Consider the following 144,179-nt stretch of genomic DNA (forward strand, 5'->3'; position numbering starts at 1 on the left):
TAGGCCAATATAGAAAGGATTAAGGAAAAATGTAAAAGCCTCAAAGAGAGGTGTGTGTGACATCAGGAGGGCCATATTCTCCCAATATTAGGCCAGAAAAGTGTCCCACTGGCCTCCAGTATATGGTGGTATACCTAGCTGCTGTCCACTATACAGAGCGTATATTGTGTGGTGGACGGATTCTTAACATAGGAACCCACGGTCGATATACGCTACCGTATGTCTATATGGTGGTACTAGTCAGGAAGGCCTCCCCGACAAAGTAAGTTTGTGTCCTGACTCCTTCCCAACACCTTTAATGGCAGATACTTGGGGAAAGATGGTTTCCTTTATAAATTTCATCAAATTCTCAGGGAATATAAGCCGCCCCCAGATCCCTCCTCTCTCTTCATGGAGAACACATTCAGACTTAGCCGATCCATGCTGGCTGCCGCGTCCAATAGGCTTACTCGGCTGATAATCATGTCCGACAGATCACACCGACGTCGCCTGCACAGTTATATCAATTTATGGCAACATTTCACCCACACTGCTGTTTCTGAATTAAGATGTGGATTTGCCACTAGAAAATCCACAAACCGTACATTCACCCTAATCAATAAACATCACCTAGATGCTTCAGCGTCACACAAGAATCTTGTGCCATTTGGCCACTATGAGCAGTGAACACAGCAGACACAGTTTGAGTCCAGCGTATTCATAGGACGTTTGCCCCCCACAGGGCTGTGATTGACACATTGCTGTATGACTAAATACATAGTAGCCTGCTGGTCCCCTCCAAAGAGGCGCTCACCACATGAATATAGCAGGCTCATAGACTGTGTATTCCTTCATACTCCTCAGAGCTAAATGACAGACCTGCAGCAGTAATACAGAATCCTTCAGCCAACAGATACTGTGAATCAGCATTGTAGTCTCAGCTCTGGTATGCGGCTTGCCAACAGATACTGTGAATGAGCATTGTAGTCTCAGCTCTGGTGTGCGGCTTCCTTTCTGTTATACCTTACTGAGGAAGCAGTCCGTCACACTGGAAGACATGCGCGTTGGAGTCTGCATATAGGTTTAATTTAACCCCGCTATTGACTCAACCTCTGCAATATTAAGATGGATTTCCATTACTGAATAACTACATAGGAGGCTGAAGAATTGCCAGCACCATACCCATGTAGGAATCCTAGATCTCAGCTCAGACGTCATCAATGTGATCTTCTCAGCACGTTTAGCCGACCACCCACAAAAGGCTATGTTCTTGCATGCCTGAATGAGAACCTAATAATCAAGAACAAAATCCGCTCATAGTAGAAATTAGGGTTTGAAGCGGTGGTTGTGTTTTCAACAATTGCCTTTACATAACCTGAAATGTGCAGATCTAGCTGGTGTGTCCTTACTGCTGTACAATGCCATTTTTAAGAAAGAACTGGAAAGTATGACATTAGTTCCAAAAGTGTCGGCAAATAAAACCAAATGCATTGTAATGAACCTTTATTAGGTGGTTCACATTTCAGTATAAATCACACTAAAAAGATTTAAAAAAGCTATTTACACTACAGTGCTGACACCTTTAAAATGAAAAATTGATATAAATAAGCTCTATGGAAAAGCCGGGAATTGTCAAAAAGAATTCTGGCTCATCTTACAAAAAATATATATGTTAATGTCAGCTCTATCCTAGAACCTAAAACTGAAAACGTCAGAGACTTTATGTTAACCTGCAGTGTTTACAGTGCATCTGGCCCTAAGTGCTTGGATAGTTCACAGTTATGGACAGGCACTGAGGAATGTTACATCGCTACATAACTAGATTCAGTAACAGACTACAGAGCAAGCCGGAGCTTGTCCCTCCATTTACCAATCTTTACATTATTATTATTATTACGTCATGTAGAGTAAAAAGGAAAAGAAAACTATATACAGATTTTAGCACAGAGGTTCCTCTTCTGTCCGCACATTTGGGTTTGTTGATACAGGTTGCCGTGTGTCATCTCTACGTTCTGCAGAGTCCGTGGTCATCAGTCCCAAGAGGGACTCCCTCCCGTTCTTGCTCTGGGTGTCCTTAATCTGCTCAGTCTTCACTGTATAGGTCACACATTCTGTGGCTGTGGTGGAGACCGGTGGAAGGATTATATTGCCAAAAGCCTCGTTAATTTGGTGGGGTGACACCGGCTCCCGCTTTACTTGCTGGGTTTTCTGCTCAAGGTCCTTCAGCTGCCAGATGTTAGAACACTGTACATGAGAGGTAATTGTGCTTGCCGCACAGAATATATTGTCTTCTCTCCCAACATCTGGTTTGATCTCACTTTCACCAGGAGTTTCTTCTAAGTTAGTGCTCTTCGGAGCCATTTCTGCATGGTACATCTTGAGGCGGATATGCCATGCGAGGCTGCACACAGCTGACACGGTCTTGAACTGGTGCACAACGTTTCTTGGGATGAAGTAGATGTCGTCATCATATAACTGAATCCTGGCATAGCGTATGCCTTCTCTCCGCAGTTGATTTAGCTTCGCATCATCAACCCATTGGACACACTGAAATTGAAAAATAAGCCTTATCGGTTAGTGGGAAATTGTAAAGGTATAGCGAAAGCTCGGAAAATGCAGTGTAAGTGTTGTGAAGTAGAGCGACTAGAAAACAGACCAAGGTCACACAAGCTCATGGAGAAGGGCCGCTAATACTACAGCACGTGGCTAATAAACTGCTCATCTGGAAAGGACTTCAGCACAAGAACCGTACATGCGAGCTGCTGCCCACAAGTCTAACACCACCGTGTGCTATGGTGAATGTTGGCTGCGATGGTATAAGACGCCATCACCGGAGCAGCAGACATGTGTTCTCTGCATCTCAGACACCTGGAGCATAATGTCTAGGTATAATGCCTACTGTAAAATGTGGAGGAGAAAGAACACTGTGGGGCTGGGATTCAAGATTTTGGCAGGCATCTTATTTCTGAATTAAAAAAACAAAGAAAAAAAAACAATTTCACACTTCTTACTGTAAGGCATTAAATATAAAAATATCCCATATGGAATGCTATATGTAACAGGTCACTATTGCCGTGATGCCAAACTTCTATAGATTTTTTTTTAGTGGAGAAAAACAATATCTGAAATTTGTTTAAAAAGCAACAAAACATTTTGTTTCTGTTGCCATTTCTGAGACCAAATATTTGCGGATGGGAGCAGATAAGTGCAAGCAGTGTTACACTTTCCATTTAAATGCCCCTGTCAGCGATATTGCATTAAGATAGCAGTGATATTGTGTTAGGCTACTTTCACACTAGCGTCGTGCACTGCACGTAGCTATGCGACGTGGCGGCGTACCGACGCTAGCTGTGAAAGCGCCGCACAACGGGGGCAGCGGATGCAGTTTTCCATCGCATCCGCTGCCCCATTGTGAGGTGCGGTGAGGGGGGGCGGAGTTCCGGGCGCCCATGTGTGGTCGGAAATGCTGCAGACGACGCACCAAAAAACGTTACAAGCAACGTTTTTTGGTGGCGACGGTCCGACACAACTGTCGCACGACGGTTGCGACGTGTGGCAATGCGTCGCACTGCACGTCGCTAATAAAAGTCTATGGAGGAAAAAACGCATCCTGCAAACACTTTTGCAGGATGCGGTTTTTCAGCAAAACGACGCATAGCGACGTGCAGTGCACGACGCTAGTGTGAAAGTAGCCTTAAAGGGTAAAAGGAAAGACATCATCTATAGCATTCTGTAATGCTGTAGATAAGCCCCGATGTATCCTGAAAGATGAGAAAAAGAGGTTAGATTATACTCACTCAGGGGCAGTCCCGGTCCGGTCCGATGGGCGTTGCTGTCCAGTCCGGGGCCTCCTATCTTCATAGGATGACATCCTCTTCTTGTCTTCACGCTGCGGCTCCGGTGGAGACGTACTTTGTCTGCCCTCAACAGGGCAAAGTACTGCAGTACGCAGGTGCTGAGCCTCTCTGACCTTTCCCGGCGCCTGCGCACTGCAGTACTTTGCTCTGCCCTCAACAGGGCCGCAGCGTGAAGACAAGAAGAGGACGTCATCGTAAGAAGATGGGAGGCCCCGGACCGGACTGCGACGCCCACCGGATCGGACCGCCCCTGGGTGAGTATAATCTAACCTTTATTTCTCATCTTTCAGGTTACATCGGGGGCTTATCTACAGCATTCCAGAATGCTATAGATAAGCCTCTGATGCCGGTGGGCTTAGCTCGGATGCGATTTTGAGGGTGACAGGTTCCCTTTAACAGTCTGAAAAGCATTCTTACTTGTCAGGGTGAAAACTAAATCCAAATTACTAAGGAGCATTATAGGGGTGAAATACAGACTTCCAAAGTCATTTTCAAAAGCCTTTATTGGTCTCTGCTCACTTCTGCATCTTGTGACAAGCGTCTGCCAGTGTGTGTGACATGTCCTCTGGAGTAAGACGTGACCTGCCGGCTTCTAGCAAACACCTGCCAATGGCACCTCCTCAGCGCTAGTAATTTTCAGACGTGGAATTGAGCATCCCTTTACAAACACCACATTGCAGGGAAAAAAAAAGTAACATCAGCCTAGAAATCTCCCCAGAAGGTTACCTGGGACAGCGGGGGTTCATGCAGGTCTAGCTGCAATCTTTGTACCACCTCTAAGAAATCTTCAGCATGAAAACATATTACATCTTTGGTTATCCGAGGTTGTTCATTCCTTAATGGTGGGTAAAGAAAAAAATAATATTAAAGTAACAGCACAATTTCTACACACGTAATTTATCTGAAACCATATAGCGGGTCTATGGTGTGTGGGCTTTGTGTGTCTCAGACTGCACCCATCACTACTGTACACCAGTGTCAAGTGATGGCCGAGACGCTGGCTCACAGATGTGGCGCAGATACAGGATTACACACACTCAGCAGATGAGGCCACATGCATGGAAGCACAATGTTGTAGATACCTGCGCAGATTGATTTTTTTTTAAGATCTGAAAAGCATTGTCAGTAAATTTGGGAAGGTCAGTTTGAGCATTATCAATATAAGAATCACCATACTCTTCGGAATATAAGATGCACTTTACCATAAAACAAACCCAATAGTACATATGGAGATAAGCACCTTTGTATTAGGTGTCAGAAATGTGATTCTTTTTCCTCCTGGATGGAGCTTTGACTCTCAATTTATGGAGTAAAATCAGTTTTCAGTCCCATCCCACACACCAGAGGTCTGCTTATTGGGCATCTTAGAAGAGCCCTGATGTATCCACCATAGTTGAATCCTTCTAGGGGAAATGCTTCCTGGCCAGGAAACAATAACCCACATGTGTATGGGGATAGAACCTCGTTTTCTCAATGGAAGAGTAATTAATATGACAATTCCCTACGAAAGTTTGGTATTCAAAAAATTATTAAAGTGCGGGGTGGATAGTGATTTTACAGTTCTCTGGAGATAGGAGGAGGAGCGAGAGACAGACAGACATTCTACTGCAAGTTCTCCTAAACCCACAGTAACAGTTCTCCATAGAGCTTTTTAGCACCAACTTCATCTCACTAATGGTAAAGTCTGTATTCACCGAAAACAATTCTTTGTGAATTTTGACAATGATCAGTCCAGGAGAAGAAAGAAGTGGATTTCCCTGAAAAGGTATAGGTTCTTGTTTTCACGTGTACTTAAGTTATATTCACATGTAGATTTGTTTTTGTATTCTTATGCAAAGCAGTTGAACTTTCCAATACCAGCAAAAGCTATGAGATTTCAGAAATCTCATGCAAACTGTTAGTTTTCCTGACAGAATTAGAGAACTGCAAAATTTTTGAAATATACAAAATGTAAAATCTTTCAAAGTTTTTGAACTTTTTCACCCATAGACAACAAATGAGAAAATGCTGCAAAAATGCAAATCTTTTTACTCACCAAAAACGCAGCGAAACCTAACTATTTAAAATGTTCATCAGAGAAAGCACACGTTTTCTGCACACACAAAAAAAATGCTGCAAGACCAGAGTATTGATAGCAGCATTTTTAGGGTATGTTCACACTGGGCATTTTTGTTGCTTTTTTATGTTAATTTTCAGCTACTTTTTACAGTACCAGCAAACCTATGAGATTTCAGAAATCTCATGCACACATATTGGGTTTTTTTGTCATCAGTATTTTGTGCTTTGCTGCGTTATTTTGCCATAGAGAATGTCACTTCTTTCAGCGTCTTTCTTCAGTGTTATTCACCTATTGACTTGAATGGATGGTGAAAAATACGCAGGCTGACTTTTCTTGCAGCGTATTTGCTGTAGAAAAGTCAAGGAGACCCGGATGTGACCTCAGTCAGCTCCGCTACATCTAGATGGCAGGCTGCATAGTTGCATGATGCGTCCATACAGCCTGTCATCCAGCAGAGCGGACTCGAACCCTATTCACTTGAATGGGGTGCCCAACAATACAGTGTTTGACACACTGTCATATGCATGACAGTGCGGCAAACACTGCTTCTCATCGGTGGTGAATCCATCCCCACTGGTCAGAGAGCCGCGTTTCCCACGTCGTGAACATTTATCTCCGGTCACTAGTGTCAGTTGGAGGGACTACCGCTCCCATCATCCGTCACCTGCTGCCACTAACAACAGGTGAGAGCAGGAGCGGATGATGGGAGTACTCATCAGTCGTTCCTGCGCTGTAAATAAATAATTTACAAAAAAAACAAAACAAACACATGCGTGGTTTCCCCCCTATCAGATAACAAGCCAGGCAAGACTCTCAGCTGGGGGATGCAACCCTCAGCTTTCAGTGTTCGCAAGTATGGTTATCAAGAATTGAGGGGCCCCCACGCTGGTATTTTAATTATTTAAATAAATAATTTTAAAAAATGGTGTGGGGTTCCCCCATTTTTGACAACCAGCCTTGCTTAAGCAGACAACTGGGGGCTGGTATTCTCCAGCTGGAAAGGGGCCATGGATATTAGCCCCCACCAGCCTAAAAAGAGCAGCCCGCAACCGCCCAAGAAAAGGTGCATCTATTGGATGCGCCAATTCTGGCACTTTGCCCGGCTCTTCCCACTTGCCCTGTAGCTACGGCAAGTGGGGTTCATATTTGTGGGGTTGATGTCACCTTTGTATTGTCAGGTGACATCAAGCCCACGGCTTTGTAATGGAGAGGCATCTATAAGACACCTATCTATTACTAATCCTATAGTTATATAATAAAGATACAGCCAGAATAAAGTCTTTTACTAGAAATAAAACAAAACACGCCATACCATTTTTATTTAAAAATAACAAACAGTTATACTCGCCTAACACCTAATTCCACTGAAACCCTTGTTCTCCTGTAACAAACCAAAAATAAATAAAACCATATCCCTCACCTGTCCGTCATTCTGTCCAACGCCGTAATCCATGTCTGGGGGATAAATAGTTTTCAACCTGGACAGTGCCACGATACGATCGTCCAGGCTGAGAACCACTGGTGGATGAGCTGCTGCGAGTGCAGCCTCAGTGACTAGCAGTCACGTCACGGAGGCTGCATTCCCAGCTGGGCTGAACTGCGGTGACCTCAGTGAAATCCCCGCTAGCACCGTGATAAAGTCGAACGGTGCAGAGGCGAGTTCACCGCAGTGAAATTCTCCAGGTGAACCCGCCTCTGCACTGTGCAACTTTCTCACGGTGCTAGCGGCGATCTCACTGAGGTCACCACAGTTCAGCCCAGCTGGGAATGTAGCCTCAGTGATGTCACCGCTAGTCACTGAGGCTGCGCTCGCAGCAGCTCATTCACCAGCCCCAAAAAAGCATGAAAAAACGAATTTAAAAAATGCACCCAAACTGCAACAAAAACGTAAAAAACGCACCAGAACGGCAACAAAAATGCACCAAAACATGCGTTTTTGCCGCTGCTTCTTTCCTGACAAGAAATAAGGTTTTGCTACAGAAAAAAACGCAGCAAGAACGCCCAGTGTGAACTTACCCTTACTGTCAAGAGATCAGGTTTTAGCTGCAGAAAAAAGGCAGTCAAAAAATGCGGTGTGTGAATATAGCCTTACCCGTTAAACCCAATCATAGCTAGGTAGGTTATCACTCCTAACTTGCATTAGTATGACATTTGACAAGAGGACTCGAGGATCCAAGTAACATGAGAGACAAAAACAGGTTACGTGTGAACACTAAATAAGTAAGGAGGATCAGACAGCTTTTAGAGTTGACTATTAGGGCTGTTCACATGCTGCGATTTTTCCTCGCATTTTACAAGGGTAAAAATTCTGCATTTTAAAGAACCAACAAACATATTCTAATATGGGATACCATAGAAGAAAAGAAGTGAAAGAGGATCATACAAGTAAAATAGTAAATTTATTAATAAATATTATAATTGTGTATTGTCAAACTTGTTTTAATAAGATAATTGGGAACAACAGCACAGGCACTCCAACTTTGAGGCACGGCCCCTTCTGATTTATACCCGTATTACAGGTAAAATTAATCCCATCATGTGATTCCCCCGTTTCCTTTTTTCCTCTGGCATCTTTTGACATATGCATTTTTTTTCTTTTTCCAGTATATTAACAACCTGGTGTTGTATTTTCTGGACATATGCCATTTTTCTTGCCTTCTCTCTAAAGGAATAATTAACCCCTTCCCGACCTTTGACGCATATGCTGCGTCATGAAAGTCGGTGCCAATCCGACCTGTGACGCACCGTATGCGTCATGGAGGGATCGCGTCCCTGCAGATCGGGTGAAAGGGTTAACTCCAATTTCACCCGATCTGCAGGGACAGGGGGAGTTGTACTTTAGCCCAGGGGGGGTGGCTTTGCCCCCACGTGGCTACGATCGCTCTGATTGGCTGTTGAAAGTGCAACAGCCAATAAGAGCAATTTGCAATATTTCACCTATGAAAATGGTGAAATATTGCAATCCAGCCATGGCCGATGCTGCAATATCATCGGGCATGGCTGGAAATCCTGATCTGCCCCCCCCCCCCCCCCACACTGCCACCGATCTGCTGCCCGGTCCTCCGTTCAGTCCGGTACTCCCCTGCGTCCGCCTGTCCGCTCCCCCGTCCTAGTGTCCGCTCCCCCCTGTGCTCCGATCCACCCCCCTGTGCTCCGATTCACCCCCCCACCACCCCTTCATACTTACCGATCCTCCTGGAGTCGGTCCGTCTTCTCCCTGGGCGCCGCCATCTTCCAAAATGGCGGGCGCATGCACAGTGCGCCCGCCGAATCTGCCGGCCGGCAGATTCGTTCAATGTACATTTTGATCACTGTGATATAACCCAAATAACAAAAATAGTAAATGAACCCCCCCCTTTATCACCCCCATAGGTAGGGACAATAATAAAATAAAGAAAATATATATATTTTTTTCCACTAGGGTTAGGGTTAGGGGTAGGGTTAGGGGTAGACTTAGGGGTAGACCTAGGGGTAGAGGTAGGGTTAGGGCTAGGGTAAGGCTATGTGCACACGTATTCTGGTACTCTGCGGATTTTTCCGCAGCGGATTTAATAAATCCGCAGTGCAAAACCGCTGCGGATTTACCGCGGATTTACCACGGTTTTTCTGCGGTTTTTCTGCAGATTTCACTGCGGTTCTACAACTGCGTTTTCTATTGGAACAGTTGTAAAACCGCTGCGGAATCTGCAGAAAGAAGTGACATGCTGCGGAATGTCAACCGCTGCGTTTCCTCGCAGTTTTTTCCGCAGCATGTGCACAGCGTTTTTTGTTTCCCATAGGTTTACATTCAACTGTAAACTCATGGGAAACTGCTGCGGACCCGCAGCTGCGGAAACGCTGCTGTGGACCCGCAGCTGCGGAAACGCTGCTGCGGAAATGCTGCTGCGGACCCGCAGCTGCGGAAACGCTGCTGCGGACCCGCAGCGTTTTCCGCAGCGTGTGCACATACCCTTAGAATTAGGCTATGTACACATGGTGCGGATTTGGCTGCGGATCCGCAGCGGATTGGCCACTGCAGATTCGTAGCAGTGTTCCATCAGGTTTACAGTACCATGTAAACCTATGGAAAACCAAATCTGCTGTGCCCATGGTGCGGAAAATACCACGCAGAAATGCTGCGTTGTATTTTCCGCAGCATGTCAATTCTTTGTGTGGATTCCGCAGCGTTTTACACCTGTTCCTCAATAGCAATCCGCAGGTGTAATCCGCACAAAAAACACTGGAAATCTGAGGTAAATCTGCATGTAAAACGCAGTGCCTTTTACCTGCGGATTTTTCAAAAATGGTGCGAAAAAAATCTCACACAAATCCGCAACGTGGGCACATAGCCTTAGGGTTAGAGTTGGAATTAGAGTTAGGGTTGGAATTAGGGCCGGGGTTGGAAATAGGGTTAAGATTAAGCTTGTGGTTAGGGTTATGGTTAGGGATAGGGGTGTGTTGGGGTTAGGGTTGTGGTTAGGATTAGCGTTAGGGTTGGGATTAGGGTTAGGGGTGTGTTGGGGTTAGGGTTGTGGTTAGGGGTGTGTTGGGGTTAGGGTTGTGATTAGGGTTATGGCTAGAGTTGGCATTAGGGTTAGGGGTGTGTTGGGGTTAGAATTGAGGGGTTTCCACTGTTTAGGCACATCAGGGGTCTCCAAACGCAACATGGCGCCACCATTGATTCCAGCCAATCTTGCGTTCAAAAAGTCAAATGGTGCTCCCTCCCTTCCGGGCCCTGACGTGCGCCCAAACAGTGGTTTACCCCCACATATGGGGTACCAGCATACTCAGGACAAACTGGGCAACAACTATTGGGGTCCAATTTCTCCTGTTACCCTTGTGAAAATAAAAAATTGCGGGCTAAAAAATCATTTTTGAGAAAAGAAAAATGATTTTTTATTTTCACAGCTCTGCGTTGTAAACTTCTGTGAAGCACTTGGGGGTTCAAAGTGCTCACCACATATCTAGATAAGTTCCATGGGGGGTCACTTGTGGGGTGTTTCTACTGTTTAGGCACATCAGGGGCTCTGCAAACGTAACATGATACCCGCAGGCCATTCCATCAAAGTCTGCAAAACAAAGCGTCACTACTTCCCTTCCGAGCCTCGGCATGTGCCCAAACAGTGGTTTTCCCCCACATTTGGGGTATCCGCGTACTCAGGAGAAACTGGACAACAACTTTTAGGGTCAAATTTCTCCTGTTACGCTTGGGAAAATAAAAAAATTGAGGGCTAAAAAATCATTTTTGAGAAAAGAAAAATTATTTTTTATTTTCATGGCTCTGCGTTATAAATTTCTGTGAAGCACTTGGGGGTTCAAAGTGCTCACCACACATCTAGATTAGTTCCTTGGGAGGTCTAGTTTCCATAATGGGGTCACTTGTCGGGGAGCTCCAATGTTTAGGCACACAGGGGCTCTCCAAATGCGACATGGTGTCCGCTAATGATTGGAGCTAATTTTCCATTCAAACAGCCAAATGGCGTGCCTTCCCTTCCGAGCCCTGCCGTGCGCCCAAACAGTGGTTTACCCCCACATATGGGGTATCATCGTACTCATGACAAACTGGACAACAACATTTGGGGTCCAATTTCTCCTGTTACCCTTGGGAAAATAAAAAATTCCGGGCTAAAAATCATTTTTGAGGAAAGAAAAATTATTTTTTATTTTCACGGCTCTGCGGTATAAACTTCGGTAAAGCACCTGGTGGTTTAAAGTGCTCACTATGCATCTAGATAAGTTCCTTGGGGGGTCTAGTTTCTAAAATGGGGTCACTTGTAGGGGAGCTCCAATATTTAGGCACACAGGGGCTCTCCAAATGCGACATGGTGTCCGCTAACGATTGGAGCTAATTTTCCATTCAAAAAGTCAAATGGCGCGCCTTCCCTTCCGAGCCTTGCCGTGCACCCATACAATGGTTTACCCCCACATATGAGGTATCGGCGTACTCAGGAGAAATTGCCCAACAAAGTTTAGGATCCATTTTCTCCTGTTGCCCATGTGAAAATGAAAAAAATGAGGCTAAAAAAAATGTTGTGTGAAAAAAATTTTATGGATCAATTTGTGAAGCACCTGAGGGTTTAAAGTGCTCACTATGCTTCTAGATAAGTTCCTTGGGGGGTCTAGTTTCCAAAATGGGCTCACTAGTGGGTGAGCTCCAATGTTTAGGCACACAGGGGCTTTCCAAATGTGACATGGTGTCCGCTAACGATGGAGATAATTTTTCATTCAAAAATTCAAATGGCGCTCCTTCCCTTCCGAGCCTTACCATGTGCCGAAACAGTGGTTTACCCCCACATGTGAGGTATAGGTGTACTCAGGAGAAATTGCCCAACAAATTTTAGGATCCATTTTATCCTGTTGCCCATGTGAAAATGAAAAAATTGAGGCTAAAATAATTTTTTTGTGAAAAAAAGTACTTTTTCATTTTTACAGATCAATTTGTGAAGCACCTGGGGGTTTAAAGTGCTCACTATGCCTCTAGATAAGTTCCTTGTGGGGTCTAGTTTCCAAAATGGGGTCACTTGTGGGGGAGCTCCAACGTTTAGGCACACGGGGGCTCTCCAAACGCAACATGGTGTCCGCTAAAGATTGGAGCCAATTTTTCCTTCAAAAAGTCAAATGGCGCTCCTTCCCTTCCGAGCCCTGCCGTGAGCCCAAACAGTGGTTTACCCCCACATATGAGGTATCAGCGTACTCAGGACAAATTGGACAACAACCTTCATGGTCCAGTTTCTCCTTTTACCCTTGGGAAAATAAAAAAATTGTTTCTAAAAGATCATTTTTGCGACTAAAAATTTAAATGTTCATTTTTTCCTTCCATGTTGCTTCTGCTGCTGTGAAGCACCTGAAGGGTTAATAAACTTCTTGAATGTGGTTTTGAGCACCTTGAGGGGTGCAGTTTTTAGAATGGTGTCACTTTGGGGTATTTTCAGCCATATAGAACCCTCAAACTGACTTCAAATGTGAGGTGGTCCCTAAAAAAAATGGTTTTGTAAATTTTGTTGTAAAAATGAGAAATCACTGGTCAAATTTTAACCCTTATAACTTCCTAGCAAAAAAAAAATTTTGTTTCCAAAATTGTGCTGATGTAAAGTAGACATGTGGGAAATGTTATTTATTAACTATTTTGTGTCACATAACTCTGGTTTAACAGGATAAAAATTAAAAATGTGAAAATTGCGAAATTTTCAAAATTTTCGCCAAATTTCCGTTTTTTTCACAAATAAACTCAGAAATTATCGACCTAAATTTACCACTAACATGAAGCCCAATATGTCACGAAAAAACAGTCTCAGAACCGCTAGGATCCGTTCAAGCGTTCCTGAGTTATTACCTCATAAAGGGACACTGGTCAGAATTGCAAAAAACGGCCAGGTCATTAAGGTCAAAATAGGCTGGGTCATGAAGGGGTTAATACTCTAGGGATATATTCACATATACAAGGTGTAATTCCTGGATAGGCTTATCTACAACTCATCCGTGCCTCTACTGTTTATTTATAAATATGACCGCCAGCTTTGCCTTGCATATTTGGTTATTGGTTAATTAATATTTTTCTAGGTTTTGTGCCGTTTAAAGTTTATTTACTAACATATAGCCGCCATCTTTGCATTGCATATTGGTCTATCAACTGATATTCCTCAGTTGGTTTTGTACCTTGCTAAATTCCCACTTTAGTACTGGTGGTTCTTTTTCCCCCTTCTTATTATAATTGTGTATTGTCAAACTTGTTTTAATATTTATTAATAAATTTACTATTTTACTTGTATGATCCTCTTTCACTTCTTTTCTTCTATGGTATCTCATATTAGAATATGTTTGTTGTATTGTTGAAGTGACTTCAGCCGCCAATGATTTACGACTATGGTAATAATTTTAAAGACCCAGCAAAGTGAAGGCTATTTCTAAAATCTCATACACATGTGCTGCATATTTTTGGAACCATCTCAGGATTTCATACACTGAGCTAACGGCATGTATATAAAGGCACTTTAATACTGATCCTTTCAGTGTTTTAGAGAAATCCATAGTTAAGGGTCTATGCACATGTTGCAGATTTGGTTGCGGATCCGCAACAGTTTTCCATGCTGTGTACAATACCATGTAAACCTTTGGAAAACCAGATCTGTGGTGCACATGCTGTGGAAAAAACCGCTCGGAAACGCTGCGGTTAATTTTCCGCAGCATGTCAATTCTTTGTGTGGATTCTGCAGCGTTTTACACCTATTCCGTAATTGGAATCCGCACAAAAACTGAGGTACAGTAAATCAGCAGGTAAAACGCAGGGCGTTTTATCCGTGGATTTTTCAGAATCTGGGTGGAAAAATCCGCAACGTGTGCACATACCCTTAAAGTGTTTGCTGCCTGCCTCCTGTCTGACAGGCTACTGATACATGAGTGGCAGCAGGTGGTGAATGGGCAGAGAGGCCGGAGAGCTGCAAGTGCACGGCCCACCCACTGCACTTGCAGCTCATTAGCATACAAATTCAATTATGGATTTCTCGGAGATGACAAACCTGATTTGTACAAGAAAGGTGAGATTTGACTCAGCCTTAAGGCACCTTTATATGCACATGATATTAGTATGGGAACATATAACCCGAGCCCATTTCGTCACACATGGAAAGGGTAACACAAATATATAAACATACTGATCAACGATGTAGTTATTAAACTATGCTGACTCAAAAAAGTGTTATTTTCTTTTTGATTAAAAAGTTATAACTTTATTGATACAAATATTCAACATATAATAAAATAGTGCCTCTGAACCACAGAAATCACAATAAAGGCAGGTAAGCGCTAGCAACACGCAAAAATAGGGAAAATTCAAAATTTGTAAGTTTCAAATAGCTATATAATATTATTTATTCATTGGAGGAGACACATAGGATAGAGAGCATTATTAAACAAAAGACCTCTTAAAGACACATCCTAACTTTATGCCTAGTTGGGCTATTGGTCAATTATAAGCAAAAAAACTTTGATTATAGATCTTTACTTCATGCACAAAGCATGCTGACAAAATACCTCAATCATGAATGCATACATCCTATCAAGATTTTATGCAAAAGCAATAATCTATAATTAATTGCTATCACAAAGACAAAATGTCAAAGATCTGGTACCTAAAGATAGTCCAAAAGTAGCACGCATTGTGCAAATTTAAACATTGATAATGTCACACTTAAAATAATCCTATACAGTCTCACAAAAATAGGCAATCAATGATGATGGTATATACCAAACTTGTGTGTATGTCTGGAAAAAATAATTACCAATTAACCCAGACCAGCATCAAAATATGCAAGTTTAGTAATGCCCACCTATCATATACTACACATAGTACCTAGAAATAATCCAATAATAGCATACATTGTGCAACGATACTGATGTCGCACTTAGAGTAGTCCTATAAGTCCTTACATAGAAAACCATGCACTTCGAACTTATATATATGCCTGGTAAACATAGCCATCAAAAAACCCCAGACAAGCACCAAAATATGCAAGTTAAATAGTGACCACATAGAATGCACAGTATACTCTAGGACAAATCATCAATGCTTAATTATCCAGATTGGCACCAACTATGCGAATCTAATGTTACCTGGATTACCTCAGCAAGACTCATACAATACAGTCTTACTAACACTGAAGATTACCGGAATGTCTAAATAAAGCTACGGAAACTAAATAATACATATTACCTTAGAAGAGTGATGCACCCTGTGTATAGCCACCTATACCTTGCCACAACCCCGACGCGCGTTTCGCGACAGCTTCCTCCTGGGTTTTTTTTTTATGGCTATGTTTACCAGGCATATATATAAGTTCGAAGTGCATGGTTTTCTATGTAAGGACTTATAGGACTACTCTGTGCAACATCAGTATCGTTGCACAATGTATGCTATTATTGGATTATCTCTAGGTACTATGTGTAGTATATGATAGGTGGGCATTACTAAACTTGCATATTTTGATGCTGGTCTGGGTTAATTGGTAATTATTTTTTCCAGACATACACACAAGTTTGGTATATACCATCATCGATTGCCTATTTTTGTGAGACTGTATAGGATTATTTTAAGTGTGACATTATCAATGTTTAAATTTGCACAATGCGTGCTACTTTTGGACTATCTTTAGGTACCAGATCTTTGACATTTTGTCTTTAATGTCTTCAAAAGGAGATTTGTAGTTAAATTTCCGCGCTGCCGCTAAGATGAATTTCAGGAGAGTATAGTTGATTCACAGCGGTGAAGACCTGTGGATCTGCAGCAGCCGCTATCTACATGCTCTAATCTCATCCTAACCAGGTGAGCAAATTTGGTGTATATTCTCCTCTATGTAACGTGGATAAGACCCTATTGCGCTTTTGTTTTGCAACATTTTGTCTTTGTGATAGCAATTAATTATAGCTTATTGCTTTTGCATAAAATCTTGATAGGATGTATGCATTCATGATTGTGGTATTTTCTCAGCATGCTTTGTGCATGACGTAAAGATCTGTAATCAAAGTTTTTTTGCTTATAATTGACCAATAGCCCAACTAGGCATAAGGTTAGGATGTGTCTTTAAAAGAGGTCTTTTGTTTAATAATGCTCTCTATCCTATGTGTCTCCTCCAATGAATAAATAATATTATATAGCTATTTGAAACTTACAAATTTTGAATTTTCCCTATTTTTGCGTGTTGCTAGCGCTTACCTGCCTTTATTGTGATTTCTGTGGTTCAGAAGCACTATTTTATTATATGTTGTATATTAGTATCAATAAAGTTATAACTTTTTAATCAAAAAGAAAATAACACTTTTTTGAGTCAGCATAGTTCAATAACTACATCGTTGATCAGTATGTTTATATATTAGTATGGTATATAAAATAGTGAAGTTATATACCTACTTCCATATATTGGTCTACCATGTGTAATGTTACCAAACACATGTAGAAAACAACAAGGGCCAGTCTCCAGGATAATTCTAGCGTCTCTCGTGCCTTTGCTGCCTCCTGAGTATAGGAGACGGGGCTGTCACACATACTTGCGATTACTTTTGGGTTACAGTCCCCATAATATACACGCACTAATACATGTGCATACATAGCGGATGTAGAATATGTCCATGTCCTGGAGGATGGTGTTGGGTAAGGCTATTTTTAGTTACAGATTTAATTTTTTCACTTTTTTCTTTACCTCTTTGGTGTGGTTAAAAAATAAAAACTAAGGTGTTCCGTCCCAGCATTTTCTCTAGCAAGGGTAAAAGCAGTATATTTTTGTATGAGGGAGTTACCCGCAATTCTGGCCACAAGATGACCACTGGCACTGATCAGCATACACAGGAATGCTGGCAGGAAAAATCATTTCTACACAGCGTCCTTCCTTCCTATCTGTGACACACACAGGCCTGTGACATCATGGGTTTCCATGGCGATGGCCCAAAAGTCATTTACAGTTACCATCCCCCTTCAGGAACAGAACTGGCTGTTCTTTTCGGTTACTATTCAGTACAGTCGACCTTAAAGGGAACCTGTCACTAGGTCTGTCCCATGTGAGATAAGGTCTCCACCTTTCAGCCCTAATATATAGCATTCTATAATGCTGTATATGCCCACAATCTGGCCTACAAGATTAAAATATGTGGCAGTCGGATCCAATGGGCGTCGCGGTCTTGGTCCGGTGCCTCCTCTTCTTGAAAAAACCGTCATCCTTCCTTGCTTAGTGTGGATGAAGTCTCCTGCACAGGCACACTTCTCTACCCTGCAAAGAGCAGAGCAAAGTACTGCAGTGAGCATGCGCAGGAAAAGGCCAAAAACCCATGGTGCATGCGCACTGCAGTACTTTACTGTGCCCTAGTCAGGGCAGAGAAGTGCGCCTGTGCAGGAGTGTGAGGCCACGGAGGAAGATGTAGGACGCATCATCGGCACAAAGCAGGACGGCATCGCAAGAAAAGGAGGAAACACCCTTTGGACCCATCAGCCCCGTACGCTAGTATTATAATAGGTGTTTTTCTAGAATTAAGGGCATACACAGCATGGGTGAAAAACACTGGCCTTACCTCATATGGGACAAACCTGGTAACAGGTTGCCTTTAAAGGGAATGCATCACACTTTTCTTAAAACTAGGAACAGTTTTTTTCTTCTAATCGGTTTTTATTTTCTGACCATAGATGTTATTTTCTGTATATGATTATGGAAGGTAGTCATTCTACTTGAGGAACCAATAGTCTCAGCAAAAGCACTCAACTGTATTCAGAACTTCTATAGCCTTTAAAGGGAATCTGTCAGTAGGCTCAACCCTCCACCGTAGATAACCCGTTCACTACCTGGCAATTTTCCGCATTAACTTTTTCCTCCCATTCTTACAAGAGCCATAACTTTTTTTTAAAATTTTTCTGGCCATATAGCCGTACGAGGGCTTGTTTTAAACCGGACGGGTTGTACTTTTGAAGAATACCATTCATGTTACCACATAGTATACTGGAAAATGGGGAAAAAAATGCAACTGCGTTAAAACTGCAAAAAAAAGTGCAATTTTCATAAAAATTTTTTTTATTTATTTACCATGTTCACTATATGGTAAAACTGACCTACCAATATGATTCCTCAGGGCAGTATTTGTACGCAGATACCAATCATATATAGGCACTGTTTTTTTAATTTAGGTGGTGAAAAAGAAAATTGAAAATTTGTTAACAAATCCAGAAAATCACCTTGTCTGATTTGGCAAGATTTATTTTGCAAATTTGGTCATTAACAAAAGCTCATCTCAATATTTTGTTATATATCCTTTGTTGGCAATGCCAGAGGTCAAACGTTTTCTGTAAGTCTTCACAAGGTTGCCACACACTGTTGTTGGTATGTTGGCCCATTCCTCCATGCAAATCTCTTCTAGAGCAGTGATGTTTTGGGCCTGTCGCTGGGCAATACGGACTTTCCACTCCCTCCAAAGGTTTTCTATGGGGTTGAGATCTGGAGACTGGCTTGGTCACTCCAGCACCTTCATATGCTTCTTACGAAGCCACTCCTTCATTGCCCTGGCGGTGTGCTTGGGATCATTATCATGCTGAAAAAACCATCCCCGTTTCATCTTCAATGCCCTTGCTGGTGGAACGAGGTTTGCACTCAAAATCTCATGATACACGGCCCCATTCATTCTTTCATGTACACAGATCAGTCGTCCTGGTCCCTTTGCAGAGAAACAGCCCCAAAGCATGATGTTGCCACCCCCATGCTTCACAGTAGGTGTGGTGTTTTTTGGATGCAACTCAGCATTCTGTCTCCTCCAAACAGGACGGGTTTTGTTTCAACCAAACAGTTCTACTTTGGTTTCATCAGACCATATGACATTCTCACAATACTCTTCTGGATAATCCAAATGCTCTCTAGCAAATGTCAGACGGGCCCAGACATGAACTGGCTTAAGCAGGGGGACACATCTGGCACTGCAGGTTCCGAGTCCCTGGCGGCATAGTGTATTATTGATGGTAGCATTTGTTATTGGTTCCAGCTCTATGCATTCACTAGGTCCCCCCGTGTGGTTCTGGGATTTTTGCTCACCGTTCTCGTGATCATTTTCACCCCATGGAGTGAGATCTTGCGTGGAGCCCCAGATCAAGGGAGATTATCGGTGGTCTTGTATGTCTTCCATTTTCTTATTAAATTATTGCTCCCACAGTTGATTTCATCACACCAAGCTGCATGCCTATTGCACAGTCTTCCCAGCCTGGTGCAGGGCTACAATTTTGTTTCTGGTGTCATTCGACAGCTCTTTGGTCTTCGCCATAGTAGAGTTTTTGGAGTGTGACTGTTTGAGGTTTTCTGGGTTTGTTTTCTTCATTTTGTCTCTCATAGTTGAGGTCTACCTATGATGTCAACTACAGGCCTCTCTCATCTTCTTAAGTCGGAGAACTTGCACAATTGGTGGCTGACTACGTACGTGCGTACATACATATATATCTCTCTCTAGAGATATACATCTATATCTAGAGATATGCATCTATATCTAGAGATATGCATCTCTCTATATAATATAATATGTATGTATGTATGTATGTATGTATGTATGTATGTATGTATGTATGTATGTATGTATGTATGTATGTATGTATGTATGTATGTATGTACACTCACCGGCCACTTTATTAGGTACACCTGTCCAACTTCTTGTTAACACTTAATTTCTAATCAGCCAATCACATGGCGGCAACTCAGTGCATTTAGGCATGTAGACATGGTCAAGACAATCTCCTGCAGTTCAAACCGAGCATCAGTATGGGGAAGAAAGGTGATTTGAGTGCCTTTGAACGTGGCATGGTTGTTGGTGCCAGAAGGGCTGGTCTGAGTATTTCAGAAACTGCTGATCTACTGGGATTTTCACGCACAACCATCTCTAGGGTTTACAGAGAATGGTCCGAAAAAGAAAAAAAATCCAGTGAGCGGCAGTTCTGTGGGCGGAAATGCCTTGTTGATGCCAGAGGTCAGAGGAGAATGGGCAGACTGGTTCGAGCTGATAGAAAGGCAACAGTGACTCAAATCGCCACCCGTTACAACCAAGGTAGGCCTAAGAGCATCTCTGAACGCACAGTGCGTCGAACTTTGAGGCAGATGGGCTACAGCAGCAGAAGACCACACCGGGTACCACTCCTTTCAGCTAAGAACAGGAAACTGAGGCTACAATTTGTACAAGCTCATCGAAATTGGACAGTAGAAGATTGGAAAAACGTTGCTTGGTCTGATGAGTCTCGATTTCTGCTGCGACATTCGGATGGTAGGGTCAGAATTTGGCGTAAACAACATGAAAGCATGGATCCATCCTGCCTTGTATGGAGCATCTTTGGGATGTGCAGCCGACAAATCTGCGGCAACTGTGTGATGCCATCATGTCAATATGGACCAAAATCTCTGAGGAATGCTTCCAGCACCTTGTTGAATCTATGCCACGAAGAATTGAGGCAGTTCTGAAGGCAAAAGGGGGTCCAACCCGTTACTAGCATGGTGTACCTAATAAAGAGGCCGGTGAGTGTATGTATGTATGTATGTATGTATGTATGTATGTATGCATGGTTTTACTGATCCATTATCAGCAACTTTGACCGATTTCTCTGCCTTTCTCAAGCAGTGGACATGCGTTGTGCGTTGCGTCGCCGACGCTGCGCCACACAACGCAAATGTGAACGTAGCCTTAAAGACACCTCCGTCACTCACGCTGCATTCAGCTTTTTCACTGCCGCACTGAGCATGTCTGTGATGTCTCTTCGGAACCAACCAATCGGTACAGTGCACGTGAGCATGCACAGTGTTCATTTTCCATGGCCAACATTTTGTTTAGTGGCAAGTTTGCCAACAACATTCTGGCCTCACAATACATACATACTGAGGCTTAGGCTACTTTCACATTTCCGTTTTTTTTTAATCCATCACAATCCGTCGTGCCTGCAGGATGTTTTTTTCCCATAGACTTGTATTGCCGACGGATCGCGACGTATGGCCACACGTTGCGTCCGTCGTGCACTGGTTGCGTCGGGTTTTGGCGGACCGTCATCACAGAAAAAAGTTCAAGGGAACGTTCTTCTGTACGTCGCATCCAGTGTTTCAGACTGCGCATGCCCAGCAGGAAATATCGCTCTCACGATCTTTCCTCACCCTGCAGTCTGACGGAAATGTGAAAGCACACACTCCCGTCGGTACGTCGCACCGAAGCTTCGTGACGGCCCCGTACCGACGGAAATGTGAAAGAAGCCTTAGGCCACATAGGTCATATTAAGAGTGAAAGCTGAATGCAGCATGGGCGTATATATATAATTATATATATATATATATATATATATATATATATATATATATATATATATATATATATATATATATATATATATATATATATATATATATATATATATATATATATACACACACACACACACATACATACATACACACATTCACACCCACACATATATACATTATATATAGTTTTATTAACATAAAATCTTAATTTCTCGGGACATGTGGCTGTGTGATGGCTTATTTTTTGCCCCGAGCTGACATTTTTATTGGTACGATTTGGAGGTAGATACCAGGTTTTGGTCGCCTCTTAATGCAATGCTGGGGCTGCGAAGAAAATGTTGTCCTGGCATTTTGATTTTTTTCTTGCTATGCTGCGTACCAATCGGATTCATTTATTTTATATTTTGATAGATCAGACATCTCTTAACGCAGCAATACCAAATATGTGTATTCTTTAGTTTGTTTGTTTTTTGTTTGTTTTTCAATGGAGCAAAAGGGGGCGATTTTTTTCGTATTTGTAAAAACCCTTCTTGTTTCATTTTTACACGGTCTTCAATAGTCTCCTTAGGAGACTTGAAGAAGCGTTCATCGGATCACCTGTGCTATGTACAGCAGAAATTACAATCTATGAATGCCAGCCAGCTGCCACTGTTCAAAGGAGGCTTATAATGACAGGAACGGGGGTCATCAACTGACCCCCGGCTCTCATGACATCCCATCGGCGCCCTGCGATCAAGTGACAGGCGCCGATGGGCAAGATGAATGATACACTTCTGAAAAGAATGTTTAATCACGCTGTATGATTAGTATTGCGATCTATCTGGATAACAGCAGATGGCAGAGCATCGCTCCACTCGCGGCTGTTAGAGGAACTTATTAGCTGATCAAACCAGCCATCAAGTGCAGGGAAAATATGGGCTCAGCGTGCAAGCCTACGTCAAAGGAAGGGACACTACCTTTGACATATATGTATGTCAAAAGCAGTGAAGGGGTTAACAGAAGTAAGAATATACATAACCTCCTCTCCCATCAATGGATTAGGAACCCCCCATTCTGGAGATCGATATGGGACCTGCATCTATTAAATGTTTATGACCTATCCATGGCACAGAGCAGCCATAGCACTGGGGGTATCAATGCTTTCTACAATATACCCCTATGTGGACAGGACACCATGTACAACATGTCTTTATTAAACATACACCCTTTAATGGGGAAAGCAGCAGCTAGGACTTACCATTCTCCACAATGCACAGCCTTCAGCACACCTACAGCTGCCGTGGTCTGCCGCTCAAACCCCTGGCCTATGTGGTCAGCATGTGCTCTTGTCCTATCTTCAAATAACATCTCCCGAGGCTCGCTAGCTCGAGGTAGGTACTGCAGGTTTTTTATTTCATTGGTAGTCCTGGTAAGAAAGCACAAAAGAGATTGTTAAAATGACAGGTCGTTCCTGTCCACAGAACATAGTTCTACGTGAAGCACTTCTCATACCAGGCGTAACTGGGATACAGGAGGGGGGCATGGCTTCACAAAACTGGGCAGAACTTTTAGGCCAAGGTGGAACACATTCTGCAAAGTAGTAATATTTCAAGAATAGCAGTGTTAATCGTTTATATTTATTAAATAATACTCAAAGTGAATGAACAACTGAGACATCAAAATCAGATCAATATTTGGTGTGACCACTGAGTAGAAAGGGAATTCAGCTCAAAAAATAAAAATCTTCCATTTTATTCACACATTGCAAAACATCTTTACATGCATCTGTGGTCCATACATTGGAATACCAAATCAGCAACGCATATGTGGTACACTCTGCAGCCTTATGACCACTCAACCTTCAAAAAGGAATCAATTCTTCCAGTAATATTGGCATAAAGTTTGGGATTTTGTAGGATGATAGTCATGTGTATGAATAATCAATTATACCAAACGGGTTAATGATCATCATTTTCACATGAAGATTGGAGAGGTTATTAACTGAAACAGGTGTGTAAGAGGCTTAAAGAAGTTGTCCACTACTATAACCTTTTTTTTTTTTCCATAAATCTTGCTATTATGTGCCACTGAAAACATCTACTGTGTTTATTTTAGCAATATTACCTTTTATCATGCTGTAGCAGCACATCTTTAGTGCTGGATTCAGCTCTCATGGGGTTAATCGACAACTTCCTTTCTCCTGAGTTATTGTGCTCTAATACTACAAGTTCCATGATGCATTGCACTGTCCTCTAAGCCTGAACTTAGCACACCCACTCCAAAACACACCCCAACCCCTCCCTCCTCTCCCTCCTCTAGCTTCAAAAAGATTTGTGATGTCATTTCTGTCCGACCTCCTCTTTTACATTTGTCCAACCCACACTCCATTACAGATAGATGGATAGATAGATAGATAGATAGATAGATATGGGATAGATAGATAGATAGATGGATAGATAAACAGACAGACAGATACATATAGATATATGTCTATTTCCATAGATATGTCTATATCCATGTTTCTAAACCCCTTCACCCCTGCAGCTTTTTTGTTTTCGTTTATCGCTCCCCTTCTATCCAGAGCCATAATTTTTCCGTCAATATGTCCATGTGAGGGCTTATCTTTTGCGGGACAAGTTCTACTTTTGAACGACACCATTGGTTTTACCTTGTCGTGTAGAAGAAAATGTGAAAAAAATTCAAAGTGCAATGAAATGGCAAAAAAAGTGCAATCCCACACTTGTTTTTTGCTTGGCTTTTTTGCTCGGTTCCCTAAATGCTAAGGCTGTGTGCACACGTTGTGGATTTGATTGCAGATCCGCAGCGTTTTTTGCCGCACTGAATTGCATCAAATCCGCAGTGTAGTGCACAACCAATGTAAGTCTATGGGAGCCGCAGACTTGTTGTGCACATGCTGCGGAAAAGGCCGCACCGAAACGCAGCTTTTTTTTCTCGCAGCATGTCCCTTCTTTTGTGCGGAACTGCAGCGTTTCTGCACCTTTAGGCCATGTTCACACTTTGCGGTGTGCTCTGCAGGTTTATCCCACAGCGGAATTGATAAATCTGCAGTGCAAAACCGCTGCGGTTATCCCTGCAGATTTATCGCGGTTTGTTCCGCGGTTTCCGCTGCGGGATTACTCCTATACTATTGATGCTGCATATGCAGCAATATGCAGCATCAATAGTAATGTAAAAAATAATAAAAATTGGTTATACTCACCCTCTGACGTCGCGATCTCCTCGGCGCTGCACCCGGCGGTCCAGTTCCAAAGATGCTGTGCCGAGAAGGACCTTCGTGACGTCACAGTCATGTGACCCAGGCGTCATCACGGTCATGTGACCGCGACGTCACCGCAGGTCCTGCTCGCACACCAACCCTGATACCGGACGGCCGCGGGCAGCGCTGAGAGGTGAGTATAGAATCATTTTTTATTTTAATTCTTTTTTTTTTTTACACTATTCATGCTTCCCAGGGCCTGGAGGAGAGTCTCCTCTCCTCCACCCCGGGTAGCAACCGCACATGGCCTGCTTACTTCCCGCATCATGGGCACAGCCCCATGCGGGAAGTAAGCGGTTCAATGCATTCCTATGGGTGCAGAATCGCTGCGATTCTGCACAAAGAAGTGACATGCTGCGGGTTTTAAACCGCTGCGTTTCTGCGCGGTTTTTCCCGCAGCATGTGCACAGCGGATTGCGGTTTCCATAGGGTTTATATGTTAATGTAAACGCAATGGAAACTGCTGCGGACCCGCAGCATCAAAATCGCCGCAGATCCGCGGTAAAAACCGCTATGTGTGAACATGACCTTAGACTTTCATTGAGTCGGGCACATCCGCCGCAAAACCGCAGATGTAAAAAAGATCTGCAGTTTTGCTGCGGATGTGGGTCCGAGAAACGCAGCAGCTCGGGAGGATGGAAGTGTGTGGGCGGTGACGGTGTGCGTGTATGTGTGGGCGGGCGGGGTCTGCGGGCTGTTCGGATGTGTGCTGCGCTGTGCGGGACTGTTCAGGTGTGTGCGATGTCTGTGGGCTGTTCGGATGTGTGCGGGGCTGTGGGGGGGGGGTCTTTTGGGGTGTGTGTGCAGGCATCATCCGATGGAACTACAAGTACGCAGCATACAATCTGCAGCTCATTCGGATGTAATCCGGACAGTGGACACACACCCTACGCTATCCATACATCTATCAATAGATATATCTATCCAGACACATCTACAGATAGATATAGGAATAGATAGATGTATGCATCTATAGATCTATCTATATGTAGATCTGTCTATCCATTTCATCTATCATCTATCTGTCTATCTGTGTGTTTAAAGGAGTGTGGGTTGGACAAATGTAAATGAGGAGGTTGGACAATAATGACATCACAAATCTTTTTTTTTGTTCAATAATACATCTTTATTTACCTTTCAAAAACGCACCAAAACACCTAAAAACCGCGCAAAAACCGCAACAAAAGCGAATTAAAAAATGCATCAAAACCGTGCAAAAAACTGCATAAAAAATGCATCAAAACTGAAAAAAAATCGCATCAAAACCGCACCATAATTGCATCAACACTGCACCAAAAACTGCATCAAAACTGCGCAAAAACCGCACCAAAATCGCACCAAAAACTCCATCAAAACCACACCAAAACCACACTAAGAACTGCATCAAAACCGCACCAAGAACTGCATCAAAACCGCACCAAGAACTGCATCAAAACCGCACCAAAAACTGCATCAAACCCGCACCAAAAACTGCATCAATACCGCACCAAAACTGCAAACTGCACCAAAACTGCACCAGGTTTTGATGCAGTTTTTGGTGCAGTTTTGATGCAGTTTTTGGTGCAGTTTTGATGCTTTTTTGGTGCGGTTTTAATGCCGTTTTTGGAAATAAGTAAATAAACGGAAAATGTGCATGATTTGAATGGAAACATGCATGAAAAAAGGATTCCAAGGCCGTATTCATCATTTCACAGCTCAATTTCATAGGTTTTTTTGCCGGATCCGTCGCTGTGCGTTTTTTCGCCGGACAGAAAAAACGTTCCTCTGTATGTGTTTTCCATCCGGCGGAAACAGCTTTTTTGACGGATCCGGTAAAAATCGGATGAAACGTGTGGCCATCAGGCGCAATCTGGCGCAAATACAACTCTATGAGAAAAAAACGGATCCGGCGGAAAAAAATGGATCCGTTTTTTTCAAAACTTGCCGGATTGTGCCTCACGGCAAAAACCTGATGTGTGAACGCAGCCAAATATATGGATAGATACATCTATGTTTCTATAGATATATCTATCTATAAATATATCTATAGATAGATATATCCATAGATATATAATAGAAAGGCCGATGTTTCTAAGGCCTCTTTCACACTTGCGCCGTGCACTGCACATCGCAATGCGTCGTTGTGGAGAAAAACGCGTCCTGCAAAGTTGTCTGCAGGATGCGTTTTTTCTCCATAGACTTTTATTAGCGACACAGCGCGACAGCCCCTTACCGATGCTAGTGTGAAAGCAGCCTAAGGCTACTTTCACACTTGCGTTTTTAGCAATCCGTCTTTTTGGGAAAAAAACGGATCCTGCAAATGTGCTCGCAGGATGCGTTTTTTACCCATAGACTTGTATTAGTGAGGGATCGCGATGGATTGCCACACGTCGCGTCAGTCGTGCAACGGATGCGTCGTGTTTTGGCGGACTGTTGGCACGTCCCTCGCGTCTGCCATTTTCTACCGCGCATGCGCGGCCAAAACTCCGCCCCCTCCTCCCCGGACTTCAGAATGGGTAGCTGATGCGTTGAAAAACTGCATCCACTGCCCACGACGTGCACAAATTTCACAACGTGCGTCAGTACGTAGGCCCGACGCATAGCGATGGACCCGTACCGACGCAAGTGTGAAACAGGCCTTAATGAGCGTTTAATTTAATAAAGAAACAGAAAAAAACGGCGTGGGCTCCCGCGCAATTTTCTGCGCCAGAGGGGGAAAGCCGACGGCCAATATTTGTAGCCTGCTATGAATATCAGCCCGCAGCTGTCTGCGTAGCCTTTACTGGCTATTAAAATAGGGGGACCCCCAAAAAAAATAACGTGGGGTCCCCCTATATTTTATAGCCAGTAAGGCTACGCAGACAGCTGCGGGCTGATATTCATAGCCTAGAGAGGGGCCATGGATATTGGTCCCCCCCGGCTACAAATACCAGTCCGCAGCCGCCCCAGAAATGGCGCGTCTGTAAGATGTACATGTAAGATGCGCCAATTCCGGCACTGAGGCTGGTTTCACACTTGCGTTTTTGGACGCTGCGTTTTAGCGCTAAGAAACGCATGCGTTTTTTTTCCCTATACTTAACATTAAAAACGCATGCGTTTTGACGCGTTATCGGCAACGCATGCGTTTTTGAACGCGCGCGTTCATTTGCAGAAATGCAACCTGTAGTAATTTTTTGTGGCTTTTTTTGCCGCAAAAAAAACGCATGCGTTTATTTGCGGCAAAAAAATGCATTGCTGTTTATGTAAACGCATGCGTTAAAAACGCATGCGTTTTTATAGAAAAAAACAGAAAAACCACCCACCACCATCAGGGTGATAAAGGGATCCAAACCCTAACCCTAACCGTTTAATGAACATTTTCTGACAGTCATAGTGCCACGTATTTTAGTGCCACGTATATAAGTGCCACGTATATAAGTGCCACGTATATAAGTGCCACGTATATAAGTGCCACGTGCCACGTATATAAGTGCCACGTATATAAGTGCCACGTATGTAAGTGCCACGTATGTAAGTGCCACGTATGTAAGTGCCACGTATTTAAGTGCCACGTATTTAAGTGCCACGTATTTAAGTGCCACGTATTTAAGTGCCACGTATTTAAGTGCCACGTATTTAAGTGCCACGTATTTAAGTGCCACGTATTTAAGTGCCACATGACACGGATTTCAGTGCCACGGATTTCAGTGCCACGGATTTCAGTGCCACGGATTTCAGTGCCACGGATTTCAGTGCCACGGATTTCAGTGCCACGGATGTAAGTGCCACGGATGTAAGTGCCAGGGATGTAAGTGCCAGGGATGTAAGTGCCAGGGATGTAAGTGCCACGGATGTAAGTGCCACGGATGTAAGTGCCACGTGCCACATATTTCAGTGCCACGGATTTAAGTGCCACGTATGGAAGTGTCACGTGCCACGTATGTAAGTGCCACGTATGCAAGTGCCACGTGCCACGTATTTCAGTGCCACGTATTTCTGTCACGTTTGGGGCCTAACCCTAACCCTACCCCTAGCTATTTCTATTTATAGTGGGTTTTCTTGTGGATTTTGATGATTGGCAGCTGTCACACTTCTCAGCAAGCGTTTTAAAAACGCAAAAGCATGAAAAAACGCATGTAAACGCGGCAAAACGACGCGTTTTTTTCCTACATGCAAAAACGAATGCGTCTAAAAAACGCAGCGTTTTACCGTGTTTACATGCGTTTTTTCACACATGCGTTTTTTTTTTAAAACACATGCAGATAAAAACGCAAGTGTGAAACCAGCCTTAGCCCCTCTCTTCCCACTCCTGTGTAGCGGTGGGATATGGGGTAATAAGGGGTTAATGTCACCTTGCTATTGTAAGGTGACATTAAGCCGCGTTAATAACAGAGAGGCGTCAATAAGACGCCTATCCATTATTAATCCAATACTAAAAAAGGGTTAATAAAACACGCACACATTAGGAAAAAGTATTTTAATATTCTTCATTTAACCATACTTACCATAATTCAGTGCCTGCAAAAAACGTAACATAATAAACCGCATACTACCTGTCCGCCGTAGTCCAATTAATAACGAGTGTCCCACGACGATCCACCCTATAGAACAGTGACATCGGGTGACGTCACTGCTCTATAGGACCCTCAGTGACACACTGACAGGAGACAATGGCTCCTGCACTGCATCACTGAGGTTACTATAGTTCACTGGTCTCACTTTATGGCAAAAAGCTGCGTGGGAACTTTCTCATACAGCATGCCATAAAGTGAGACTAGGGACTATTTTCTCACAGGGGCGTAGGAATACATTGTGGGGAATACATTGTGGAAGGATACCTTCCTCCCCTCATTGTGTTCCTGGAGCCCCTGGAGAGTGGTTGCATCAGCAGAGGCTCCTGCTCTCCACGGGAGATCGTCGTGGGACACTCGTTTTAATTGGATTTCTGCGGATCAGGGAGTATAGTGTTTGTTTATTATTTTAATATTTTTTACAGATGACAATGGCTTCGGGGATCAAAGTGACAAGTGATGGTGAGTATGTACTCTGTTATATGTACTGTATGTCTGTATGTATGTACTGTATGTATGTACTGTATGCGCATGTCGGCGCATGCTGCATGTCGTCGCATGGCGCATGTCGTCGCATGGCGCATGTCGTCGCATGGCGCATGGTGCATGTCCTGTATGTCCTGTATACACTCACCGGCCACTTTATTAGGTACACCTGTCCAACTTCTTGTTAACACTTAATTTCTAATCAGCCAATCACATGGCGGCAACTCAGTGCATTTAGGCATGTAGACATGGTCAAGACAATCTCCTGCAGTTCAAACCGAGCATCAGTATGGGGAAGAAAGGTGATTTGAGTGCCTTTGAACGTGGCATGGTTGTTGGTGCCAGAAGGGCTGGTCTGAGTATTTCAGAAACTGCTGATCTACTGGGATTTTCACGCACAACCATCTCTAGGGTTTACAGAGAATGGTCCGAAAAAGAAAAAAAATCCAGTGAGCGGCAGTTCTGTGGGCGGAAATGCCTTGTTGATGCCAGAGGTCAGAGGAGAATGGGCAGACTGGTTCGAGCTGATAGAAAGGCAACAGTGACTCAACTCGCCACCCGTTACAACCAAGGTAGGCCTAAGAGCATCTCTGAACGCACAGTGCGTCGAACTTTGAGGCAGATGGGCTACAGCAGCAGAAGACCACACCGGGTACCACTCCTTTCAGCTAAGAACAGGAAACTGAGGCTACAATTTGTACAAGCTCATCGAAATTGGACAGTAGAAGATTGGAAAAACGTTGCTTGGTCTGATGAGTCTCGATTTCTGCTGCGACATTCGGATGGTAGGGTCAGAATTTGGCGTAAACAACATGAAAGCATGGATCCATCCTGCCTTGTATGGAGCATCTTTGGGATGTGCAGCCGACAAATCTGCGGCAACTGTGTAATGCCATCATGTCAATATGGACCAAAATCTCTGAGGAATGCTTCCAGCACCTTGTTGAATCTATGCCACGAAGAATTGAGGCAGTTCTGAAGGCAAAAGGGGGTCCAACCCGTTACTAGCATGGTGTACCTAATAAAGTGGCCGGTGAGTGTATGTGTGTTTTTTTTGTTTTTTTTTTACATTCAACACATTAGCCGGATGATGGGACTACTACTGTCCCATCATTGGCTAATGTGTCACTGACTGTTACTGTAGCAGGCAGAGCCCGATGGGACTTGTAGTCCCATCGGACAATGCCTGCACACAGAGAGACACACACACCAAAGACCACCCCACCCCCCGCAGCAGACCCAGCACATACCGGCACCGGCAGCAGAGCCCCGGCCCCCACCCCCACATACCGGCGCTGGCACGCAGGGCACCGGCGCCGGCCCCCACCCCCACATGCCGGCGCAGAGCCCCAGCGCCGTACCCACATTCCGGCGCTGGCACGCAGAGCACCGGCACCGGCACGAACATACAGACCCCAGCGCCCGCACCTTCATCATCCCTGCCTAGCCCCGCCCGCCCCCAGCACAGCCCCGCAGGCAGCCACCAGCCCCGCCCACAGCCCAGTCACTCTTGATGAGTGACTGCTCTGACTGTGCGGCTGGGACACACCTGCTGCTGACGTCATGTCAATTTCCAGAGTCTGGAAATTGACGTGACATCGGCGGAAATAAGCGGCGGCTGCAGCCTGGGGGTCACGTGACCCGGACTCAGCAGCCGCTACAGCGCCGCTCACAGGCGAAAACGGCAACAAAAGGTATTTGCACAATTCATCAGGGGCCCCGGGGGGATACATTGGGGGGTTAATTGAAAGTAGTGGACAACCCCTTTAAATTTGGATGAGGAACAGCCAAACTGCTACAAAGGGAAGGTTATGGAAGACATACATTTTATATCACGGGTCACAGACCTTGGAAAGTCTGAGGACAGCAACAAGGTCTCTCGCAGAAAAAGATTTCAGAGCAGAATGGGGCTTCAACATGTGCTGTTTAAGTCCTTTTATTTAGAAGCACTAAGGCCAGGTTCACACTGTGTTAACAGCAGCCCGTTCAACACATGCGTTAAACGGGCTGCGTTAACGCAAGTGCCGACATGCTAGCGCAGATAGAGCTAGCAGATGCTCTATCTGCTTTAGCGGTGACGGACCCGGAAACGCTGCAGCCCGCGTCCCAGGGTCCGTCACTCAATGACGGCACATCGCTAGCGCACGCCCATTGTGAGTATAATCTAACTTGTTTTCCTTATCTTTCAGGTTACATCGGGGGCTTATCTACAGCATTACAGAATGCTATAGATAAGCCCCTAATGGTGGTGGCCGCAGCTTATATGCGAAAAATGAGGTGACATATTCCCTTTAATTCCATTAAAAAATGGACAATATCCAGTAGTCATCAGCTCAGACCTTTCTGCAACCAGTGAGATCCAGCTATACCCACGTACTGTTTGGAAAAGTCAGGACAGAAGTGGTTTTAGTTCAAGAATTACAGAGATTATGATGGGGACTCGATGGTAGAAACATATTTTTGTGCCTGGTGGTAGAGAGATCAAGATACTATATGTAAATACTTCGACACAGAAGAATTTCAAGGGAATTAAACGTGATTTATGCAGCAAAAAGTACATGGTTCTGGCCAATGATACGGTTGGAGAGACCTTTCTCAGGGCCTACTACATTTTATATATACATACTTAAATTATTAGGAAAACAAATATGTACAGGAAAATAAAAAAGTAGTGACATGAATAATGTGTTACATAATCAAGAGTAAATAATGTGCTGCACAGGTATAAGAATAAGAACCAAAATGTAATAAACCAAACAAGGAAATGGCCACTAAAATGAAATTAATCAATATGATAACCCCCCAAAAAAAGGGGGAGTAAAAAGAAAAGGAGACAAGGTGAAGGAAATGGAAGCTGAAGAAATGTTTTTGTTTATACTTGATTACATTATTCATCTTGTTGTATTTTTATTGTTTTCTGTACATATTTGTCCTAATTTCACTTGACTCAACTATGCACACAAACATAAGAACTAGGGTGCAGAAATTTTTGTGCTGTAAATAAGTCAGTCTGTCAAATGGATAGAGACCGGTGCAATAAGAAGTGTCTGCAGGCAACAGTGAAGCATCCTTACAAGTTAATTAATGCAATCATTAATAACTATTTTCAGTGTAACGAAGAACAAGAGTCCTGGAAGTGATGAGATGGCCCGCACAGAGCGCTGAACTCAACATCAGTGAGTTCTGTGGTTAATTCTCCAAAATGTTTGGAACAACCTCATTACGGAGTTCCTTAAAAAAGTGTGTACAAGTTTGAAGGCCATTTTGAAGGGTGGACACACCACAAATATTGGAATGATTAAGAATTCTCTTTTGTTCATTCATTTTTCTGTAAACTGATTAAAAAAAACTTAACATTTCTAGTTTTAAAATCATTCTTGCTTTACAGTAGTTTCCTTACCTGCCTAAAACGTTTGCACAGTACTGTATTTTTGACAGCATGTGATTAAGTTTGAGATATTTCGATAAAAAAAAAAATAATAAAAAAAAAAGACTTTAAAGACATCGATGGAATTATATCGCTCTTATGTGGACATTTCTGAGAATGGAGCTTACAAAAATAAATTTGTTTATTGTCAGAACAACCCTGGATTTTCAGTCTCAGGAATTTCTGCAACAAATTAAAGCAGGGGTGGGGAACCTCAGGCCCCAGGGCCATTTAGGGCCCTCGATGACCTTTTATCAGGCCCCCGGGCAGATTCTCAGGGACCACATTCTTGGGCAGGGAGCTGTATTTTGATTGCCACCAGCTCACTAATTTCTCCTTGCTCTGTTAGCACACACGCAGTGTTCACTACGGATCACTGAAGGGCATGCAATGAAAGATTATGTCCTGACACCAGTGCCAGAGTCAGGATGTACTTTGTGGGCAGAGTTTGTACGGCCCCCGAAGGACGGTATAAATATCCACATGGCCCTTGGCAGGAAAAAAGATTCCCCACCCCTGCTCTAAAGGAAATGTCTAGTCACACTCTTCAGAACAACATTACACCAGAAATAGAGAAACCAATGCACAATAAGGGGGACAGTTGCCGAGGTAACCATTTGATGCCCAGCGAGTGTAGTGCATGGGGTCTGTGCTAATTAATAGAATCCATGCATAATACTCGCTAGGGGCTGGACTGTTGCCTTGGCAACTGTACGGCTCAGTATGCACGCGTGTCTCCTCACAACCAATGTCAGATCAGGGTATGGTGTATGTCTATTCAAGCCATTTACAGGAAACCCATCATCAGATCTGTGCTACACAAGCCACGGGCAGCATGAATCTGACTGCTACCAGGAGACTGAGACAAGCACCCTTATGTATAGGAGCGTGAGGAGAGAGCGCAATCAGACCTCTCATATATGGCCAGCTTTAGGAATAGGTAATTACAGAGTGATCGTGATCTGATCAAAAAGTAATACAAAACTCCCTGTGCAAGCTGCTCCATAACGGAGCTCATGTTTCACTATTATTATTTATTATGCTTTGCTTATATATCTCATTCTGCAGTGCCTTATATACAGTGGGGGAAATAAGTATTTTAAGGGTAGGTTAATTTTAACATTGAGAGATAGAATATCAAAAATAAAACCCAGAAAATCACACTGTATAAATTATATACATTTATTTGCATTTTACAGTGAGAAATAAATATTTGATCCCCTACCAACGTTGCATAAAGGCTATGTACACACGTTGCAGATTTGACTGTGGAATTTTATGTGCAGATTCTTCATTTCTTGGCAGAAAACGCAGGTCAGAATCTGCATAAAAAGAATTGACATGGTCCTTTTTTTAATCCGCTGCGTTTTCCGTGCAGATTTTTCTGCACCATTAGCACAGCATTTTTTTTTTTTGCCATTGATTTACATTGTACTGTAAATCACTTGCAGATCTGCAGCGTTTGTGTGGAAAAAAACGCTGCGGATCCGCAGGAAATCTGCAACGTGTGCACACAGCCTAAGAGTTCTGTCTTTTACAGACCGGTTAGACGATCCTAATCAACTCGTTACCTGCATTAAAGACAGCTGTCTTACATAGTCACCTTTATAAAAGACTCCTGTCCACAGTCTAAACTAATCAGTCAGACTCTAATGTCTACAACATGGGCAAGACCAAAGAGCTGTATAAGGATGTCAGGGACAAGATCACAGACCTGCACAACGCTGGAATGGGCTACAAAACCATAAGTAAGATGCTGGGTGAGAAGGAGACAACTGTTGGTGCAATAGTAAGAAAATGGAAGAAATACAAAATGACTGTTAAACGACATTGATCTGGGGCACAATGCAAAATCTCACCTCGTGGGGTATCCTTGATCATGAGGAAGGTGAAAGATCAGCCTAAAACTACACGGGGGGGAACTTGTTAATGATCTCAAGGAAGCTGGGACCACAGTCACCAAGAAAACCATTGCTAATACATTACACCGTAAAGGTTTAAAATCCTGCAGTGCCCGCAAGGTCGCCCTGCTCAAGAAGGCACATGTGTAGGCAAGTCTGAAGTTTGCCAATGAACACCTGGATGATTCTGTGAGTGATTGGGAGAAGATGCCACGGTCAGATGAGACATAAATTGAGGTCTTTGGCATTAACTCAACTCGCCATGTTTGGCGACTGTTCAGGTCTTTGTCAGTGGGCAAACTTACTAAATCAGCAAGGGATCAAATACTTATTTCCCCCACTGTACATCATCGCTGTCCCCAATGGGGCTCACAATCTACATTCCCCATCAGTATGTCTTTGGATTACAGCCTATAGTAAGGGTACCGTCACACAGTGGCACTTTTATCGCTACGACGGCACGATTCGTGACGTTCTAGCGATATAGTTACGACCTCGCAGTGTCTGACACGCAGCAGCGATCAGGGACCCTGCTCAGAATCGTACGTCGTAGCAGATCGTTTGAAACTTTCTTTCGTCGCTGGATCTCCCGCTGTCATCGCTGGATCGTTGTGTGTGACAGCGATCCAGCAATGCGTTCGCTTGTAACCAGGGTAAACATCGGGTTACTAAGCACAGGGACGCGCTTAGTAACCCGATGTTTACCGTGGTTACCAGCGTAAAAGTAAAAAAAAAAAAAAAAAAACGTACATACTCACCATCTGATGTTTGTCAGGTCCCTTGCCGTCTGCTTCCCGCTCTGACTGACTGCCGGCCGGAAAGTGAGAGCAGATCACAGCGGTGACGTCACCGCTGCACTCTGCTCTCACTGTACGGCGGCACTCAGTCAGAGCGGGAAGCAGACGGCAAGGGACCTGACGGACATCAGATGGTGAGTATGTACGGTTTTTTTTTTTTTTTACTTTTACGCTGGTAACCACGGTAAACATCGGGTTACTAAGCGCGGCCCTGCGCTTAGTAACCCGATGTTTACCCTGGTTACCAGCAAACCTCAGCATCGTTGGTCGCTGGAGAGCTATCTGTGTGACAGCTCTCCAGCGACCACACAACGACTTTCCAACGATCACGGCCAGGTCGTGTCGCAGGTCGTGATCGTTGGTAAATCGTATAGTGAGACGGTACCCTAAGAGTAGCTGTAACCAATCCATTCCGCTGTCCAGAGATAGTGCTGCTGTACCTAAAGGGACTGGACAGTTCTTGGATCGGTCCAATTTTCCACCACACACACACATATAAGTATCACATATACTGAAGTTTATATACCTTTTTCTTTTAAAAGGAGACTTTGGCATATCAGTGACAGGAATCATCTGCTCCCCTGGGCGCACCCACATTATAGGGCCATCATCACTATCTTTGCGGCTCTTTAGCTCAAGGCTTGAGTGAGTCCCCCAAGGCAAAGTGAGCTGTCAGTCAAATGAAAGGTGGACACAGTCAGTTTGTACACATTTGCTGATAAACATGAAATCAATCATTAGCAAACAGATATCTGTAGAATGGACACATTTATCCAATTTAGAGTGCATATTATGTAAAACAAAGGTAATATATAACCCCTAACCTACGGTCTCCCCCTCCAATGCTGTGGGGGCAGGGTCCTCCCGGCCTGTATAATAGTATATCACAGTTAGTTTACTGTATTTTACATATTTATTGTATGTATGGAGAAAGTAACCATAACATAATGATAATGGGTAGATAATGACATGACTGAGGATGTGAGTTATAGCAGAATATTGATGAAAGTTACAAAGAACCGGTCAGTAAGTTCATCCATGCATCTATCATTAGATCTGAACTATGTGATGGCTCCCTGGTGCCCACATCTAATTGGGACAATGTTATAATGGCTGACATAGAACGTATATTCACTGAGAGTTTTACCACCGGCTATACAATTATATGCCGAAAGTCTAGGCACCGAAAATCACTTAAAAGTGACTAGCCACTAAATACATTACCCATCTACATTATAGGTGATAAATCTATGACCGCTTGGGTCGCTGGAGGCACCGACATCGGAGTTGTGCCTGTGTAAGTCTGGCTGGGTATCCTGTGAGATGTGACAGTACGGACTATGGCAGAAATGGGGGTCCCTCTGTACGACCGGTATGATAAAATTAACATTTATCCCACACATTAAACCCAGTAAACAAAATACTTCATCCGGCAAAAACAAACCCTCATTTGGAGATGTCGATGAAAACATACTTATGGCTTTCATAACAGAAAAATAAGGGGGAAAAAAAGCCATTTCAGTAATAAACTAAGCCTCATCCTTAATAGGAGAAAGAAGATCCATAAGGCTACTTTCACACTAGTCCATCGGTACGGGCCGTCGCAAACCGTCGGCCCGACGGACAGTGTGTTAATGTAGCACAACGGTGGGCAGCGGATGCAGTCTTACGACGCATCCGCTGCCCAGTGTGATGAGCGGGGAGGGGGCGGAGTTCCAGCCGCGCATGCGCGGTCGGATAAAGCGGAGCCGACGGACAAAAAAGTTACATGTAACTTTTTTTGTGCCGACGGTCCGCCAAAACACGACACATCCGTCGCACGACGGATGCGACGTGTGGCACGCCGTCGCAATGCGTCGTTATGTATAAGTCTATGGAGAAGAAACGCATCCTGCGGGCATCTTTGCAGGATGCGTTATTTCTACATAACGCATTGTGACGTGCGTCGAACGACGCAAGTGTAAAAGTAGCCTAAGAAGTATGAAATGTTGCAGCTCCGCTCTATTCAGACCAATGGGGTAAGAGGGCATATCAGACCAAAAACCCAATATCAGGGATGGCAGTGACTGGGGGGGGAAGCAGCCAGGTGTCAACTCCTGAAAACAAAATGTACACCGCTCTCTTACCTTCAGGAAAGGAGACTCTTCTAACATGTCCAGGAATTCCGGGAAGTAATCCCCTACTTCCTCATCAACCGCTCCCACCAGGCTGATCTGCCTCATCGCCCCTGCTCTGTAAGTACCGTGAGAGTACGTCCTCTTTACCTAGAGCAAAAAAAGCGCATGTGAGACAGGGCCGGCCATAGCCCAGAAGTGGCACACCAATGTCACAGTGCTACAGAGCATCAGCGACAGCCAGAGACGTAGCACCTGACTGATACAGCCGCTGTCTTACAACAGAACCACGTGCTGCCGTACTGTGACCCCTGCTGCAGAGCTATAGTGACAGCCTAGCCAAGCCTATTCTTTGCAGGGTACTACCAGTGCTGTGCAGCAGGAGTCTGATACATTCATTGTAGGGGGGTTCTGCAGCCGCTGACTGACCACTAAGAGACCTGTCAGTCAGCAGCAGGATTATATCCCACTTTCTGGCTGCCACTGATTTCAGTGACCCTATAATTAGACATGAAATCATGATACAGGAAAGATGTATATCTTTGTACCGTGTTAGCCAGTAGATCCGTGTTATCTACATGAAATCATGCCCAGTCTTATTCTGTCTGTCACTACTGCATGCTGCTGTCAGAGGCAGTGTGAAGAGTCAGCTTCTCTAACTTCTTAGGCTATGTGCACACGTTAGAAAAGAGGTGCAGAATTTTCTGCACAAATTCCGCATCTCCTGGCAGAATCCGCAGCTGCGGTTTCTATGCAGATTTTGTGCGGAATTGATGCAGATTTTCTGCGGTTTTTGCCACTGCGGAATTTTAACATGGAGGGGTGCCGAAACGCTGCAGATCCGCACAAAAGAAGTGACATGCACTTCTTTGAAATCCGCAGTAATTCCGCACATCTTTTTTTTGCCATTGACTAACATTATACTGTACATCACAGTGCGGATCTGCAGCGTTTCTGCGCAGAAAAATCCGCTGCGGATCCGCATCGTGTGCGCATAGCCTGCCTTACTATATGATTCAGTGCTCCAGATCCCCTGCGTATAGCTGTAGAAGGTAACGCATGGGATGCCTGCAGCATGGCAGCTTACCACATACTGGTAACAGTGTGCAGTTACTGCCCTCTACTGGTGGCTGCAGATAGTATAATGTACTCACATAACATATGTGCTTTTGGCTACACACACTAGTATGGCTTGTGGGTCCGCAAAAAGCCGTGCCACTATTGTAATGTATCATACACACACTTCTCGGCATGTGACATGGCTGTGACTGCAAGCAAGGGCTTTATCTCCGCTCACTCCGAACAACATTCAGCATAAACCACATCCCAAATACACCACACACTGCCACCCATCATCAAATGGAGCAACAAATTCCCACAATAGGCACTAATGTCCAACACTCAAAAGGACCAAACTTTTAAAAAGGTTTCAGGGCTTTAATATAAACAGTACAACACTTTAAAACAAAAAACAAAAAGATAAAATAAGGCAAAATATAAATATATAAAACAGTTATAAAATAAATAGAAGACAATAGAAAATTCCTTAAGGTTTCAATCTACACTGGTGTGAAAAAGTGTTTGCCCCCTTCTGATTTTCTATTCTTTTGCATGTTTGTCACACATAAATGTTTCAGATCACCAAACAAATGTAAATATTAGGCACAGATAACAAGAGGAAACACAACATGTAGTTTTTAAATGAAGGTCTTTATTATTAAGGGAAAGAGAAATCCAAACCTACAGGACCCTGTGTGAAAAAGTGATTGCCCTCTAAACCTAATATCTGGTTGGGCCACCCTTAGCAGCAACAACTGCAATCAAGCGTCTGCGATAGCAGGCACTGAGTCTTTTCCAACGCTCTGGAGGAATCTTGGCCCACTCATCTCTGCAGAATTGTCTAGTCACACTGGAGAGTTTCCGAGCAAGAAACACCTTTTTAAGGCTACGTTCACATTTGCGGTCAGCGCCGCAGCGTCGGGCGCCGCAGCGGCGCCGCATGCGTCATGCGCCCCTATATTTAACATGGGGGCGCATGGACATGCGTTGTGCTGCGTTTTGCGCCGCATGCGTTGGACGCAAGAAACGCATCAAGTTGCATTTTTTTTGCGTCCAACTTTCGGCCAAAAACGACGCATGCGGCGCAAAACGCAGCGTTTTAGCGTGCGTTTTGCCGCGTTTTTGTTTGCGTTGTGCGCTGCGGCGCCGACGCTGCGGCGCACAACGCAAATGTGAACGTAGCCTAAGGTCATTCTACAGCATCTCAATCGGATTAAAGGTCAGGACTTTGACTAGGCGCCTCCAATGTCTTCATTTTGTTTTTCTTAAGACATTCACAAATGGACTTGCTCGTGTGTTTTGGATCATTGTCCTGCTGTATAAACCTAAAGTCATGGGCATCATCAAGATGTTTTCTTGCAAAACTGAGATGAGCCTTTATGTCCTTATTTCTCAGCAGTGGTTTTCATCTTGGATCTCTGCCATGCAGGCCATTTTTGCCCAGTCTCTTTCTTATGGTGGAGTCATGAACACTGACCTTAACTGAGGCAAGAGAGGCCGGCAGATGTTTCATGTAGTTGTGGGGTCTTTTGTGACCTCTTGCATTGCTGCGCTCTTGAGTAATTTTGGTCAGCCGGTCACTCTTGGGAAGGTTCACCACTGTTCCATGTTTTCGCCATTTGCGAATAATGGCTCTCACTGTGGTTCGCTGGAGTCCCAAAGCTTTAGAAATGGCTTTATAACCATTTCGAGACTGATAGATCGCAATTACTTTGTTTCTCATTTGCTCCAGAATTTCTTTGGATCGCGGCATGATGTTTAGCTTTTCAGGAACTTTTAGTCTATCTCACTTTGTCAGGCAGGTGCTATTTAAGTGATTTCTTGACTGAAAACAGGTGTGGCAGCTATCAGACCTACATGTGGCTAGGGAATTTGAACTCCTCTTCCCAAAGATGTGATAAGCCACAGATAATTTATGTTTTAAGGGGTGCCATCACTTTTTCACACAGGGACCTGTAGGTTGTGGATTTATTTTTCCCTTAATAATAAAGACTTTCATTAAAAAACTGCATTTGTACATCCTTGTGTAATCTTTGTCTAATATTTAAATCTGTTTGGTGATCTGAAACATTCATGTGTGAAAAAGAATAGGAAATCAGGAAGGGGCACTTTTTCACACAACTGTATAGATGCTCTTCAGTTTCCCTGAGAGTAGAATAGTGATAACACGCACTCAGACCTGTCTGACCATCCGCAGGTGAACCCTTTTCAATAGCACCAATCTATGGCTCAGGTTTCCACGACCGCCTGTCATTTTACTAGAGAAATTTTAGGTCAATAACTGGCAGTGAGCTGATATGGTGCAAATATACGGAGCATGAAATAGTTCATTTTCTTGTATCCCCACCTGTTTGTTATAGGGGAGACAGGGTTGTCCAATTTGCATAAGGTATGTCCATCTGCTCATCTTTTGTGAGTCTTGACACCTAGGACTGGTTGGTACAAACTTAATTCTTGCTATTCCAAGACACCCGCAGCTATAGCTCCTGCTATATAAGCTTTTATGGTTCTGTGTGTACAAAATATGTTTGCCAGACTTCTATCCTAATGTTACATTTTCCCACACACCCTGAAAACCATGCAAATGAATTAGGAGAATAAATGTGGTTTTTACAATTTTATCAGTCGTCATGGATTTGGAACAGATCTAGGGAAAGCTTTCCAAAATAAGATCACACAAGTCACCATAAAAACTGTGAGCATTAAGACTACGTTCCCACTATTGAAAATACACAGCGTCAAACACTCAATGTGGGAACATAAAGGGAATCTGTCAGCAGGATCAACCATCCTAAGTTATCTATATCGGCATGCAGGCACAGGGAGCTGCATTAAATTACACCTTGATATTTGCAATCCGATATTTTATTCCGGAGAAATTCACATTTTTCTTATATGTAAATGAGCTGTTCCAGGCTAAGGATCAGATACTGATCTGCATGAGAATCTGCCTCCAGAGCTTATTTTAAAGCACCACTCAAGCATTATTTTTTCTTTTTCAGCACTGGAGAGGCAGTTTAAATGTAAGCCCACTGCCCCAGTTCTAATACTCCCCTTCACCTTTTACCAATGCAGCTCCATGCCCGTAACTTTTGACTCATTTTTCATATTTCTAGTGCAGTAATGCAGTTCAATTTTCATGTTTCATGTTTGCAAGTCTTAGCGCCGCAGTGTGCTGCCTTATCTATCTGACTGTAACTTCTGACTGGCTGAAAGTCAGAAGTTACATCACAAGAATTCAATACAAATTTATGAGAGCCAGAACGAGGCCAGAAAGAGGCTTTCATAGAGATGTACTGAAAAGTGATCTCTGGCGAGCTCCATGGAAAACTGGAGCTGCCAACGGGTGACATTTTGCCGGAGACCAACGTGAGACACTGGAAAAGGATGAAGGCAGCGGCAGGTAAGTATGAGACAGGGGCAGGTGAATTACATTTAAAGCACCACTCCAGCATTGCAATAAAAAGACACTGGAGTGGTGCTTTAAATAGAAGGGGAGCTATGATGTGTAACAGGTGCTCTCACTGCAGAGCTGTGTGTGGTTATATCAGACACATCTGCAGGCTCCTCTCAGCTTCCATCTCACAGGCAGACAGGGTTGCAATACAGCAGAGCTGTGAGAGCTGCAGCACATCTGTTTGTAGGGAGATGAGTTACTTGTCTCACACTGGTAACGACCCCTTTTAATAGAAAATCTCTGGTGGCAGATTCTCATGAAGACCTGTGTCTGGCCCATAGTTTTTAACAGCTCATTTACAAATAAGAAAAAACTAATTTCTCTGGAACAAGACGAGAAATATCAAAGATATAATTTTATTTAACTTCCTATGACCTACATGCTCATATAGAGGTCTTACAAGCAGTAATCAAAGTGACAAAGTTCCTTTAACGTAAGTAGACATGCTCAGAGAATATTCTAGTTGTCTACTGCAGAGTGTGAATGGTATTGCAGAACACTGAAGTATGGCCATGTGAAGTACAGTGTAACTGGTGACCATGGGGCAAGGAGGAACGGGGAGCTATATCTTTCACACCTTGCTCTTGTGTCAGATGCCATCAGCTTATGAATGGTGAGGGCACAAGTTGCACCAGTTACACAGATCAATCACGTACAACGCTGCCAACACAACTGGACAAATCCCTTAAAAGCTAAACATTTCAGGGCTTTAAACACTAAAAGCCTTGACATGACACAGATTCTGCTAATTCTCGGGTCAAGGTTTACATTCAGAATTTTTGAGAATGATCCAGACTGGTGAATCAGAGACCTATATATAGAAACAAGCTGGAAAATATAGCTGCCTGCGTGTGCATTAATCTCTAAAAAATGAAAAGTCGCTTGCTATAAGCATAGACCTGGACAAACATTACCCAGGCTGACAGATCTAATGTGTATGTGACAGATAAAACATAGTACGCTGCACTTTCCAGTAAAATAACCAAAATCAATGGGATCCTTCTTACGCCTTTTGCCCCCATTATGTAACAAATCCATCCTCAATTCCTAAAACGGAACAGAAACCCAGAATGACATAACATAGGTGCTCCTACAGACATGACGCCGACCGTAGTTACAGGAGAAATCTGCCCTACAGTAAGCTACTATATACCTGGGCAATGCCAACTATGCCAGGAAGGGATGACGGAAGTCAGGTTTAGGGCCATTCAGCTCTACCGTGGATGGCACAGATTACAGCACAAGTAAAATAAAGTGTGAGTGACATTTTCGCTACTCGTTCATTACAAAAGTGTGTGATTTCCCTGTGTGTACACCATTAATTTATTAAATCTGTAAGATGTCTTTAAGATGCAATACGCAAAGACAAGTCAGCCAAACCGGCTAATGTTATCAGCATCGGCCAACTTTCATAAGTATGTGGGTGCCCGTACTCTCCCATCAGAAAGTGTCATTCTGAAATTCCACATGCCCAATCCTTCCCCCTATGTTCCCACAGGAGATAATCAGATCATTTCCCACTCCCCACTGAGAAGACGTGCAGCCGGTGGGACAATGCGCTAGTGAAAGTGAATGGCCACCTTTAGGACAGAAGACACCTAAGGATAGAGGGTGATGGCGACTATTCTTACAGATGTCCACTGAAGCCAATGGTGATACATACTGCAATCTTACATAAAGCAAGTTACCATCCGGCCGGCCTCCTCTGCAATCAGAAGTACAGGAGGACCCATGACATACGGTTTTCGGCTGCCTGAGAGCTCACACAAACACTGGTGCAGCAAGAGAGCCAAGCCATTACCACACAAGTATTTAGTCAGCGCTATATTCACCAAAGCATAATCCGACAACCTCCTTACCTGAGCATGGAAGTTAGAAATGGTTGTTGTCTCTATGTCTTTCTTCCCCAAGATCTCCATTTTGACTGGTGAACTGGGAAAGTTATAGGAAAAGTAATCTAGCAGGTCAGGTAAATAAGTAGCTGCCCCGTGTATAATCCCCATGACGTAATAAGCGGCACAGTTTTCATTTTCGCTAAACGCCAGGCCAACAAATTCCTCAGCAAACCTTTCCATCTCCACAGGAGACAGGTGAGAGAGCTCACTGCTGTACGCGTGTACTAGGGGCGCTCCGCCATTGGGCTGGTGTTCTATGTGGATGAGGTGCTTGAATTCCAGAGAGTCCAATCGCTTGAGCTTGTGCTGAACACGAGGCTCCTTCAGAGACACAAATGGAGAGTCATTCTCCGCCACCCCCTTTTTTTCCTCGACCTTCACCACCAAGTCCTTAAAAGCCTCGCGAATTCCTACTTTGGCTTCCTGGCTGTCACACTTTCCCATGTCAGACACCAGTCCTGAGCAGATGGTCTGAATGGATTTACTGTACATTTTGGGCAGCTTGCGTTTCTCACCCTCTTTGTGTTTCTTTTTCTTTTTCTTCTTCACTTTCTTTATTTGCAGCTCTTCAGTGCTCGGTTTTGCCTTCTCGTTTGATCCTGCCGATAAAACAAAAGGGGGCATTTTAAAAAGGTTGTTCTGGAAATCGCATATTCGGTAAAAGTAAAAGCCGGTTGCATCAATAAGAGATTGCATGGCATGCCTGCCCACTTTATAACGTTCGCAAAGGTCTAGACTGGCTTCTGACCGGCATATTTCATGTCTGTAATAGTTATGGCTCCTTCCCTCACCCAACAAAGACAGAACTAATGCATTAACATGGCAAAACAGCCCAGTGATTGGCTGCAGCGGTCAAGCACTCTATTCAGACTTTGCATTGCACTACAAATAATCATCTTAGCAATTTTTAAGAGTATTGCTAGCCATGGAGGAGTACATAACTTGTAGTAACTGCTCACAATGTATACCGTATGTACTATTAACTGACGACCTCATTGTTTATGCAGGGAAACATAACTATCTTATAACAATGTTTACAAGCATGAATAGAGTTAAAGGGATAATCCCCTCTCAATGTGTAGTACGTATAAAAATAATATTAGCAAATACCTCCAATTAGAAATGTTGGATAGTTCTTCTGATTTGCTATGTTGCTTACCCCATGTGCAGAGCACTGCAGTAGCTTAGGTATCCATGGTTACAATCACGAATAACTGTCACTATATGCGTGGTCGTAACCATGGATACCTAAGGCTACGTTCACATTTGCGTTGTGCGCCGCAGCGTCGGCGCCGCAACGCACAACGCAAACAAAAACGCAGCAAAACGCATGCACAACGCTGCGTTTTGTGCCGCATGCGTCCTTTTTTTCATTGATTTTGGACGCAGCAAAAATGCAACTTGCTGCGTCCTCTGCGCCCGGACGCGGGCGCCGCAGGGACGCATGCGGCGCAAAACGCAAGTGCGACGCATGTCCATGCGCCCCCATGTTAAATATAGGGGCGCATGACGCATGCGGCGACGCTGCGGCGCCCGACGCTGCGGCGCCGACCGCAAATGTGAACGTAGCCTAAGCTACTGAAATGCTCTGCACAAGAGTTAAGCAACATAGCTTATCAGAAGAACTATCCTACATTTCTAATTGGAGGCATTTGCAAATATTATTTGCTAGTATTACTATTATTACCCTTATTACAGATTTGGATAGGATATTGGAGATGGAAATACCCCTTTAAGCCCCCCCCCCCCCCCCAACACATTGGATAGCTAGCCTAAGTGAAATGAAGCAGACCTCAATGTGCAGCACTCCTTAGCACAACTGCTCCTTCTCTGCTGCCAGGTGTTGAGCTTACAGCTTTTCACTGACCAAAATGCTCATGTACCGCTCCATGGTCCCACGCTGATGATCTGCAGGCAGTCAGGCTCACCTATGAGACTCATTTTAAAGCGCAAAAATAGATTTACAGACGTCAATCACATACGTAGAGGCTGCACTCATGGTGTGAAGTCACGTCACCACAAACCATGGACAACAGCTGAGGTGGAGGAGCAGGGTAAGCAAGGACTATGGTGCTAGTTTTTTGAAAGAGCAAAACTTTGAAACTAAATTAAAACATAAAAATACAAAAGTTTTATGGCATTTGCAAACAAGCCTGATGAAGAGGCTTCTGTGCTCAGAAAGCTTTGAAAAAATATATTTCCTAGTTATTCAAAACAGGCATCCCTGTTATATCTGATATACTCAAGTAGACTGCAAGGCTATGTGCACACGTTGCAGATTTCCTGCAGATTCGCAGCGTTTTTTTTCCATGCAGAAATACTGCAGATCTGCATGTGATTTACAGTACAATGTAAATCAATGGGAAGATAAAAATGCAGTGAAAATGGTGCGGAAAATTCCACATGGAAAACGCAGTGGAATTAAAGAAGGACCATGTCACTTTGTGCAGCGTTTCTGCACCCATTCCATTATAAGAAAATGTAGGGGCAAAAACGCATGAAATCCGCACAAAATCTGCAGGAAAAACGCACAAAATCAAGATTAAAAATGCACAGATTCTGACCTGTGTTTTCTGCCAAGAGATGCAGAATCCGCACAGAAAATTCCACAGGCAAATCCGCAAAGTGTGCACATACCCTAAGGGGGCAGGACCCTCTCCCTCGCGGTCATTTCTATTTGTATCCTGGATGTCGCACCTCCTGGTGTCCAGCGCTATGGGATCCATGCTGCTCTACCAGTCAATAATAATATTTGGCATGACATTTTACTGCCTTAGGCCTTATTCAGACATCAGGATTGTTCACATACACACAAAATGGTACCAGTGTCAGTGTTTGGTCAGCGCATCAGCACTGTTTTTACGTATAGATAAATGACAAAGCCTCTCCTATCTACTGCAATGTTAGACATGGACTGCACACTGATGCCATCCGTGACTTGTACTGGCACATTTCATACATGCTGCTGGAAAATAAATGGCCATGTCATGATCTGTGAAGGAAGGAGCAAAACAAAGGACATGTGAACAGCCCCACGGATTACAATGGGTACATGTTCTAGCTGTGAAAAATGCACATAAAACATGTAAATGCAGCATAGATATCTGAACAAGGCCCAACACAGTAGCACCCAATATTTGACTGCACAACCTCTTCACCTTCCTGAGCTTACAGCAGTATGTCTGCTGACAGGGTCCTCCCAGCGATGGAGACCACCACTCATTTGTAGGTGCAGCCGCCAGGAGGCCCGCTCACTGCTTCTGGGTCATTGCTCCTGGCATGGCCATTTTACTAAGCACCTCTGCTCCACGATTCCTGCTGTTCCTACACACTGACCGATCCCTTCTGACAATGGCAGAGAAGGGGCACATGCTTTCACAATATTATACATTCATTCATACATTTCTAGGAGGAATAACTAAACTAGTTACTAAAGCAGACGCTTTAGGAGGGCTGATGGGTCCTCATTGAATCTAGTTTATAATCACTGTAAACAATTCCGTTCTACAAATTATTCTCTAACATACCGTACTTCGTGTTTTATTCATTTTAAGATATTAAGATATCAATATGAGGTGGGCAAATGGTCTTGTTTCTATGCCGCAGTAGCAAGGATGTACATACTTAGGCCTGCCCTCAGTCAAGATGTGGATACAAATGTATAAAGAAAAAAAAAAACATTGTATTTATGTGGAATGAAAAATGAGGAAATGATGGCTCTCTGAAGATAGGGAGGAAGAAAAAAATGCTTATGGTGTGAAAGAGTTAAAATAATATATTTAGAGTTAGACGCTGTGAGAAGGGTGTACGTTTTTGGATCCCCAAATGCTCAGCTTGTCTCCATTTTATATAAAAGTCACCTTGATTACTGTGGAGAGGACATACAGAGTTGGCGTATTACCGATGAATGTTAATAAACCCGCACACATGGTGTAGTCACGTCCAAACGCAGAGAACTGCACTGTGAATTCACTGAGGGATAAATATGAACATGTAGAGGAAATTCAGCAGCAGAACAGGTTGGGTTAGAGCAGAAGGTTAGCGCACAAGCGAAGATTATGCTTTTATTCATAAAAAAGAGAAGCCTATGACGATGTCATTGTAAGGCACCCAAAGTCCTCTGTTACAGGGCACCGTTCTGGTTCCCGGTGACAGTCACTCTCCGCTCTTACCAAGGTAAAGGGAGGATCTAACATGATGAGAAAGGAGATGATCCTGGCACACAGGGTGCAGTACAGAGTCGGGGAGGTGCACCATTCCTAGCACACCGTCTGCAGTCTGTGCCTGGTGCGAGTAGGCGGACGCCATGTGTGCACACACTTCTATGGAAACACAAGCCACATAAACATGTATATTCTATGTGTAAGGAAACTCTACAGATATTGGAAAAGAACGCATTATCACTAAATGACCTCATGTTTCCATAAAGCTGTGTGGTAAAGTGAGTCAGTCTACACTAGCCTATGCTTACAATAGAGACCGGTCTGGTATATTCCCTGCCAAAAAGTTGATAGCCAAAGCTATTTTTTTTCTTCAAAACATTCTCCAATTTAATAAAAGTTTTAAAGATAATAGTTAATCATGATTTTATAGGCCAAACTATTGGTATGTATGCATGTAAAAACACATTCACGCTGAGAAAATACTTACCTTGCTGATAGAAGTCTGTATTGCAGTGTTAGAAAAATCCATGGTGGAAATTCTATGGTAATAAGTCCCTAGTGCTTTCGGAGTAGGACGTTGCACTTGCAGCTCTCCTGCCTAGTCCCTGCCCACCGGCCTTCCTTCTGTGTCAAGATGACAAAGCACTTGTTTCATAGATCTAACGCCCCTGACCCATCTGTCAGAAACAGGAAGCATAGGGGAATAGGGAGAAAGGCAGGAGAGCTGGAAGTGCAATGTCCCAGCCCAAAAGCACTTGAGCCTTATTAGCATACAATATCAAGGATGGTTTTCTTTCAAACGGAAAAAGCGGATTACTACAAACAAGGTATGGATTTAATGGGCAGCACAATGACTAAAGGTACCTTCACACTAAACGACTTTGCAGTGATAACGACAGCGATCCGTGACGTTGCAGCGTCCTGGATAGCGAAATCGTTGTGTTTGACACGCAGCAGCGATCTGGATCCTGCTGTGATATCGCTGGTCGTTGCTGAAAGTTCAGAACTTTATTTGGTCGTCAGATCGGCGTGTATCGTCGTGTTTGACAGCAAAAGCAACGATGCCAGCAATGTTTTACAATGGTAACCAGGGTAAATATCGGGTTACTAAGCGCAGGGCCGCGCTTAGTAACCCAATATTTACCCTGGTTACCATTGTAAAAGTAAAAAAAAAAAAAAACACTACATACTCACCTTCTGATGTCTGTCACGTCCCCCGGCGTCCGCGCTGCTGCTCAGAGCTTCCTGCACTGAATGTGTCAGTGCCGGCCGTAAAGCAAAGCACAGCGGTGACGTCACCGCTGTGCCCTGCTACTGCCGGCGCTTACACAGTGCAGGGAAGCTGAGGGCGAGGGATGCGACAGACACGGCAATGTAACTATGTAGTGTTTGGGTTTTTTTACATTTACACTGGTAACCAGGGTAAACATCGGGTTACTAAGCGCGGCCCTGCGCTTAGTAACCCGATGTTTACCCTGGTTACCCGGGGACTTCGGCATCGTTGGTCGCTGGAGAGCTGTCTGTGTGACAGCTCTCCAGCGACCACACAGCGACGCTGCAGCGATCGGCATCGTTGTCGATATCGCTGCAGCGTCGCTTAATGTGACGGTACCTTAATTCACACTGCAGGCTTGAAGCGGTGGGGACTTGGGTTCAAATCTTACTGATCTACCAAAATAGAAAAATTGTTCAGATCAGTTAACGCTGTAATAACATTAAAAAAAATAAAGAGGGAGGCACATCTAAAGAAGAATATAATGTTTGCAGGTAATGCAGAACAAGCATTAGAAGAGCTAAAGCCAGTAATGAAGTGAGGCTTGCAAGGGAAAGGGACACCAATAGCAGTAAAAAAAGGATTTGGGGGGATATATCAAAAGCAAAAGAAAAGTCAACAATGCTATAGGATTTTAACAGGATGAAAAGGATGAAGTGGTCAAAAATGATATTGAGAAGGCTGAACTTTTAAATATTTTGCATCGATGTTCTCTAAGGCCCCTTTCACACATCAGTTTTTTGCCATCAGTCACAATCTGACGAATGTTGAAAGAAACGGATCTGTCGCAGATTGTGAAAAACTGATGAGACGGATCCGTTTTTTTTGCCAGATCCGACTAGCTGATCCGGGTAATTGGATCATAAAGAGAAAAAAAAAAAAAAAAAAAAAAAAAAAAAAAAAAAAAAATCGGAGAATGCTCAGTTAAAAATAAAAGAATCTGTCGCCAGATTCGGCGCCATAGGCTTCCATTCTAGCAAACGACGGAGGGCGACAGATCAGTCGCTGTCCGTTTTCTCGACGGACACAAAAACCATTTCTATCTCCGTTGTCTCCGGCCACCGAACAAACAATTTTCGATGGATCCGGCAAATGACGGATGAAACGTGAGGCCATCCATCGCTAATACAAGTCTATTAGGAAAAAAAAAACGGATCCAGCGGCATCAGTCTCCGGATCTGTTTTTTTCAAAATTTGACGGATTGTGACTGATGGCAAAAAACTTATGTGTGAAAGGGGCCTAAGAAAGCAATTGTAACAACAACTGATCTTCAGGGTTTCATTGATGGAATATAAGAATGCACACCATAAATCTCCTGGTCCAGATTAATTACATCCTAGGGTACTGAAAAAGTTCCCAGGGGAAACTGCTGAACCACTAGCCCGAATCTTTGAAAAATCCTGGAGGAGAAGTCCCATAAGATTGGAGAAGAACAAATGTTGACACCATCTTTATAAGGGAAGAATATAGAGCCAGGAAATTACAGGCCAGTGAGCCTTATTTCTACACAGGAAAGGTCTTTGAACAAATTTCTATACCACATGTATGTAAGTACTTGGCCAAGAATTCAGTAATTAACCAGAGCCAGCATGGGTTTATAGCAAACAAATCATGCCAGACTAATCTAATATCCTTCTATGATGGAATCACTGACAGGGTGGATTAGGGAAATGCGGAAGATATAGTTTCTCTCTACTTCAGCAAAGCATTTGATAAAGTATCTCACACCATCCTCATTGAAAAAATGACCAAGTATGGGATTGACAAGGATACAGTTAGGTGGATTAATAACTGGCTCAGTGATCGTACTCAATGAGTGGTAATAAAGGGTTGCACATCCAATTGGAAGAGTGTTTCAAGGCCTTGTCCTGGATCCAGTATTGTTCAGCATTTTTATAAACGATTTAAGGAAACTGAAGGTAAGCTAATCAAATTGGCAGATGAAGCAAAGCTAAGAGGGATAGCCAACATTAGAAAAGACAGAAAGGATTCAGAAGGATCTAGATAAGCTTGAACTATGGGAAGCGACTAATAGAATGTTTAGAATTTAACAGGGGTAAATGCAAGATTCTACATCTGGGCAAGAAAAAAAACATTAGACCCACAGAATGGGAGGAATAAAACTAAGCAACAGCATGTGAGAAAAAGACCTGGTTATACAAATAGATGACTGACTGTACATGAGTCAACAATGTGATGCAGCAGCAAAAAAGGCAAACAGTTCTATGATGTATTAAGAGACGCATAGAGTCTAGATAATGTAAAGTAATTATCCCCCTCTACTCCTCTTTGATCAGGCTCTTGCATCAATACCTGGCACTGCAACCGGCACTCGGGACTGGAGCTTCAGATGCATAGAAATACATGCAGCTGCATGCTCCGGTCCCGAGTGCCGGCGGCAGTGCCGGGTATTGATACGAGTTTCTCGCATGGCACACGCAAGTGTGACCACGGCCTTAAAAAGACATTGAAAAACTGGAGCAAGTTCAGAGAAGAGCTACCAGGATGGCAAGCAAACTGAAAAGTATGTCCTACGAGGAACAGTTAAAGGATCTGGGAATGTTTAGCTTGCAAAAAAAAAGAAGAATAAGAGGAGACTTAATAGCTGTCTACAAATATCTGAAGGGCTGTCACAGTGTAGAGGACTCATCTTTATTCTCATTTTCACATGGAAACACGAGAAGCGATGGAATGAAACTGAAAGGGAGAAGATATAGATTAGATGTGTGATCAATGAGTGGAACAGGCTGCCACGAGACGTAGTGAGTTCTGCTTCAATGGAAGTCTTCAGAGGCTGGACAGACATCTGTCTGAGGGTTTAGTGTATCCTGAGCTATATTGAGCAGGCGGTTGGACACGACGACCGTGGAGGTCCCTTCTCACTAACATTCTATGATCTTATCTAGCCAAAATGGTACCAATAAAAATGGTGGTTCAGGGGGAAAAAACAAGCCCTCACAGAGCCATAACCCAGTCTCGGAATATGGCGGCAAAAGAGGATTTTTTTTGTTTTGCTTACAAATGTTTTAAAGAAAATGTCACCACATACATGTATATCTGAACCAAGAGTCCATGCTGTTATATAAAAAGTAAAAGTTATCCACTACCCTAACCCATTTCCATTTTTTTTCATTAGTTTTGCTATCATGTAAAAGTAAATGCATCCACACACTTATTACAGTAATACACTGTGTTCCAAATTATGCAAATAATATTTCCTCATATTTTCTCTAAATTACCTATCTGAATTGCAGTCATTGTTGTTTTCCAGTCATCTACTATTCTAGTATAATTGCAATGTTTTGGAACAAACTGCCTATGAAAACAGTATCTTTTTAAAAAAAAAATAAACACTCAAAATGCATGTTCCAAATTATTATGCACAGCAGAATTTAACCTTTTTTTGTTTATTTTGAACCAAAAAATGGTCAATTGTGAAGTTATAAGAATTATCAGCATATTACAAAATGAAATCAAACAGTTTTCAAGTGAAAACTTTATTCTAGGTGATGTTACATTTGCACATAGGACCCCATGTTCGAAAGAAGCTTCTGAACTCTCGTCCATTGAATTTGTCAGTTTTTGGATGGTTTCTGCTTCAATTGTTTTGCATGTGGACAGAACACCCTCCCAGAGCTGTTGCTTAGATGTGAACTGCCTCCCGCCATCATAGACACTCCTTTTGATGATGCTCCAGAGGTTCTCAATGGGGTTGAGGCCAGGGGAAGATGGTGGGCACACCATAAGTTTGTCCTCTTTTATGCCCATAGCAGCCAGAGATGCAGATGTGTTTTTTGCAGCATGAGACGGTGCATTATCATGCATGAAAATGATCTTGCTGCGGAAAGCACGGTTCTTCCTCTTGTACCATGGCAGGAAGTGTTGTTTTAGAAACTCCACATAGATTATGGAGTTCATCTTTACCCCTTCAGGGATCATAAAGGGGCCGACAATCTCTCTCCCTATGATTCCAGCCCAAAACATTACTCCACCTCCTCCTTGTTGGCGCCTTAGCCGTGTTTTCATGGGGTGTCCATCAACCAGCCATCCTCCACTCCATCCATCTGGACCATCGAGCTTGCACGGCACTCATCGGTGAACAAAACAGTTTGGAAGTCAGTCTTCATGTATCGTTTGGCCCACTGGAGCTGTTTCTGCTTGTGTGCAGTGGATAGAGGTGGTCGACAGGATGGCTCACGCACCTCTGAAGGACCCTGCATCTTGTTGTTCTGGGGACGTTGGAGGCACCAGCAGCTTCAAAAACTTGTCTGCTGCTATGACAAGGCATTTTTGCAGCTGCTCTTTTAACCTTACGCAATTGCCTGTTGGAAAGAGTCCTCAATTTTTCCTTATCAGCACGCACACGTGTGTGCTGCGAATCAGCTACATACTTCTTGATTGTGCGATGATCACGATGAAGTGTCTTGGCAATGTTGATTGTAGTCATGCCTTGACCTAAATACTCCACAATTTGTTGCTTCTCAGCAGCCGACATCCTTTTTCTTTCCCATTTTGGCCAAAAATGTAGGCTGCTTAGCAATGTGGAACAGCCTTCTTAAGTAGTCTTGCCTTTATTTGGACACACCTGCCAAACTAATTTGCACAGGTATCTGCAATTGCTTTCAGTGATATAAAGAGCCCTGACACACATCACCATCAATGAGTTTAAATGACAAACAAAAAAATTCTAACCTTATCACTCCTAAACTCTTTGTGCATAATAATTTGGAACACAGTGTATACATTCATCATGCAGATAGTGTGAAGGGACAAATTAAGAAAGATTCTCCATTTTGTGCTTTTCGACTCCATTTTCCTGTTGCTTAAAGATAAATTCTGTTAATTAGGTAAAAGGTTATAGCTGCCATGAAGTAACTTTATCTTGTTGTTCACAAGCCTGGTATTCAACTAGGCTATGGTTTATAATTGGTAAAAAGACCTTGAGTCTTCTGATTCGAGCCAGGGAAGGGACTCGGGGGTGTATTGCTAGATAAGACTTTGAGGCACCTGTGAGTATATGTTTTTCTATGCCAAGAAGATATGACCATATATGTAGTTTCCGGTTTTTCTATATACTCGTGGGTTAAGTTTTTCCTGCATTCTTATAGGTTAAGAACTGTGAGCGTGTTCTTATGCTGATTGGTTGAAGTATAATTTCTATGATTATGAAAAGCAATACACAATAAAACGGGGGCCAGAGATCTGCTCGATCCCCCATACAGAGGCACACGTCTCTGTCTGGTCATTTTCAGTTGCCGGCAACGCCCTGTAGATTAATTTGGAAATCACTGAGTTAACCGTGAAGGATCAATTTAGATCCTCCCTCAACAGTTGGCGCCCGAAAACGTGGGGCCCCAAACAGGAACGCCTCTGCCCCCCGGAGGACAACAAGACAAAGGACCCTCGGACCGGACACAGGCACTGGAAAATTGGGACTGATCATCCCCCACAACAACCACGGTAAGTTGGCAGTTATACTGTCCAGACTGACCGTTTGGTGTGGTTTTCCTGTGTTTGTGCTGCAAAGAGGATCAGAGGTTTGTCCCCGATGGTCGGGTGATTTTTGGGTGGAATGATATAGAGGTGTAGTTCCGTTGGCAGCCCAGTGCTCGAACCGTACCTCATAAGGGACGGACACCCCGGATTGACCAGTGATGTAATTCTCTTTATAGTCAAAATATCCTGAATTCCTGATCACTGTTAGAATCAGGCGCGGTGAGGTGATCGAAGATTGGGTAGGATGCGTAACTCAGGAATTATATATTTATATATATCCAGAGGTGTCCGGAGGGAAAGTCTAAGACGCCCTCCTCCTTTCACTGAGTACTGCGTTTTTGGGTTGTCCCAGCGGGGGACAGAGAGACCCAGTGGAACAAAACCGTAAGGCCGTCAGTATTGTGCACAACTAAAGTAAGGATATTTAGCTCTAAAGGAGAATCAGTTTCCGTGGAAGGAAAAGAAGACTTTGAATTTGTGTGATGAATCTGATATTGTTAGCCCAAAGATGGGGAAATAAATCTGTCAGGAATGCAGGAACAATATTCTCAATCATGGGTTTTCCTAAGGTGGTCTGGCACGTGAATTGTGTGATGAAAGTTTTGTAGAAATTAAGTCTGAGAACTGCTGTATTCTGTTTCTGTGTGAAACCTTTCTAAAATACCCGATGGGAGGGGTCAAACAGCTGCGTTATTGCTTTCTCTGTGTTGAGGAATGCTGTGATTTTCTTATCTCGACTGTGTGTCTGGTATGGAGGGGGCACATAGCTGCGTTCTACGTTTCTCTATATTTTCTGTGGCGCTGGGAGATTTGTGTTTAAACAATAGTACAGAATAGTTGAAAGTGAAATATGGTACCTGGTTTTAGAAGGAAACTTGAAAGAGATTGTTTGATTATCAGTGTAATTGAAAGATTGGTAAAAGATTCACCTGCTTCAAGTTGAGTGGTTGATATATAGCAAATTGAGGATCAACAGAGGAAGTGAATTACGTTGAAAAAGGAAAGTTGTCTATTACTATGACAAAAAACTGGATGTTTTGTGGTGCAAGTAGGAACTGAGAAAGTGACTGAGATTAATGTGTCGGGAAAGCAAACAATCAAAAATTTGGGACAGGGTGTCTCCCTGCTAGATAATATGGTCCCTCCCCAGGAAATTAAGCCTCTACTTCCGACTGTAAGCCCTATGCCCCTTAACCCCATGGCACCAATATATCCTGGACTGCCGAGAAGTTCTATGGGCGTCTTATGGTAGTATTTAAAGATCAGGGATTCTCACTATATAATAAAGCCCATTCACACATTTTTGTGGCAGCTTTGATGTCCGGCCTTAAATCTGAATTGAAAGAGGCAATAATGTCAGTCAGACCCGATATTGAGACTTCCACTCCGGATGATGCATTGAAAATAGTAAAGAGTTTTCAAAAGAACTTACCCCGCTCTGCATCAGCAGGGAAATTAAAGGTTAAATCAATGGCCGCAGTGATTCCTGTTCCAATCTCAGCCCCCCCCCCCACAGCTGCAAGGACGCAGCTCCGTTCCTTATCAGTGGCCCACGTAACAGACTTCAGCTCCTGCCCTCCCCACCTTACACAAATCCAATATGCATCTCCCTCCCAAGCCCCGTCATGTCAATTCTCAGATCAAGAGCTTGTTTTAATTGGAGTAGATGGCAGACCCAACAAATATACTCTCACAAAACCCATCCCTGTGGGACCTTTCCCTGAAGTTACTGCTCAGTTCGTAATCTCTCCTATATGTCCGGTAAATTTACTGGGGGCAGATTTATTATCACAGTTTCGCTCCAGAATACAATTCCAAGATGGTCAGCTGGTACTTACGTTATATAACCCCTATGCAGATGAACACAATGAGATTTGTATCCTACATGCCCTTCCCACGGTTATGATGGCCCTGATAGGCCCAGATCCACCCCCAATAATGCCTGTAGAACCAGTAAAAGTGTTTCTCCAACCTTGTGCCCCTTTTCCCAAAGTCCATCAATACCCTTTGAAACATGATCAGGAGCGGGGCCTCAAGGGGCAAATACAAACGTTGCTCGATAATGGTGCCCTGGTACCCTGTGTTTCCCCATGTAACACGCCCTTGTTGCCCGTTAAGAAAAAGACCTCACCCTGCCAACCCCCTGTGTACCGGCTGGTACAAGATCCACAGGCAGTTAATGCAGTTACTGTTCTAGAAACTCCAGTGGTGCCTAATCCACATACTCTTTTTTTCCCAGCTATCTCAGGATGCTGCTTGGTTCACAGTCATCGACCTTGCCAATGCCTTCTTCAGCATTCCATTACGCCCAAATTGCCAGTTTCTGTTTGCATTTATTTATCAGGGACGACAATTGACAGGAAGCCATTGCTGCCACTGTTAGCCTCCTCAAGTATCTGGCAGATCTGAACTGTCAGGTTTCGGCCTCGAAACTTCAGTTCTGCCTTGGTCAAGTGATATTTTTGGGTCACTGTCTCCTTCAGGGTGTCAGACACCTCACAAAAGAAAGAAAAATAGCCATCAGCTCCCTTCCTTTTCCAAAAGATGAGACTGAACTCTAGCGTTTTCTTGGACTATGTACTTATTGTCGTCAGTGGATACCAGACGCGTCCCGCATAATGCAACCTCTCTACAATGCCCTGAAAGACGGTTCAAGATATGCTGATGATTTGGCAGATTCCACACCGGATACGCTGTTACTACGGAAGATACTGTAGTGCACGGAGCTGCACTCCCTCCCTCACAGTCAGCACAAGAAGTAGAACTTCAGGCTCTGTCTACTGCATGTGTTCTGGCCAAAGACAGGCGGGCTAATATATACACGGACTCACAATATGCATTTGGTATTGCTCATGATTTCGGAGCCCTATGGGTCAATCGAGGGTTTATTACTACCGCCGGAACTCCAGTGAAAAATGCTGAAGCTGTTAAAACCCTCATGGACTCAATCAAATTACCTACCCAGGTGGCCATTATCAAGGTCAAGGTGCACGGTCCTAGGAAAAGTCCACACACTGTTGGTAACGCCTTTGTGGATATGCAAGCAAAAGCTGCTGCTCTCCTACCCGTTGAACCGACCATACCAACTATGGTGACCACACGCTCTCAGCGTAAACAGTTACAAGAAACACTGACTCTACAGGAACCTAATGATCCACGACAGACTGAGGTTTTCTGTCGGACCCCGCGAGACCGCTTAATGACGATGCAGAGAATGTCCCCAGAGGAAGAAGTGAAGCAGTGGAAGGCTGATGGAGCATGTATGGACAATGGTCTCTGGAAAAAGAACCAACTTGTGTGTCTCCCTAAGCGGATGTACCCTGCTATTGCCACGTGGGCACATGGGCCCACACATCGAGGAAAAAAAAATGTACAAAAATTCTACTGGGCTCCAGGTATTTCTACAGTCCTGACAGCACTCAACCATGCATGTAACATCTGTCAGACCTGCAATCCCGGTCAACTTCAACGTGTACCCCCAAAGCACCTTGCTAAGCCCGACTATCCTTTCCAAAGGCTCCAAGTGGACCACATCACGTTGCCTAAGTCTGGAAGGTATGAATATTGTGTGGTGGTTGTCGATATGTTATCCAGTTGGCCGGAAGCATTCCTCGTTACCAACATGACTGCAAAAACCACAGCGAAGAAACTGGTGATGGAAGTTATATGCCGATATGGTGTTCCAGAAGTCATCGAAAGTGACCAAGGCCCGGCCTTTTCTTCTCATGTGTATCAGGAGGTTCTGACAATGCTTGGATCTACTGTAGCCCTCCATACTCCGTACCATCCACAATCCAGTGGGAAAGTTGAGAGGCTGAACGGCACACTGAAGGGACAATTGACCAAAATGATGCAGGAGACTACGGCTCCATGGCCAGAGCTCCTACCCATTGTACTGTACCACACTCGTACTACCCCTAAGGCAAAACATGGCCTGTCCCCATATGAGATATTATTTGGTGCTAGGCCCCCAGTTACAAATTTCCAGCCTCAGTAGTTATCAGAGGAAACTGACCGTGCTGTTCAATGTTATTCAGCTTAGTAAAAATCTTGCTAACACCCATGTTTTAGTTTCTTCTTCCCTTCCAGATTCAGCAGAAACCGACACTTGTCACAACTTAAAGTCCTTGTGGTTTTGTGGTCGTGAAAAGCCATGTCAGAAAACACGGACTAAAACCCTTGTATGACGGTCCCTACCAAGTCCTCCTCATTACTCCTACATCAGTAAAGCTGGAAGGAAGGCTGACGTGGATCCACGTATTGCGATGCAAGCTGGTCAAACAGACTAGTAGCAAATAAGGGGACATAATGTTTTGGTTCTTCGTATTTCCATATAATAATATTGGTAACCGCATGGGACAGCCTAAATTCCCAAATATCCTTGAGTAATAAGTTTGTACAATATCATGAAATATTAGTAGTACAGATGAGTATAGCCAATAAAATTGTTAGTTCTATTTTCATTTACCCTATGATTACACAAATGTGGGATAAATTGGTTAGGACAACAGACTATCTAGATGATCAAATTTGGGATATATTGGATATACTTAATACTACTGTTGCTGTCCAAAACCAACTTATCATAGTCACTAATCAACACACTGTAGTACTGGATTACTTAACAGCAGCACAGGGTGGTATGTGTCAGGTTATTGGACCCACTTGCTGTCATTATACAGATCCCAATAGCACTATGAAGTTAAAGTTAGAAGATATTCAAAGACTCAGAGACTAATATGACAAAGACAATGATCGTAATAAGGACAGTTGGTGGGCAGACACCTTCTCCTTTCTTAATCCAGCCAATTGGTTTGAGGGATCTGGGGGCTGGATAGCTGAAATCTTTCAAAGTTTGTTAGATATTGTTGCCTTTATCCTTGTCATGTATGTAATACTAAAACTTGTTCTTTGGTGTATTTCTGTATGTATTAGGAAACTCTGCACTAAGACAACTAATGATGATACCAAAAGCGTTGCCACCCCTGCTCTTCTCTACACCGATTTCACAAAGTTACCTGATGAAGATGTTGGAGCCAAGCGCATGGCTATCTTCAAAAGATCCCCACTACTGTTATCAACAATTGTTATTGGTAAATTCTAGTATACAGGGGGGACGGGTACGCCGCAACAGCCATGGCTGGTAACATGGCACCAGTCATGTGAAGACCAGTACCCCTCGAGCTTAGAGCTTGGGATAGTACCTCTGATGCTGGACATTAATTAACAAAATTTATCTAGGGGGGGAATGTGAAGGGACAAATTAAGAAAGATTCTCCATTTTGTGCTTTTCGACTCCATTTTCCTGTTGCTTAAAGATAAATTCTGTTAATTAGGTAAAAGGTTATAGCTGCCATGAAGTAACTTTATCTTGTTGTTCACAAGCCTGGTATTCAACTAGGCTATGCTTTATAATTGGTAAAAAGACCTTGAGTCTTCTGACTCGAGCCAGGGAAGGGACTCGGGGGTGAATTGCTAGATAAGACTTTGAGGCACCTGTGAGTATATGTTTTTCTATGCCAAGAAGATATGACCATATATGTAGTTTCCGGTTTTTCTGTATACTCATGGGTTAAGTTTTTCCTGCATTCTTATAGGTTAAGAACTGTGAGCGTGTTCTTATGCTGATTGGTTGAAGTATAATTTCTATGATTATGAAAAGCAATACACAATAAAACGGGGGCCAGAGATCTGCTCGATCCCCCATACAGAGGCACACATCTCCGTCTGGTCATTTTCAGTTGCCGGCAACGCCCTGTAGATTAATTTGGAAATCACTGAGTTAACCGTGAAGGATCAATTTAGATCCTCCCTCAACAATAGCATCACTTTGTGTCTGCCAGCTGCAGCTCTAATGTTTACAATCAATCACTTCCTGTCCTCAGGTTTACTGTGTTCTAAAGGTACCGTTACACTAAACTACTTAAGGTACCTTCACACTAAGCGACGCTGCAGTGATATCGACAACGATGCCGATCGCTGCAGCGTCGCTGTGTGGTCGCTGGAGAGCGGTCACACAGACAGCTCTCCAGCGACCAACTATGCCGAAGTCCCCTGGTAACCAGGGTAAACATCGGGTTACTAAGCGCAGGGCCGCGCTTAGTAATCCGATGTTTACCCTGGTTACCAGTGTAAATGTAAAAAAAAAAAAAAAAAAAACAGTACATACTTACATTCCAGTGTCCGTAACGTCCCCCGACGTCTGCTTCCTGCACTGACTGAGCGCCGGCTTTTACTTTACGGCCGGCACTCACAGTCAGTGCGGGAAGCGGACGGCGGGGGACGTGTGACAGACAGCAGAAGGTGAGTATGTACTGTTTGTTTTTTTTACTTTTACAATGGTAACCAGGGTAAATATCGGGTTACTAAGCGCGGCCCTGCGCTTAGTAACCCGATATTTACCCTGGTTACCATTGTAAAACATCGCTGGCATCGTTGCTTTTGGTGTCAAACACGACGATACATGCCGATCTGACGACCAAATAAAGTTCTGAACTTTCAGCAACGACCAGCGATATCACAGCAGGATCCTGATCGCTGCTGCGTGTCAAACACAACAATATCGCTATCCAGGACGCTGCAACGTCACGGATCGCTATCGTTGTAAAGTCGCCTAGTGTGAAGGTACCTTTACCAACGATCACGACCAGCGATACGACCTGGCCGTGATCGTTGGTAAGTCGTTGTGTGGTCGCTGGGGAGCTGTCACACAGACAGCTCTCTCCAGCGACCAACGATCAGGGGAACGACTTCGGCATCGTTAAAACTGTCTTCAACGATGCCGAAGTCCCCCTGCAGCACCCGGGTAACCAGGGTAAACATCGGGTTACTAAGTGCAGGGCCGCGCTTAGTAACCCGATATTTACCCTGGTTACCATTGTAAAAGTTAAAAAAAAAAAAACAGTACATACTCACATTCTGATGTCTGTCACGTCCCCCGGCATCCACAGGGTTAAAACTGCTTTTCGGCAGGAGCGCTGGTAATGCACACGCTGCTGCCGAGAGCTTCCCTGCACTGAATGTGTCAGCACCGGCAGTAACAGCGGTGACGTCACAGTCAACCCTGTGGACGCCGGGGGACGTGACAGACATCAGAATGTGAGTATGTACTGTTTTTTTTTTTTTTTTTTTTTTTTTTTAACTTTTACAATGGTAACCAGGGTAAATATCGGGTTACTAAGTGCGGCCCTACGCTTAGTAACCCGATGTTTACCCTGGTTACAAGCGAACGCATCGCTGAATCGGCGTCACACACGACGATCCAGCGATGACAGCGGGTGATCAGCGACAAAAAAAAGGTCCTGATCATTCCCATCGACCATCGATCTCCCAGCAGGGGCCTGATCGTTGGTCGCTGTCACACATAACGAGATCGTTAGCGGGATCGTTGCTATGTCACCAAAAGCGTGACGTTGCAACGATATCGTTAACGATATCTATATGTGTGACTCAGCCTTTAGACTACAAGTTCCATCATGCATTGCAGTGGCCTGTGAGCCAGCACTTAGCATGCCCTCTCCATTCTCCACCCAAACTCTCCCCTCCTTCCTCACTCTTTTACTCTGATTACATCCAGCCCCCTATGTTTGTTAATGCAAATATTGCTCAGTATTCTAAAGCAGTAGCCTTACACAGAGATTAGATTACATAACCCCTTTGGTTTTGAAATGTAGATCACAGCACTTCACTAGCAAAGGTGCTGGCCCCTGCTCTACTGCTGAATCACACTGGCAGCTTGCATGAAGTAGACTAATTGTGTCTTCAGGACACATGCTCAGGCATGCTGTCATTCAATCCAAAATGTCGTCTACATCCACCACCTGGAGCTCCATAACAATCTAGTACCATGTGGTCCCTGCTAAGATGCGCTCATAGAAGTAATACATCTAATACAAGTATATTACAAAGGGTATTGTTTTGAAAAGCTATGTTTTGAAAAGCTATGCTATATAGCAGAGGGTGAAAAATGAAAAAAAAAACGTGGAAAACCCCTTTCAAATGTTATTTAAAATTACATTTAAAAGCAAGTGGGCTCTCTTGGTGATTCAGTGAAAAGATCCCAGAAATAGGCTGGAAGAGCTGCTTGGAAAAAAAAAACCACTAGACAATGGTGTCGTATACATAAAACAGGGTAGTAACCAAGTGACTACACAAATAATTTTTCATGTAGATGCAGATATACAAAAATAGAATAATGTCATACACAGCAGTCATATACTTGACCAGGCTCTTCTGTATTATGAAGCTATATTGCTATCTTATTGTCAAAAGGTTATATGCCTAAGGGTACCGTTACACAAAACGATTTACCAACGATCACGACCAGCGATACGACCTGGCCGTGATCGTTGGTAAGTCGTTGTGTGGTCGCTGGAGAGCTGTCACACAGACAGCTCTCCAGCGACCAACGATGCCGAAGTCCCCTGGTAACCAGGGTAAACATCGGGTTACTAAGCGCAGGGCCGTGCTTAGTAACCCGATGTTTACCCTGGTTACCATCGTAAATGTAAAAAAAACCAAACCGTACATACTCACATTCCGGTGTCCGTCAGGTCCCTCGCCGTCTGCTTCCCGCACTGACTGAGTGCCGGCCGTAAAGCACAGCACAGCGGTGACGTCACCGCTGTGCTCTGCTTTTACTTTCCGGCCGGCAGTCAGTCAGTGCGGGAAGCAGACGGCGAGGGACCTGACGGACACCGGAATGTGAGTATGTACGGGTTTTTTTTTTACATTTACGATGGTAACCAGGGTAAACATCGGGTTACTAAGAGCGGCCCTGTGCTTAGTAACCCGATGTTTACCCTGGTTACAAGCGAACGCATCGCTGGATCGGTGTCACACACACCGATCCAGCGATGACAGCGGGAGATCCAGCGACGAAAGAAAGTTCCAAACGATCTGCTACGACGTACGATTCTCAGCGGGGTCCCTGATCGCTGCTGCGTGTCAGACACAGCGATATCGTATGGATATCGCTGGAACGTCACGGATCGTACCGTCGTAGCGACAAAAGTGCCACTGTGAGACGGTACCCTAATACATGTAGAGTGACATGCATAAATCCCAATTAGTAGAAATCACATAGATGCATAGAGACTCCATGTTTAATTTACAGACAATAAGCAGCCATTAGTTGTATCCAGACAGCACACCAGCCAGAATCTCCAACGCACGTTTCACATGTGTAGCTTCCTCAGGGAGCGCCACATATCATGTACATACAGCTATTTGGCATCACTGTAATTATACTGACCTGAAGAAACTTATTTCCAGGTCATTTTTACTGTATAGTGAACACTATAAATAAAAAAAAACCCAAAAACCTAATTATAGGACTGTGCTTTTTTCACTATTTTGCTGCCCTTGGAATTGTGTTACGGCTTTATAATAATAATCTTTATTTTTTTTATATAGCGCTTACATATTCCGCAGCGCTTTACAGTTTGCACACATTATCAGTACATCACATAATAAAATAAATTGTGCCATTCAAAAGTACGACCCATCAAGCAAAAAACAAGCCCTGACTCTTGTAAGAAGGGTAGGAAAAAACATAAGTGCAAAATGAGAAAATCACTCGATTGGGAAGGGGTCAAAGAATGTTATAAGAAAAAAAAAGGCAAGAGAAAAAATCGTCAATAGTGGAAGGGTTTAAAACAAATCTATTTCAACGTACCGTATTTAAAATTGCAAGTCCCTCTGGTAATTGTGCACTGCTGAAATGAAAGTGAAGCTAAAGGTGAAATTACACTGCCAGATTATCGTGAATGAGTCTACGCTGGAACGCTCCTTGGACGACAATCTTGCAGTAAAATCAGGCTGCCGACCATCCATTTAACGAGCAAAATGCTCTAAGGGTGAAGTTATCTTTTGGATTTCACAGAAGATCATCCTTCTTGACAGCGCATCAGCTCTGTAAAGCCTTATCAGACGTTGATTGTCATACGCAATAAATGAGACGATTTTTAATGGATCGGATTTCATTAGTGTTTGGGTAGTTTCAGTTTCTATTATGATGCGTGTCAAGGTTTTTTGCTTTGCTTTCTTTTTACATAGAAATTTTCTAAAGCTTTCTCCTTTCAATCAAAAAACAGACAGCACACAAAAGGCAAAATGATGTGCGATTTATTTCACTGAAGGTTAGAATTGCCTTGGTGCGTTTGATGATTGATCCCTTCATCTAATCAAAATTGGGCATGTTTCTATATTTTGATGCAAACTACCGTACTCAGCCTCAAAAATACACAGATATATGAACAGCCCCATGCACTATAAGGGTACGTTCACACAGGGCGTTTTTGCTGCGTTTATGCTAATTTTCAGCTGCTTTTTACAATGCCAGCAAAGCCTATGAGATTTCAGAAATCTCATGCACACACATTGGGTTTTTGTGTGATCAGTATTTTGTGCTTTGCTGCGTTTTTTGGACATAGAACATGTCACTTCTTTCAGCGTTTTTGCTGTGTTTTTTCACCCATTGACTTGAATGGGTGTTGAAAAAAAAAAAAAAAAAAAAGCAGGTATCATTATTTGCTGCGTTTTTGCTGCGGAAAATCCAAGGACATCAGCACGGACAAAGAGAAAAAAACGAACCAAATATGCAACAACAAAAAATGCACCTAAACCTGTGTTTTTGACGCAGCTTCTTTCCTGCCAAGAAGATCAGGTTTTGCTCCTGTGTGAACTTACCCTTAGGGAATGTGCACACTGTCAGTAATTGGCTGCGCTTTGGATGCAGCACATGTCTGCACCTTCTAAATCACTGCCGGCTATTGAATGCAGGTGAATCCGCATGTGATCACTGAACCGAGCAGAATCACAGCGTCCAGTACATTGTATGGGTGAGATTTATCTTATGCTGCAGGTTGGACACTGCGGAAGTATGCAGCGTCCAACCCACAGCGTTTACTGACCGTGTGTATCTACCCTAAATGGCAGGAATCCTATTGGCGAAAAACACGGATAGAACACATACCGTATATGAAAAACTGACATTTGAATGAGCTCTGAGGGACACTAATACAACTTGCATAGCTGCATAAAGAACATATATTTTACACAACAGACATGAAGAAAAATAATTCCTGCTTGTAAAGAGTTAATCAGCAGAATCTTGCACACAGAAGAAATAATAGGTTTCAGTGTCTGGATTAGTAAAAAGGAATGCATCGCCTTTGTGTAGTGCTCACGCAAACCCTCACAAAGCCTGTACATGACTAGATGGCGACAGTATGGCTCCTCTGTACACAGCTACACAGACTGAGCACCATTGGACTAAAAGCAATGGTTCTAATAAACCACAGAACATGTCAGCAGGTTTGCCCTATATATCCTGCTGTCACCACCTTGTGTCCTGACAACCTCCTCGTTTCCTCACAGTGGATACCTTTGAAGAATAATTTTCTAAAACTCGCAAGCTTCATGCGAATCTGTGCCAAGCAGTGGGTGTCTCTGGACCACGCTCAACACCACCTCTGCCAGTGATCGCCACCCCTCTGCCTTTGATTAACAGCCTCAATATCATTTAAAGGGCGGCAGCTGGAGGCAGGCGGGCGGCAGCTGGAGGCAGGCGGGCGGCAGCTGGAGGCCGGCAGCTGGAGGCCGGCGGGCGGCAGCTGGAGGCCGGCGGCGATGCAGAGCATGGTCCAAATACACCCATCGGACTGTATGGCTCAGATATGCATTCAGTGTGTGAAAATAAATTTACAAAGTGGGGATATTGTGGCAATGTAAAGGGGTTGTAGGGATGTGCATTAAGAGGTATATAAAGTGGTGAAAGGTGTATACAAGGGGAAAACCTGCCGACTGATTCCTTTGAAGAATACCACCATAAATGTGACGAGTGCTGGAACATGGCAGAGTACATGTGTACAAACCTCTATCTGGGCAAAAATAAAAATCAAACTTGCATCAGTATTTGTCAACCAAAATCAGGAGTAGAAAAGTAGTCTGAAAAGCACAAGGGTCTTTTCTCTTTTGGACAAAAGAAACAAAAAATACTGACCAGAGTAGGGTCGTGAAGGACAGTGGCCTTTTCATTTTCATTGGGTACACAATGGTGTTCTGTACAATTGTTTAGTAGTCCATTTTGATTGTTCTACCTAGAAAGCTCATCGTTCTTTGGGGGTACTGGATCAACAATTGGGGCTACTGCATCAAGTTAACAGTAATACCATAACAAAAAAAAAATACTGCATGTGTGAACCTGTCTATGACAAATTGTACAGCCATTAATACACTACGAGTCCCCTGCAAAACTGAGTATTTTCCAGACGTGTCTTTAATGTGTGGTCTTCAAGTGGTGCATGGTCACATTTGGGAAAACACTAGCACCCCATAAAGTTCTATAATACCAGAAAAACTAATATTACCGGTAAATATGATAACGTATAACTTCACTACCTTTGAAACACTGACAAAGTATCAAATTAATGTGTAATCATAAACCAAGCTAAAAACCTGGTACAAAAGAGGAGCTTCATTCATCAAGTGTATTTTGGCATTTGGACTAGAAAACCATATAAATCTAGTCAAAGTGACACTATGCTGATAAATAATTAACCTGAACAGCAGAGATACGGGCCTGGCCGGCATACATGTCGGCAGATTTATTTTCAGGCCTTTTGTCTCCAAGCATTGCTGTAAGGTTGAATTACACAGTTAGTCTGCACAAGCTGCAGAAAAACCTATGATTATCTTAACAGTTTCTTCAGAAAACTCAGGCTGCAACGAACATGGCCCAAATATGACTACGAACAGTAGAAAGTCTATAAAATGTATGACATTCCCAAAGAAGTAAAATGTTCAGCTACTCTGGTTAAATACAGGTCCACAAAAAAAGTATTTTAACATAAAATGTTTCTTTCCACATAGAGTCCACGGAAATTCTTCTTAGAAGAAATGTTTCTATACATTCTCACAACATAGTTCGCTATCCATGAACTGCCCGTCTTCAGATTGATGCCAATTATAGCTAGAGTTTCCTTTCCCATAAAGGCTATCCTCTCATTTTAATATAAAAATGCCATTTACATTTTAATGCATGCTAACACCCTAATTTCTGCTTTCTAAACCTTGAAAACGGAAGGGGGCATCATACATGCCGATACAGTTGAAAGTATTGGAGGAGAGAGAATCAGACGCCCCATCTCCTATCACTCCCCCTCCGCTTGTGACTCAGCGGGCACGCGATGACTGTACCAGCAGTGGAGCCGATGAGACCGCAGCAGCAGAACCTGGAGCAGAGCGGGGAACGGGGGAGAGCTGCACTGCAAGGGGCGCCGGGGGAGGGCTGCACTGCAGGGGGCGCCGGGGGGGAGCTGCATTGCAGTGTGCGTCGGGGGGAGCTGCACTGCAGTGTGCGTCGGGGGGAGCTGCACTGCAGTGTGCGTCGGGGGGAGCTGCACTATACTGTGTGGAAGAATGTAGATGAAGAACCCTCCATTCACTCACAAAGACTGGTTGGCAACTTACAGAGCATGAGAGTAAGGACAGTTCCAGAAAATACTTGATTAAACTACTTTTAATGCACAGGTCAAAGAACTAGCACACTTTATTTCGTCTTGAATTTGGAACTTCAAAGTAACATTCAGAGACATGATATTGAAAGACAAATACAATATAATTACACACCTTTGGGAGGTGGGAGTGCACAACCAAAATGAGACAATTCTGGTATTTTGATTTTTTTTCCTCCAGCATTTAACGCGGGAAGGTTCCTGGAGTCCGCAATGTCCGGGCGGCAGACGCATCACGCAGCGTTCATCACAGAACGCTGCTTGCCCTGCACATGAATGGTGTCATCGGGGTGGGCGGGGCCAGCGCCAAATGCTCTCCTGTTCTACTGTCCTAGAAGAGGAGCTGCTGCAGCGCAGCCATAGAGTCCAAAGCAATCTAAGTGCTGGCAGCTCTGCAGATGATCTGTGTCCCTCAGTTAATCTATGAGCACATTGTAATCTCTGTGCCCCCCCGCTATGTGCCCCAATTTGATCTCTTTGCTCCCCCAACTATAAGCCCCCTGTGATCTCTGTGCCTTCCAGCTATGTGCCCAATGTCATCTGTGCCCCTCCTGCGATCCCTGTGCCCCTCAGCAATGTAGCCCCTGTGATCTGTGCCCCCCCGCTATGTGCCCCAATATGATCTTTTTGCTCCCCCAACTATAAGCCCCTGTGATCTCTGTGCCCCCTAGATATGTGCTACCATGTCATCTCTGTGCCTCTCCTGTGATTCCTATGCCCCCCAGCTATGTGTCCCCTGTGATCTCTGGGCACCCCGCTATGTGCCCCAATATGATCTCTTTGCTCCCCCAACTATAAGCCCGTGATTTCTGTGCCTCCAGGCTTTGTGCCCCCATGTCATCTCTGTGCCCTCCCTGTGATCCCTGTCACCCCAGCTATGTGCCCCCTGTGATTTATGTGCCTCTCAGTGATCTGTTCCCCCTGTGAACTCTCCGACGCCCGCAGCTTTATGCCTCCCTGTGATTTGTGCCCTCCAGCTATATGCCCCCTAGCTATGTACACCCCTGTGATCTCTGTGGCTCCCAGCTTTGTGCCCCCTGTGATCTATGTACCCCCCTCCTATGTACCCCCCGCAGTATTTGTGCTCCCATGTGATCTGTTCCCCCTGTGATCTGCCCTCTCCAGCTGTGTGCCCCCCAGCTATGTGCCCCACTGTGATCTCCGTACCCCCAAGCTATGTGCCCTCCTTTGATCTTTGTGCCCCCCAGTGATTTTTGTGCTCTCCAGCTATATGCCCCCGTGATTTCTGTGCCCTCCAGCTATATATGCTGCCCCTGTGATCTCTGTGCTCCCCAGCTATGTGCATCCCTGTGATCTCTGTAGTTCCCAGCTTTGTGCCCACTGCTATGTACCCCCTGTGATATTTGTGCTCCCATGTGATCTGTGCCCCCTGTGATCTGTCCCCTCCAGCTATGTACCCCCCAGCTATGTGCCCCTCTGTGATCTGTGTCCCCAGCTATGTGCCCTCCTTTGATCTTTGTGCCCCCCCCCCCCCCCCCCCCCCCGTTATTTCTGTGCCCCACCCCTGATTTAACCTGTGGTATGTATTATATATTTTTGTACTCTGGACATGGCAATACCAAATGTTGAGAAGGAAAAAAAAAAAAAGCAAATAGCCAGCTTACCACCTCGGTGTATAACAGCACGGACTTTAAGTGGACTACTTGAGTGTTGAATGAAAAAAAGCAGGAGGAATCCAGCTGATATAAAAGCTTGTCTTTATTCCAAATTCGTTTAAAATAGTGACATGGCACCCATATGTGGAGCTACACGTTTCGAAAGCTTTGACAAAGAACACCACTCGTGTTCGAAACGCGTAGCTGCACATATGGGTGCCATGTCACTATTTTATACGAATTTGGAATAAAGACAAGCTTTTTTTATCAGCTGGAATCCTCCTGCTTTTTTTCATTCAATACTAAATGTACGTTTATATGTACGGTATGTTTTTTTTTATTTCAATTTCTTTATTTTTAATGATGGAAAGAAGGCAATTCAAATTTTGTGATTTAAAAATTTTTTTTTTTTTTTCAATTTTACTTTTTTTTTGTCCCTTGAAGGGACTTGATCCTGCAATTCTTTGAAAGCTTTTACTATATACAGCGAAGCAACAATTCTGCAGTATATTGAGAAATTGTGTTTCTCTTATGAAGTTCAGCCTGCACCTGAGCTTTATAAGACGACTAAAATGCCACTAACAGGGGCTATTAGTAGACCAGCGGACTGCTTAGGTAATACAGCATGTCACGCGCACACTGACATTTAAATGATTACACAGTGCCGATAGGAGAAAGCTCCAGTTATGCAACAGCTGACATCTGCCAGGTATGATGCAGCCTCAGCTCCTGAGCCGGCTTCATACATTCATTATCGAAATATGACAAAAATATAACTCGTAGGTCATTAAGGGGTTGAACAGAAGGCTGTCTTACAGAACCGCTGCACAGCTATTCTGCAAAGCTAAATATACAGTGCATGTTAGATAATAACTTAGCTGGAAAAAGCATCTGTACAATGGCAGATATCATTGGAAGTCTTCCAGGAGGTTTCAGATTATTAAGATGGGAGCAGCATAAGCTGGATTCTTGCGTCCCCCTCACCTGCTGCCGACTGGCTGACAGCTTTCCCACTATTCTATGTCTGGTAAATGTTTTGTAAATGGATGGACACCAAGATGCAAACCTGACAGGTCACATTATGGTCAATACGTCTGTTGGGCACCACTGATGTCTGTCATGAGACAGATCTGATGCTGCAAAAATGTTCATCAAAAATGCTGTCTGCGACTGTCCATTTTCCTACAGTTAATGACAAATTGAGGAGGTCCACCAATGACATGGTGAACATGTGCATGAGAGCATCCATGTACGTAGCGAGTGTGCATACAAGTGCATTCAGATATGGTAACTGTGTACTAGTACATTCATGTGTGTAGCATCTATGCATGTGGTAAGAAATCATGTGTGCATCCCTGTCGGAGTACTCTGCACGAGGCGTACATGGCTGGCACTATGCAAGTGGCATCAAGGATAAAATATTGGAGGGCACAATATAAGAGATGAGCAAGAGCACGCAAACTACCTTAGCCCAGTATTCGTTCGGCTCTCAGTGGCCACAAGACCAAGGCAGTGGTGACTTCTGTACTAGAAAAAAAAGCTCACGTGACATCACAAAGTTATAGGCAGAAGAGCCCAGGATGCCAGACAGAGGACCACCGATACAGACGTGAGCACTGCCCTGGTCTGCCGGCCACAGAAGGCCACACCAGGCTGGCTTCGGGATTTCAGCTCAGGAATCCAATTTGATGCTACAGGCCTCACTGAAATGTACTTTTTCAAAGTCTTCTTCAGCAAGGATATAGGATATAACAACTCTAATGATGGCCTAGACAAATTTATATCCTCACCAATTTTTCACCCAAAATCCATCATCATCATACACCAGATGGACCCCTATAAATGCAGGAGAGATGATGACATTTTGGTGCATTGTGCTGCACATGGGCATAATCCGAAAACCAGAGCTTCGGCAGTACTGGAGTACTGATATTCTCTACAGTACACCGGTATTCCGCATGGCCATGACAAGGTCATGATTAGAAGCGATCTAAAAAGGTGTGCATTATAATGATAATGCGCAGTGTCCTTCCCGAGATGATCCAAACTTTCATCATCTATATAAAATTTGTCCAGTGGTTGAACATTTCAGAAGAAAATTTGCTGCGGCGTACATACCCCAGAGGGACATCGCTATTGATGAATCTCTGACTCACTTCAAAGGGAGGCTAAAATTCCAATACCTGCCCAGTAAGGCTATGTGCACACGTAGAATCGTCCACTGCGGATTTTTCCATAGTGGATTTGATAAATCCGCAGGGAAAAAACACTGCGTTTTTCCTGCGGATTTATCGCAGATTTCCCACGGTTTTTGTGCGGATTCCACTGCGGTTTTACACCTGCGGTTTTCTATTATGGAGCAGGTGTAAAACCGCTGCGGATTCCGCACAAAGAATTGACATGCTGCGGAATGTAAATCGCTGCATTTCCGCGCGATTTTGTCCGCAGCATGGGCACAGCGTTTTCGGTTTCCCATAGGTTTACATTGTACTGTAAACTCATGGGAAACTGCTGCGGACCCACAGCTGCGGAAACGCTGCGGGTCCGCAGCGTGTGCACATAGCATAAGAGGGCCAGGTACAGAATTAAACTGTGCGAGAGTACCTCAGGGTACACCCACAGATTTAGGGTATATGAAGGGAAGGATACCAAGATTGACCAGCCCTGGATGCCCCCCGTCCTGGGGGCGAGTGGGAAAATTGTGTGGGAATTGCTGCACCCACTGCTGGATAAGTGTTATCCCCTCTACACAGATAACTTTTACACCAGCATCCCACAAACGTCAAATGGTGACATTTCCCTTCCGAGCCCTGCCATGCACCTACACAGTAGTTGTCCATCACATATGGGGTATTGACATACTCAAGAGAAATTGCACAACAAATGGGATCCATTTTCTCCTCTTCCCCGAAAATTTGTGGTTAAAGCAACATTTTGTATGGGGAAAAAGTAAAATGATCATTTTTTCCTTCCACAATGCTTTAGGTCCTGTGAAACACCTGAAGGGATAATAAACTTCTTGAATGGGGTCTTCAGCACCTTGAGGGGTGCAGTTTTTAGAATGGTGTCACTTTTGGATATTTTCTATCATAGAGGCCCCTCAAAGTCACTTCAAATGTGAGGTGGTCCCTAAAAAAAATGGTGTTGTAAATTTTGTTGGAAAAAGGAGAAATCGCTGGTCAACTTTTAGGCTATGTGCACACGTCAGGATTTCTTGCAGAAGTTTCCTGACAAAAACCGGACATTTCTGCCAGAAATCCGCATGTGTGTTTTTTTTGCAGTTTTTCCCAGTGCATTAAATAGCGGGAAAAACGTGAAAAATCCGCAAAATTAATGAACATGCTGCTTTTTTTACCGCGATGTGGGTTTTTTTTGCAGAAAAAAAACGCATCATGTGCACAAAAATTGCAGAATGCATTCTAAATGATAGGATACATATGTATGCATTTTTTATGCGCTTTTATCGCGTTTTTATAGCGAAAAAACACGAAAAAAAATGCGAAAATTCCTGAACGTGTGCACATACCCTTGACCTTTATGACTTGCTAACAACAACAACAAAAAAAACCTTTCAAAAATAATGCTCAAGTAGACATGTAGGAAATGTTACTTGTTAACTATTTTGTGTTACATATCTCCCCGGTTTAAGGGCATAAAATTGTAAAGTTTAAAAATTTAAAGTTTTTTTGTCAAATTACTAATATTTTCACAAATAAAAAGCATAAAATATCCTAAATTTACCACTAACAAAGTACAATATGTCGCAAAAAAAAAAAATTCTCAGAATCACTGAGATCCATTGAAGCGTTCCAGAGTTATTACCTCAAAGTGACAGTGGTCAGAATTGTCAAATTTGGCCTGGTCAGGAAGGTGAAAACTGGCTTCGGGGAGATGGGGTTAAATTTTAAAAGAATTTCTATCTCTAAGCCAATTCAAGTTACGAAATGAAAGTCAACCAGTAACTGACTACCATATCACTGAGAAAACTCAATGCAGCAACCACATTAAACAGAACATCATTTGTGTTTTCTTTAAGAAGCCAAGGTAAAATGAGCATTGGAGTGAAGGAGCTCCAACCTATGGTATGTATACAGGCGCTTTATGGTATTTAAAGAAAATATGTCAGGAGGACCAATCCCCCTAAGCAGTCTATATGGGCATATATGTCAAAGAAAGTTGCATAAAATGATACCTTGATATTTCCAATCCGATGCCTTCCAGAGAAATCAATGCAATGCATTTTTAAATATTTAAATGAGCTGTTAAGATCTCTGGGACTGAAATAGATCTCCCAGGGAATCAGCCTCCAGAATTTATAAATAAAAGGGGGCATTACCAGTGTGAGACACGTAATGACTAACAGTCTGCTCTTTTGATCTACATGTCTCACTCTGGTAATGCTCCCTTTTATTTAAAACAAACTCTGGAGGCAGCATCTCAGGGAGATCACTTTCCGGCCCATAGATATTAAAAGCTCATTTACATATTAAGAAAAACATGGATTGCTCTGGAATAAGACATCACATAGCAGATAATGTATTTTATTCATCTTTCTATGAGCTATATGCCCATATAGACGGCTTCGGAGGGTTGATCTTACTGACCGATTCCCTTAAACCCTTCATGACCTGGGGGTTTTTCGTTTTTCGCTCCCCTCCTTCCCAGAGCCATAACTTTTTTATTTTTCCATCAATATGGCCATGTGAGGGCTTGGTTTTTGCGGGACAAGTTGTACTTTTGAACACCACCACTGGTTTTACCATGACGTGAACTAGAAAACGGGAAAAAAAATCTAAGTGTGATAAAATTGCAAAAAAAGTGCAATCTCACACTGGTTTTTTGTTTGGCTTTTTTGCTAGGTTCACTAAATGCTAAAACCGACCAGCGATTATGATTCTGCAGGTCATTATGAGTTCATAGACACCTAACATGTCTAGGTTATTGTTAATCGAAGTGGTACAAAAAATTTCCAAACTTGGCTAAAGAAAAAAAAATAAATAATAAAAAAAAAAAATTGCGCAATTTTCCGACACGCGTAGCATCTTCATTTTTCGTGCTCTGGGGTCAGGTGAGGGCTTATTTTTTGCGTGCTTTGCTGACGTTTTTAATAATACCATTTTGGTGCAGATACGTTCTTTTGATCGCCCATTATAAAAAAAACGTAATTCTGGCGTTCCAAACTTTTCTCGCTACGCCGTTCAGGTTAATCCTTTTTTTTTTTTTTTTAATTGATCGGGCGATTCTGAACGCGGTGATACCAAATATGTGTATATTTGATTTTTTTTAAAAAATTGTTTTATTTTGAATGGGGCAAAAGGGGGGGCGATTTAAACTTTTTTTTTTTTTTTTTTTTACTTTTGCCATGCTTCAATAGTCTCCATGGGAAGCTAAAAGCTGGCACAACTATTGCCTCTGCTACATAGAGGCGATGCACAGATCGCTCCTATGTAGTAGAATTGCTGCATTGCTATGAGTGCAGACCACAGGTTGGCGCTCACAGCACTCCGGCATCAACCACCATAGAGGTCTTCAATAGACCTCTGGTTGTTATGCCGACGCATCGCTGACCCCCAATCACGTGACGGGGTCAGCGATGTGCGCATTTCCGGCCCGATGGCCGGAAGCGCTAGTTAATAGCGGCAGGTGAATCGCGATTCCACCAGCCGCTATTGGGGGCACATGTCAGCTGTATAAAACAGCTAACATGTCCCGCCTTTGATGAGGGCTCAGCGCTGGAGCCCGCATCAAAGCGGGGGTTCTGACCTTGGACGTACTATCCCGTCCAAGGTCAGAAAGGGTTTAAAGTTTGTTGCTTGATATATATAATGCTAGCCGGATATATTTTTGTGCATATACTTTTTCCATAATGCATTAAAACCTACTCGTAACTATTACTCATTTATTGGGAATCTATCACCAGCTTTTCATCACGTAATTTAAAGGGAACCTCTCAGGTTCCCCATACTCTCTAACCCAACAACATTCACTTCTGTATCAGTAAATTCTGTGCGTAAACAGCCCTATGTACAGTATAGTGTTTTTAGGTAAAAATTAGGTTTAAAAAAGCATTTATATTGTGCCCGTTTTCGATGATAATTAGGGCTTTGACTAGTCGATGGGATAGTTGCCCCAGACTAGTAAGTGCTGTTCTTTGCAGGAGCTCTCATCGTCAGCCCCTGCAAATTTCATGCACGTACGATGTACATTTCGGCAGAGTAACTGCTGCATGTATGCTTCCCAACTTCAGAGGCACACTGCGCAATACCGGAAGTTCAGAAGATGGCTCATGATGATGTGCAGTGCGCCCCCTGAAGCCGTAGAACCGTACCACCCAGCCTCTGAGGAGCACTGCCCATGGCCGGAAGTTCAGAAACTGGCTCACGATCCTGTGCAGTGAGCCCCTGAAGCCGTAGAACCGTACCACCCAGCCTCTGAGGAGCACTGCCCATGGCCGGAAGTTCAGAAACTGGCTCACGATCCTGCGCAGTGAGCCCCTGAAGCCGTAGAACCGTACCACCCAGCCTCTGAGGAGCACTGCCCATGGCCGGAAGTTCAGAAACTGGCTCACGATCCTGCGCAGTGAGCCCCTGAAGCTGTAGAACCGTACACACAGCCTCTGACGTGCACTGCCCATGGCCGGAAGTTCAGAAGATGGCATCCGGTTATGCGCAGTGAGCCCCTGAAGCCGTAGAACCATACACCCAGCCTCTGAGGCACACTGCCCATGGCCGGACGTTCAGAAGATGGCTTCCGGTTATGCGCAGTGAGCCCCTGAAGCCGTAGAACCATACACCCAGCCTCTGAGGCACACTGCCCATGGCCGGACGTTCAGAAGATGGCTTCCAGTTATGTGCAGTGAGCCTTTAAAGCTGGGAAGCGTACATCCGGCTGCAGAGATGCAGCGACGCTGCCTAGATGTACAGCACGTGTGGGTGAGATTTGCAGGGGCAGGCAATGACAGCTTCAGCAAATTATGTTACCACGCCCACACGGGGAGTTATAACATGGAAAGAGGGCTGACTAGTCTGGGTTAACTAACACCGCATCGACTAGTCAAAGCCCTAATTAGCACAGGAAACGGGGACAATATACATTTTTTTTTTTTTTTAACGTAATTTTTACCTAAAAAATATTACACAGGGGTGGTTAGGCAGGGAATTTACTCATACATAACTGGATGGTGCTGGGTTGTAGGGTATGGGGGACCTGACAGGTTCACTTTAAGATCAGCATAATGTGTAGAAAGAGACCTCAATTCCACTGACATGTCACTTACTCGGCTGCTTGCTGTAGTTTTGGCAAATTCACTGTTTTATCAGGAGACTACGTCTTGAGGACTAGAAGTCCATCATATTCATGAGAGCTGTATAACCCCTCTCCCACCACTGATTGGCAGTTATACTGTTACACTGTGCATAGACAGAAAACTGCCAAACAATGGTGAGAACTGGTAGATCGGCAGCAGATAAAACAGTCTACTATATAATTGTCTAAGGGGTACTTCCGTCTGTCTGTCTCGGATATTCATTGGTCGCGGCCTCTCTCTGTCATGGAAATCCAAGTCGCTGATTGGTCGTGGCAAAACACCCACGACCAATCAGCAGCGTATGCAGCATCAATAGTAAAAAGATCTAATGTTACAAATAAGAATAATAAAAAAAAAAAAAAAAAAAAGTTATTCTCACCCTCCGACGTCGTCCGCTGTCCTCGGCAGTGCAAGCGGCAGGTTCCGGTGCCAAGGATGCTATGCAAGAAGGACTTGCCATGACGTCAAGGTCATGTGACCGCGACGTCATCACAGGTCCTGAGCTCATACCAACCCTGGGACCGGAAGCTGCCGCGTGCACCGCACACCGGCGCCAGGACTTCAAGGGGCCTTCGGAAGGTGAGAATATGTTTATTTTTTATTTTAAGTCTTTTTTAACCACGCATATAGTGCTCACACTGCTATATACTACGTGGGCTGTGTTACATACTGCGTGGGCTCTGTTATATACTACATCTCTGTGCTATATACTAACGTGGCTATGTTATATACAGCGTGGCTGCTATATACTGCGTCCCCTGTGTTATATATTACGTGGCCAGTGTTATATACTGCGGGGGCTGTGCTACATACTGCGTGGCTGCTATGTACTGCGTGGGCTGTGTTATATATTACGTGGCCAGTGTTATATACTGCGGGGCTGTGCTATATACTGCGTGGCTGCTATGTACTGCGTGGGCTGTGCTTTATATTACGTGGCCAGTGTTATATACTGCGGGGCTGTGCTATATACTACGTGGCTGCTATGTACTGCGTGGGCTGTGCTTTATATTACGTGGCCAGGGTTATATACTGCGGGGGCTGTGCTATATACTGCGGGGGCTGTGCTATATATTACGTGGCCAGTGTTATATACTGCGTCGCCTGTGTTATATACTGAGTGGCTACTATATACTGCGTGGGCTGTTATATAGTACGTGGGCTGTGTTATATACTGCGTGGCCACTGTTATATACTGCGTGGCCCGTATCAACGCAGCGGGTATTCTACAATATGTATGTATGTATGTATGTATGTATGTATGTATGTATGTATGTATGTATGTATCAGCCACATAGTGGCTGTTAGCTAGCATAAGTACATGTGGGGATTCCCTAGCAACCAGGCAACCCCCACATGTACTTATGCTGGCTAACAGATGTAAATGATTCAGCTGCGGCAAGAAAAACAATCTCCGAGCACTAAAAAATACTCGGAGGACACCAGAGCGTGCTCGAGAAATCTTGAGTAACGAGTATATTCGCTCATCACTATACTTAATATGTTGATTCCTCTACTTTTTCTGTGTATATTCCATTTTACTGTTTTAACTACAAGAATAATTTAAAAAAAACACATTTAATACATATAGTTGTACATAAGTATCGATTTTTGGGGTTCCAAGTGGTATTTGTCGGCACACCTGAGCGCATTATTGGGTGTACTGGGGATGTCGTAGGCCACGGACATATACCGTATATACCTTTCTGCAGTATCTTTACTTCTCCATTCTCTTTCTTGGACTCGTTCATCAGTTTATGTTTCTTTTTCTCCTTCTGTTTCTCCTTCTCTTTGATCTTGATTTTTTCTTTAATCTCACCTTTGGGAAAAAAAATTAAAACAGTATGATGTTTTGGAAGATAAGTGTTGAAGAAATAATGTAATTTCTTTACGCAACAGAATTTTTTTTCTTAGTTAAATGGGGAGTAGTGTCTGAAGAAATAGAAAACTGTCCAATTCTGCTCATTATGCCAAGCATTTACCTAAAAAGTTTCAGCATGTCAGCTACTTGCCTACAGCCCGAATTCACAGCGCAAATAGATTTACTTAGCTGGTGTGTAAGACAAACTTAAGTGTGGGTCCTAAGTATTATGAAGACCTTTGACACGGTAGAAAATATTAGAAAATATATATATTTTTAATTTACATGTTACCAATTGCTTCAAGCTAAAAAAGAAGAAAAAGTTGAAAAGAAGTTTCAGGCTGCAATCACCATTTCTTCAGTAATATTGAGAACCCTGATATGCAGTCTTCAACCTGATCCTATTCTCAGGCTTTCACGGTCAGGTCTTACCCATTAATACATGCTGGATATGAGGCCTGTGTGTCTAGGGTGCTGCTGCCTTCACTATCCATCGTGCATCAGTACAGCATTATTACAGAAATCTCTCCTCTGCAGCCATACATTCTCTACATTGAAGCTGCCTTTGTTACCTCCAGCCCTACCACAGCTATGTGATCATCTCTCTGCCATTTCATTTCTGCACTAATATTACAGCTGCAACCCAGGAATGATGAAGGCTAGTGATGAGCGAATATACTTGAGATTTCTCGAGCACGCTCGGGGGACCTCCGAGTAATTTTTAGTGCTCGGAGATTTAGTTTTTCTTGAAGCAGCTGAATGATTTACATCTGTTAGCCAGCATAAGTACATGTGGGGGTTGCCTGGTGGCTAGGGAATCCCCACATGTACTTATGCTGGCTAACAGATGTAAATCATTCAGGTGCGGCAAGAAAAACTAAATCTCCGAGCACTAACAAATACTCGGAGGTCACCCGCACATGCTTGAGAAATTTTAAGTAATGAGTACCGTATATTCGCTCATCACTAATGGAGGCCCTACACCAAGTATCATAGGTTCTTACAATTCTGCCACTCTGGATAATAATCAGACCATAGCCAAGCTGAGATTTTCAGATGCAATATAGGCACAGAAATGCACCCATAGCATTGGGGGAAACTGGTCTATTATGCTATGGCTTAGCCCTGAGCTGACAGCAGCCAAGAGAATTATGTAGTCAGAATCAGCACAGCCCACTATGTCGGGGTAAGACTCTACAGCAACAAAATGGGGAAATACACACACACTGCTCAAAAAAAATAAAGGGAACACTGAAATGCCACATCCTAGATATCACTGAATGAAATATTCCAGTTGAAAATCTTTATTCATTACATAGCGGAATGCATTAAGAACAATAAAACATACAAAGATAACTGTAAATTAAAATCCCATGGAGGTCTGGATTTGGAATGATACTCAAAATTAATTTACAGGCTGATCCAACTTCAGTGGAAATGCCTCAAGACAAGGAAATGATGCTCAGTAGTGTGTGTGGCCTCCACGTTCCTGTATGACCTCCCTACAATGCCTGGGTATGCTACTGATGAGGCGGTGGATGGTCTCCTGAGGGATCTCCTCCCAGACCTGGATTAAAGCATCAGTTAACTTCTGGACAGTCTGTGGTGCAATGTGGCGTTGGTGGATGGAAAGAGACATGATGTCCCAGATGTGCTCGATTTCAATTCAGATCTGGGGAATGGGCAGGCCAGTCCATAGCATCAATGCCTTCATCATGCAGGCACTGATGACACATCAGCCACATGTGGCCTAGCATTGTCATGCATCAGAAGAAACCCAGGACCCTACTGCACCTGCATATGGACTCAGAGGATCTCATCCTGGTTCCTAATAGTAGTCAGGGCACCACTGGCTAGCACTTGGAGGGCTGTGCAGCCCTCCAAAGAAATGCCACCCCACACCATTACTAACCCACAGCCAAACTGGTCATGCTGGAGGATATTGCAGCCAGCAGAACGCTCTCCACAGCGTCTCTAGACTTTGTCACATGTGCTCAGTGTCAACCTGATGTCATCTGTGAAGAGCACAAGGCGCCAATATCGAATCTGCCAATCTTGGTCCTACTCTGGCAAATGCCAATCACCCTGGAAAGTGTTGGGCTACAAGCACTACACCCACTTGTGGACATCGGGCCCTCATACCACACTCATGGAGCCTGTTTCTGACAGTTTGAGCAAACATATGGATGTTAGTGGCCTGCTGGAGGTTATTTTGCAGGGCTCTGGCACTGCTTCTCCTTGCACAAAGGAAGCGGTAGTGGTCCTGCTGTTGGGTTGTTGCCTACCTATGGCCCCCTCCTTGTCTCCTGGTATCTGCTCCATGCTCTGGACACAATCAGAGTGCTTACTTCATGATTCATAGCTGTTCATTTGGTTAAAAAAAAAAAAAAATCATAATTTCAGTGATAGAAACTGACAAACTGCCAAGTTTGAGCACGGTCTACTAATTCTCAGAGTGCTCTTCTGCAGTTTAAAAACACACAAAAAAAAAAACTTTGCCACAGCTCATGGCAAAAGTGTATGTGATGTTTTAGGAGGCACGCAGCTTAAGGATGGCTTGTTTCACCTGCATGGAGAGCTCCTTTGACCGCATGTTTACTTCACAGCAAAACCTTTCAAATGCAAGCACCACACCTCAAATCAACTCCAGGCCTTTTATCTGCTTAATTGAGAATGACATAAAGGGTTTGCCCACACCTGTCCATGAAATAGCCTTGCAGTCAATCGTCCAATTACTTTTGGTCCCTTTAAAAACAGGGTGGCACATGTTACGGAGCTGAAACTCCTAAACCCTTCATCCAATTATAATGTGGATACCCTCAAATGAAAGCTGAAAGTCTGAACTTCAACTGCATCTGAATGGTTTTGTTTAAAATTCATTGTGGTAATGTCTATAACCAAAATTAGAAAAATGTTGTCTCTGTTTAAATATATATGGACCTAACTGTTTATCTCTTCCCCATCCTTAGCCCATGGTGGTATATCTCTTCCCCATCCTTGGCCCATGGTGGTATTTCTCTTCTCCATCCTTTGCCCATGGTGGTATATCTCTTCTTCATCCTTGGCCCATGGTGGTATATCTCTTCCCCATCCTTGGCCCATGCTGCTATCTCTCTTTCTCATCCTGGTGTATATGTCCCGCATCCTGTTACATATCTGTCCCTTAACCTGAACCCCGTCCTGGTATGTATGTACTTAATCCTGGGCATCTTCCTGGTATATGTCCCCCTTTCTGCTGCTGTTCTTTAATGCATGAAAAAAAAAAAAAAAAAAAAGATTATACTCATCATCCCTCTGCAAGGCGTCGTCTTCTGAAGTTGGCAGCTGACTTAAGCGTGTGCAAGCGATGGGAGCACATGACGTCATGCCAATGTCAGATGCTGGCGCATGATTGGCTGGCAGTGTATATTGCAGCGCACATTCCCCTGCGTCGCAACACACTTCCACTAAATACGCATCCATGGACACATCCTGTTGCAGTTTGCGCTGGCAGGCCCCCTCACCTGCAAGGCATATATACCGTATACACAATATCATCTGTATCTCTATTTATTGAATAAGCTTTACTATTGTTTTTCTTGGCTTCCCAAAAACAAGGCAGTTTTTTACCCCAATATCAATACCAAAAATAACCACTATTGAAAATGCAGCAATATATTTAACTTTTGCTTGTTGCCTGGCTGCAGAGACTATGTAGAAACTCTACTCTAAATCTACCTGCAGGCTGTAAGGAGACAACCAGGCACCTAGGAGCAATTCTTGAGCGTAGGAATAAAACAATTTCATAATTATAATGAGAAATTAGTGTAACGTTTTTACACGCTCCATATATGTAGCTTTTTGCCTAGATTTGAGGCCACAAATGCAATGCTCTAGATAAACAAGCCTACAACCTGCAGTAGCCACCGATCCACCAAACCGCTGCACGACCAGCTCTATCCTCACCTACTGTATTCTCACCCATCCCTTGTAGATTGTGAGCCTTCGCGGGCAGGGTCCTCTCTCCTCCTGTACCAGTTATGTCTTGTATTGTTTAAGATTATTGTACCTGTTTTTATTATGTATACCCCTCCTCACATGTAAAGCGCCATGGAATAAATGGCGCTATAACAATAATAATAATAATAATAATAATTATAAACGTTTTATGTAAAAGTTGCTAAAATCAGAGATTAAATTTCCAAATTGTGCCATCGCTAAAGATTGTTTGCGGAGGCAGAAAACATTAGATCACCAATGGAGCTTTATGGCTCTTCTTCGTTCACACAGGTCAATTAGTTTCAATCACTTGGCCGATATAACTACGTCTTTAGCTCTCCTAGTACAGGATGCTCACAGGATCATTCCCCTCAGAATAGGCGCAGCAGTTTCCCAAATTCATCTTTGTCTGTTGCTTTAGTAGTGTGCACTTCATAACAGCTCTTCCCTTGGAGTAATAGAAAGCATGTTGTAAGACTTGTTTCTACATAGCTGCCATTCTTAGCAGGAAGAGAGCAGCCGGCTGGACCAACGAGGAGACGGGGTGTCTCAGACTTCCACAGACCCCGAGGAGACACTGCAGATTAACTGTAGTCACACATCACAGGTCTGCCATAATGGAAAATGGCTAAAGGTAGCTTCACACGAAGCGACGCTGCAGCGATAGCGACAACGATGCCGATCGCTGCAGCGTCGCTGTTTGATCGCTGGAGAGCTGTCACACAGACCGCTCTCCAGCGACCAACGATGCCGAGGTCCCCGGGTAACCAGGGTAAACATCGGGTTGCTAAGCGCAGGGCCGCGCTTAGTAACCCGATGTTTACCCTGGTCACCAGCGTAAAAGTAAAAAAAACAAACAGTACATACTCACCTGCGCGTCCCCCAGCGTCTGCTTCCTGACACTTACTGAGCGCTGGCCCTAAAGTGAAAGTGAAAGCACAGCGGTGACGTCACCGCTGTGCTGTTAGGGCCGGAGCTCAGTCAGTGTCAGGAAGCAGACGCTGGGGGACGCGCAGGTGAGCATGTACTGTTTGTTTTTTTTACTTTTACGCTGGTAACCAGGGTAAACATCGGGTTACTAAGCGCGGCCCTGTGCTTGGTAACCCGATGTTTACCCTGGTTACCAGTGTAAAACATCGCTGGTATCGTTGCTTTTGCTTTCAAACACAACGATACACAGCGATCGGACGACCAAATAAAGTTCTGGACTTTATTCAGCGACCAGCGACATCACAGCAGGATCCTGATCGCTGCTGCGTGTCAAACTAAACGATATCGCTAGCCAGGACGCTGCAACGTCACGGATCGCTAGCGATGTCGTTTCGTGTGAAGGTACCTTTAGAGCAACAACAGCAACTAATCATCTATAGGAAGACTTATACATTTTTTATTTAATCACTGAATGGTCATATCAAGAACTAGATCTGACATTTATGAAGGTTTCATTTCCAACCAATGCATATTTCAGGTTTCCAGGCTTGTAACAACCCTTACAAAGAATTCAACCAAAATGGAAGGCAGCCAGAATACTTATCGCCAAAATCCACAATATGTCAATGCACTTGCTTTATGCTCACTACCTGCAAGAAGTAGCAAGGCGAGAAACAAAGTAAATATTGGAACAGTCATTTTCCGTAGAAAAGTAGCTCGACCTAGCCCCACACAAGATGAAAAAAAAACAGCTTTATGTATAACTTTTTGTTTAAAGAAATAAATGGCTTCATACACCCACACTGCAAAGGTGGAAACAGGACCTCTGTGTGAAGCTGTGGAGGTCCACTCGAGTGACTGTCACGCAAACTATCTCCATAACAAGCCCTTTAAAGGGAACCTGTCACCCCCAAAATGGAAGTTGAGCTAAGCCCACCAGCATCAGGGGGCTTATCTACAACATTCTGTAATGCTGTAGATAAGCCCACGATGTATCCTGAAAAGATGAGAAAAAGAGGTTAGATTATACTCACCCAGGGGCAGTCCCGCTGTGGTCCGGTCCGATAGGCGTCGCGGTCCGGTCTGGGGCCTCCCATCTTCATTCCATGACGTCCTCTTCTTGTATTCACGCTGCAGCTCCGGCGCAGGCGTACTTTGTCTGCCCTGTTGAGGGCAGAGCAAAGTACTGCAGTGCGCAGGCACCGGGAGAGAGGCCCAGCACCTGCACACTGCAGTACTTTGCTCTGCCCTCAACAGGGCAGACAAAGTACGTGTCACGGGGCAGAAATAGGAAAACAGGAGATGAGGAATCTGGGCCCCTGAACCGCCCCTCAGGCTAGGGGAAGCCCTGTCTTTCCTTAACTTGGGGGTACCCTTGAAGGTAGGGAGGCCCAAGTCAACGACCTGTCCCTGTCTCCTGTTAAACCCTGAACTAAACCCCCAAACCCCACCCCAGGAGGTGAACAGTGTAAACAGCACCACAAAGCAAATAAACAGGAACAAACAATATGAGTGAGGGGAACAGGATACCAAAAGGTGAATGCACAAACTACAAAGTAACAAAACTCAGAACTTAGCTTGTGCACGCGCCGCTGCAGACTCCACAACACAGATAGTACAGCAACAGAGCTCCAAACACCAGACTTGGCTGACACCAGGGAGCTGCTACTGCGAGGTTGGTCTCCTGAAAGGAACTGTATAACCAACAGTCAGCTGATGCACCAGGTGACCTTATAAAAGGATGGTGGGAGTGGTCACAAACATCAGCTGACCCAGCAGCAATGCAATGCAATAACACCAGCGGCCACCGGGGGGGGTGTTGGGGTTGTAGGGTTGGGAAACTGCATTAACCCCCAATGACCAGAAAGGAAAAAAGGTTTAATTCAGAGGGAAACCAGATCTGCCAGATACAAACATGGATCGTGACAGTACACCTGCGCCAGAGCGTGAAGACAAGAGGAGGACGTCATCGTAAGAAGATGGGAGGCACCGGACCGGACAGCGATGCCCATCGGCTCGGACCGCCCCCCCAGGTGAGTATAATCTAACCTCTTTTTCTCATCTTTCAGGTTACATCGGGGGCTTATCTACGGCATTACAGAATGCTGTAGATAAGCCCCTGATGCCGGTGGGCTTATCTCATCTTCCATTTTGGGGGTGACAGGCTCCCTTTGGGGGTGCAGTCGGACCAAGATGGCTCTGTAAACTGTAGGCCTCTGTTCGCACAGCATGCATTTTGTAGCACTGGGCAGCCCGCCTGTATGTGCGTTAGTAATAGGCTGTAAACCAGATGCTCTGCATTGCCTGTGTGAACAATGCCACATACAGACTATTATCTCTTATCTTTTTGTGCACTAATGCCAAACAGCCAACACTGGATTGAAAGTGGTTGTTTCATCAGTATTTTTTGCACCTGTGTTTTTGCCATCATTTATCGGGTTCGATGCGCCCTGCTAGTGCATTTGGTTGGAAGCTTCAGCAGGTAAACATCTCTGCTTTTTTCTCTGGGACACGAGCCTTAAACCAACCTGTGAGTAAAGTGCTCTGCACTAAAAGTAAATAAAATACCGTAAATAATTAAACTTCACCTCAAACTAAACTTCTCATGTTTCCTCCCTCTACTTACCTACCTATTCCAGATATTGCAATTGTCTTAGGTGTTTCAACCATTACTCCCAATTACCGTATTTTACGCTTTGTAAGACGCACTTTATTTCCCCCAAATTTGGGGGGGGAAATGTGGGTGCGTCTAACAAAGCGGACATACCGCTTACCATTACAGGCTGGGATGAGGGGGTGTCCGCCGCCGCTACCGCCCGCCGCCGGGGTTGTCCGCTGCTGCCCCGGGTGATGCTGGAGGCTCCGGTGCTGCGGGGGCCTCTGGCGACATTTTGTGAAAGACCAGAGCCCCCCGGCAGTTTGTCCATGCGTTCCAGTATGACTAATTCCGGGAAAATGGCCGCCGGAATCTCGGGAGATGAGATTTCAGCGCTGAGATCTCATCTCTCGAGATTCCGGCGGCCATTTTCCCGGAGTCAGTCATACAGGAACGCATGGACGAACTGCCGGGGGCTCTGGCCTTTCACAAAATGTCGCCAGAGCCCCCCGCAGCACCGGAGACAGCCCTGCAGCATCGGAGACAGCCCTGCAGCACAGGAGCCCCCCTGCAGCACAGGAGCCCCCTGCAGACCCCCTCATCCCAGCCTGCAGCAATGCTCCACTCCTGCCTCCAGCAACGACCCTGGGACCCTGATCCACCACAGCCACAACCCCTGGTAAGTAATAAGACGCATGGATTATAAGACGCCCCACCAATTTGTTAAAAAAAGTTTTTTCCTATTTTTCTCCTCAAAATTTGGGGTGCGTCTTATAATCCGGAGCGTCTTACAAAGCGAAAAATACGGTAGCACGCACTCTTTAAAGGGGTTGTGCAGTGGATCTCTCTTCCACTCTACAGAACAGAAGAGACGGTGCTGTAAAAGCGAAGTATACATATGCCATCCTGACAGTACAAGCACACACGAGCCTCGCTTGCCATCCTTTGGTACGTGGCAGGGCTCGCACACTCAAGAAGAGGCAATACAGCCATTTAGTGCTGTGTGCGAGAAACCCATTTATTCCACACAAACTGCTAGACTATTCTGTAGCGTTACCATAACAACCAATATATAGATGACACCTTTATTGTATTTCTGGCCTGAGCCTCTGCAGTAGAGTTACAGTACACAGTATGATTAGAACCGCTGAGACGGACCCCATTTCTGATTGGGTATGGCAAAGATGTATTTGGTAAAAAGCGACCCCCACTCCCTCATACACTTTATATAGCTGACGGCCAAACCATAAGTTCTACCAGAAGCGCTCTAGCCGAACTGTCGGGTACACAAGAATGCTCGATCGGCCAAGGATGCCTGTGTTATATATAAGAGAACATAAGGATCGGCAGTCTGAAATCAGACATACCGAAACCTTCTATCCCCAGACAGTCATCAGTTAGGGACCTCCAGACACATTTGACTGTCAGCCAAGTCTGCTGATATTGCAGGTTCAGCCAACATTGGCTAATGTGTATGGGACCTTTAGGCCATGTCATCCTGGCTCTGGAGGGGGGTCATAAAACTGTATGGGCTCTACCAGTTTAAGTCCATTCCACTGATCCCAACAGACACCCAGAATAAACAGATGTGCCTATTGTTCTTACATGACATAGGTTGCCTCTCCCTATTGAGAGCACAGACTCTCGGCCAAACAGTGGGTGCAAGTGTATAATGGGGGATGGGAGCGACTGCCACACCTTGCCATGTAGGGGCATCACTATAGGGCAGTGGTTATAAGCAGCACCATCCTGTATTTGACTGCAGCAGTCTCTAGGATAGCAGCATTATTGACTCATTTACTGTACAACCATTATTTTATACAGGGTTAATTGGAAGGGAAATTTGGTATGAACTTACCACACATGGTGTTTATTCCCATGCTTGCTTTCTTACAGTGTCTGTAGATGGGATGTGTTCATTGTTCAGTTCTGGACTTTAATACTACTGTAAATTTATGGTGCAGCATTGTGCCTGCAATCTAGCAGGAATAGGTCCGGGATGCAGGGGAGCATATAAGCAGTTTATCACCTTTACAGCTTTGGCTTTTGACGATGCTTCTGTGGGACCAGGCTACTACAATCTCTGCCCACCTGGGCACAGCTGCTGGGTTCTAGCAGAAGTCAGTGGCAGAACGATCTATGTCCGGAGTTCATTGTTTGGCTTCTTATTCTAAGTCATTTGGCAAGGCTCGTTAAAGTTTCAACTTTTAGGATGGCCACATCCAATAAGTGGGCACTAGAGTACCTGTCCTCTTCCTTGCTGTACAGAAAATTAGCATATTCGGTAACTATGAGGGACTAGATTGTGGCCCGATTCTAACGCATCGGGTATTCTAGAATATGCATGTCCGCGTAGTATATTGCCCAGCCCACGTAGTATATTGGCCAGTCCACGTAGTATATTGCCCAGTCACGTGGTATATTGCCCAGTCACGTGGTATATTGCCCAGCCACGTGGTATATTGCCCAGCCACGTGGTATATTGCCCAGCCACGTGGTATATTGCCCAGCCACGTGGTATATTGCCCAGTTACGTGGTATATTGCCCAGCCATGTAGTATATTGCCCAGTGACGTAGTATATTGCCCAGTGACATAGTATATTGCTCAGTGACGTAGTATATTGCCCAGTGACGTAGTATACAGCACAGAGCCACGTAGTATATTGAACAACGACGTAGTATACAGCACAGAGCCACGTAGTATATTGCCCAGCCACGTAGTATATTGGCCAGTCACGTAGTATATTGCCCAGCCACGTGTGACAGGTCAAAAAAAAAAAAACATACTCACCTTCCGAGGGCCCCTTGTAGTCCTGTCGGTCCCAGGGTTGGTATGAGCGCAGGACCTGCGATGACGTCGCGGTCACATGACCATGACGTCATGGCAGGTCCTTCTCGAGCAGGACCTGTGATGACGTCGCGGTCACATGACCATGACGTCATGGCAGGTCCTTCTCGCATACCATCCTTGCCACCGGAACCTGCCGCTTGCATGGAGCGGTCACCGGAGCGTCGCGAGGAGCGGGAAAGGCGGCGGAAGGTGAGTATATAATGATTTTTTATTTTTAAAAAAATTATTTTTAACATTAGATCTTTTTACTATTGACGCTACATAGGCAGCATCAATAGTAAAAACTTGGTCACACAGGGTTAATAGCGGCGGTAGAGGAGTGAGTTACCAGCGGCATAACGCGGTCTGTTACCGCTGGCATTAACCCTATGTGAGCGGTGAATGCGGGGAGTACGAACTGCAGGGGAGTAGGGAGGGACTAATCGGACTGTGGCCGTCGCTCATTGGTCGCGGCAGCCATGACAGGCAGTTGGCGAGACTAATCAGCGACTTTGATTCCATGACAGACAGAGGCCGCGACCAATGAATATCCGTGACAGACAGAAAGACGGAAGTACCCCTTAGACAATTATATAGTAGATGTTTTCTCCTGTACAGATGCCCCAGTCACAGTGGAATAAATGAGCAGTAAAGAAACATAAAAGTTCCCCAGATTTTTTTTTTTTTTTAAATGCACAAAAAAATTATGTCTGTACAAAACGTGGGGTTAAAAGCCATCATAATCACACACAAAATAGATATATATTACAATGCTAAAAAAGTATTGTATTTGAAAATAACATTTATATACAAATAGAAAAAAAAGAAAACACCTACAGTGGGGGAAATGATCCCTTGCTGATTTTGCCCACTGACAAAGACATGAACAGTCTTATTTTAAGGGTAGGTTAATTTTAACATTGACAGAATATCAAAAATAAAATCCAGAAAATCTCATCGTACAAATTATATAATTTATTTGCATTTTGCAGTGAGAAATAAATATTTGATCCCCTACCAACCATTAAGAGTTCTGGCTCCTACAGACCGGTTAGACGATCCTAATCAACTCGTTACCTGCATTAAAGACAGCTGTCTTACATAGTCACCTTTATAAAAGACTCCTGTCCACAGACTCAACTAATCAGTCAGACTCTAACCTCTACAACACGGGAAAGACCTAAGACCTTTAAAGCGAATCTGTCACTAGATGACACAATACATCCACACTTACATAGATCTTGGTCCCAGTGATGCTGGAGTACTTTGAAAACCCATGGAGAATGACTGTAAAATGCTCTTTGAAAAAGCTTTCCTGCTTGATGGTAAACTGAGTATTTTATGGGCCCATCACTCCGATCCTCAACAGATTGGGCTCACTGCACAATACCGTGTATTCGCTTCGTTTCATTTCAATTAAATGTCACATACAACTTGTCTTCATACAGATACTCTTTGCATTTGATAAATACCACTGTGACTGTACGCTCAATCCAGGGGTAAAGACTGTAGGCAAGGCAGGTACCAGGCACCTGAAATCTCCTGCTCACCATAGAAGTCAAAGGGGCTGTACTATGAAAACTGATTCCAAACAGATGGAAAATACAGACCCTATTCATATCTTAGTTTTGCACACGTAACATGCTCTACTTTCCTTCACTCTTCTACATATTTTTGGGCATCGCTTTATTTGGCGTTTTAGCACGTAGTGGACAGATGAAAGGGTATTTCCGCAGGATCATACTAAACAGTTTGAAGTCTGTAACCATGGAAACATAGGACTGTACCAGGGCTGTAGAAACAAAACGATGCAATATTTAAAGGGTTGTTTTCAAACTTGGAGGTTATCCTCTGTCTTTTCAAAGGACTTCTCAATCGCTGGAGGTCTGACCACTGGGCCCCCACACATCATGAGAACTGACTTATGAGCCCTGTGTGAATGAAGCGGTGGTCAAACATCTGTACTGCCGCTACAGTGCCAAAGTCTGAACACGGGCAGTGCTCTGCTACCTTTGGCAGTCCTATTAAAAATGAATGGCGGGTAGTATGGTTGAAGCCAAAAGTTAAATGTTGATTTTAGATGCAATAAGTCAAGAGATGTGCACACTCCGAACAAGAAATCTAAAGCAAAATTACCCCAACCCCATCCTCACCAGCAATAGCCTTAGTCCGGAGATGGCATGGTGGCTCTCCAAATAAGGGATAATTGCTATAAAGTAATATTCTGAAATAGCACTATAATATATGTGTATTGATTATATCTGTATATAATATAGATACTGTAGGCCAATATGTATCCAATTCTTCCAACTACCTCTTCATCACACTGCTGCATATATTGGTACAACCCCATTAATCACTGAAGAAAGATTTTTTCATTCAGTCCAATTGCCCTCAGTGCTTCACGGCGGGGCCAGTCATTTAAATACCCCTTCCCACCTGCTTGTTTTCCCCTCTATTCCCCCCCACTCCTCCTCCATCTTCTTTGATTGACAGTTCTGGCTTCATACACCAGAGAAGGGAGGAGACAGATGGAAACCAAGCAGGTGGAACAGTGCATTTCAATTATTGGCCCAGCCATGATGCACCAAGCGCCTGTACTTAGCTTGAACAGTCATTCTGTGCTGACAGTCCCTTTAAAGAGTAACTGTAATTTTAATTTTATTTCATAAATCAATAGTACACAAGAAACTAAGCAACTTTGTAATATAAGGCTACTTTCACACTAGCGTCGGTACGGGCTGTCGCAAACCGTCGGCCCGACGTACCGACAGACAGTGTGTTAATGTAGCACAACGGGGGCAGCGGATGCAGTTTTTCAACACATCCGCTGCCCATTGTAATGTCCGGGGAGGAGGGGGCGGAGTTCCGGCCGCGCATGCGCAGTCGGAAATGGAGGACACGACACACAAAAAAACGTTACATGTAACTTTTTTTGTGCCAACGTTCCTCCAAAACACGACGCATCCGTCGCACGATGGATGCGACGTGTGGCCATACGTCACAATGCGTCGCTAATGCAAGCCTATGGAGAAAAAACGCATCCTGCGGGCAACTTTGCAGGATGCGTTTTTTCTCCAAAACGACGCATTGCGACTGACAGCAAGCGACGCTAGTGTGAAAGTAGCCTAATTTTAAAAGAAAAAAAATGCTTCTTTCTCTGCCAAAACCGATCAGTCATCAAAACTCTCAATTCTGATGTAAAAATTGCGTTAGGTGAAGACGGACAGTCCCATTACTGAGATAATGGCAACTGCCATCTCCCAATGCTCCACAAAATGCTTAGTAGCAAACCAATGATACTTCTCAAGTCACTTTCATCACATACTATATCACTTACTCAAATACAGGCGCATATGGCCTCAATGTGCCAAGTATGTTACAAATCAGCCACCAGAGCAAGAAGACATCAGGACTAACAAAAGGTTCTCCGAGTCTGCTCTCGCTTAGTTCTCCCACTATTATGGAGCCTGGCCAAGGTGTACTGCCGCCACTCTAGGAGCAGATGAAGAGAGCTTCCTGATTAAGGGTTTTTTCTAGGATTTTTAGTATATCCATTTCACATGTCTCTATCGGAATGGATACTAAAATATGGCCAACTGAATGAAGTCTTATAACAGATGAAGCCCTGCTTCAGCCACAGGTGTCCAGGACAGCAGTCCCATCCCAATTAATCCATACGGTGAGACTCTGGAGGGACAGAGCGCCATTTGCCTCTTGGAGTGCAGATTTTCTTCAATTAGTTTGTGGACTCCATATACAGAGCTTCTAAGTGCTAGAAGAGCAGAATCCCCCCTCAAGTGACCCCATTTTGGAAATTACACCCCTTTGGGAATTTATCTACTGGTGTAGTGACGATTTTGACCCCATGGGTCTTTTCCCGAAATAAGCAGCAGTGGATGTTGCCGAGTGAAAATAGCAAACTGCCATTGTCGTGACCAGCTCATGCTTCCGGACACACACATTTGTAAATTAGACTGGCCGTCATCGCTACAGAAATGCCAAATATGTTACAGGGAACCTATCACCCCCAAAATCGAAGATGAGCTAAGCCCACCGGCATCAGGTGCTTATCTACAGCATTCTGTAATGCTGTAGATAAGCCTCCGATGTATCCTGAAAGATGAGAAAAAGAGGTTAGATTATACTCACCCAGGGGCGGTCCCCGCTGCGGTCCGATCCGATGGGTGTCGCGGTCCGGTCCGATGGGTGTCGCGGTCTGGTCCGATGGGTGTCGCGGTCCGGTCCGATGGGTGTCGCGGTCCGGGGCTTTCAATCTTCTTACGATGACGTCCTCTTCTTGCATTCACGCTGCGGCTCCGGCGCAGGCGTACTTTTGTCTGCCCTGTTGAGGGCAGAGCAAAGTTTTACAGTGCGCAGGCGCCGGGTCTCTCAGACCTTTCCTGGCGCCTGCGCACTGCAGTACTTTGCTCTGCCCTCAACAGGGCAGACAAAGTACGCCTGCACCGGAGCCGCAGCGTGAAGACAAGAAGAGGACGTCATCGTAAGAAGATGGGAGGCCCCGGACCAGATGTGACACCCATCGGATCCGGACCGCAGCAGGACCACCCCTGGGTGAGAATAATCTAACCTAATTTTTCTCATCTTTCAGGATACATCGGAGGCTTATCTACAGCATTACAGAATGCTGTACATAAGCCAATGATGATGGTGGGCTTAGCTCATATTCGATTTTAGGGGTGACAGTCCCTTTAACACTAAATTTAGTTTAGCCACTCTGGGGATCAGAAAGGAGGGGACCTTTGGATTAGGGAGCAAAGAATTTACTCAATTTCGTTTTGGGAGTTGTGGGGGCCATTTCGCTTTTACAAAGCCTTTGTACTACCAATAACGTGGAAGCCCCTATATTTCCATTAACAGGTGACAGACCTGAGTACCTTTTTTTTGTGGATTGATTTGAAACTTTGTTAGGAACATTTTACATAATGTTTTGAATCACATTTATCTGGTGCTCTACGCTGACAACTTACTTTGGGGTTTTCATCTAAAATCGGTGAGTGACATGATTCACATGATACCCCGAGAGAAGCATTCACTATAATGAGGCAGCAGAGTTACTCTGGACTCTGCATGGCCTCTGTTCAGTGTTGTCCTTTTCAGAAGTGCACAAAACTGTGGCCAACACAGCTGCACACCTAAAATTGATGGACACCACTAGATAACCCAGACAGCGTCCACAGTGCCTCCATCTGCCGCTTTATAGGGAATTTTCCACCGGGAGTTCTGTCTGAAGCACGTATTTCAGAGACTTACAGTACAGACCAAAAGTTTGGACACACCTTCTCATTTAAAGATTTTTCTGTATTTTCATGACTATGAAAATTGTACATTCACACTGAAGGCATCAAAACTATGAATTAACACGTGAAATTATATACTTAATAAAAAAAAAAAAGTGTGAAACAACTGAAATTATGTCTTATATTCTAGGTTCTTCAAAGTAGCCACCTTTTGCTTTGATGACTGCTTTGCATACTCTTGGCATTCTCTTGATGAGCTTCAAGAGGTAGTCACCGGGAATGGTTTTTACTTCACAGGTGTGCCCTGTCAGGTTTAATAAGTGGGATTTCTTGCCTTATAAATGGGGTTGGGACCATTAGTTGTATTGAGCAGAAGTCTGGTGGATACACAGCTGATAGTCCTACTGAATAGACTGTAAGAATTTGTATTATAGCAAGAAAAAAGCAGCTAATTAAAGAAAAACGAGTGGCTATCATTACTTTAAGAAATGAAGGTCAGTCAGTCTGAAAAATTGGGCAAACTTTGTAAGTGTCCCGAAGTGCAGTTGCAAAAACCATCAAGCGCTACAAAGAAACTGGCTCACATGAGGACCGCTCCAGGAAAGGAAGACCAAGAGTCACCTCTGCTTCTGAGGATAAGTTTATCCGAGTCACCAGCCTCAGAAATCACAAGTTAACAGCAGCTCAGATTAGAGACCAGGTCAATGCCACACAGAGTTCTAGCAGCAGACACATCTCTACAACACCTGTTAAGAGGAGACTTTGTGCAGCAGGCCTTCATGGTAAAATAGCTGCTAGGAAACCACTGCTAAGGACAGGCAACAAGCAGAAGAGACTTGTTTGGGCTAAAGAACACAAGGAATGGAGGACATTAGACCAGTGGAAATCTGTGCTTTTGTGTGAAGAGTCCAAATTTGAGATCTTTGGTTCCAACCACCATGTCTTTATGCGACGCAGAAAAGGTGAACGGATAGACCCTACATCCCTGGTTTCCACCGTGAAGCATGGAGGAGGTGTGATGGTGCTTTGCTGGTGACACTGTTGGGGATTTATTCAAAATTGAAGGCATACTGAACCAGCATGGCTACCACAGCATCTTGCAGCGGCATGCTATTCCATCCAGTTTGCATTTAGTTGGACCATCATTTATTTTTCAACAGGACAATGACACCAAACACACCTCCAGGCTGTGTAAGGGCTATTTGTCCAAGAAGGAGAGTGATGGGGTGCTACGCCAGATGACCTGGCCTCCACAGTCACCAGACCTGAACCCAATCGAGATGGTTTGAGGTGAGCTGGACCACAGAGTGAAGGCAAAAGGGCTAACAAGCGCTAAGCATCTCTGGGAACTCTTTCAAGATTGTTGGAAGACCATTCCCGGAGACTACCTCTAAGCTCATCAAGAGAATGCCAAGAGTGTGCAAAGCAGTTATCAAAGCAAAAGGTGGCTACTTTGAAGAACCTAGAATATAAGACATAACCAAAAAAGTGTGAAACAACTGAAATTAAGTATATAATTCCACATGTGTTAATTCATAGTTTTGATGCCTTCAGTGTGAATGTACAATTTTCATAGTCATGAAAATACAGAAAAATCTCTAAATGAGAAGGTGTGTCCAAACTTTTGGTCTGTACTGTATATGGAATCCCCGTTGTAAACGATCAACGCAAAACTCAGGATAAATGTGCCGAGCCTTTCTGTGATAAGCAGAAAGAGCACATAAACAGCACATAAACAGCAGTTGATGAATTGGCTGTATTATTTTTTTACTTTGTTCCTCATGCGGTGTAAGTGATAAAACAACTTTATTCTTTGGGTCGGTGAGACTACAGCGATAACAGATTTATTATTTTTTTTTCTGTTTTACTGCTGTCACACACTAACTTTTTTCTTTTGCAAAAGCTAGTTTTTGCATTGCAACATTTTGAAAACTATAATTTTTCCATATTTCTGCTGACAGTCATGTGAGGGATGATGTGATATTTTTATTGGAATCATTTCTGTGTACATGACTTATCGCTGTCTATTCTGATTTTTGGGAGGCAGAATTAACAAAAACCAGCAATTCAGGATTTTTTTTTTTAATGCTGTACGTGTGGTGAAATTGATACAGCAGCTTTATTCTTCGAACCAGTATTACCACATTTATATTGTGTTTTTTTTGCGTTTTGGCGATCTTTTTTATAGAAAAAATTATATTTGCATTGCTTTATTCTGACTATAGCTTTTTAATCGTTTTAGAGATGCCGTTTTATTTATATTTGTCATTTTGATGAAGTTTTATTCCACTTTTTGTAGCAATATGATGAAAAAGCATAGTTTGCCTCGTGTTTTTTGTTTGTTTTTTTTACACGGTGTTCACTGAAGTGGTTAACTGGTGGGACACAATTCTTGGCAGATGCTTCACTGGAATCTGTGAGATTTGTGGCTAAGGCCTCTTTCACACTTCTGTTTTTACAATCTGCACAGGATCCGTCAAAACGTTGAAATGACGGATCCTGTGCAGATTGTAAAAAACGTGTGCACTGGGCCCGTTTTTCTGACGGACCTGTCAAGGCTATGTGCACCTGTTGTGTATGCGTCTTCACAGCGGTTTTCTGCTGCGAAAAACGCATACACAACACAACCCAGGTTAAAAATAAAAAAATAAAAATTGCAATATTCTTACCTTCCGGCGTCCCGTGCAGCGTTACTGATGCTCGCCATGCTCCCGGCAAATGGCATTCCCAGTAATATTGCGATTTTTTTATTTTTAACATTATATCTTGTTACTATTGCATAGGCAGCATCAATAGTAAAAAGAGAGAGAGCAAGCGAGAGAATTTCCCTAACGGGAAATTCTTCCACGCATGCTCAGTTTCAAAAAAACTCGTCACTGGATTCCTACTTTTGACAGTCAGCGACGGATCCTGCGACCATAAGCTTCCATTATAACCAACGACGGGCAGCGCAGGATCTGATCTGAGCGATTTTCCGACGTGCAGAAAAAGAAATTCCTCGGTACGTTTTCTCCAACCAACGGACAGCGATTTTCCGACGGATCCAGTGCATGACGGATGAAACGGAAAGCCATCCGTCACAATACGTCGCTAATACAAGTCTATGGGAGAAAACAGGATCCAGCAGAAACATTTGCTGGATCCTGTTTTTTCAAAAATGTACGGATTTCGGCGGGAGCTCAAAGACGGAAGTGTGAAAGAGGCGTAAAAGCAACGTCTTATCTAATTCAGTAAGACACGCTACCTGGCTAAAAACATGGACAGTCACGCGAAAAATAAACTCTGTTCCATCTTTTTCTCAGGCATACGTTTTTGGTCTCGTCCTTGATGAAATTCTAGAAAAGAGATCTGATGACAAGAAAGGTTTCCCTGAAGAAAGACCCCCCCCCCCAAATAAAAAGATATTCATTTCAGACCCCGTCCATCCCAGAGACAGGATTTCAAGGGAAAGGGTAAGACGGGAGTGTGTAGTTACCCCAAAGGGGGCAAGGGTAGAACCACCCATTTTTCTTCAGGCCCACTAGGGCCATGACGCCAGAGAAGTTGTGGGGGAGAGGGGGGCTTCGATTATTTCTGGAGGGTTGACAGGCCATCAGAAGAGAAAAAAAAAAAAAAAATCTGTTGATTCTGCGAACGATAGAGGGTTCCAAAATACTTCTCTGACGGAGGAAATCATTATCTCATCGATACCTATAGCTCTCCGAGCTCCTAATGGAGGCCAAAAGAAGCCCTTTTTGCCTTGACTGGGTTGTTCTATTAGTATCTCAATATTTTTGTGTTAAAAAGAACAGCACCACCGGCCTGCTGCATATACAGGGGCATCCTACAAGTGTGTTGCTTGTCCCCTACTTTTTTTTCACATGGCAGCTGAATTGTAGTGTTACTGACCCAGGTCAACCAACTAATTCAATTCTTCATTAAATATTGTTTAAATTACATTAATAACCAGTTATGACAAGATACAAGATGGGCGGTAGCTACTAGATCGGATCCATCTGGTGAGACTTGTAGAGTGCAGTGAGCAGTCTAGGGTATGTTTTCACAGTCTGTAAATCCTGCGGGTTGGACGCTTCGTACATCTCCACTATGCGTGCAGGGACGCCTCCGGCTTCCCTGCGTATACGCACATGCGGCTCATCTTTCCAGACAGCAGCATGTCTATTTATTTTGCAGAGACGCTCAGTCTCCGCAAGATAGATATCACAGTCCAATGTATATGATGCGATGATTCCGCATGGTTTAATGAACACATGCGGAATCACCGCACGTACAAAAGCCGGGAGCGCTTTGGATAGAGCGGATATGTGCTGCGTGCAAAGCGCTGCCGGTTTCTGCCCGTGGAAACATACCCGAAGTCATCACAATTTAATCCCTGCCAGCCGCTCAGATCCTTAACACTTGCACATGTTACCTGCTGCCACCTTGGAAAATTGACAGCTCACTTGCTGCCTTTTTGCCCATCCTAGAGAGGTGCCATTATAATGTGATAATCCATGTTATTCACTTCACCTGTCATGGCAGATCGTACACACCCTTTGGTATAAATGCTACGGTCAGACTGAGGACTTTTGCAGTGTGGTTTGTTTTTATAGGCCTTATTCAGATTCTGATAAAGCAGTCACACTCAGTGGCATTTCTATATTAATCAGAAAGTGAGGGACAAATTTTGGTGCCATTTTTCCCCTTTTACGCATGTGAAAATGTAAAATTATAGTTATAAATCTAAAATTTTGGTGATAAAAATAACTGTTTTTACCTTCACTGCCATATCGTATAAAATTCTGGGACACACCTGTGGTGTCAATATGATCACTTCACCCTCAGATGAATTCATTGAAAGGTGTAGTTTGTAAGATGGGGTTACTTATGTGGGGGGGGGTTCAACTGTTCTGGCACATCTGGGGCTCTGCCAATGTGACATGGCACCCTCAAACCAGTCCAGAAAATTCTGTACTCCAATATTGTGCTCCTTCCCTTCTGAGCTTTGCACTGCACCTCAAAAGTAGCTTTCAACCACATTTTAGGCTACTTTCACACTAGCGTTTTTTGCAATACGTCGCAATGCGTCGTTTTGGCGAAAAAACGCATCCTGCAAAAGTGCTTGCAGGATGCGTTTTTTCACCATTGACTAACATTAGCGACGCATTTGCGAAGCATTGCCACACGTCGCAACCGTCGTGCGACGGTTGCGCCGTGTTGTGGCGGACCGTCGGCTGCAAAAAACGTTACATGTAACGTTTTTTGCTGCCGACATACCGCCATTTCCGACCGCGCATGCACAGCCGGAACTCCGCCCCCACCTCCCCACACCTCACAATGGGGCAGCGGATGCGCTGGAAAAATGCATCAGCTGCCCCCGTTGTGCGGCGCATTCACTGCTAGCGTCGGTACGTCGGCCCGATGCTCTGCGACGGGCCAAGTAAGACGCTAGTGTGAAAGTAGCCTAAGGCATCAGCGTACTCAGGAGAAAATGCGCAACAGTTTGGGGTTAATTTTCTCCTGCTAGACTTATGAAAATGAAAAGATTGGGGGCTAAAAACAATTATGGGAAATGTTGTTTTTATTTTTTGACAGATCAACATAAAATTCTGTGATGCACCTGGGGATTCAGGCTCTGTGCACACGATGCGGATTTTGCTGCGGATCCGCACAAAAACCGCAGTAAATCCGCTATAAATCCGCAGTAAAAAACGCGGTGTTTTTGGCCTGCGGATTTATCAAATCCGCAGTGGACCATTCTACGTGTGAACATACCCTCAAGATGCTCACCACACATCTACAGGTCCTTCTCAAAAAATTAGCATATAGTGTTAAATTTCATTATTTACCATAATGTAATGATTACAATTAAACTTTCATATATTATAGATTCATTATCCACCAACTGAAATTTGTCAGGTCTTTTATTGTTTTAATACTGATGATTTTGGCCTACAACTCCTGATAACCCAAAAAACCTGTCTCAATAAATTAGCATATTTCACCCGTCCAATCAAATAAAAGTGTTTTTTAATAACAAACAAAAAAACCATCAAATAATAATGTTCAGTTATGCACTCAATACTTGGTCGGGAATCCTTTGGCAGAAATGACTGCTTCAATGCGGCGTGGCATGGAGGCAATCAGCCTGTGACACTGCTGAGATGTTATGGAGGCCCAGGATGCTTCAATAGCGGCCTTAAGCTCATCCAGAGTGTTGGGTCTTGCGTCTCTCAACTTTCTCTTCACAATATCCCACAGATTCTCTATGGGGTTCAGGTCAGGAGAGTTGGCAGGCCAATTGAGCACAGTAATACCATGGTCAGTAAACCATTTACCAGTGGTTTTGGCACTGTGAGCAGGTGCCAGGTCGTGCTGAAAAATGAAATCTTCATCTCCATAAAGCATTTCAGCCGATGGAAGCATGAAGTGCTCCAAAATCTCCTGATAGCTAGCTGCATTGACCCTGCCCTTGATGAAACACAGTGGACCAACACCAGCAGCTGACATGGCACCCTACACCATCACTGACTGTGGGTACTTGACACTGGACTTCAGGCATTTTGGCATTTCCTTCTCCCCAGTCTTCCTCCAGACTCTGGCACCTTGATTTCCGAATGACATGCAAAATTTGCTTTCATCAGAAAAAAGTACTTGGGACCACTTAGCAACAGTCCAGTGCTGCTTCTCTGTAGCCCAGGTCAGGCGCTTCTGCCGCTGTTTATGGTTCAAAAGTGGCTTTACCTGGGGAATGCGGCACCTGTAGCCCATTTCCTGCACACGCCTGTGCACGGTGGCTCTGGATGTTTCCACACCAGACTCAGTCCACTGCTTCCTCAGGTTCCCCAAGGTCTGGAATCGGTCCTTCTCCACAATCTTCCTCAGGGTCCGGTCACCTCTTCTCGTTGTACAGCGTTTTCTGCCACATTGTTTCCTTCCAACAGACTTACCATTGAGGTGCCTTGATACAGCACTCTGGGAACAGCCTATTTGTTGAGAAATTTCTTTCTGGGTCTTACCCTCTTGCTTGAGGGTGTCAATGATGGCCTTCTTGACATCTGTCAGGTCGCTAGTCTTACCCATGATGGGGGTTTTGAGTAATGAACCAGGCAGGGAGTTTTTAAAAGCCTCAGGTATCTTTTGCATGTGTTTAGAGTTAATTAGTTGATTCAGAAGATTAGGGCAATAGGTCATTTAGAGAACCTTTTCTTGATATGCTAATTTATTGAGACAGGTTTTTTGGGTTATCAGGAGTTGTATGCCAAAATCATCAGTATTAAAACAATAAAAGACCTGACAAATTTCAGTTGGTGGATAATGAATCTATAGTATATGAAAGTTTAATTGTAATCATTACATTATGGTAAATAATGAAATTTAACACTATATGCTAATTTTTTGAGAAGGACCTGTATATAAATTCCTTGAGGGTTCTACTTTCCGAAAAGGGTCATATGTGGGGGTTTTCCACTGTTTAGGCACATCAGGGGCTCTCCAAAGGACACGACATTCCTTCCTTTTTGGGCCCTGCCATGAGACCAAACAGTAAATTTACCCCCACATATGGGGTATCTGAGTAAAATTGCACAACAAATTTTGGGTTCCATTTTCTCCTGTAAACCTTATGAAAAAATAATTTGGGGCTAAAATAACATTTTGGGGAAAATGAGATTTTTTTATTTTCACAGTTCAATGTTATAAACTTCTGTAAAGCACCTGGTGGTTCAATGTGCTAACCATACAGTGGTTTTTCTCCACATATAGAGTGTCAGCATGCTAAGGAGAAAGTGCACAACAAATTTTGTGGTCCATTTTTTCCTCCTGTAACCCTTGTGAAAATTAAAATATTTGGATCTAAAGTAAAAAATGTTTGTGAAAAAAAAAAGTTAAATGTTTATTTTTTACTTCCATATTCCATTCACTTCTGTGAAGCACCTAAAGTGTTAATAAACTTCTTTAATTGTGCTGATGTAAAGTAGACGTGTGAAATGTTATAATACCATCAGGGAGCCGTCTGATGTGAGTATGTGATTTTTTTTCTTTTTAAATAGCAGCAACAGCATATGGGGCAAATATTTCTATGGAACATCTTATGGGGCCATGTGCAGCATTATATGGAGGCAAATGTCTGTATGGAGCATCTTATGGGGCCCATCATGAACTGTATGGAGCATTATATGGGGCTCCTGATTCAATATGGATATTCAAAAACACTTAACCTACTGATGTCTTAATTAATTTTACTTTTATTGGTATCTATTTTTATTTTTGACATTTACCGGTAGCTGCTGCATTTCCCTCCCTAGGCTTATACTCGAGTCATTAAGTTTTCCCAGTTTTTTGTGGCAAAATTAGGGGGTCGGCTTATGATCGAGTATATACGGTACCTTTATGTTGTTAAAAAATAAAAAGGAGGGGGGGGGGGGGAGCAGATATTCATCCAGGATCCAGCAAGATCTTCCCCTTAATACTTCTATTTGTGAAAGCATTCTTTCTTTGCAGAACTTTTCCCCCCGTGCGGAATCACAGCGCCCAATACATTTTACAGGTGACATTTATCTTGCGGAAACTCTAATCTCTGCAAGATATTCGAGTTTCCGCAAGATAGACATGCTGCGGTCTGGAAAGACGTGCCGCTTGTAAGTCTCCGCAGCGAAGCCACAGGTGCCGATGCACGCATAGTGGGCATAGGATTTCTAGAAATCCCATCCATTATGCTGTAAAATCTAGCCCCTGTGGAGGTATGCAGCGCTCAAACCGCAGCATTTACTGACCGTGGGAGCATACCCTTAAACAAAATAATGTAACTCCAAGTCAATCACACTTCTCTGAAATCAACCTGTCCAGTTATGAAGCAACACTGATTTTGAATCAATTTCTCCTGCTGTAATGAAAATAGAACAGAGAACAGGTAGAAGTGACAGGCAATTAGCAAGACAACCCTATAAAGGAGCAGTTGTGCAGGGCATGACCAAAGACCATTTTTGCTGTTCTCATCCTATTTGGCTACTTTTGCATTTTGTCATGGCTCTCACCCACATACAGTGGGGCAAAAAAGTATTTAGTCAGTCAGCAATAGTGCAAGTTCCACCACTTAAAAAGATGAGAGGCGTCTGTAATTTACATCATAGGTAGACCTCAACTATGGGAGACAAACTGAGACAAAAAATTCCAGAAAATCACATTGTCTGTTTTTTTATCATTTTATTTGCATATTATGGTGGAAAATAAGTATTTGGTCAGAAACAAACAATCAAGATTTCTGGCTCTCACAGACCTGTAACTTCTTCTTTAAGAGTCTCCTCTTTCCTCCACTCATTACCTGTAGTAATGGCACCTGTTTAAACTTGTTATCAGTATAAAAAGACACCTGTGCACACCCTCAAACAGTCTGACTCCAAACTCCACTATGGTGAAGACCAAAGAGCTGTCAAAGGACACCAGAAACAAAATTGTAGCCCTGCACCAGGCTGGGAAGACTGAATCTGCAATAGCCAACCAGCTTGGAGTGAAGAAATCAACAGTGGGAGCAATAATTAGAAAATGGAAGACATTCAAGACCACTGATAATCTCCCTCGATCTGGGGCTCCACGCAAAATCCCACCCCGTGGGGTCAGAATGATCACAAGAACGGTGAGCAAAAATCCCAGAACCACACGGGGGGGACCTAGTGAATGAACTGCAGAGAGCTGGGACCAATGTAACAAGGCCTACCATAAGTAACACACTACGCCACCATGGACTCAGATCCTGCAGTGCCAGACGTGTCCCACTGCTTAAGCCAGTACATGTCCGGGTCCGTCTGAAGTTTGCTAGAGAACATTTGGATGATCCAGAGGAGTTTTGGGAGAATGTCCTATGGTCTGATGAAACCAAACTGGAACTGTTTGGTAGAAACACAACTTGTCGTGTTTGGAGGAAAAAGAATACTGAGTTGCATCCATCAAACACCATACCTACTGTAAAGCATGGTGGTGGAAACATCATGCTTTGGGGCTGTTTCTCTGCAAAGGGGCCAGGACGACTGATCCGGGTACATGAAAGAATGAATGGGGCCATGTATCGTGAGATTTTGAGTGCAAACCTCCTTCCATCAGCAAGGGCATTGAAGATGAAACGTGGCTGGGTCTTTCAACATGACAATGATCCAAAGCACACCGCCAGGGCAACGAAGGAGTGGCTTCGTAAGAAGCATTTCAAGGTCCTGGAGTGGCCTAGCCAGTCTCCAGATCTCAACCCTATAGAAAACCTTTGGAGGGAGTTGAAAGTCCGTGTTGCCAAGCGAAAAGCCAAAAACATCACTGCTCTAGAGGAGATCTGCATGGAGGAATGGGCCAACATACCAACAACAGTGTGTGGCAACCTCGTGAAGACTTACAGAAAACGTTTGACCTCTGTCATTGCCAACAAAGGATATATTACAAAGTATTGAGATGAAATTTTGTTTCTGACCAAATACTTATTTTCCACCATAATATGCAAATAAAATGATAAAAAAACAGACAATGTGATTTTCTGGATTTTTTTGTCTCAGTTTGTCTCCCACAGTTGAGGTCTACCTATGATGTAAATTACAGACGCCTCTCATCTTTTTAAGTGGTGGAACTTTTGCACTATTGCTGACTGACTAAATACTTTTTTGCCCCACTGTAGGTACAGTAGCATAAAGCAGTGTATTAACTATTCTGTGTGACATAAAGCTCTAGTTTAAGGGCATAAAATGTAACATTTTGAGAATTGCTACATTTTCGCTAAATTTCCAATTTGTTTCACAAATAAACGCAAGTCATGTCAAAGAAATTTTACCACTAACATGAAGTACAATATGTCACGAGAAAATCTCAGAATCAGTGGGATCTGTTGAAGCGTTCCAGAGTTATTACCTCAAAGTGACACCGGTCAGAATTGTAAAAATTGACTGGTCATGAAGGTGAAAACAGGCTTTGGGGGAGAAGGGGTTGGGGTTAATAGCATTCCCTATATGACTGTGCAAAAATATGTCAATGATTAAGACCACCGGCTGGACTCCAATGCATAGAAAGAAAGAAGAAAGTAGATGATAGACCTGTTCTACAAAGTGCTATCTGCAGATCAGAGGCCATGCACAACATGGCAATCTCCACGTTTTATAGATAGTGTGATGGGAGCAGAACCCAAAATTGATAAGTGTGAGGTAAGGTACTTATACACACCAAATGAGACTAGATGAGGTACAGAGTACTGTGCAAAAGTTTCAGGCAGGTGTGGAAAGAATGCTGCAAAGAATGATTTCAAAATTAGAAATGTTCATAGTTTGTTACCAATTAAAAAAATGCAAATTACGTGAAAATTACAAACCTTAATAAAAATCAATACTTGGTGACCACACTTTGCCCTCAAAACGGCATCAATTTTTCAAGGTACATTTATTCAGTTTTGAAGGATCGTCTTAGAGAACCAACAACAGATCTTTTGGTGCTATAGACTTGCACAAATCCTTCTGTCTCCTCGTGTAATCCCATACAGAGTGTATGTTGAGATCAGGGCTCTGTGGGGGCCACATCATCACTTCCAGGATTTCTTATTCTTCTTTACACTGAAGATACTTCTAAATGACAGCATGTTTGGGGTTGTCCTGATGCAGAATACATTTGGAGCCAATCAGACGGCTCCCTAATGGTATTATATGACGGATAAGTAGCAGTCTGTATCTCTCAGCAATGAGGACACCATTAATTCTGACCAAATCCACAACTCCATTTGGTGAGATGGAGTTGGGGATTTGGTACCAAAGAGTGGAGCCTCCACCATAGAACACTGTTGCCTGCAAACACTCATTGTATCACTCTCCAGCCCTTCAGTAAACACTATCACAAATATTTAACATTTGGATTCATCAGTTGAAAGCTACTGCTGCCATTTTTTGGCCCCCTAGTTCCTATGTTTTTTTTGTAGCCGAGTTGCTTGGGACTTGTTTCCACATCAAAGGGACTTTTTTTTTTTTTTTATGGTCGCAGCTCTTCAATGAAGCTTAGGGTACCGTCTCACAGTGGCACTTTGGTCGCTACGACGGCACGATCCGTGACGTTCCAGCGTCGCTTGATTATCGCTCCAGCGTCGTAGACTGCGGTCACACTTTGCAATGCACGGCGCTGGAGCGATAATTTCATGACGTATTTGCGATGTAGAAGCCGTTGGTTACTGTGCGCACATCGTATACAACCTTTGTCACACGATGCAATCATGCCGCCACAGCGGGACACTTGACGACGAAAGAAAGTTTCAAACGATCTGCTACGACGTACGATTCTCAGCGGGGTCCCTGATCGCAGTAGCGTGTCAGACACAGCGATATCGTATGGATATCGCTGGAACGTCACGGATCGTGCCATCGTAGCGACCAAAGTGCCACTGTGAGACAGTACCCTTATTACTTTTGAGCAGATTTCTAACAGTAGGTTGGCAGTTTGGCCCTTTTTGTTGCTGCCAGTTCTGAGTTGATGACACTGCTGTACATCTTCTACTTCAAAGTAAAGCATATGTCGATCATGTACTGCACTAAGTTTCTTTGGCCAATCTCAGAGTCCTCAACGTTGATCATTTTTTGGTGTTCCGAATGCTGAGAAATACAGGCAGATATTTATCCATCATGCAATGCCATCAGTGAGGAGTCTAATTGGGTCCAAATGTATTCTGCAGCAGGACAACGACTCCAACCAATGTCATTACTATGGTAACTTCAGTGTAAAGAAGAACAAGAAGTCCTAGATATGACGACATGGCCCTCACAGAGCACTGATCTCCGCATCAAGTCTGTCTGGATTACATGAAGTAACAGAAAGACTGGAGAAGGCCTACATCCACAGAAGATCTGTGCTTAGATTTCCAAAATGTTTGATGCCATTTTGATATGGTGGTCACAATAATATTGATTTAAAAAGGGGTCGGCAACTACTTTTCTATTGATAATCTATCCTTAGGAAGTGAAACACACATCACTCCACCAATCAGCCGTTACCGGTGGCAGCCAGAACCGCTCTCAGATGCTGCCAGAACACAGCAGCTCCATCTTCTAAGGATAGGCTATCAAAAATAGTGAACAGACTAATTTAGGCTTCTCTTTTTGTTCAATGATAAATTATTAAAGGGGTCTTCCATTTTCAGGAAAGTGGTCTCCAGACATTTTTTTAAATACCGTATATACTCAAATATAAGCCGAGAATTTCAGCCCATTTTTTTTAGGCTGAAATTGCCCCTCTGGGCTTATACTCGAGTCATTCCCAGGGTCAGCAGGGGAGGTGGAGCGGCAGCTGTCTAATAATACTCACCTGCTCCTGGCACGGTCCCTGGTTCTCCGGGCGCTGACAGCTTCTTCCTGTATTGAGCTGTCATATGGTACCGCTCATTACAGTAATAAATATGGACCCGACTCCACTCCCATAGGGGTGGAGCCGCATATTAATTACTGTAATGAGTGGTACCATATGACGGCTCAATACAGGAAGAAGCTGCTGGCGCCCGGAGAACCAGGGACGTGCAGGGACCGCGCCAGGAGCAGATGAGCATGGGGGCACTGCGCGATATTCACCAGTCCCTCGTTCCACCGTCGGCGCCGCTGCGTTTTCTGCATTCTCTGCAGTGACGCTCAGGTCAGAGGGCACGATGAAGCTATTAGTGTGCGTCGCAATCTGCCTGAGCGTCAGTGTGGAGGACGCAGAAGACACAGCGGCGCCAACGGTGGAATGGGAAAGGTGAGTATAGCAAGTGCCGGGGGCCTGACGAGATGTATGTGATTTTTTTTCTTTTTAAATAGCAGCAACAGCATATGGGGCAAATATTTCTATGGAACATCTTATGGGGCCATGTGCAGCATTATATGGAGGCAAATGTCTGTATGGAGCCCATCATAAACTGTATGGAGCATTATATGGGGCGTATTTTGTATGGAGCATCTTATGGGGCCCATCATAAACTGTATGGAGCATTATATGGGGCTCCTGATTCAATATGGATATTCAAAAACACTTAACCCCTTCACCCCCGGAGCTTTTTCCGTTTTTCCGTTATCGTTTTTCGCTCCCCTCCTTCCCAGAGCCATAACTTTTTTATTTTTGGCCATGTGAGGGCTTATTTTTTGCGGGATGAGTTGTACTTTTGAACGACATCATTGGTTTTACCATGTCGTGTACTAGAAAACGGGAAAAAAATTCCAAGTGCAGTGAAATTGCAAAAAAAGTGCAATCCCACACTTGTTTTTTGCTTGCCTATTTTGCTAGGTTCACTAAATGCTAAAACTGACCTGCCATTATGATTCTCCAGGTCACTACGAGTTCATAGACACCTAACATGACTAGGTTATTTTTCACCTAAGTGGTGAAAAAAAATTCCAAACTTTGCAAAAAACAAAACAAAACTGCGCCATTTTCCGATACTCGTAGCGTCTCCATTTTTCGTGATCTGGGGTCAGGTGAGGGCTTATTTTTTGCGTGCCGAGCTGGCATTTTTAATGATAGCATTTTGGTGCAGATACGTTCTTTTGATCGCCCGTTATTGCATTTTAATGCAATGTCGTGGCGACCAAAAAAACGTAAATCTGGCGTTTCGATTTTTTTTCTCATTACGCCGTTTAGCGATCAGGTTAATGCTTTTTTTTTATTGATAGATCGGGCGATTCTGAACGCGGCGATACCAAATATGTGTAGGTTGGGGTTTTTTTTAATTGATTTATTTTGATTGGGGCGAAAGGGGGGTGATTTAAACTTTTATATTTTTTTTATTTTTTTCACATTTTTTTTTACTTTTTTTTTTAACTTTTATCATGCTTCTATAGCCTCCATGGGAGGCTAGAAGCAGGCACAGCCCGATCGGCTCTGCTACATAACAGCGATCATCAGATCGCTGTTATGTAGCTAAAATGCAGGTGTGCTGTGAGCGCCGACCACAGGGTGGCGCTCACAGCCACCGGCGATCAGTAACCATAGAGGTCTCCAGGACCTCTATGGTTACAATGTACAAGCATCGCCGACCCCCGATCATGTGACGGGGGTCGGCGATGCGCTCATATCCGGCCGCACGGCCGGATGCGGTAGTTAAATGCCGCTGTCTGCGTTTGACAGCGGCATTTAACTAGTTAATAGCGGCGGGTGATCGCGATTTCACCCGCCGCTATTGCGCGCACATGTCAGCTGTAAAAAACAGCTGACATGTCGCGACTTTGATGTGCGCTCACTGCCGGAGCGCACATCAAAGCGGGGGTCCCGACATGTGACGTACTATAACGTCAGATGTCGGGAAGGGGTTAACCTACTGATGTCTTAATTAATTTTACTTTTATTGGTATCTATTTTTATTTTTGACATTTACCGGTAGCTGCTGCATTTTCCACCCTAGGCTTATACTCGAGTCATTAAGTTTTCCCAGCTTTTTGTGGCAAAATTAGGGGGTCGGCTTATGATCGAGTATATACGGTACCTTTATGTTGTTAAAAAATAAAAAGGAGGGGGGGGGGGGGGGAGCAGATATTCATCCAGGATCCAGCAAGATCTTCCCCTTAATACTTCTATTTGTGAAAGCATTCTTTCTTTGCAGAACTTTTTCCCCCGTGCGGAATCACAGCGCCCAATACATTGTACAGGTGACATTTATCTTGCGGAAACTCTAATCTCTGCAAGATATTCGAGTTTCCGCAAGATAGACATGCTGCGGTCTGGAAAGACGTGCCGCTTGTAAGTCTCCGCAGCGAAGCCACAGGTGCCGATGCACGCATAGTGGGCATAGGATTTCTAGCAATCCCATCCATTATGCTGTAAAATCTAGCCACTGTGGAGGTATGCAGCGCTCAAACCGCAGCATTTACTGACCGTGGGAGCATACCCTTAAACAAAATAATGTAACTCCAAGTCAATCACACTTCTCTGAAATCAACCTGTCCAGTTATGAAGCAACACAGATTTTGAATCAATTTCTCCTGCTGTAATGAAAATAGAACAGACAACAGGTAGAAGTGACAGGCAATTAGCAAGACAACCCTATAAAGGAGCAGTTGTGCAGGGCATGACCAAAGACCATTTTTGCTGTTCTCATCCTTTTTGGCTACTTTTGCATTTTGTCATGGCTCTCACCCACATAGGTACAGTAGCATAAAGCAGTGTCTACAACCCCATAAGTTGCTCAGGTAATGCAGCTTATCCAGGATAGCACTTCAATGTGAGCTGTGGCAAGAAGGGTAGCTGTGTCCATCAGCACAATATCCAGAGCATGGAGCAGATACCAGAAGACAGGTGAGTATACCAGGAGACATGTAGTGGGCCGTAGGAGGGCAACAAACCCAGCAGCAGGACTGCTAGTTCTTCCTTTGTGCAAGGAGGAGCAGTGCCAGAGCCCTGCAAAATGACCTCCAGCAGGTCACTAACAATCATGAGTCTGCTCAAACTGTCAAAAACAGACTCCATGAGTGTGGTATGAGGGCCTGAAGTCCACAATTGGGTGTTGCGCTTACAACCCAACACCGTGCAGGGCGATAGGCATTTGCAAGAGAACACCAAGATTGGTAGATTTGGCATTGGTGCCCTGTGATCTTCACGGATGAAAGCAGGTTCACACTGAGCTCGTGACAGACGTGACAGCCTGGAGATGCTGTGGAGAACATTCTGCTGCCTGCAACATCCTCCAGTATGACAGTGGGTCAGTAATGGTGTGGGGAGGTATTTCTTTGGAGGGCCCCACGGTTCTCCATGTGAAAGCCAGAGGTACCCTGACTTCCATTAGGTACAGGGATGAGACGCTCAGACCCTCTGTGAAAGGCGATATGCAGGTGCAGTGGGCCCCTGGGTTCCTTCTGATGCATGACAATGCTAGGCCTCATGTGGCGTAAGTGTGTCAACAGTTCCGGCATGATGAAAGCTGTCACAGATCCCAGGGAGGATATCTTTATCATCCCCGCCGCTCACACTAATGTCATGAAACGAGGTTGTTTGGTTGCCCAGTTCTATTCTGAAGGGGATTTATCTATATCCCACTTCCGGTTTAGAACTTGCAGATCTCTGCCGCCCCCTTACCCTCGGGTCAGACAGGGTACTGCACCTAGGTTAATTAGTCACCAGAAAGGCTGCCTTACTTTGTACTGGCTAATGGGCACACTGCAGCGAGGGCGGTGTAACTACTCCCACTCAGGTGGGAACAATAATTATCAATGCCGTCCGTTGCTACAAGGTCTCACAAACGCACAGGACAAATCAGCTGCCACCAGCTGTGATTCCTTCATTAATAACAGGTCCGGAGCCAACCCAAATTAGTAGCATAATTCACTTCAGAGGAAGTGACAGTATGTTATAGAGCAAGGAGAAACTAAGCTAGTAATTTTATATATTTTACTCCAAAAGGGTAGGCAGTGTTTACAAAAGGGTAAAGAGATATTATAAAATGAGACGATTATGTATATACAGACGATTACAAATAAAAAGGGATTAAAGTTGAAATAAAAAACACTTACAGTTCTTTCATATCATTCAATGGTACGCCACGCGGTGGCGTGGGAGGGAACTTACCCCACTTATCTTTAGGTCAGATTGCACAGCCTGTCGTAGCTGAATCCCCCGGCAAAAGACCCCCCTTTATCTGGGCCTCTGAGTTTTTGCCCAAAACTAACGGTCTCTCCCCCTGGATGACCTCATGGGGTGGACAGAGCTATGGAATGAACTCTTCTTTCTTGAGGATATGAAAAACCATCATCCTGCATATCTCGGCATATGAACCTCGTAGCAAGACGACACCAGTGTCGTTATGCTCAGCGTGACCTAGAGACTCGTTTAAGCATAGACATGGGGTAGCTGGGTGACCCAGTTACGTAGTAATGCGTTTCTCACTTTCTGCTACACGCTGGGCTCCAGAAACCCACCAGTTAGGAGCCCTATTGTTGTACATACCAAATATATAACTTTCAGATCTATGTTATTTGGGGTGGAATTCTTCCATCTTGAATAACTCTCTGATACACAAAGGAGCACATGGTTTCAGACAAGGGACTGGCTTTCCCAGCTGAAAGCCATAAAACTCCTCAGTGCAGGTTGCTGGCACGCTGGTCTCACATTACAGCTATATAGCAGAGGGGAGGGAGGAGGAAAAGGTGAAATCACACACAGGCACATGCAGGCAGAGGAAACTGCAGCTGAGAGCTCTGTATGTGTAATTTAAGTAATAAGAAATTCTTCCTATTTCCTGACAAAGGCATTGATGCTTTATACTGGTCTGCCCATTCCCCAGACCTGAATCCAACTGAGCACATCTGGGACATCATGTCTCGTTCCATCCACCAAGGCACCTCAGACAGTCAAGGAGCGGACTCGTGCTTTAATCCAGATCTCAGAGGAGATTCCTCAGGAGAACATTTGCCACCTCATCATAAGCATGCCCAGGTGTTGTAGAGGTCATACAGGAATGTGGAAGCCACAGACACTGCTGAGGATAGTTTCCTTGTCTTGAGGCATTCTCACTAAAGTTGGATCAGCCTGTAAATTGATTTTCCAATTTGATTATGAGCAATATTCCAAATCCAGACCTCCATGGGATATGAATCTTGATTTATATTGATCTGATCATTTTTGTGTTTTATTGTTCTCGATGCATTCCACTATGTAATGAATAAAGATTTGCAGCTGGAATATGTGACATCTAGGATGTGGTATTTTAGTGTTCCCTTTATTTTTTGGATAAGTGTGCATAAATATTTATACACACACACACACACACACACACCAGATGAGGTACATACACATCACAGGACATGAGGTACGTATATACATAATCTACACACCAGATGGGCCACATACATGTATACACACTAGCTGTTACATGGGACTGAGATACACTTGGATGCACACCAGATGAAGCGGACGAACGGCAGATGAGGCGCGCACACTAGATGAGGCGCGTACGCGCACACTAGATGAGGCGCGTACGCGCGCGCACACTAGATGAGGCGCGCACACACTAGATGAGGCGCGTACGCGCGCACACACTAGATGAGGCGCGTACGCGCGCACACACTAGATGAGGCGCGTACGCGCGCACACACTAGATGAGGCGCGTACACACACTAGAAGAGGCGCGTACGCGCGCGCGCGCGCACACACACTAGAAGAGGCGCGTACGCGCACACACACTAGATGAGGCGCGTACGCGCACACACACTAGATGCGGCGCGTACGCGCGCGCACACACACACTAGATGAGGCGCGTACGCGCGCGCGCACACACACTAGATGAGGCGCGTACACACACTAGATGAGGCGCGTACACACTAGATGAGGCGCGTACGCGCACACACTAGATGAGGCGCGTACGCGCACACACTAGAGGAGGCGTACACACGCACACACTAGAGGAGGCGTACACACACACACTAGAGGAGGCGTACACACACACTAGAGGAGGCGTACACACACACTAGAGGAGGCGTACACACACACACTAGAGGAGGCGTACACACACACACTAGAGGAGGCGTACACACACACACACACACACTAGAGGAGGTGTACACACACACACACACACTAGATGAGGTGTACACACACACACACTAGATGAGGTGTACACACACACACACTAGATGAGGTGTACACACACACACACTAGATGAGGTGTACACACACACACTAGATGAGGTGTACACACACACACACTAGATGAGGTGTACACACACACACACACACACTAGATGAGGTGTACACACACACACACACACACACTAGATGAGGTGTACACACACACACTAGATGAGGTGTACACACACACACTAGATGAGGTGTACACACACACACTAGATGAGGTGTACACACACACTAGATGAGGTGTACACACACACACTAGATGAGGTGTACACACACACACTAGATGAGGTGTACACACACACACTAGATGAGGTGTACACACACACACACTAGATGAGGTGTACACACACACACACACTAGATGAGGTGTACACACACACACACACTAGATGAGGTGCACACACACACACACACTAGATGAGGTGCACACACACACACACTAGATGAGGTGTACACACACACACACTAGATGAGGTGTACACACACACACACTAGATGAGGTGTACACACACACTAGATGAGGTGTGTACACACACACACACACTAGATGAGGTGTACACACACACACACACTAGATGAGGTGTACACACACACACTAGATGAGGTGTACACACACACACACACACACACACACACACACTAGATGAGGTGTACACACACACACACACACACTAGATGAGGTGTACACACACACACTAGATGAGGTGTACACACACACACACACACTAGATGAGGTGTACACACACACACACTAGATGAGGTGTACACACACACACACTAGATGAGGTGTACACACACACACACTAGATGAGGTGTACACACACACACACACACACACACTAGATGAGGTGTACACACACACACACACTAGATGAGGTGTACACACACACACACACACACTAGATGAGGTGTACACACACACACACACACTAGATGAGGTGTACACACACACACACTAGATGAGGTGTACACACACACACACTAGATGAGGTGTACACACACACACACACTAGATGAGGTGCACACACACACACACACACTAGATGAGGTGCACACACACACACACACACTAGATGAGGTGTACACACACACACACTGCCGGTCACTGTGAGCTACTGCCGGAGCCATGATGACAGCAGACAGGCTCCGTGCCCCTGAGCAATGAATGGCCGCAGTGACAGCAGAGTGTAGACGGTCGCACGCACAGGAGATGCCACCTGCACGCACGTCCCGGGCAGGGTGACACTCACCGGTGACAGGCGGGACACCTCCGTTCTCCCCGGCGCCATCTTCGTGCCGCGGCTTCTTCCTCTCCCGCTTGTCGCTGGGCTTCCTCGGCTTCTGGGGCGGAGGTGCAGAATGCGGGGAGCGGGTAGAGCCGGGCGGGGCGAGAGACAGGGTGCCGCTGGCCGCTACCGGGGAGCTCCATGTCGCTGGAGTAGCATAGCCCGCAGCAGGTCGATGGCTCCCGCCCCCTCCGCCCTCGCCATTCACACGCTTGGGCTTGGGAACCTTCTCCTCCGTCCGGATTCTCTTGGCGGGATGCAGGTCACGGCTGCTCGTGCTGGAGGTCGGCGGACGAGGCTTCCCCTCCGCGCTGGCTTTCACCACAATCACCTCCCGGGGTTTGGGCAGCGCTTCGTGTTTGTCAGCTGGCGAAGCACGAACACTACTCCACAGCTCCGCCATTTTGGGCTCCTGCGATGCCTAGACTCCGCCGCCGAGCTGCCAAGGAGTAGTGGGCGGGGTCTACTGCAATCGACCAATAGCGTTCAGAGGATGGGGCGGGCTCTGAACAATTACTGCCAATCGCGTGACTCCAGAGAGGCGTGTCCCGGCATGTGAGTCGGAAAGGCGCATGGGAGCCGAGGCCATTTTGTTAGTATCGCCGCGGAGGAAAGAGAGAAGAGTTGCTTTGACAGGGGGAGTGAGGGGAGGCGCCGTGCAGGACACGGACGGGGGTGGGGTGCGGTTCCATGTTCCAGAGAGAACTCCTGGTGCTTACGTAAGGTTGGCAGCATTGGTTGACTGGACAGCGGATGTTTTTGTTCGTCACTGTTTCTGGGACTGCATGTTGTTTGTAAGAGGCGTTCGGCTATAAGCGCGGCGCGCACCTGAGGGGACACGGGCCATATAGCGCGGCACACGCTGGAGGGGACACGGGTGATATAGCGCGGCACGCTCCTGAGGGGGACAAGGACCGTATAGCGCGGCGCGCACCTGAGGGGACAAGGACCGTATAGCGCGGCGCGCACTTGAGGGGACAAGGACCGTATAGCGCGGCGCGCACCTGAGGGGACAAGGACCGTATAGCGCAGCGCGCACCTGAGGGGACACGGGCCATAGCACGGCGCTGTCCTCAAGCTGTGCTGTATGCACCACGGAGCGGGCGGTTCCTGTGGAGCGTGTGTATTGAGGGGAATAGCCCTTCCTCAGCCTGATTGTAAGGTGTTTTGGATTTTTAATACTGATATAAATGAGTAAACGTGGCCTAAGGGTATGTGTCCACGTTCAGGATTGCATCAGGATTTGGTCAGGATTTTCCATCAGTATTTGTAAGCCAAAACCCGGAGTGGAACAATTAGAGAAAAAGTATAATAGAAACACATGCACCACTTCTGCATTTATCACCCACTCCTGGTTTTGGCTTACAAATACTGACGTAAAATCCTGACCAAATCCTAATGCAATCCTGAACGTGGACACCCTTAGGGTATGTGCACACGTTGCGGATTTCTTGCAGAAAATTCCTGAAGAAAACCTGAAATTTTCTGCAAGAAATCCGCATTTTTTTTTTTTGCGTTTTTTTTCCGTTTTTTTCGCGTTTTTTTAGCATTCTGCAAGCGTAATTAGCTTGCAGAATGCTAAAGTTTTCCAAGCGATCTGTAGCATCGCTTGGAAAACTGACTGACAGGTTGGTCACACTTGTCAAACATAGCGTTTGACAAGTGTGACCAACTTTTTACTATAGATGCAGCTTATGCAGCATCAATAGTAAAAGATAGAATGTTAAAAAAAATAAAAAAATGCTTATACTCACCCAGACATCTCCTCAGCGGCGTCCGTTCCTCTTTCTCTAGCTGGCGTGTGCGCACAGGACCTTCCGTGACGTCACGGTCCGGTCACGTGAGCGGTCACATGACCGCTCACGACCAATCACAGGACAGTGACGTCATTCGGCGAGGTCCTTCAGCGCACACCAGCTACAGGAACCAGCCAGCGTGCAGCACAGAGGCGGGAACACAGCGCCGGACATCGAGGGTGAGTATAGGACTGTTTTTTATTTTATTTCTTATTTTTTTACCAATTATATGGTGCCCAGTGCGTGGAGGAGAGTCTCCTCTCCTCCACCCTGGGTACCAACCGCACATAATCTGCTTACTTCCCGCATCGTGGGCACAGCCCCGTGCGGGAAGTAAGCAGATCAATGGACCCCTAGGTGTGCGGAATCCCCGCAATTCCGCATTTTTAATGAACATGTTGCTTTTTTTTCCGCTATGCGATTTTTTCGCGGAAAAAATCGCAACATTTGCACAAAAAATGCGGAATACCTTGTAAATAATAGGAGGCATATGTTAGCGTTTTTTTCGCGTTTTTATCACGTTTTTATAGCGAAAAAAACGCGAAAAAAACGCTAACAATCCTGAACGTGTGCACATGGCCTAAGACTCTCACTTTTAATTTTCAACCTGGCATGTTGTGGGAGATTTTTTGAAAATTGAGAACACGCCAACAATTTTTTTTTTTTTTTAAGTTACTTAAATGATTATGCTTAAGATATTGAAAGAATTGATTATAATTCATATGACATGGTCTGAGAATTGACTGATGCGTTTCTGGTGCCTTTATTCATAACCAAGACAACAAAAACACATCAGTGAACCAAACCATGTGGATTTTAATAATTTTTTTTCTTAGATCTTATGCACAATCATTGACATAACATTTTTTTGTGACATAATAAAGTCGTAACTTTAATCCTTCAATACTCAAAAAATTAGGGAAAAAAAGTAACATACAACTGCCATTATGAATTTTAGGGCAAACAATAATGACCTAAAAAAAAAAATTATGATAAGGCTGGACCTATGTTTCAACTTTTAATAGTTTAAGTGGTTTAGAAGGGGGTAAGGGTACCGTCACACATTGAAATTTCCATCGCTACGACGGTACGATTCGTGACGTTCTAGCGATATCGTTACGATATCGCTGTGTCTGACACGCTACTGCGATCAGACACCCTGCTGAGAATCGTACGTCGTAGCAGATCGTTTGGAACTTTCTTTCGTCGCTTGATCACCCGCTGACATCGCTGGATCGTTGTGTGTGACAGCGATCCAGCGATGTCTTCGCTTGTAACCAGGGTAAACATCGGGTAACTAAGCGCAGGGCCGCGCTTAGTAACCCGATGTTTACCCTGGTTACCAGCGTAAACGTAAAAAAACAAACAGTACATACTCACCCGTCGGTGTCCTTCAGGTCCCTTGCCGTCTGCTTCCTGCTCTGACTAGTGCCGGCCGGAAAGTGAGAGCAGATCACAGCGGTGCTGCGCTCCGCTCTCACTGTACGGCTGCACTCAGAGCAGGAAGCAGACGGCAAGGGACCTGAAGGACACCGACGGGTGAGTATGTACTGTTTGTTTTTTTACGTTTACGACCAGGGTAAACATCGGGTTACTAAGCGCGGCCCTGCGCTTAGTTACCCGATGTTTACCCTGGTTACCGGGGACTTCGGCATCGCTCCAGCGCCGTGATTGCAACGTGTGACCGCAGTCTACGACGCTGGAGCGATATTCATACGATCGCTGCGACGTCACGGATCGTGCCGTCGTAGCGATCAAAATGGTACTGTGTGACGGTACCCTAAGTCTAATCACTTTGTAGACGACCACGAAATCGGGCAATGCACACAGTCCCTATTCCTCCTGCAAATAGGTGGTTGCATGACAGCATGGGTGAAATTTGTATACTTTGCAGTCAGTTTCTGAATAGACCCTCAGCCAGAATACTGGAAAGCACAAGTGAAAAACATGAGACCACCCTCCTACACAATAAACAGAGGAGTCATGACTATGCCGCGCCTGTTATAGCTTCATGTTCCCAAAGGACAAATGTGAGAAACTCTTTTATATTGGAGATTTTTTTTTTTTACCTAATCTTAGACTAATTAGACTAATCTGCAGTACCAAATGTACATAAAACTACGGAACTGAGCGTTTACGTTAATATTTGTCATTCTGTGTAGCATCTAAAGACCTGAACAAATGAGTATCCAAATCCTTATTCCTTTAAAACCACATATCCTAATTTTCCAGAAGTTTGGTCATCACTCCTCAGTCTGTATTGCTCAATTCTGGATTTTTCTTTTATTCAACCTTATTCTTTATGGTAATAATTCTGAGACTTGTAACATTTTCATTTTTAAGACCATGAAGCTGTATGATTTATTTTTTGCAGGGCAGGACTTTTTTTATTGATTCTATTTTGGTATACAAAACCTATAGTGCTGATCACTCAGATCGTAAGATTCAGGATAGATTATATAATATAACTCTCAAAAAATATTCATCAGACCAAAGTTTTTTTATAAAAAACAAAATATTAATTTTATTTGAACAGAATCACAATTATATCAGCACAACAATTCATATGCTTGAAATCTTTATTGATATTGACAAGATAAAAATAATTAAAAGCAATTAATAAAATTTAAAAATATATATAACATAAAAAATGTGTATATATCTCTCCTGTAAATGCGGTTTGTGGAGATCAAAATTTGTTGAAACCTATGTATGCGCAGGCAGGGCATACCCAAACTGATTGGCACAAATAATATAAATAATTAATATATGCAATATTAAAATAAAATTAATTGGCAGCAATAAATTATATAAGATATGTGATAATAAAATATTAAAATAATAAATCAAATCCAGTGGTAAGAACTATATATGTGTGTAATAAAATTTATCCCAATTTATTAAATCAAAGTGCCAAGTGCAAATTCCTCAAAATACATGCTAAACTAGATTCAAATGTGTAACACAAAGTAATAAGTGCATGAATCCAAAGAATATCACCAAAAATAGTTATACCCAGGATCACAATTGCTGCCAATATGAAGTGCCAATAAAATTAGTGCAATATACCAACCAGTATCAGGACGCCGCTGCCCCGCACACACCACTCCAACGTACGTTTCACTTGCCGCTTCGTCAGGGAGTCCCTGACGAAGCGGCAAGCGAAAATAGAATTAGTCTTAGGGTATGGCTCCACGGTCCGGAGGGGCGGCGGTATCGCCGCAGCGGCAAAGCCGCTCGGCGCTAAGCCCCGCCCCCTTTCTGGGACGCGATGGTGCCGGATGTGTACAGTACACATCCGGGATCATCGCACCCCTCGCCATAGGGCCCTGTGATATGCCTTGCGGGGACGCTGCGTCCCCGCAAGGTGTACGGACATGCTGCGATCTGAAAAGACGCGCAGCATGTCCGGAGTCGCAGGGCCGCCGCGTGCGGGTTTCCACGCATAGTGGAGACGGGATTTCCTAAAATCCCCTCCACTATGCTGGAACATCTGGACGCTGCTTGTTTGACGCTGCAGCGTCAAACAAGCAGCGTTTACTTACCGTGGAAACATACCCTTACCGGTAATTCGGTTTCTAGGAACCTTCCACGACAGCCACTTCGGAGGTTGTCTTCCCCAACCTAATAGGGGACAGGAACACAAAGAGCTTAAATACCCCTCCCCTTCCTGCAACCACCAGTGTTTTCCTGGACACTAGCATGTATAATTACCACGAAAATGCAGGAATCATCCAATAAGAAAAAATATCAGATAGGGAGGGAAATTAGTACTGTCGTGGAAGGTTCCTAGAAACCGAATTACCGGTAAGACTAATTCTATTTTCTCTAGTCACCTTCCACAACAGCCACTTCGGAGTAATACCAACAGCTAATTTCTCTAGGGAGGGACCACAGCCTGCAGAACTCGTCTGCCAAATATTAAATCTCTATTGAAATTTAGCCTGTAATGTCTGGTGAACATGTGGATGGACGACCAGGTGGCGGCTCTGCAAATAAGCTCTGATGAAGCATTCCCCCTCTCTGCCCATGATGCCATCGCCAGGGTAGAATGTGCCTTCAGAGAAGCTGGTGGATCAAGTTTCTGTGATGAATAAGCCAGGCAAATAGACTGCTTGATCCAATTTGCGATCGTGTTTTTTGCCGCTTTCTTGCCTTTATTTCGGCCTGAAAACTGTATGAATAAATTTTGATCGATTCTCCAGGCTTCAGTCTGTTGTAAGTAATGCAGGATCATTCTGCGGACATCAAGGGTGTGAAAGGCCTCTTCCTTAGGGTTGGAGGGGTTTGGACAGAATGAGGGTAGCACAATATCCTGGTCCCTGTGGAAATTTGAGACCACTTTAGGAAGAAAAAACTGATCTAGTTTCAGTATAATGCTATCCGTAGTGAGTGTGAGATAAGGTTCCTGTATCGACAGGGCCTGCAATTCCCCTATATGTCTAGCCGTAGTTATTGCGACTAAGGATACTTTCACACTAGCGTCGTGCACTGCACGTCGCAATGCGTCGTTGTGGATAAAAAACGCATCCTGCAAAGTTGCCCGCAGGATACGTTTTTTCTGCAAAGACTTTTATTAGCAACGCAGTGCCACACGTCGCAATCGTCGTGCGACGGTTGTGCCGTGTTTTGGCGCACCGCCGCCACAAAAAAAGTAACGTAACTTTTTTTGTGTCGAGAGCGCCATTTTCGACCGCGCATGCGCGGCCGAAACTCCGCCCCCTCCTCCCCGGACCTTGCAATGGGGCAGCGGAAGCGTTGTAAGACTGCTTCCGCTGCCCATGTCGGGCATTTTTTGCACAGTATGCGTCGGGCCGACGCAGCGCGACGGCCCTGTACTAACGCTAGTGTGAAAGTAGCCTAAAAAGACTGTCTTGAGGGTTAGGTTTTTTATAGTCATTGAATCCAGGGGTTCAAATGGATTTTGAGCTAGACCCTTGAGCACAATATTGAGATCCCAGGGTGGGACTTTGCTACAGAGTCTGGGACACATCCTGGATGCTGAAACCATAAAACATTTAACCCAGCGGTTGCCGGCTTAGTCCCTATCAAAAAAGCTACTAAGGGCTGACACTTGCACCTTGAGCGTGCTAGGAATAAGGCCCATCTCTAATCCCTTCTGTAAGAAATCTAAGACCCGTGCAATATTAGGATGGAAGGGGTCTGGGGATTCTGGGAGGCACCAGGATGTAAATCTTTTCCAGACCTTGGCGTAGATGGCATTGGTCACTGGCTTTCTGCTTTTTTGGAGAGTCTGGATTACTTTATCCGAGAGACCTATGGCTTTTAAGATTTTGGCCTCAGTAACCACGCCGCCAGGCTCAGTTTGTGAAGATCCGGATGTAGTAGGGACCCTGGTAAAAAAGGTCGACTTTCTGAGGTAGGAGCCAGGGACCTTCTAGGGCCATATCCAGTAGGGCACCATACCAGCTCCTGCTCGGCCATAGTGGTGCGGATTAGGATTGTGGTAACTCGGTCCGTCTTGATCTTCTGAAGTGTCTTCGTCAACATGGGAATAGGTGGAAAGGCATATGCGAGGTTGAACCTCCACTGCTGTGAAAATGCATCTATGCCTTGCGCTCCGTCCACGTGATATAGGGAGAAGAATGTCTTCCTCTTTGTATTTTGTCCATTGGCAAACAGGTCCACTTCTGGGGTTCCCCACCTTGAGGTTAGGGACAGAAACACGGCTTGGTCCAGGCACCACTCCCCTGGATGTATGTCTTTCTGGCTGAGAGAGTCTGCCTGAGTATTGTCTACTCCTCTGAGATGTACTGCCGAGACTGACAGAAGGTTCTTCTCCACCCAGGAAAAGATTCTTGCTGCTATCTTTTAGACCGGCATACCTTGTTCCTCCCTGGTGTCGTGGGAAGGCCACTGTGGTCATGTCCGAATAAATTCGAACGTGGTGATTTTGGATTAACATAGATGACGCTTTTAAAGCTTGTACCACGGCTTTCAGTTCCCGCAGGTTTGAGGAACTGCTGCTGATGTTTGATGGCCATCGTCCCTGGAAGTGGTAACTGTCCACCACTGCGCCCCAGCCCCGTTTGCTGGCATCTGAGCGGAGTGTCTTCAGGGGAAGCTGGTCCCAGCTCACCCCTTTTTGAAGATTTTTGTAATCCAACCACCAGTTTAGGGCCGATTTTACGTGGCCGGGGAGAAAAATCTTCTGGGTCAAAGGGGACCTGTTGCTTCCTGGAATGTAGGAGCACGTAGGTCTGTAGAGTTCGTGTGTGAGCCTGGGCCCAGGAAACCGCTTGGATGCATGCGGTTAGGGAACCTAGAGCAGACAGACTCCCTGAGGGTTGGTGCTCGCTGGTTCCTGAATTTGGTTATTTTCTGGACAAGGTCGATCTCACGATCTCTGGGTAGAAATGTTCTTTCTTTTGAGTCCAGAATAACCCCCAGAAATTTTCTCCTCGTGGAGGGACAAATTTCTGATTTCTCCAGATTCGGGATCCAGCCCAAGGATCTTAATATTTCCAGGGTCTTTGTCACATCCGCCTCCAGACGGGGGGTAGATGGTGCCATGATGAGGAAGTCGTCTAAGTATGGGACTATACATATTCCCTGGCGACGTATGAAGACCATGGCTTCAGCCATGATTTTTGTAAAAACCCGCGGAGCTGAAGAGATGCTGAAGGGTAGGACGTTGAACTGGAAGTGTTTGATTTGCTGCCCCTGTGAGACTGCGAATCTGAGGAATTTCCTGTGTTCTGGGTGGATTGGTACATGGTAGTACGCATCCCTCAGATCCACCGTCGCCATTACCCAATTCTGTCCTGTGAGGGGAATCAATGATTTGATTGATTCCATCTTGAATCTTCTGTAGCGGACAGATTCGTTCAACGGTTTTAGTTTTATAATAATCCTGTTTTTCCCCCCGACGGTTTTGTTACCAGAAAAAGACGTGAATAGTGGCCACGTCCCTCCTCCAGCTTTGGTACCTGAGAGATCACATTTGACTGGAGCAGGTTTTGTAGATCTTAGTAGGGAGTTTTGAAGATTTGGCGTTTGTAGGGAGGTTATTTTTAAATATTGTGGGGCAGGTCTCTCGAATTCTATTTTTAGTCCCTCTCGTATAGTACGGAGGACCCATTGATTTGTGGAGATGGACTGCCACTGGGTGAAGAAGAGTGAGAGACGACCCCCGACCGGAGCAGTGTCATTGCTTATCTGGGGTCTGTTGGGTCTGGGGAACAAGGATGTTTCTGCCCTTGCCTCCCTTGGGGTAACTCCATCCCCCTGTTTTGCCCTTTCCCCTATAATCCTTTTGGGAGGATGTGTCAAGGGGGGGGCAAAAAAAGCGTGTTTCCTGGGACTCTTCTGTTCAGGGAGCGATTTCTTTTTATCTGCTGCCTTATCCAGGATATCATCCAGGATAGGACCAAAAACATGATGGCCCTGGAAGGGAATGCTGCATAACTTAGACTTAGATATGAAGTCACCACCCCAGGATTTTAACCAAAGTGCTCTCCTAGAAGAGTTTGAGAGGACAGCACCTTTTGCGGCCACGTGGACGGACTCAGCTGAAGCATCAGCTAGGAATCCTGTTGCTTTTTGCAGCAGGGGGAGGGAGTCTAGAATCTCCTCTCTTGGGGTGCCCTGTACCAAATGATCCTCGAGCTTGCGTAACCAAACAAAGATCTAGCTACGCACGTGGAGGCTATGTTGGTTTTTAACAGATTTGTGGAGGTGTCCCAGGACTTTCTTAGCAGGCTCTCTATCTTCCGATCCATTGGATCTTTGAGCGGCAAAGAGTCCTCAAATGGAAGGGCCGTTTTCTTAGTTACCCTGGACAACTGCACATCAATTTTTGGGGTTTCCCATAAGGAGCTATCTCCGTCCAAGGGGAAACGGTTTTTTAGCTCTGAGGGGATGTTAAGACCTTTCTCAGGGAGACCCCATTCGTAAAGGATTAAATCCTGAATATTCTTATGTACAGGAAACCCCTTTTGATCTTTGGGCTTTAACCCTTCGAACATTTCGTCCTGTACAGTAAGCTTAATTTCTTCATCCTCCACCCCCACGGTGCCTCTTACTATACTAATCAGATCACCCATATCCTCAGAATTGAAGTACCGTATATACTCGAGTATAAGCCGAGATTTTCAGCCCAAATTTTTGGGCTGAAAGTGCCCCTCTCGGCTTATACTCGAGTCACGGTCGTCGGGGGAGAGGGCGCTGAGGCATACTTACCTAGTCCCGGCGATCCTGACGCTCCCCCTGCCTGTCACACTGTCTTCGGGTGCCGCAGCTCTTCCCCTGTTCAGCGGTCACGTGGGACCGCTCATTAGAGAAATGATTATGGACTCCACTCCCATAGGGGCGGAGCCGCCTATTCATTTCTCTAATCAGTGGTGCCGGTGACCGCTGACAGAGGAAGAGCTGCGGCACCCGAAGACAGTGTGACAGGCAGGGGGAGCGCCGGGACTAGGTGAGTATTCTATATTCACCTGTCCGCGTTCCACACGCCGGGCGCCGCTCCATCTTCCCGGCGTCTTTCCGCACTGACTGTGCAGGTCAGAGGGCGCGATGACGCATATAGTGTGCGCGCCGCCCTCTGCCTGATCAGTCAGTGCAGAGAGACGCCGGGACGGGACGCTGAGGAGCTGCAAGCAAGAGAGGTGAGTATGTGTTTTTTTTTTTTTTTTTATTGCAGCAGCAGCAGCGTTATATATGGCACAGATTTATGTGGAGTATCTATGGGGTAACGGTGCAGAGCATTATATATGGCACAGATTTATATGGCACATCTATGGGGCAACGGTGCAGAGCATTATACAGGTCCTTCTCAAAAAATTAGCATATAGTGGTAAATTTCATTATTTACCATAATGTAGTGATTACAATTAAACTTTCATATATTATAGATTCATTATCCACCAACTGAAATTTGTCAGGTCTTTTATTGTTTTAATACTGATGATTTTGGCATACAACTCCTGATAAACCAAAAAACCTGTCTCAATAAATTAGCATATTTCACCCGTCCAATCAAATAAAAGTGTTTTTTAATAACAAACAAAAAAACCATCAAATAATAATGTTCAGTTATGCACTCAATACTTGGTCGGGAATCCTTTGGCAGAAATGACTGCTTCAATGCGGCGTGGCATGGAGGCAATCAGCCTGTGACACTGCTGAGATGTTATGGAGGCCCAGGATGCTTCAATAGCGGCCTTAAGCTCATCCAGAGTGTTGGGTCTTGCGTCTCTCAACTTTCTCTTCACAATATCCCACAGATTCTCTATGGGGTTCAGGTCAGGAGAGTTGGCAGGCCAATTGAGCACAGTAATACCATGGTCAGTAAACCATTTACCAGTGGTTTTGGCACTGTGAGCAGGTGCCAGGTCGTGCTGGAAAATGAAATCTTCATCTCCATAAAGCATTTCAGCCGATGGAAGCATGAAGTGCTCCAAAATCTCCTGATAGCTAGCTGCATTGACCCTGCCCTTGATGAAACACAGTGGACCAACACCAGCAGCTGACATGGCACCCCACACCATCACTGACTGTGGGTACTTGACACTGGACTTCAGGCATTTTGGCATTTCCTTCTCCCCAGTCTTCCTCCAGACTCTGGCACCTTGATTTCCGAATGACATACAAAATTTGCTTTCATCAGAAAAAAGTACTTGGGACCACTTAGCAACAGTCCAGTGCTGCTTTTAAGTGGCTTTACCTGGGGAATGCGGCACCTGTAGCCCATTTCCTGCACACGCCTGTGCACGGTGGCTCTGGATGTTTCCACACCAGACTCAGTCCACTGCTTCCTCAGGTTCCCCAAGGTCTGGAATCGGTCCTTCTCCACAATCTTCCTCAGGGTCCGGTCACCTCTTCTCGTTGTACAGCGTTTTCTGCCACATTGTTTCCTTCCAACAGACTTACCATTGAGGTGCCTTGATACAGCACTCTGGGAACAGCCTATTTGTTGAGAAATTTCTTTCTGGGTCTTACCCTCTTGCTTGAGGGTGTCAATGATGGCCTTCTTGACATCTGTCAGGTCGCTAGTCTTACCCATGATGGGGGTTTTGAGTAATGAACCAGGCAGGGAGTTTTTAAAAGCCTCAGGTATCTTTTGCATGTGTTTAGAGTTAATTAGTTGATTCAGAAGATTAGGGTAATAGGTCGTTTAGAGAACCTTTTCTTGATATGCTAATTTATTGAGACAGGTTTTTTGGGTTATCAGGAGTTGTATGCCAAAATCATCAGTATTAAAACAATAAAAGACCTGACAAATTTCAGTTGGTGGATAATGAATCTATAATATATGAAAGTTTAATTGTAATCATTACATTATGGTAAATAATGAAATTTAACACTATATGCTAATTTTTTGAGAAGGACCTGTATATGGCACTGCTTTATATGGCACATCTATGGGGCAACGGTGCAGAGCACTATATATGGCACAGATTTATATGGCACATCTATGGGGCAACGGTGCAGAGCATTATATATGGCACAGATTTATATGGCACATCTATGGGGCAACAATGAACAGTGCAGACTAGAGCATATATGGCACAGCTTAATAAGGAGCATCTATGGGGCAATAATGAACAGTGCAGAGCATATATGGCACTGCTTTATAAGGAGCATCTATGGGGCAATAATGAACAGTGCAGAGCATATAAGGCACAGCTTAATAAGGAGCATCTATGGGGCCATAATGAACAGTGCAGAGCATATATGACACTGCTTTATATGGAGCATCTATGGGGCCATAATGAACGGTGCAGAGCATTGTATATGGGGCATCTATGGGGCCATAATGAATGGTGCAGAGCATTATATATGGCACAGCTTTATAAGGAGCATCTATGGGGCCATAATGAACAGTGCAGAGCATATATGGCACTGCTTTATATGGAGCATCTATGGGGCCATAATGAACGGTGCAGAGCATTGTATATGGGGCCATAATGAATGGTGCAGAGCATTATATATGGCACAGCTATATATGGAGCATCTATGGGGCAATAATCAACGGTATGGAGCATTATATATGGCACAGCTTTATATGGAACCTCCTTTGGGGCAATAATGAACGGTATGGAGCATCTATTTTTATTTCCAGTCCACCACCTGACAGCACCATTGGAGGACGTCCTTCTTATCCGTAGTGGGACAGGAACCACAAGTTAAAAGGACCCTCCCCACTCCACCCATCAGTGTTTTTCCTGTCCCACTGCGGATAGGAACTGCAAGACGCCCTCCGACGGTGCTGTGCAGATGGTGGGGATCGGGGGGCCCAGCCTTTCCCTTCCCCGCCGCAAGATATCTGCGGCTGATACCTGCCATGGGGGGTCCCTCAGCCTCCCCAGTGTAGCGCTGCTCCTGGGGTCCGGTCCGCTTCCTCCTCGGGGGGCTCTCGGCCCGGGTGCCTGCATGCCGGGAGGTGTATGCGGCGACCGCTTCCAGCAGCGGCCGGCTCCAGCGTGCGGCCGCGGTTTCCGGGTCCAGCGGCCGCGTCACTTCCGGTCGCGACGACCGCGTCACTTCCGGTGCGACCAGCATGGAGGATGACGCCGGCAGCAGCGCCGGCCTCGGTGAGGGGCTCAGCGCGGTCACCGCAGCGGCGGTAAGGAGGGCAGGATCAACCAGGTAAAACCTATATAATCTCACCAGGGGGGTCTGTATACCGCCGGCCATCCTGACAAAAGGAGCACTCGGCTATACGTAGAATTGTCACTAATGGAGGAGACTGCCAGACCTGAGGGGACTGACCAGCTTCAGGGGCACGTGAGTGGGCTATGCAAAGCCATACCACAAAGCTCACCCCTCCCCCTGCTTCCTACTTACGGTGCCGCGTGTCTCTATTTTACCCTAGGCTGAGCCTTCCATCCCCACAGCCGAAAGAAAAAAATCGGGGAAAAATAAATGCCCGATATGTTCCACTAAGTTTCCGGAAAACTGGCGGAAACCATTGTGCAAATCATGCACATCCAAAATTGTGGGTGATGAGCAGACAGCGCTACTATCCAGTATGAGGACCATGATACGACAGGAGGTTCAGGCTTCTATCTCAAGCTTGAATCTTCCCCAGGCTACTCAGTCAGAACCGCAGACTTCACGGAAGAGGCCGAGGGAATCTAGCCCCTCTTCCGAGGGTGAGGTTTCGGGGGATTCTGACCAGGAAGAAAGACGGATCTGTGGGCAGAGGGAAGAGATATCTCTTCTCCGCAACAGACACGGATGAGCTTCTTTATGCTGTGCGTAACACCATGCAGTTACAAGATACACCAGAGGAGACCTCGATCCAGGACGAGATGTTTGGCGGATTACATGCCCAAGTGACAAAAGTCTTCCCCGTCAACAACCACATTCGTTCCATGATCCTGGAAGAGTGGCAGGAAGCGGAGAAGAAGCTAGTGATTCCCAGGGACTTTAGACTTCGTCTGCCCTACAACCCTGAGGACATTAAAGTGTGGGATGAAGTACCCAAGATCGATGTCCCACTAGCAAAGGTGGCGAAGAAGACCTCAATCCCATTTGAGGACTCTTCCGCATTAAAAGATCCTATGGATCGTAAAGCAGACGGTTTGCTAAGGAGAACTTGGGAGTCCTCCGCGGCAATAATACGGGCCAATATAGCGGCAACCTCCGTAGCCCGGTCAATGCACTTATGGATTGACGATTTAGAGGATCACCTCAAAGCCAAAACTTCCAGAGAGGTTATCCTTAAATCATTGCCATTGCTCAAACTCGCAACAGGCTTTATGGCAGACGCTTCTGCCGAATCTGTAAGGTTCGCGGCTAGAAGCGAATCCCTGTCTAATGCGGCCAGAAGAGCCATATGGCTTAAAACCTGGTCGGGGGATCTCCAGTCAAAAAATAAATTGTGTGGAATCCCATTCTCAGGAAATAAAGTATTTGGGCCAATTCTAGACGATATTCTAGAAAAGGCCTCAGATAAAAAGAAAGGTTTCCCTGAGGAGAATACCAAAAAATATCAGCCCTTTCGTAGGTCCCGACCTGGTCAGAGGACAGACTACAAGGGGAAAGGGAAGACTGGGAGGTGGTCTTATCCCAAGGGTGGAAAAGGTAGAGATTCCATCTTCCCTAGTGCAGGTACACCAAAGTCAAATAAATGACATAAAGGTGGGAGGTCGATTACAGAAATTTCTAGGGGGTTGGCAGAAGGTGTCCCAGAATCCTTGGATTCTACAAGTAATTGCACAGGGATACAAATTAGAATTCTCCGGCAGTCCCCCAGAAAGATTTGTAGTAACCCGACCTTGCCCGCTCTCCGACTCCTCCATGTGGACAAACATCCAGGAGCTGTTAGAATTAGAAGCGATTGTGCCAGTTCCCATCTCAGAAAGAGGCGAAGGCCATTATTCTCATTTATTTTCAATAAAGAAACCGTCCGGGGACTCCCGGACGATTATAAACTTAAAACCATTAAACAAATGGGTACGGTACAAAAGATTCCGGATGGAATCTATAAGATCCACGACGCCTCTAATAGACAAAGACATGGTAATGTGAACCCTAGATCTGAGCAATGCATACTATCATGTCCCGATACACCTCTCCTACCAAAAATTCCTGAGGTTTGCCATAATAAACAGGGGGATTGTACATCACTTTCAGTTCAGATGTCTCCCCTTCGGGCTTGCTTCAGCGCCCAGGATCTTTACCAAGCTGATGTCGGAAGTGGTGGCCTATCTGAGGAATCAGAATGTGACCATAGTCCCATACCTGGACGACTTCCTGATAATGGCGAAATCACAGAAACTCCTCAAGATAGACTGCACTTTCACCCTTTCCATCCTACAAGAGCTGGGGTGGATTGTGAACTGGGAAAAGTCCTGCCTGGTCCCAAATTCCAGAATAAAATTTTTGGGGGTGATCTTGGATTCCAACCTAAGAACATCTTTCTTACCAGAAGACAGACAAGAGGCCTTGATCAGACACATCCATCAATTCAGAAGAAGTACCCCCTCCATAAGAGATGCAATGAGGATACTTGGCTTCATGACAGCATGCATACCCTGTGTGAAATGGAGCCAATTCCACTCACGGGAGTTGCAAAGAGAAGTCCTAGGATCCTGGAACAGGAAACAGAGTTCCCTAGACAGGAAGATGCTTGTGTCTCCGTCAGTGAAGAGATCCCTAACCTGGTGGACCAGACCGAGGAACCTGAGAGAGGGAGTACCGTGGGTACTCGATCCCTGTGTTACGGTTACCACAGACGCCAGTCAATACGGATGGGGCGGTCATATAGGAAGAACATACTACCAGGGAGAATGGACTCCTCAGATTGCGGCAAGATCATCGAATTTCAGAGAGCTGTATGCGATCTGGAAAGTGTTGAGCCAAGCCCAGTCATTGGTCCGAGACAGACACGTGAGAATACTGTCCGACAATGTCACAGCAGTGGCATTTCTGAGACACCAGGGAGGTCCGAGACATCCACCACTGCAACACTTAGCAGACCAGATTTTCAGGTGGGCAGAAAGATCTGTCAAATCCATCTCGGCAGTTCACCTGGAAGGTACCAAGAATCAACTAGCAGATTTCTTGAGCCAAAAGTCGGTACATCCCGGGGAGTGGGAACTGAACCCGGAAGTATTCAGCTGTCTATGCCAGAAATGGGGCACACCTCAGGTGGACCTCTTTGCCGCCAGGTCAAACGCAAAGGTCAGAGCATTTTTTTCTCTGAATCCTCTAGATGGAGCCACAGCAGTAGACGCCTTGTCTCAGTATTGGGGAGAAGGCCTCCTGTACGCCTTTCCGCCTCTTCCTCTGATATCGAAGACACTCAGGAAGATACGAGACGAGAGAGCAACTGTAATCCTGGTGGTTCCCTTCTGGCCAAAAAGAAGCTGGTTTTCTCTATTGTCCAGGATGTCAACAGAAGAACCAGTCTTTCTACCGAACAGGCAGGACCTTCTGCTTCAGGGTCCGGTGTTCCACAAGAATCCAGACTCTCTGCACCTATCTGCTTGGATCCTGAACGGCAAACCTTAAGATCCAGAGGCCTGTCAGAAGAGGTCATTACCACTCTCCAGGCAAGCAGAAAGCCGGTGACTTCGGCGATTTACAACAAGATCTGGAAGCGGTATTGTTCCTTTCTGGGAGAAGGTCATGTGGATACTTCAAAACCAGATATCCCCAAGATCCTCGATTTCCTGCAACTCGGATTTGACAAGGGCCTTCGGTCTAGTACTCTAAAAGTACAGATTGCAGCACTTAGTGTATTTTTTGATACATCACTAGCCTCCCATCCCTGGATAGCAAGATTTTCCAGGGCCACACAGAGAATGAGGCCACTTGTGAGGAAATCAACTCCTCCTTGGGACCTAAACCTGGTCCTTAACACTTTGTGTAAAACCCCTTTCTTACTGTCAGAAGATATGGACATAGCCAATCTCTCCTTTAAAACCGCCTTCCTAATTGCCATCACATCGGCTAAAAGGCTAGGGGAGATGCAGGCTCTTTCTATCCAGAACCCATATCTTCAAATCTTTGACGACAGAATAGTCTTCAAACATAACCCAGCTTTCCTCCCCAAAGTAGTATCATCTACCAATATAAATCAGGAAATAATCCTTCCTTCTTTCTGCCAACACCCTAAAAACGCAAAAGAAGGGGTCTACCATAACCTTGACGTTAGGGAGACTGTTCTAAAATACCTGGGGGCGACAGAAAGCTGGAGACGGGACACTAACTTATTTATTCAATACGGTGGTCCAAATAGGGGTTGCAAGGCAGCAAAATCAACCATTGCTAGGTGGATTAAAAACATGATTAGCCTAGCATATACAAACCAAGGGAAAGATCCCCCGGATACTCTTAGGGCCCACTCAACACGAGCTATCTCTACATCATGGGCAGAGAAGGGGGGAGCCTCAGCTGAGCAAATCTGTAGGGCGGCGACTTGGACTAGTCTTTCTACCTTTGCTAGACACTATAAAATAGATGTCGTATCAGACCAATTAGCCTTTGGTAGGAAAGTCTTACATGCAGTAGTCCCACCCTAGTTAACATCCTTTGGTATTCTCCAATGGTGCTGTCAGGTGGTGGACTGGAAAACGGTAATTAGTTCTTACCGGTAATTGTATTTCCAGGAATCCACCTGACAGCACTACTAGTTCCCTCCCACTGCAAACTTTTACTACTGACTAATGTGATGTAACATTGGTGTGTAATTGTAAATAAACTCTCTTTTTTGCATCCATCCAGATGTGGTACTTAGAAAATCACTGATGGGTGGAGTGGGGAGGGTCCTTTTAACTTGTGGTTCCTGTCCCACTACGGATAAGAAGGACGTCCTCCAATGGTGCTGTCAGGTGGATTCCTGGAAATACAATTACCGGTAAGAACTAATTACCGTTTTTTGAAATTCACCGGTAGCTGCTGTATTTTCCACCCTAGGCTTATACTCGAGTCAATAAGTTTTCCCAGTTTTTTGTGGCAAAATTAGGGGGGTCGGCTTATACTCGGGTTGGCTTATACTCGAGTATATACGGTAATACTTTTTCTTTTCTGATTTAGGAGTGGGGGTGGAAGTGGAACCCTCATTCTCCCAAACGTCCTCTGAACCCGAGGATTGAATTTCTCCTGAGTCAGAGTCAGACTCTACTGGGGCCTTCTTCCTCTTTTTGGGAGGAGGTGGAAGAGGAACCGGAGTCTGGGAGAGGCTGGCCATGGAAGACTGGACCTCCTGCTTGATGAGGGTTTTAATGCTATCCAGGAGAGAGGGCTGCTCAGTGCGTAGAACCTTATCTGTACAGCACTGGCAGAGCTTTTTCCCATAAGTAGATGGGAGTCTGGTTGCACAAACTTTGCATTTGCGGCTGGCCTTTTTAGGATCAGAGACCTTTTCTCCCTAAAAGAGAAAAAGGTCTTTAACTCCTTAATGACCGCCAATACGTCTTTTAACTGACCTGAGATATTAATAGCGTCCCCATACAGGTGACGATCCAGCAGGTGTCGGCTGTACACTGTAGCTGGCAATTTGCTGTATCAGCCACGATCAGTGTTGGCACCGACCATATCTGTTTAACCCCTTAGATGCTGCTGTCAATAGTGACTACATCATATAAATGGTTAACAGAGTGTGAGGGCTTCCTCTTTCTCCCAATTGGTGCCCTCAGATCATGATTGTGTGGTCCTGAAGTTTGCCATGGCAATTCATGACCAAATAGCGGCCTTATAGTCTGACGGCTGTTGTAACCTGTCCAGAAGTTAGTGGCATTTAGATGGTAAAAATACATATTTTCATTCCTGTCATGCCACTTTGCATTAATTCCTGAAAATCACCTGAAGGGTTAATAAACTACCTGACTGCAGTTTTCAATATGCCAGGGGGTGCTGTTTTTAAAATTGTATCAGTTTTTCGGGTTTCCCAATATATGGGACCATTAAAGGCACTTCAAACATGGAGAAGTCCTTAAAAAAATAAATTTAGTAAATTTCCTTGTAAAAATGAAAAACTACTGCTACATTTTTAAACCTCCTAAAATGCCAACAAAATAAAAGAACATTTTAACAATGGTGCTGATGTAAAGCAGACATGAAGGAAATGTTATTTATTAATGTTGTGCTGTGGTATGACTATCTGGATTAAAGGGATAATCATTCAAAGTTTGAAAATTGATAATTTTTTAACATTTTTCTCAAATTTCTGATATTTTTTATAAATAAACACAAAACATATTGACCTAAATTTACCACTATCATTAAGTATAACGTGTCACAAAAAAACAGTCTGAAAATCACTGGGATTTGTTGAAGCATTTCAGAGTTATTACCACATAAAGTGACACTGATCAGATTTCAAAAATTTGGCTCCGTCACTAAGGGGTTAAGCCGCTAGAAAATGTATACGTATCATGGATAGCAAGGGCTACCCTGCTACTTACAGTAGGAGGGGGTACGCTGGGTTCTGCAGGTGCAGAGCAAGGGGGTTTGTCACCGTCCATGTCCGTCCGTCACATCAGACAGGCCTTACCTGGTGGTCCCCCGCCCGGATCTTTATAGGATCGTGGGTCAGCGTGTTCTGTGCTCCTCATCCTCGTGGCCCAATTGGGGGGGATCCGCCGAAAACGCCCCGAAATGCTGCCCCGGGCGATTAGGTCCAAAAAACCGAACGGCGCGCGTGTGCGCTCCATTGTGGAACGCATAGGGATGAACCGGAAGTGCGCCACCTAGAGAGCCCCTATATATCATTTAGAATAAGGCTCACAACTCTTAATAAATGTAGTGAGAGGGAGGTGCAAAGAATCGGTAGTAAAGAACAATGTATAAAAAAGAAGAAAGAAAAAGCACTACCGTAATGCCTGCACACAACACCACACAAATATCATATAAGAAAATATCAAACTTTATTTGGTACACCATAACAGAAAACATAAGTAAAATAATGCAGGAGCCCCACTCATAAGCCCCCCACCACATATAATATAAATAGGATGCCACAAAAAAGATGAATTACATCAATGCAGAATAAAGATTGTAGTGCACATGAAGACATATGTAGTATATCCAATGCACCCAAGACAATATGAAGATGTAAAGAAGGTTGAAGAAACCCCAAATTGACCCTGAGTATGTTCAGAGCAGGATATAACCTACAACAATAGGAACAAAAAACTCCAACATAGAGACAACCTAATGATCAGCATGACCAAGATCCGAACAGGGCTGCTACACATGCAAGAATCGGTGCAAAATATATAGCACAATAACCAAAGCATGTGTTTAACCCCTTAACGACCGCCGATACGCCTTTTAACGGCGGCCGCTAAGGGTACTTAAACCACAGCGCCGTTAATTAAAAAAAGTGAATAGCGCCCCCCAGAGTCGGATTTTCTCTGGGGTCTTGGTTACCGGGGGTAGCCGAGACCCCAGAGAACATGATTCGGGGGGTTTTTACCGACCCCCGAGTTGCGATCGCCAGTAATTAACCGTTTACCGGCGATCGCAAAAAAAAAAAAACGCGATTTCCCATTTAATTTCTCTGTCCTCCGATGTGATCGCACATCGGAGGACAGAGAAATGGGGTCCCCGGTCGCCCCCGATACTCACCTGTCTCCCCCGGTGCTCCTCGTGGTTCCCCATGGGCGCCGCCATCTTAAAAATGGCGGGCGCAGTGCGCCCGCCGGCCGGCACCTGGGAGATCTTTGGGGTCTCGGCTGCTGGGGGTAGCCAAGACCACAAAGAACATGATCGGGGTCGGTTTTTACCGACCCCTGTTTTGCGATCGCCGGTAATTAACGGTTTACCGGCGACCGCAAAAAAAAAAAAAAAAAGTGATGTGTAATTCTCTGTCCTCTGATGTGATCGCACATCAGAGGACAGAGAAATAGGGGGATTCGGGGACCCTATCATACTTACCGGTGTCCCTGGGTCCTCCTGTGTCTTCTCCTGCCGGCCGGCTTCTTCCTATAGAAAGAAAATGGCGGGCGCAGTGCGCCCGCTCTCTGCTGCCATCTGCCGGCCGGAGAGAAGAGTTGGGGCTAAAATTAGGGCTAGGGTTAGGGTTGGGGATAAATTTAGGGTTAGGGTTGGAGCTAAATTTAGGGTTAGGGCTGGGGCTAAATTTAGGGCTGGGGCTAAATTTAGGGTTAGGGTTGGGGCTAAAGTTAGGGCTATAGTTAGAGTTGGGGCTAAAGTTAGGACTAGGGTTGCGGCTAAAGTTAGGGTTGGGATTAGGGTTGGCATTAGGGTTACGTTTGGGATTACGGTTAGGTTTGGGATTAGGGTTAAGGGTAGGGATTAGGATAAGGGGTGTATTGGGATTAGGGTTAGGTTTGAGGTTAGGGTTGAGATTAGGATTAGGGGTGTGTTGGATTTAGGGTTCTGATTAGGGTTATGGTTGTTTTGAGGTTAGGGTTGCGATTATCCTTAGGGTTGTGATTAGGATTATGGATCGGGTTGGCATTAGGGTTAGACCTCTTTCACACTTCAGTCTTTTGGCGTCAGTCTGAAACGGCCATTTTCATCAAATAGCGGATCCGCCATTTTTTTTGGCGGTTCCGCTATTTTCCCATAGACATGCATTAGCGACGGATTGTGGCGGATGGTCGTCCGTTCCATCCGCCATGTGACGTATCCGTCGCGATTTGGCAGACGTCATCTAGACATTGACGGCCATTGTAACGTTTTTTGTCTGCGCCGAAATGGCGGTTCGCGACGGATCCGTCGCGTTCGTCATTCCATAGAATGGCCGCCTATGGGCGACAGATCCGTTGTTACAGTCATTTCGGCGGATCCGTCGCCCCAATCCGCTTTTTCAATTGCGCATGCTCCAAAAAGTAGATACTTTTCCCAGACAACCCCCAAGTAACGGATCCGTCAAAAAAACTGATCCGTTGGAACAGTTTTCTCAACAATTGTGACGGATCCGTCACTGTCGGAGCTGACTGACGCCAAACAACTGAAGTGTGAAAGAAGCCTTAGGGGTGTGGTGTGTTGGGGTTAGGGTTGGAGTTAGATTTGGGGGGTTTCCACTGTTTAGGTACATCAGGGGGTCTCTAAACGCCACAGCCAATTTTGCGCTCAAAAAGTCAAATGGTGCTCCCTCCCTTCCGAGCTCTGCCGTGCACCCAAACAGTGGTTTACCCCCACATATGGGGCATCAGCGTACTCGGGATAAATTGGACAACAACTTTTGGGGTCCAATTTCTCCTGTTACCCTTGTGAAAATAAAAACTTGGGGGCTAAAAAAAATTTTGGGTGGAAAAAAAAAATATTTTTTATTTTCACAACTCTGCATTATAAACGTCTGTGAAGCACTTGGGCATTCAAAGTTCTCACCACACATCTAGATAAGTTCCTTGGGGGCTCTAGTTTCCAAAATGGGGTCACTTGTGGGGGGTTTCTACTGTTTAGGTACATCAGGGTCTCTGCAAACGCAACATAATGCCCGCAGACCATTCTATCAAAGTCCGCATTCCAAAATGGGGTTCCTTCCCTTCTGAGCTCTGCCATGCGCTCAAACAGTGGTCCCCACCACACATGGGGTATCAGTGTACTCAGCACAAATTGGACAACAACTTTTGGGGTCCAATTTCTCTTGTTACCCTTGTCAAAATAAAAATTTGGGGGCTCAAAAATCTTTTTTGTGGAAAAAAAATTTTATTTTTATTTTCACGACTCTGCATTATAAACTTCTGTGAAGCACTTGGGCATTCAAAGTTCTCACCACACATCTAGATAAGTTCCTTGGGGGGTCTAGTTTCCAAAATGGGGTCACTTGTGGGGGGTTTCTACTGTTTAGGTACTTCAAGGGCTCTGGAAATGCAACATAACGCCCGCAGACCATTCTATCAAAGTCTGCATTCCAAAACGGCGCTCCTTCCCTTCCGAGCTCTGCCATGCGCCCAAACAGTGGTTTACCCCAACATATGGGGTATCAGCCTACTCAGCATAAATTGCACAATAAATTTTGGGGTCCAATTTCTCCTGTTACCCTTGAGAAAATAAAAAATTGCAGGCTAAAAAAATCATTTTTGAGGAAAAAAAAAGGATTTTTTATTTTCACGGCTCTACTTTATAAATTTCTGTGAAGAACTTGGGGGTTTAAAGTGCTCACCGCACATCTAGATAAGTTCCTTAAGTGGTCTAGTTTCCAAAATGGGGTCACTTGTGGGGGGTTTCTACTGTTTAGGCACATCAGGGGCTCTCCAAACGCGACATGGTGTCCGATCTCAATTCCAGCCAATTCTACATTGAAAAAGTAAAACGGCACTCCTTCTCTTCCAAGCTCTGCGGTGCGCCCAAACAGTGGTTTACCCCCACATATGGGGTATCGCCACACTCAGGAGAAATTGCACAACAACTTTTGTGGTCTAATTTCTCCTGTTACCCTTGTGAAAATAAATATTTTGGGGCAAAAAGATCATTTTTGTAGAAAAAATGCGATTTTTTTTTTTTTTATTTTCACGGCTCTACTTTATAAACTTCTGTGAAGCACTTGGGGGCTCAAAGTGCTCACCACACATCTAGTTAAGTTCCTTAAGGGGTCTAGTTTCCAAAATGGGGTCACTTGTGGGGGGTTTCCACTGTTTAGGCACATCAGGGGCTCTCTAAACGTGACATGGCATCTGATCTCAATTCTAGCCAATTCTGCATTGAAAAAGTCAAACGGCGCTCCTTCTCTTCCAAGCTCTGCGGTGCACCCAAACAGTGGTTTACCCCCACATATGGGGTATCGGCGTATTCAGGAGAAATTGCACAACAACATTTATGGTTAAATTTCTGTTTTTACACTTGTGAAAATAAAAAAAAATGGTTCTGAAGCAAAATGTTTGCAAATAAAAGTTAAATGTTCATTTTTGCCTTCCACATTGTTTCAGTTCCTGTGAAGCACGTAAAGGGTTAATAAACTTCTTGAATGTGGTTTTGAGCACCTTGAGGGGTGCAGTTTTTAGAATGGTGTCACACTTGGTTATTTTCTATCATATAGACCCCTCAAAATGACTTGAAATGTGATGTGGTCCCTAAAAAAAAAAATGGTGTTGTAAAAATGAGAAATTGCTGGTCAACTTTTAACCCTTATAACTCCCTAACGAAAAAAAATTTTGGTTCCAAAATTGTGCTGATGTAAAGTAGACATGTGGGAAATGTTATTTATTAACTATTTTTTGTGACATCTCTCTGATTTAAGGGCATAAAAATCCAAATTTTGAAAATTGCTAAATTTTTAATTTTTTTGCCATATTTCAATTTTTTTCATAAATAATCGCAAGTAATATCGAAGAAATGTTACCACTAACATGAAGTACAATATGTCACGAAAAAACAATCTCAGAATCAGCAGGATCCGTTGAAGCGTTCCAGAGTTATAACCTCATAAAGTGACAGTGGTCAGAATTGTAAAAATTGGCCTGGTCATTAAGTACCAAATTGGCTCTGTCACTAAGGGGTTAATAAAATAAAGATCAGCCAAAGAAATAGTATGGATCAGAAGGTTGAAAAAATGACATAATATACCTAAATGTTGGAAGCAGAGCTTGCCAGGGTGAAGTGGAGCGTCCAGCCAAGTGGGGGACAAGAGAGATGGAAACCAGAGTGGGGCGCCGCTAAAATGACCCAACGCGCATCGCCGTAACCTGTACGGCTTCGTCAGGGGAAGTGTCACTTCACCCTGGCAAGCTCTGCTTCCAACATTTAGGTATATTATGTCATTTTTTCAACCTTCTGATCCACACTATTTCTGTGGCTCTCTTTATTTCTCTGTCGCCCATGACGGCACCACGGAGAGAGGGGATCCGCCCACAAAGGACAGGAAACCTACAGATAAAAAGGTGGTACCACTCTCCCGCATCAGTTGGTTTCCTGTCCTTGATGGGAGACCTACGGACTTACCAGAAGAAGAATCGTCGTGGGATTCCAGAACCAATCAGTCCGACTCAGGCAGCGGGGGTCCCCCTGCCTCGGCTGGTGTGGTCACCCGAAGCGCCACCGCTGGGGCTAGTGGGCCTCTAGGGACATGGAGTTTGCGGTCACCTCCCCGGGTAAGGTGCAGCAGCGGCAACATCCAGGGGGGTCCCTCTGTGGTTGCGGGAGGAGCGGCGCGGCCCTCCCGGAGAAAGCGTCAGCCTGCACACTGCATTGCCGACCGGCATGCAGAGACCGCGCGTTAAGGGGGCTGCAGGCCGCAGAGACCGGGAGCCCCGGTGGGCAGCACCATATGCGCGCTATCCGGGCGCCATCTTGACCCAACGGCGCGGGACTTGGAGAGTCTCGCGATAGCGTCCCACTGCGTGTGGGCGCTTCTGCGCTGGCGGTGGACGCATCTGCGCCGGCAAACGGCACTTAGGCCTGCGCAGGCGCCGGTGCGAGGCGCTTTTGCGCAGGCGCAGGTCAATCGCATATGGGGAATGGTGCTTCTGCGCAGGCGCAAATTCAAACAAAGCGGCGGGAGTCTCCACAGCATAAAGGGGAGCTGCTCCAGCTACCCATGAGCACCGCAGCACCAGCCACCGCAGCACGAGCGACCTGGCATCACCCTTACCAGTATCGCCACAGCAGCAAAAACGGCGACAACAGAAAGGACACCAGGATACCACCGGTAAAGAACGCCAAAGGTCCCAGCATAGCAAGGAGTCCAGCACTGCGTCGGGGAAAAAGACAGATGCAGAGCATCCCCAACCGGTATTTATGGGTCCTTGAGGTGGTAAGTGATCTTCGTGAAAGTCAGAGGCAGTAAGGTTATTATTTGTCTCTTTTATAGGGGAAGAAAAGCTTAGGGAAAACTAAGCATAAAATTTGTGCCCTTTGTAGAGAAGATCTTCCATCTACCTGGGAAAAGAGACTATGTAATACATGCATACAGCAGACAATATCTGAAGGGCTTCCCGGATTCGCAGCCGATCTAAAAACCCTGATCAAGGATCAGATAGAAGACACTTTTAGATCTCTAAAAAGGGGAAAAAAAACGGAGGAAGACCAGACACAGGTCCCTATCTCCGGCATCAAATATAGTGACAGTACGAGCTCAGATTCGTCTAACTCCTCCTCTTCTTCATCATCATCATCCTCTTCTTCCTCGGGGGGACGCAGTTGTTTTCCCTTAGAAGAAACTGATGGCCTCATAAAAGCAGTGAGGAGCACTATGGGGCTAGTAGACTCCCACCCCAAAAGATCGGTTCAGGACATTATGTTTGGGGGTCTAGAGCAGAAAAAGAAGAGGGCCTTTCCGCTTAATGACGCAATATCGTCACTAATTAAAAAAGAGTGGAAAAAAACCATAAAAAAGGCATTATTAACTCCAAAAAGAAAGTACCCCTTTGAGGATGAATCCTGCTCCTTCTGGGAAAAAGCCCCCAAACTAGATGTCGCCATAGCTAAGGCATCAAAGAAATTCGCCCTCCCCTGTGAGGACATGGGGGTCCTAAAGGACCCTATGGACAAAAAGGCGGACTCCTTTCTCAAAGGCTCCTGGGAAGCAGCGGGAGGTCTAAAGCCGGCAGTGGCAGCCGCATGCACTTCCCACTCTCTAATGATTTGGTTAGATCAACTGGAGGGCCAGCTAAAAGGGAAATCATCCTGTGACTCAATTTTAAACACCTTGCCTGTAATGAGGGGGGCAGCTACATTTTTGGCTGATGCTTCTGCCGATTCCATCAGATTAGCCGCTAGATCAGAAGTCTTCTCTAACGCGGCTAGGCGCGCCCTCTGGCTTAAATGCTGGCCAGGCGATTTACAAACAAAAACAAAATTGTGTACCATCCCCTGTGAAGGAGAATTTTTGTTCGGGTCAACCCTGGATGACATCCTGGAAAAGGCGGGAGATAAAAAGAAGTTTTTTCCCTCCCTGAGTTTCCCCTCTTATAGGAAGCCCTTTCGGAGTAAGAGGTTTTTCCATAAAAAGCCGGGGAAATGGGAAGATAAGAAAAACAAGAACAAGGGATTCATCTTTAACAAAAGTCCCAACGATAACAAAAAACCTTCCCAATGAAGGTTGGCCCCAGGTGGGGGGGAGACTGTCACTCTTTCTCTCGGCCTGGGAAAGAATTACCTCCAGTCAATGGATTCTGAGCATAACAGAATCAGGACTGAAATTGACATTTCAAAAATACCCTCGTCCCTCCTTTATGATGACATCTCCAAGGTCTTCAGCGGAGGAACAGTTGGCGTTGGAGAATGAAGTCATTGGGTTAGTGGACAAGGGAGTTCTCCTGGAAGTTCCCCCACAAGAAAGAGGGCAAGGGTACTATTCTCCTCTGTTCCTGAGGGAAAAAAACGGACGGGTCCTACAGGACTATCATAAACTTGAAAAACCTAAACAATTACGTAGAGGTTCAAGCATTCAAGATGGAAACAATAAAGTCATCCATAAAAATGCTGTTTCCTCAGTGTTTCATGGTAGTCCTGGACCTGAAGGACGCATATTACCACGTCCCCATACACAAAGATCACCAAAAGTATCTCAGGATGGCAGTTCACATCAGGGGGGTGTTACGCCACTTCCAATTCTCCGCTGTACCCTTTGGTCTAGCCACAGCCCCAAGAATTTTCACAAAACTAATTGCGGAGGTAATGGCTCATCTCAGGGAACAAAACACCCTGATTGTACCATATCTAGACGACTTTTTGGTGATAGGCTCCTCTCCCCAACATTGCGAAAATCAGCTGGAAACAGTAATACATT

General features: G+C 44.7%; 1 protein-coding gene across 1 annotated transcript; it reads right to left on the bottom strand.

Annotated features, from left to right (window-relative positions):
• Positions 1–1,465: 1,465 nt before the first annotated feature.
• Positions 1,466–116,715, bottom strand: RSBN1L (round spermatid basic protein 1 like). Its single transcript, XM_077264701.1, has 8 exons — positions 116,229–116,715; positions 79,655–79,771; positions 44,545–45,179; positions 38,182–38,319; positions 36,582–36,724; positions 22,897–23,064; positions 4,563–4,671; positions 1,466–2,526 (listed from the first exon to the last, which is right to left on the bottom strand). Exons 1-8 carry the CDS (start codon positions 116,665–116,667, stop codon positions 1,918–1,920), a joined length of 2,358 nt encoding a protein of 785 aa, XP_077120816.1. The 5' UTR covers positions 116,668–116,715; the 3' UTR covers positions 1,466–1,917.
• Positions 116,716–144,179: the final 27,464 nt, after the last annotated feature.

This window comes from Ranitomeya variabilis, chromosome 5 (assembly GCF_051348905.1).
Source record: "Ranitomeya variabilis isolate aRanVar5 chromosome 5, aRanVar5.hap1, whole genome shotgun sequence".
Lineage (NCBI taxonomy): Eukaryota > Metazoa > Chordata > Amphibia > Anura > Dendrobatidae > Ranitomeya > Ranitomeya variabilis.

Excerpts from the sequence above, each read along its gene's own strand:
- RSBN1L (XM_077264701.1), bottom strand. The coding sequence starts at position 116,667 with ATGGCGGAGCTGTGGAGTAGTGTTCGTGCTTCGCCAGCTGACAAACAC. Across the intron at positions 79,772-116,228 it reads AGGTGTCCCGCCTGTCACCG|GTGAGATTAAAGAAAAAATC; the intron begins GTGAGTGTCACC and ends TTTTTCCCAAAG. Across the intron at positions 38,320-44,544 it reads TTTCTAACTTCCATGCTCAG|GTAAAGAGGACGTACTCTCA; the intron begins GTAAGGAGGTTG and ends TTTTTGCTCTAG.